General features: G+C 44.1%; 1 protein-coding gene and 1 long non-coding RNA gene across 2 annotated transcripts; one reads left to right on the forward strand and one right to left on the reverse strand.

Annotated features, from left to right (window-relative positions):
* Window positions 1–6,894: 6,894 nt before the first annotated feature.
* LOC143764492 (uncharacterized) lies at window positions 6,895–46,770 on the reverse strand. The gene is made up of 5 exons (XR_013213212.1): window positions 45,797–46,770; window positions 44,948–45,007; window positions 33,464–33,543; window positions 7,577–7,631; window positions 6,895–7,254 (listed from the first exon to the last, which is right to left on the reverse strand). It is a non-coding gene; the product is annotated as an uncharacterized LOC143764492 (long non-coding RNA).
* Window positions 46,771–46,982: 212 nt separating this feature from the next.
* Window positions 46,983–116,414, forward strand: GNB1 (G protein subunit beta 1). Its single transcript, XM_077250100.1, has 11 exons — window positions 46,983–47,608; window positions 90,462–90,562; window positions 98,351–98,389; window positions 98,520–98,626; window positions 99,811–99,874; window positions 108,017–108,179; window positions 108,792–108,858; window positions 109,236–109,437; window positions 109,958–110,174; window positions 111,858–111,974; window positions 113,581–116,414. Exons 2-10 carry the CDS (start codon window positions 90,506–90,508, stop codon window positions 111,962–111,964), a joined length of 1,023 nt encoding a protein of 340 aa, XP_077106215.1. The 5' UTR covers window positions 46,983–47,608; window positions 90,462–90,505; the 3' UTR covers window positions 111,965–111,974; window positions 113,581–116,414.
* The last annotated feature ends 21,175 nt before the right edge of the window (window positions 116,415–137,589 follow it).

Genomic DNA, 137,589 nt, shown 5'->3' on the forward strand with positions numbered 1-137,589 from the left:
CCTTCCTTACCGATGACTGTCACACCGTGACACTGGGATGAGGAGAAGATGGAGAAAAAAATGTCTCTATCTTCTCCATTCTGTGAGGCTGCGGAAATTGAACTGCACTCAGATATCATCCGCGTGCAGTCCGATGTTTCTCACGCACTCATTGACTTGCATGGCCAAGTGTGATCCGAATATCTGATCTAACTTGGGCATGCAGGGATTTTTTTCCCCGGACATGTGCTCGGCCCCATAGACTAATATTGATCTAATATTTGGTGGATCGCGCTCAGACCCAAAATGCGCTCATCTAAACCTGCACCTATTGTAGTACTGAATCGTATACAGTTAGGTCCATATATATTTGGACACAGACAACATTTTTCTAATTTTGGTTATAGACATTACCACAATGAATTTTAAACAAAACAATTCAGATGCAGTTGAAGTTCAGACTTTCAGCTTTCATTTGAGGGTATCCACATTAAAATTGGATGAAGGGTTTAGGAGTTTCAGCTCCTTAACATGTGCCACCCTGTTTTTAAAGGGACCAAAAGTAATTGGACAGATTAAATAATTTTAAATAAAATATTCATTTCTAGTACTTGGTTGAAAACTCTTTGTTGGCAATGACTGCCTGAAGTCTTGCACTCATGGACATCACCAGATGCTGTGTTTCCTCCTTTTTGATGCTCTGCCAGGCCTTCACTGCGGTGGTTTTCAGTTGCTGTTTGTTTGTGGGCCTTTCTGTCTGAAGTTTAGTCTTTACCAAGTGAAATGCATGCTCAATTGGGTTGAGATCAGGTGACTGACTTGGCCATTCAGGAATATTCCACTTCTTTGATTTAATAAACTCCTGAGTTGCTTTGGCTTTATGTTTTGGGTCATTGTCCATCTGTAGTATGAAACGAGGACCAATCAGTTTGGCTATAATTGGCTGGATCTGAGCACACAGTATGGCGGCTCTGAAGACCTCAGAATTCATTCCTGTGTCACATCATCCATAAACACTAGTGACCCAGTGCCACTGGCAGCCATGCATGCCCAAGCCATCACACTGCCTCCGCCGTGGTTTACAGATGATGTGGTATGCTTTGGATCATGAGCTGTACCACGCCTTCGCCATTCTTTTCTCTTTCCATCATTCTGGTAGAGGTTGATCTTGGTTTCATCTGTCCAAAGAATGTTCTTCCAGAACTGTGCTGGCTTTTTGAGATGTTTTTAGCAAAGTCCAGTATAGCCATTTTCTTCTTGATGCTTATGAGTGGCTTGCACTGTGCAGTGAACCCTCTGTATTTACTTTCATGCAGTCTTCTCTTTATGATAGATTTGGATATTGATACGCCGACCTCCTGGAGAGTGTTGGTCACTTGGTTGGCTGTTGTGAAGGGGTTTCTCTTCACCATGGAGATTATTCTGCGATCATCCACCACTGCTGTCTTCCGTGGGCGCCCAGGTCTTTTTGCATTGATGAGTTCACCAGTGCTTTCTTTCTTTCTCAGGATGCACCAAACTGTAGATTTTGCAACTCCTAATATTGTAGCAATTTCTCAGATGGTTTTTTTCTGTTTTCGCAGCTTAAGGATGGCTTGTTTCACCTGTATGGAGAGCTCCTTTGACCGCATGTTTACTTCACAGCAAAACCTTCCAAATGCAAGCACCACACCTCAAATCAACTCCAGGCCTTTTATCTGCTTAATTGAGAATGACATAACGAAGGGATTACCCACACCCGTCCATGAAATAGCCTTGGAGTCAATTGTCCAATTACTTTTGGTCCCTTTAAAAACAGGGTGTCACATGTTAAGGAGCTGAAACTCCTAAACCCTTCATCCAATTGTAATGTGGATACCCTCAAATGAAAGCTGAAAGTCTGAAATTCAACTGCATCTGAATTGTTTTGTTATAAAATTCATTGTGGTAATGTCTATAACCAAAATTAGAAAAATGTTGTCTCTGTCCAAATATATATGGACCTAACTGTATATTCATTGTGATTATAGCATATAACAGATCCCAGAATTGGAAGAATATTTTATCATTTCGCCCAAGACCACACTTTGCCTAAGGAATTTAAAAAAAAACAATCCCTGCTATGGTTATGTCTAAAGATCTCCGAAAATTAACATTTAGAATTTAATTTAGCTGGTAAAGAAACAAAATAGAGGCATAAAAAAAATTCACGTAGGAGCTTTTATTAGCATGAAATTTGCTGTAATATTTGCCAATTATCTCTCTAGCAGATACCAATACAGACCTTGGGTCAAGAGAGAGACGTTGTTCCGATGCATGCTACGTAATATTATGAAAATGCGGGAGAACACAGAGGCCATTGTGCTGCTGTAACTGACACCACGCTGGTACCAGTGGGATTTTGCATTCGTAATTGGGAAGGGTGGCACAATCAAGGTAATTGTTAAGGGAGTTCTTGCAGTCACAGTGACTGATTCATCCTTCTTGTGAATCCAGACTCATTTTTCATATTTCTATGACTTTACCGTGGACTGTTGCTGCTTTTCTTCCTATTTGCTTCCACTTATGAAGTGCAGTTGAATGACTATAATTCACATTGTGCAATGTCTCCTTTCAGCCGCCAAATCACTAGTGGAAATATTAGAATTCCGGGATCCACTTTTTTTTGTGATAGTATAACAGTTCATAGTTTTTAACTTCTCGGAGCACCCAGCGCCCACCCAGAGAGGTGCAGCCATAGGTGCATCATTGCGAATTGAGCTACTTTACTTAAAGGTGTTTTAACAAGATTGAAAGAGGCCCGTCTTTAAGGGGTTGTCCACTACTCGGACAACCCCTTCTCGATCTGAGTGTTTGACACCGTTAAAATAAAAACACCTATACTCATCTCCCGTGCCGGAGCCGTTCCAGTGGTGTCTACGGCACTCGATCTTCGGAGGTTGTCACGGCACGCGGGTGTTATGCTCAATCAGCGCCGGCGTTAGTTGCGCATGCGCCGGCGCACTATGTTCCGAAAGTATTTCTCTGTGTTCCGGGACATAGTGCACCGGCGCATGTGCAGTAATGCTTTTCGGCTTCGCCCGCAGATGGGCAAAGCATACTGCGCATGCGCGAGACAAGATTGCATTGTGGACGCGCGAACTATGGAGGACACCTACTCCAATTCCGGAAAATATTGCGGACAGCGGGGAAGGATGGGGTGGAGGCAAAAAGAAGAAACACCACCCATCGGACCGGACACAGGGCATTTACATAGCCTGCCAAATTCAGGTGACAGAGTCCCTTTAAAGGGGTTGCCCGGTCCAAATTGATAAGTCTGCAGTCACTCTGTGTGACTGCAGACTTATGAATCCCTCCCAGTGCACACACTGTACTCTGGGGGGATTTGACGGTTTTTGACCCAGCACCGGAGGGTATGCATGAGTTATACATACTCCCGGCCAATGGATGCGGCCTCGCTCCATACACTTGTATTGAGCTGAGGATGTGCCCAAACTAGTGACCTGGCCGTCTAGTGAGCAGGGGTGATTAAATGGCGTATATGGAGAGCGAGGCTTGGACTACGCACAACTCATACATACCCTCCAGTCCTGGAAAAGAAACCGGCAAATCCCCCGGCGTACAGTGCGTTAGCTAGGTGGATTCATAAGTCAGCAGTCACGCAGAGTGACTGCAGACTTATCGGTTTAGACCAGACAATCCCTTTAATGTCGATGGATTTGGCCAAACTGTCTATTGTGTATAAACAGACTCGTCCCCAACAGGTTATTGTTGAGGGAGATAAAGATTCAGCATATCTGATTTCAGACTGCCGATCCTTTTGTTCTGTAAGAGATAAGAGACATAAGCTGCCGCCAGAGATATATGGCAGCGGCTTTCTCATAGAGAACACAGAAGGTCTCAGCAGAATGAATGTTCCTGTGTATCAGAGAGTTAGGCGAGACAGATGTCATTAACTACAACATAGCTTTTGTCCCTGTTTTTACCGGACAAATCATAGCTACTACCCTTACGCAAACATGCTGTATGTGTTATAGTGAAAAAAAATAGAAAAGAAGTATTACACTAATTTTAGCAATAAGAAAAAAAAAGTTTATAGTCCATGTCATGACGTTTCAGTGTATAAAGTAGGAAATCATGGCTGCAGCAAAGCGATTCAATGACTAATAAATAGATTCTAATGTTCCTAAGGTTTGGACAAATTTCAGGTTTATTGATTTCTGCTGTTTGTTTTGTAACAATACGACGTATAGCGGCATTCTGTTTGTCTTTTACACTGCGCTTGCTCTGTATAACACTCTTTGTGCTTTGTGGACAGTGAAGTACACCTGATTAGCGCTGCCTGGTAACATAGCCAGGGCAACACTTGTAGCAAATCCGGTTTCAGACTCAGAGAAAGCACTTATTAAACTTTGCCTCTATTTCTGCACTTGCCTGGATTCCTTCTCTTAGCATACAGGTCTCAGTTGTTTTCCAGATTTGAAGGGTCTGGATTTTTTTTTATCAGTACAGAACTATGCCCATGCAAAGGAAAAACAAGTAATCCCGGGGATTCATAGCCAAGTTGTAAAAGTGGCCCCGCTCTACTAAGATCATGTTCAGAACATGAAAAGCTTAAACATTGTGGTCTCCATAATGAACACGGATACAGGGATAATATGCAGTGATGTCACAATACAGAGATAATACACACAGTGATGTCACAGCACAGGGATAATACACACAGTGATGTCACAGTACAGGGATAATAGTGATGTCACAGTACACGGATAATACACACAGTGATGTCACAATACAGGGATAATACACACAGTGATGTCACAGTACAGGGATAATAGTGATGTCACAGTACACGGATAATACACACAGTGATGTCACAATACAGGGATAATACACACAGTGATGTCACAGTACAGGGATAATAGTGATGTCACAGTACACGGATAATACACACAGTGATGTCACTATACAGGGATAATACACACAGTGATGTCACAATACAGGGATAATACACACAGTGATGTCACAATACAGGGATAATACACACAGTGATGCCACAGTACAGGGATAATACACACAGTGATGTCACAGTACAGGGATAATACACACAGTGATGTCACAGTACAGGGATAATACACACAGTGATGTCACAGTACAGGGATAATACACACAGTGATGTCACAGTACAGGGATAATAGTGATGTCACAGTACAGGGATAATACACACAGTGATGTCACAGTACAGGGATAATACACACAGTGATGTCACAGTACAGGGATAATACACAGTGATGTCACAGTACAGGGATAATATACACAGGGATGTCACAGTACAGGGATAATACACACAGTGATGTCACAGTACAGGGATAATACACACAGTGATGTCACAGTACAGGGATAATAGTGATGTCACAGTACAGGGATAATAAACACAGTGATGTCACAGTACAGGGATAATACACACACAGTGACGTCACAGTACAGGGATAATACACACACAGTGACGTCACAGTACAGGGATAATACTCACAGTGATGTCACAGTACAGGGATAATACACACAGTGATGTCACAGTACAGGGATAATACAAACAGTGATGTCACAGTACAGGGATAATAGTGATGTCACAGTACAGGGATAATACACACAGTGATGTCACAGTACAGGGATAATACTCACAGTGATGTCACAGTACAGGGATAATACACACAGTGATGTCACAGTACAGGGATAATACACACAGTGATGTCACAGTACAGGATAATACACACAGTGATGTCACAGTACAGGGATAATACACACAGTGATTTCACAGTACAGGGATAATAGTGATGTCACAGTACAGAGATAATAGACACAGTGATGTCACAGTATAGGGATAATACACACAGTAATGTCACAGTACAGGGATAATACACACAGTGATGTCACAGTACAGGGATAACACACACAGTGATGTCACAGTACAGGGATAACACACACAGTGATGTCACAATACAGAGATAATACACACAGTGATGTCACAGCACAGGGATAATACACACAGTGATGTCACAGTAAAGGGATAATAGTGATGTCACAGTACAGAGACAATAGACACAGTGATGTCACAGTATAGGGATAATACACACAGTGATGTCACAGTACAGGGATAATACACACAGTGATGTCACAGTACAGGGATAATATACACAGTGATGTCACAGTACAGGGATAATGCACACAGTGATGTCACAGTACAGGGATAATACACACAGCGATGTCACAGTACAGGGATAACACACACAGTGATGTCACAGTATAGGGATAATACACACAGTGATGTCACAGTACAGGGATAATACACACAGTGATGTCACAGTACAGGGATAATATACACAGTGATGTCACAGTACAGGGATAATACACACAGTGATGTCAAAGTACAGGGATAATACTCACAGTGATGTCACAGTACAGGGATAATACTCACAGTGATGTCACAGTACAGGGATAATATACACAGTGATGTCACAGTACAGGGATAATACACACAGTGATGTCACAGTACAAGGATAATACACACAGTGATGTCACAGTACAGGGATAATACACACAGTGATGTCACAGTACAGGGATAATACACACAGTGATGTCACAGTACAGGGATAATGCACACAGTGATGTCACAGTACAGGGATAATACGCACAGTGATGTCACAGTACAGGGATAATACACACAGTGATGTCACAGTACAGGGATAATACACACAGTGATGTCACAGTACAGGGATATTAGACAGTGATGTCACAGTACAGGGATAATAAACACAGTGATGTCACAGTACAGGGATAATACACACAGTGATGTCACAGTACAGGGATAATACACACAGTGATGTCACAGTACAGGGATAATACAGTAATGTCACAGTACAGGGATAATAAACACAGTGATGTCACAGTACAGGGATAATGAAACATTTATAGAAGGAGCAAACATAGAAGTCTCTAGATTCATTTTAATTTTAGAAAAAGAGGAGCAAAAAGAGGATGAATTGGGGCATCTGACTTTGGCATTTTGATGTGAAGTGAACATACCCCCTGAATATGCAAAAACCTTGCTTTTTTTCTAGCTGCATTTTTTTGGGAGCAAAATATGCAAAAGCTACCGTATTTTCTCTGATTATTGCATTTTTCTGCATTTTTTTTAGATGTGATTTCTTCTATTTTTATGCTTTTTTTTTTGGTTCGTATTTGCAGCAGTATTTCTAGGGGTCATTTTTTTTAGAGATGAAGCCCTTGGATTCTGCACTTAGGCTACGTTCACATTTGCGGTCTGCGCCGCAACGTCGGGCGCCGCAGCGTCGCCGCATGCGTCATGCGGCCCTATATTTAACATGGGGGCGCATGGGCATGCGTCACACTTGCGTTTTGCGCCGCATGCGTCCCTGCGGCGCCCGCGTCCGGGCGCAGAGGACGCAGCAAGTTGCATTTTTGCTGCGTCCAAAATCAATGAAAAAAAGGACGCATGCGGCGCAAAACGCAGCGTTGTGCATGCGTTTTGCTGCGTTTTTGTTTGCGTTGTGCATTGCGGCGCCGACGCTGCGGCGCACAACGCAAATGTGAACGTAGCCTTACAAATGCAACTGTGATTTTTACAGGCATTTTTCCAAGCTCCTCGAAGAAACCTATTGGGGAAAAAAAGAAGAAAAAAACACAGTTCAACTTCTCCTTTAAATGCACAGTGGCATGAGTTGTAATTATATCACTTTGAATTTGCTTGAACTGTTAAAAGCAATGGATTTTCAGCACACAAAAAAATCTGCAAGCTGTCTCTCCAGAGAGGAAAAGGACTTGAACTCTAGCGCCGCCTATTGGAAGTAGCAATCCTAAAAGTCAATATAGACCCTTTAACCCCTTCCTGCCGTGGCCCTTTTTCGTTTTTGTGTTTTTGTTTTTCGCTCCCCTCCTTCCCAGAGCCATTACTTTTTTATTTTTCCGTCAATATGGCCATGTGAGGGCTTATTTTTTGCAGGACGACTTGTACTTTTGAACGACAGCATTGGTTTTACCATGTCTTGTACTAGAAAATGGGAAAAAAATTCCAAGTGCGGTGAAATTGCAAAAAAAGTGCAATCCCACACTTGTTTTTTGATTGGCTTTTTTGCTAGCTTCACTAAATGCTAAAACTGACCTACCATTATGATTCTCCAGGTTATTACCAGTTCATAAACCCCAAACATGTCTGTTATTTTTTATCTAAGTGGTGAAAAAAATTCAAAACTTTGCTTAAAAAAAAATAAAAATAATAATTTCCGATACTCGTAGCGTCTCCATTTTTCGTGATCTGGGGTCGAGTGAGGGCTTATTTTTTGCGTGCCGAGCTGACGTTTTTAATGATACCACAATTGTGCAGATACGTTCTTTTGATCGCCCGTTATTGCATTTTAATGCAATGTTGTGGCGACCCAAAAAACGTAATTCTGGCAAATTTTTTTCTCGCTACGCCGTTTAGTGATCAGGTTAATGCTTTTTTTTTTATTGATAGATCGGGCGATTCTGAACGCGACGATACCAAATATGTGTAGATTTTATTTTTTTGTTTTATTGTTTTATTTTGGATGGGGCGAAAGGGGGGTGATTTAAACTTTTATATTTTATTTTTTTCATATTTTTAAAAACATTTTTTTTTACTTTTGCCATGCTTCAATAGCCTCCATGGGAGGCTAGAAGCTGGCACCACTCGATCGGCTCAGCTACATAGCAGCGATCATCAGATCGCTCCTATGTAGCTGAATTACAGGCTTGCTATGAGTGCCGACCACAGGGTGGCGCTCACAGCAAACCGGCATTAGTAACCATAGAGGTTTCAAGGACCTCTATGGTTACCATCCTGAAGCATCGCCGACTCCCGATCATGTGACAGGGGTCGGCGATGCGCTCATTTCTGGCCGCGCGGCCGGAAACGCTGGTTAAATGCCGCTGTCAGTGTTTGACAGCGGCATTTAACAGGTTAATAGTGGTGGGTGAATCGCGATTTCACCCACCGCTATTGCGCGCACATGTCAGCTGTACAAAACAACTGACATGTCGCGACTTTGATGTGGGCTCACCGCCGGAGCCCACATCAAAGCAGGGGACCCGACATGCGCAGTACTAGTACGGCGCATGTCGGGAAGGGGTTAACGAGCCTTACCCAAGTCTTAAACCTCTCACTCAGCCAAATCAGATCTCATATTCCTCACTGACGAGGGGCAACACCCCGCAACACCGTGTTTGCAAATCGAGATTCTGGTTTGTCATATTTGAAGGTTTGTTAAAGGGTCGATATTGACTTTTAGGATTGTTACTTCCAATAGGTGGCGCTAGAGTTCTAGCACTCTTCCTCTCTGAAGAGGCAATTTTGCTTATTTGATTTCCCAGAGGAGCACTACATGGCCTATAAGTCTCCTCACTCTGACATACCAGGCCTGGCTTGTCACTCTCCACTAGAAGAAACATTACTCCTTAGATTCCAGCACACATCAAATAAAATATACAACGTGAACACATGGCCTGAGTCTGGGTTTATAGGTTTACATATTTGGAGAGGATTTTGCACACTAATTTCTAAACAGAAAACGGCAGCACATCTGCCTATAAAATCCGTGCATCTTTTCTGCACTTAGTCATGTGTAATTATGACTGTTTCTTGGAAAAAAACACAACAAAACAATGTCCGGGCAGAGGTTTTATCTGCAGATTTAATAACACTATTGAAATTGATGGATAAAATCTGCACCAAAAAGATGCATTAGTGCACAAAGAATTTGACATGTTGTAGATATTATTATTATAGTGTTGTTTATTTACATCAAAAAGCAATAAAAAGCTGGGTTCACACAGTGCACAAATATGCAATATTAATTTTATTATTTTATAATATTTGATTGAGGATTTTTCGTGTGGATTGAACGCCTAAAATTATAGCATTTTATAGTAGTGAATGATACGTGATGTGCCATGAAAATAGTTTTTTTTTACTTATTTTAATTCTGCGCAACATGTCAATTATTTGTGCAGATGAAGCGCTGATTTCCACCTTTGCATGGGCAATCTGTACCGAATCTGCATTCACCATGCCCAGAGAAAACAAACAAACAAACAAACAAATATGCAACGTGTGAATTTAACCAGAGCCAATTTTGGCACAGATTCCGCACAAAGACGCGGCTTAGATGACATCTTTTCATATGTATAATAAACAATAATAAATAATAATAATAATATGTGTGAATGCATTTTCCAGGATGCGACATTCTAAACTTTCCTGCTGCTTTCCGAACATCTAGGAGATGGCAAAAAAACGCTCTTCAGAGTTAATCAGTGGAGGACAGGAAGAGATAAAATGTAAACCAATGAGAGGTGATGATTCATTATGTTTTGTTCATATCGCCAGGCGATACTTCCGTACTCGACGCTGCAAGTTGAACTTTGTCACTTGGAGGAAAAAAAAGAACAAAAAAAAAAACTCTTCAGCACAGTCTTTGTTGCATGAAGCAAATTCATCTATAGCCGTGCTAAAACACACACGGACAATAACAGCACAAGCCGCATTTGCATATTATAGCGGAGTGTTTTTTTTTTTTTGACACAATACATATAATAGCGTGTTGTATAAGCTCCGCCGCGGCCCTTTAATTATACATTGTCACATGAATCCCGCTAACGAACCATCAGATCCATCATTTGCCCGCTGCATGTCCCCTTTATGATTGTACCGTATATCTGTATCGCGCTCTTAATCCTGTGGGCCTTGTGTTCTCTTTATCGCCAAGGTGGCTGTTTGTTTGTTTTTTTTCCTCCCACTGAGTGATGAGGCAATATGTCCTTGGAGAGCGTTCTTGTGATACCACCTCTGTGTTACAAGCTCACGCAATAATAGAGGGTAGACGAGCGGCTCGCTACGTAGCCAAATCCTTATGGGGGGGAGGCGTTTCTAGAATGATGCAATCTTCAAGTAATATTAGATTCCCTGTGAAAAGTTTAGAACGCTAAAATAAAAATGGTGGCGACTAGTGATGAGCAAATGTGCAGGGATAAGGTGTTATCTGAGCATGCTCGTGTGCTAAGCGGGTGCAGGGCCGGACTGGCCATAGGGCACTTCTGGCAAATGCCAGAAGGGCCGGTGCCAGTGGTGGGCCGCTCAATCCGCCGCCCCCGCCGTCGCATTCAACTATACCGGCGTATAGACGCCGGTACAGTTGAATGCAATGATGGAGGAGAGAGCGTCTACAGACGCTCCTCTCCCATCATTCCCCGCTCTGCCTCTGACACTGCGGGTGCGCGCGATGATGTCATATCATCGCGCACCTGCTGTGTCCCGGGCAGACTGCAGCTGCTGAGACAGGAGCAGGAACCAGGAAGCAACGCTGGGCACGAGGAGAGGTGAGGAGAGTTTTTTTTTTTTTTCTGGACTGTGGGGCCATTCTCGGAGGAGGGGAGGGGAGGAAGAGAAGAGATGTGGGCTGTATATAGTTCTCTGTGGGCTGTGCTCTGTGCTGTATACTGCTGTGGGCTGTATATAGTTCTCTGTGGGCTGTGCTCTGTGCTGTATACTGCTGTGGGCTGTATATAGTTCTCTGTGGGCTGTGCTCTGTGCTGTATACTGCTGTGGGCTGTATATAGTTCTCTGTGGGCTGTGCTCTGTGCTGTATACTGCTGTGGGCTGTATATAGTTCTCTGTGGGCTGTGCTCTGTGCTGTATACTGCTGTGGGCTGTATATAGTTCTCTGTGGGCTGTGCTCTGTGCTGTATATAGTTCTCTGTGGGCTGTGCTCTGTGCTGTATACTACTGTGGGCTGTATATAGTTCTCTGTGGGCTGTGCTCTGTGCTGTATACTACTGTGGGCTGTATATAGTTCTCTGTGGGCTGTGCTCTGTGCTGTATGCTACTGTGGGCTGTATATAGTTCTCTGTGGGCTGTGCTCTGTGCTGTATACTACTGTGGGCTGTATATAGTTCTCTGTGGGCTGTGCTCTGTGCTGTATGCTACTGTGGGCTGTATATAGTTCTCTGTGGGCTGTGCTCTGTGCTGTATACTGCTGTGGGCTGTATATAGTTCTCTGTGGGCTGTGCTCTGTGCTGTATACTGCTGTGGGCTGTATATAGTTCTCTGTGGGCTGTGCTCTGTGCTGTATACTGCTGTGGGCTGTATATAGTTCTCTGTGGGCTGTGCTCTGTGCTGTATACTGCTGTGGGCTGTATATAGCTCTCTGTGGGCTGTGCTCTGTGCTGTATACTACTGTGGGCTGTATATAGCTCTCTGTGGGCTGTGCTCTGTGCTGTATACTGTGGGCTGTATATAGCTCTCTGTGGGCTGTGCTCTGTGCTGTATACTACTGTGGGCTGTATATAGCTCTCTGTGGGCTGTGCTCTGTGCTGTATACTACTGTGGGCTGTATATAGCTCTCTGTGGGCTGTGCTCTGTGCTGTATACTACTGTGTGCTCTGTGCTATATATAGTACTCTGTGGGCTGTGCTCTGTGCTGTATACTACTGTGTGCTATATATAGTTCTCTGGGCTGTGCTCTGTGCTGTATACTACTGTGGGCTGTATATAGTACTCTGTGGGCTGTGCTGTATACTACTGTGGGCTGTATATAGTACTCTGTGGGCTGTGCTCTGTGCTGTATACTACTGTGGGCTGTATATAGTTATCTGTGGGCTGTGCTCTGTGCTGTATGCTACTGTGGGCTGTATATAGTTATCTGTGGGCTGTGCTCTGTGCTGTATGCTACTGTGGGCTGTATATAGTTCTCTGTGGGCTGTGCTCTGTGCTGTATATAGTTCTCTGTGGGCTGTGCTCTGTGCTGTATACTACTGTGGGCTGTATATAGTTCTCTGTGGGCTGTGCTCTGTGCTGTATACTACTGTGGGCTGTATATAGTTCTCTGTGGGCTGTGCTCTGTGCTGTATACTACTGTGTGCTGTATATAGTTCTCTGTGGGCTGTGCTGTATATAGTACTCTGTGGGCTGTGCTGTATATAGTACTCTGTGGGCTGTGCTGTATATAGTACTCTCTGGGCTGTGCTGTATATAGTACTCTCTGGGCTGTGCTGTATATAGTACTCTGGGCTGTGCTTTATATAGTTCTCTGTGGGCTGTGCTTTATATAGTTCTCTGTGGGCTGTGCTGTATATAGTTCTCTGTGGGCTGTGCTGTATATAGTTCTCTGTGGGCTGTGCTGTATATATTACTTTGTGGGCTGTGCTGTATATATTACTTTGTGGGCTGTGCTGTATATATTACTCTGTGGGCTGTGCTGTATACTACTGTGTGGACTGTGCTGTATACTTCTACGTGGGCTGTGCTGTATACTACTGTGTGGTCTGTGCTGTATACTACTGTGTGGTCTGTGCTGAATACTGCTGTGTGGGCTGTGTTATCTACTACGCGAGCTGTGCTATAGTATGCAGGCTGTGCTGTATACTATGCGGTTTGTGCTATATAATATGCGGGCTTTGCTATATACTATGGGGAGTATATTATATTCTATGGGGGAGGCCATGTTATGTACTATGTGGCTGTGTTATATACTATTGTGGGGGTATATTATATTCTATGGGGGAGGCTGCGTTATATACTATGGGGGGCTGCATTATATTCTATGGGGGGCTACATTATATATTATGGGGAGGTGGGCTGTATTATATTCTATGGGGGTTACATACTCTGGGGTGGCTGCATTATACTCTGTGGGGTGGCTGCATTATACTCTGGGGTGGCTGCATTATACTCTGGGGTGGCTGCATTATACTCTGGGGTGGCTGCATTATACTATATGTGGGCTGCATTATACTGTATCGAGGACTATGGGGAATACGTTATACTATATGAAGAACTATGGGGTGCATTATACTATGGGAAGTGAATTGTACTACATGGATGACTGTGGCGGTGCATTATACTATATGGAGCACTATGAGGATTGTATTATGCTATATGGAGGACTATGAGGATTGTATTATGCTATATGGAGGACTATGAGGAGTGTATTATACTATGTGGAGGACTGAGCAGTGTATTTTAATATATGGAGGACTATAGGGAGTGTATTATACTATATGGAGGACTATGGAGCACATTATAATATATGGAGGACTATGGGGTGTATTTTACTAAACAAGTAAAATGCTGCATATTCGGATTGTTTTTGCTGGAACAAAAAGCCTTGTTGTCAGCAGCACATTGCCAGTGTAAACTGTAGATGTGCTGCTGAAAACATGATACTGTATGGTGATCTGTTAGTGATCTATTAGTGATCGTTCTGTCTCATCATTATTCCTCAGCTGGTGGAAAGAGGCCGGGAAACAAGCGTTGAACAACTTCAGTATTGTCGATCAAACTCGTTTAGCGGCCTGAACTCAGCGCACGTAAATACAACAGAAAGGCTTTTGTGTGATGTGCAATATGTTAGCATTTGGGGACCCATTTTAAACTTTGCCTAGGGCCCCACTTTGCCTAAAACCGGCCCTGCCTACAAGTGTACAAAGATATTATACAGTCACCATGTGACAAGTGGGCCTGTGTAACTTCAAATGCCAGGGCTGAATTTTAGTCCCAGTCCGGCCCTGACCGGGTGTCTTCGGCGTGCTCGAATACTATGTTTGAGTCCCCGCGGCTGCATGTCTCACGGCTGTTAGACAGCCGCAACACATGTAGGGATTGGATTGTCTGTTTGATAAGCATGTGTTGAGGTTGTCGAACAGCCGCAGGGACTCAATATATTTTTCGAGCACGCTGAAGACACTCGGTTAGCACCCAAGCATGCTCAGATAACACCTTATCCAAGCACATTCGCTCATCGCTAGTGGTGAAGTTACAAAATCTTTGCATCATTCATTTGAAATATGCTTTTTTTTCTCCCCATATGAACCACTTATCTGTCATGATTCTCAATGGCGAGAGAACATAGCCCAGCATATATGAGAACTAGCTCTTGGAAGATGGAAACTATACTGACCATGAACTAAACCTGCCGCACAACTAGAAGTGGCCGGGTAGCATGCCTACGTTTTTTATCCCTAGATGCCCAGCGCCAGCCGGAGAACTACCTAATCCTAGCAGAGGAAAAGACAGTCCTGGCTCACCTCTAGAGAAATTTTCCCAAAAGGCAGACAGAGGCCCCCACATATATTGGCGGTGATTTTAGATGAAATGACAAACGTAGTATGAAAATAGGTTTAGCAAAATCGAGGTCCGCTTTCTAGATAGCAGGAAGACAGAAAGGACACTTTCATGGTCAGCAGAAAACCCTATCAAAACACCATCCAGAAATTCCTTTAAGACTCTAGCATTAACTCATAACACCAGAGTGGCAATTTCCGATCACAAGAGCTTTCCAGACACAGTAACGAAACAGCAGCTGTGAACAGGAACAAAATGCAAAAACACACAAGGACAAAAGTCCAACTTAGCTGGGAGTTGTCTAGTAGCAGGAACAAGCACAGAAGGCTTCTGATTACATTGTTGACCGGCAAGAAACTGACAGAGGAGCAAGGTTATATAGCGACTCCCACATCCTGATAGGAGCAGGTGAACAGAGGGGATGATGCACACAAGTTCAATTCCACAAGTGGCCACCGGGGGAGCCCAGAATCCAATTTCACAACAGTACCCCCCCCTCAAGGAGGGGGCACCGAACCCTCACCAGAACCACCAGGGCGATCAGGATGAGCCCTATGAAAGGCACGGACAAGATCGGAGGCATGAACATCAGAGGCAGTGACCCAAGAATTATCCTCCTGACCGTATCCCTTCCATTTGACCAGATACTGGAGTCTCCGTCTGGAAACACGAGAGTCTAAGATCTTTTCCACAACGTACTCCAACTCACCCTCAACCAACACCGGAGCAGGAGGCTCAACGGAAGGCACAACCGGTACCTCATACCTGCGCAACAATGACCGATGAAAAACATTATGAATCGAAAAGGATGCAGGGAGGTCCAAACGGAAGGACACAGGGTTAAGAATCTCCAATATCTTGTACGGGCCGATGAACCGAGGCTTAAACTTAGGAGAAGAAACCCTCATAGGGACAAAACGAGAAGACAACCACACCAAGTCCCCAACACAAAGCCGAGGACCAACACGACGACGGCGGTTGGCAAAAAGCTGAGTCTTCTCCTGGGACAACTTCAAATTGTCCACCACCTGCCCCCAAATCTGATGCAACCTCTCCACCACAGCATCCACTCCAGGACAATCCGAAGATTCCACTTGACCGGAGGAAAATCGAGGATGAAACCCCAAATTACAGAAAAACGGGGACACCAAGGTGGCAGAGCTGGCCCGATTATTGAGGGCGAACTCCGCCAAAGGCAAAAAAGCAACCCAATCATCCTGATCCGCAGACACAAAACACCTCAAATATGTCTCCAAGGTCTGATTAGTCCGCTCGGTCTGGCCATTAGTCTGAGGATGGAAAGCAGACGAAAAAGACAAATCTATGCCCATCCTAGCACAGAATGCCCGCCAAAATCTAGACACGAATTGGGTCCCTCTGTCAGAAACGATATTCTCAGGAATACCATGCAAACGAACAACATTTTGAAAAAACAGAGGAACCAACTCGGAAGAAGAAGGCAACTTAGGCAAGGGAACCAGATGGACCATCTTAGAGAAACGGTCACACACCACCCAGATGACAGACATCTTCTGAGAAACAGGCAGATCCGAAATAAAATCCATCGAGATGTGCGTCCAAGGCCTCTTCGGGATAGGCAAGGGCAACAACAATCCACTAGCCCGAGAACAACAAGGCTTGGCCCGAGCACAAACGTCACAAGACTGCACAAAGCCTCGCACATCTCGTGACAGGGAAGGCCACCAGAAGGACCTTGCCACCAAATCCCTGGTACCAAAGATTCCAGGATGACCTGCCAACGTAGAAGAATGAACCTCAGAGATGACTCTACTGGTCCAATCATCAGGAACAAACAGTCTACCAGGTGGGCAACGATCAGGTCTATCCGCCTGAAACTCCTGCAAGGCCCGCCGCAGGTCTGGAGAAACGGCAGACAATATCACTCCATCTTTAAGGATACCTGTGGGCTCAGAATTACCAGGGGAGTCAGGCTCAAAACTCCTAGAAAGGGCATCCGCCTTAACATTCTTAGAACCTGGTAGGTACGACACCACAAAATTAAACCGAGAGAAAAACAACGACCAGCGCGCCTGTCTAGGATTCAGGCGCCTGGCAGACTCAAGGTAAATTAAATTTTTGTGGTCAGTCAATACCACCACCTGATGTCTGGCCCCCTCAAGCCAGTGACGCCACTCCTCAAAAGCCCACTTCATGGCCAAAAGCTCCCGATTCCCAATATCATAATTCCGCTCGGCGGGCGAAAATTTACGGGAAAAAAAAGCACAAGGTCTCATCACGGAGCAGTCGGAACTTCTCTGCGACAACACCGCCCCAGCTCCGATTTCAGAAGCGTCGACCTCAACCTGAAAAGGAAGAGCAACATCAGGCTGACGCAACACTGGGGCGGAAGAAAAGCGGCGCTTGAGCTCCCGAAAGGCCTCCACAGCATCAGGGGACCAATCAGCAACATCAGCACCCTTCTTAGTCAAATCAGTCAATGGTTTTACAACATCAGAAAAACCAGCAATAAATCGACGATAAAAGTTAGTAAAGCCCAAAAATTTCTGAAGACTCTTAAGAGAAGAGGGTTGCGTCCAATCACCAATAGCCTGAACCTTGACAGGATCCATCTCGATGGAAGAGGGGGAAAAAATGTATCCCAAGAAAGAAATCTTTTGAACCCCAAAAACACACTTAGAACCCTTCACACACAAGGAATTAGACCGCAAAACCTGAAAAACCCTCCTGACCTGCTGGACATGAGAGTCCCAGTCATCCGAAAAAATCAGAATATCATCCAGATACACAATCATAAATTTATCCAAATAATCGCGGAAAATGTCATGCATAAAGGACTGGAAGACTGAAGGGGCATTTGAAAGACCAAAAGGCATCACCAAATACTCAAAATGGCCCTCGGGCGTATTAAATGCGGTTTTCCACTCATCCCCCTGCTTCATTCGCACCAAATTATACGCCCCACGGAGATCAATCTTAGAGAACCACTTGGCCCCCTTTATACGAGCAAACAAATCAGTAAGCAGTGGTAACGGATATTGATATTTAACCGTGATTTTATTCAAAAGTCGATAATCAATACACGGCCTCAAAGAGCCGTCTTTCTTAGACACAAAGAAAAAACCGGCTCCTAAGGGAGATGACGAAGGACGAATATGTCCCTTTTCCAAGGACTCCTTTATATATTCTCGCATAGCAGCGTGTTCAGGCACAGACAGATTAAATAAACGACCCTTAGGGTATTTACTACCCGGAATCAAGTCTATGGCACAATCGCACTCCCGGTGCGGAGGTAGTGAACCAACCTTGGGTTCTTCAAAAACGTCACGAAAGTCAGACAAGAATTCAGGAATCTCAGAGGGAATAGATGATGAAATGGAAACCAAAGGTACGTCCCCATGAGTTCCTTTACATCCCCAGCTTAACACAGACATAGCTCTCCAGTCGAGGACTGGGTTATGAGATTGCAGCCATGGCAATCCCAGCACCAAAACATCATGTAGATTATACAGCACCAGAAAGCGAATAACCTCCTGGTGATCCGGATTAACACGCATAGTCACTTGTGTCCAGTATTGTGGTTTATTACTAGCCAATGGGGTGGAGTCAATCCCTTTCAGAGGTATCGGAGCCTCCAGTGGCTCCAAATCATACCCACAGCGTTTGGCAAAGGACCAATCCATAAGACTCAAAGCAGCGCCAGAGTCGACATAGGCGTCCGCGGTAATAGATGACAAAGAACAAATCAGGGTCACAGATAGAATAAACTTAGACTGTAAAGTGCTAATTGAAACAGACTTGTCAGGCTTCTTAGTACGCTTAAAGCATGCTGATATAACATGAGTTGAATCACCACAATAGAAGCACAACCCATTTTTTCGTCTAAAATTCTGCCGCTCGCTTCTGGACAGAATCCTATCACATTGCATATTTTCTGGCGTTTTCTCAGTAGACACCGCCAAATGGTGCACAGGTTTGCGCTCCCGCAGACGCCTATCGATCTGAATAGCCATCGTCATGGACTCATTCAGACACGCAGGCACAGGGAACCCCACCATAACATCCTTAATGGCATCAGAGAGACCTTCTCTGAAAATCGCCGCCAGGGCGCACTCATTCCACTGAGTAAGCACAGACCATTTGCGGAATTTTTGGCAGTATATTTCAGCTTCATCTTGCCCCTGAGACAAGGACATCAAGGCCTTTTCCGCCTGAAGCTCTAAATGAGGTTCCTCATAAAGCAACCCCAAGGCCAGAAAAAACGTATCCACATTGAGCAACGCAGGATCCCCTGGTGCCAATGCAAAAGCCCAGTCTTGAGGGTCGCCCCGGAGCAAGGAAATTACAATCCTGACCTGCTGTGCAGGGTCTCCGGCAGAGCGAGACTTCAGGGACAAAAACAATTTGCAATTATTTTTAAAATTTTGAAAGTGAGATCTATTCCCCGAGAAGAATTCAGGCAAAGGAATTCTAGGCTCAGACATAGGTGCATGAACAACAAAATCTTGCAAATTTTGTACCTTTGTGGCGAGATTATTCAAACCTGTAGCTACACTCTGAAGATCCATTTGAAACAGGTGAACACAGAGCCATTCAAGGATTTAGAAGGAGAGAAAGAGAGGAAGGCTGCAGTATAGGCAGACTAGCAAGTGATTCAATTAAGAGCACACTCAGAACTAGAGGAAAAAAAAAAAAAAAAAATTGTAGCAGACTTCTTTTTTCTCTCCTTTCTCAGCCAGTAATTTAACCCTTTTTTGGGCCGGTCAAACTGTCATGATTCTCAATGGCGAGAGAACATAGCCCAGCATATATGAGAACTAGCTCTTGGAAGATGGAAACTATACTGACCATGAACTAAACCTGCCGCACAACTAGAAGTGGCCGGGTAGCATGCCTACGTTTTTTATCCCTAGATGCCCAGCGCCAGCCGGAGAACTACCTAATCCTAGCAGAGGAAAAGACAGTCCTGGCTCACCTCTAGAGAAATTTTCCCAAAAGGCAGACAGAGGCCCCCACATATATTGGCGGTGATTTTAGATGAAATGACAAACGTAGTATGAAAATAGGTTTAGCAAAATCGAGGTCCGCTTTCTAGATAGCAGGAAGACAGAAAGGACACTTTCATGGTCAGCAGAAAACCCTATCAAAACACCATCCAGAAATTCCTTTAAGACTCTAGCATTAACACATAACACCAGAGTGGCAATTTCCGATCACAAGAGCTTTCCAGACACAGTAACGAAACAGCAGCTGTGAACAGGAACAAAATGCAAAAACACACAAGGACAAAAGTCCAACTTAGCTGGGAGTTGTCTAGTAGCAGGAACAAGCACAGAAGGCTTCTGATTACATTGTTGACCGGCAAGAAACTGACAGAGGAGCAAGGTTATATAGCGACTCCCACATCCTGATAGGAGCAGGTGAACAGAGGGGATGATGCACACAAGTTCAATTCCACAAGTGGCCACCGGGGGAGCCCAGAATCCAATTTCACAACACTTATCCTTCTGCCTGTCTTCCAGGTCTCATTATTTATTAACTCTGAAAAATTGCTATAATTCATCTGGCTCAAGACCAGGCAAAATTTTGGATCACTGAGGGATCGGTTTACAACTCGCCACTGAAATCTATAGAGAGGGAGAAAATAATATTTGTATAGTGCCACCATATTCCACAGCACTTTACAATTAAGATGGGACATGTCCAAACAATAATGCAATTAAAAAGTAACAAAGTTCAACAGTTACTGGAGAAGTGACGGCCCTGCTCATCAAGGGTAGTGTATTCCAGAGAACTGGAGCAGCACGAGAGAAGTCTTGGAGACATAAATGGGAAGTTCAGGTTATGGAGGATGTTAGTCTTAGCTCAGTTGCAGAATGGAGAACACAGGTAGGGTGATAGACAGAGATGAGGGAGGAGACGTAAAGCGGTGCAGAATTGTGGAGAGCTTTGTGGGTGAGAGAGATAAGTTTATATTGTGCTCTGTAAAGGATGGGTAACCACTGCAATGACTGGCAGAAGGTGGAAGCATCAGTGGAGTGGCTGGACAGAAAAAAAGACTCTGGCTGCCACATTCAGGATAGATTGGAGAGGAGAAAGTTTGATGAGATAGTAGAGAGTTGCCGTAGACCAGATGAGAATGGTTAAGATTAATAGTAAGAGTTTTTGCAGTTTAAAAGATGCGAAAAGGCTGGATTCTTAAGTTGCAGGAATCATAAGCGAAATGGAGGAAGAGGATGGAGCAGAGGGAGAAAGAGAAGCAGAGAGACTGTGTGCTACATAGAGATTTTTGTGCTATATAGAGACATAATAGCAGCTAGTCTCACCCCACTAGCTCAGAGACAACTGTAAACTAGTGCTATAGCCTGCAGAAGGGGAACTGGTGAAAAATTCAGGATACAAGTCATATAATGACCATAAATAATTTTATTTCCTAATGGACGCACACATGATAGCCTGTTATGAAAAGTCACCAGAAATAACAGGGATCATTTAAAATGTCCTATTTTAATTTACCTTTTTAGGTAAATTTTTGTGAAGGCAAATAACTAAATCTGTTGCGCAGATAGCCGGTGTATAAACTTCTACTGTTCTCTGCCCTCTTCTGAGCAGAAGTTCCTTCACTGTATAGCGGCTGTGAGAGATAATCCGTTTTCATAATACCGTAGCGTTGACTGGTAATCCCCTTAACAATACAGTAGCTTGTCTGGGTAGTGTCTAGTGTGAATGTGCATTACGGTATAAATAGCCATTGCCCACAAATCGCAAGAAACGTCAGTACTGAAGACAGAAAAACAATGGACAGCCTCAAATTTGCTTCTAAACTGCAATGGGATAACGAAAACACTACAAAGCTTCTAGAATGAAAATATGTATTTGCCCCCCAAAAAATTGATTGTTGCGACCATTAAAAGGATTGTCCAGGGCATGAAAATTATTCTTAAAAGGGCTCAGACTACCATAAAAAATTGGACACTTACGTAGGTCCCCTAGCAGTACCATGGCACTGGAAAAAGTCAATTCCTGAAGGAACACATGAGATGTTTGGTTTTTTTTTTGTGGGGGCAAAAGTCTGTATATGGGTGGTGAAGTACGGCTGTTTAGACCCGGGCTTAGACCACGTTTAGTATTTGGTCAGGATTTTCCATCAGTATTTGTAAGCCAAAACCAGGAGTGGAACAATCAGAGGAAAAGTATAATAGAAACATTAGCAACTCAATGCAGTGGATCTGGAGCATAGAGGTAGCAGAGTGGACTCAACAAAGAGGAACCGATGTAGCAAAGCTGTCACATGTTATGTCTCACCTGGGAGGTAGATACTCAAAGCCCTTGGCCTGGATGAATAGTTGTAATGCAGCTCGGACAAGTGGCGTTGGTGCAGCAGGGTGATCGAAAAGGAACTACGTTGTCATAACTAGAACTTCAAATGGAGTAGCTGGTCTGGAATAATGGCAGCATACCGGAAGTAGGTGAGTTTCAGCAATGCAAACAGATGTAGCAGAGTCGTAATTCATGAAGAAACAGAGTAGACTCCTTGATGCAGCAGAGTTGACCCATTGATGTAAAACCAAGCAGTAGAACTGATTTTGTAATGGCAGCTCAATGCATCGGTGCTGGAACAGCGTGGTATGGCAGATTTGACTCGGTGTTAAGGAACCAATGTAGTAGAGCTGATTTTGCAATAGTAACTCAAACGCAGTGGAGCCGGAACAAAGAGGTAGCAGAGTGGATTCAACAAAGAGGAACCGATGTAGCAAAGCTGAGTTTACATCGGAGGCTGTAAGCAGCAGATTTGGTATCTTGGTGTAGTAGAGCTGAGTTTGCAATAGCAACTCAATGCAGTGGATCTGGAGCATAGAGGTAGCAGAGTGGACTCAACAAAGAGGAACCGATGTAGCAAAGCTGAGTTTACATCGAAAGCTGCAACCAGCAAAGCTGATATTATGGTGCAGCAAAGTTGACTCAGCGAAGAGGCACCCGAGTAGCAGATCTGAGTAAGCAACAAAAATTCAATGTAGCATAGCTGTCATGGTGATATAGCAGAGGACTGAAACATCAGTACTAGAACCATGGAACAGCAGAGCTGAAGTTGAGATGAGGTTTCCAGTACAGTGTAGCTGCAAGTTGCCAACTGCCTGAATACTCTGGTAGCATACTGCTGCCCGAGCCGGCTATATGGCCCATGAGGATGACATCTAAAAAAGTGTCACAAGATGAGCAGAGGGACTGGGTAGCAGAAAATGAAGTAAGCAGTACCCAGAGCTGGAGCCAGGAGAGGTGAGAAACATTGGTTGACACATACACTGCTCAAAAAAATAAAGGGAACACTTAAACAACAGAATATAACTCCAAGTAAATCAAACTTCTGTGAAATCAAACTGTCCACTTAGGAAGCAACACTGATTGACAATCAATTTCTCATGCTGTTGTGCAAATGGAATAGACAACAGATGGAAATTATTGGCAATTATCAAGACACACTCAATAAAGGAGTGGTTCTGCAGGTGGGGACCACAGACCACATCTCAGTACCAATGCTTTCTGGCTGATGTTTTGGTCACTTTTGAATGTTGGTTGTGCTTTCACACTTGTGGTAGCATGAGACGGACTCTACAACCCACACAAGTGGCTCAGGTAGTGCAGCTCATCCAGGATGGCACATCAATGAGAGCTGTGGCAAGAAGGTTTGCTGTGTCTGTCAGCGTAGTGTCCAGAGGCTGGATGCACTACCAGGAGACAGGCCAGGAGACGTGGAGGGGGCCATAGGAGGGCAACAACCCAGCAGCAGGACCGCTACATCAGCCTTTGTGCAAGGAGAAACAGGAGGAGCACTGCCAGAGCCCTGCAAAATGACCTCCAGCAGGCCACAAATGTGCATGTGTCTGCACAAACGGTTAGAAACCGAATCCATGAGGATGGTCTGAGAGCCCGACGTCCACAGATGGGGGTTGTGCTCACAGCCCAACACCATGCAGGACCCTTGGCATTTGCCACAGAACATCAGGATTGGCAAATTCGCCACTGGCGCCCTGTGCTCTTCCCAGATGAAAGCAGGCTCACACTGAGCACATGACAGACGTGACAGAGTCTGGAGACGCCATGCAGAGCAATCTACTGCCTGCAACATCCTTCAGCATGACCGGTTTGGCAGTGGGTCAGTAATGGTGTGGGGTGGCATTTCTTTGGAGGGCTGCACAGCCCTCCATGTGTTTACCAGAGGTAGCCTGACTGCCATTCGGTACCGAGATGAGATCCTCAGACCCCTTGTGAGACCATATGCTGGTGCTGTTGGCCCTGGGTTCCTCCTAATGCAGGACAATGCCAGACCTCATGTGGCTGGAGTGTATCAGCAGTTCCTGCAAGATGAAGGCATTGAAACTATGGACTGGCCCGCCCGTTCCCCAGAACTGAATCCGACTGAACACATCTGGGACATCATTTCTGGCACCATCCACCAACGTCACGTTGCACCACAGACTGTCCAGGAGTTGGCGGATGCTTTAGTCCAGATCTGGGAGGAGATCCCTCAGGAGACCATCCGCCGCCTCATCAGGAGCATGCCCAGGCATTGTAGGGAGATCATACAGGCACGTGGATGCCACATACACTACTGAGCATCATTTCCTTGTCTTGAGACATTTCCACTGAAGTTGGATCAGCCTTTAACTTCATTTTCCACTTTGATTTTGTGCATCATCCCAACTCCAGACCTCTGTGGGATATTAGTTGTGATTTACGTTGATCATTTTTAGGTTTTATTGTTCTCAACACATTCCACTATGTAATGAATAAAGATTTACAACTGGAATATTTCATTCAGTGATATTTAGGATGTGGGATCTCGGTGTTCCCTTAATTTTTTTGAGCAGTGTATATTTGGCCATAGTATCAAACAGGACTGGAAGGCGACGTAAACTCTGTTCAACCTCACCTTTTTGAAATTTGGTGATTTTCGCCTTGGTATACCACAAACGTCTAAGCTGAGAATACCCTTTATATCACCTTTAGCCCACAGTGGCTGGAGCCCCATAATTTGTCATCGGCGGTTTCCTAGCTGATGGACCCTAATGTACACATCAGTAAACACCATGCAGTACATTTTGTTTTTACATTTCTGTGCAGGATACAGAAGATTCTCATTTATTCAGCAGGTCTGATGACTGCAGGCTTGATTAACAACCCATCAAACATACATATGCAACACCCTTCCTGTCTGATTTCACGACGGATGAAATGATATTTGATTTGATTGTGAGGAAGAATTATAATGAAGCAATGTAGGAAAAAAATGTTTTTTCTTATTAGCAAAGTCTTACCGACTGTAACCGCAGTAATTAAAAAAAAGAGAATTTAAAAAGCAGAAGAAATTCTATTACCAAAAAGCTCTATCTGCAATAAAGGTATAAAAAGGTATGTGCTCTGTGATGTGAAAGAGTCACGTTCCCTGGATACATCAGCTTCATTTGATTTGATTCAGTAATTTTAACCTATTAAAGGGAATCTGTCAGCAGGTTTTTGCTATGTAATCTGACAGCAGCATGATGTAGGGGCAGAGAGGCGATGTATCACTTAGTTTACTGGGTGCAGCAGTTCTGATAGAATCACAGTTTTCTCTGCTGTAAATCTAGCAGAGCTGGTAATGCTGAGCTGTGTATAACCCTGCCCACATCACTGATTGGCAGCTTTCTGTGCAGACTGTGCATAGGCAGAAAGCTGCCAATCAGTTATGTGGGTGACGTTATACAGAGCTCAGCATCCGAGCTCTGCTAGATCTGCAGCAGACAAAGGTGTAATTCTATCACAACTGCTACACCCAGGAAACTATAAGTGATACATCGCTGGAATCAGGGTCTTTGCCCCTACAAAATGCTGCTGTCAGATTAAACAGCAAAAACCTGCTGACAGATTCCTGTTAAGGGATTTAAATGCTAACAGGATTAGCCACACCCACTCACACAGAAATGTCAATCATTCTTTATGGGTAGGGCAAAGCAAGACACACAGGCTTTTTCTGGCAGCATTTTAACAAGTGCAATAAAATACTAAATTAAGTCAAACCCAAGCTTAGAAAATCTCCCTTTATTATATGCTGCACTCAGATAGGGTGGCACAAGAACTGATAAAGTAACCACCACTTTCTTCATTGTTTACAAAGGTACAGTACCATACATATGTTGGGGACTTCACCAGTACTGCAGGTTGGTACTATTCTCTTGTATGTGACCAAGCTGTAATACCAGACATAGCCTCAACCATATGCGTGGCGCTATACCTTTTCTAAACAATTAAAAGGATGCTGACTTAAGAGCTTTAAAAAATATTTTCCTGAACAGCTAGGACAGCTCCAACTCATCAAACACGGATGCTGTTCATTGGTTTAAAGGGGCATTCTGGACAAGAACATTTTTACCTATCCACTGGAGCATGGGTAGGTTATGAGAGCTGAACCCTCTACCACTAGCTTGAAAGGATCATGCAGGTTCCTCAGCCACATGACCATTGTCATGTGTCTGGGTTCAAACCCTTGAGTCTGTGCACCGCGGTCGGCTTCTATGTCCACCGAGCCACAGCAGATACACCTTTTCTTCTGTTTAGCTTCTGTTATCCTTGCTTCAGTCTTTTGATGGTAACTGGTGTTTTCATTTACTCATTTGTCTGCCCTATGACCTTTCGGGTGCGGCTTTAAGTACTTTCCCCCTGCTGGTATTTCCTGCCGGTGATAGTCTAAATGGGATGTCCAGCCATACTGCTTTAGTTTAAGCCAGTCAGTGAAAGACCAGCTAGGGTTTATCTCTCTGCTGTTTATGTTCTTTACTCTGCACTTATCTTCTGTTCTATTTAGGAAGTAGGCGGCATATTCTCTAACACTACGTACTTAATCCTTTATTTTGTGGTTTTTTTACTCACTCTGGGATTTCTTTCTATTTCGGCACTTTCCCTTCTGTAGGTAGTTTGCACTTTGCTCTGCCCTCCGATTCTTCAGGCAGCGTAGGTCTGAGTTGCTATTGTCTAGTCCAGTGTTTCCCAAACTCCAGTCCTCACGGACCCCACGGGTCATGTTTTCAGGATTTCCATAGTGTTGCACAGGTGAGACAATTCCTGATGCCTTGATGATACTTCCACTACTTGCGCAATACTAAGGAAATCCTGAAAACATGACCCGTGGTGTCCATGAGGACTGGAGTTTGGGAAACACTGGTCTAGTCTATGGTTAGGGCTATCTCTGCTCACTCGGGAACCATTGACTGTGGGGTCACGATCTCTAGTCTGTGCCGGGACCGGCAGGGTCAGTTGTAGTTTTTAGTGTGTTACCTATTTTCCCGAGTGAGTTGCTACACTATCATGACAAGAAGGTACTTGACTGAAACCGTGGTCAAGCATTTATTCACTTTCCATAAGAGAAGCAGAAACAGCCAAGTGAAGACACAATACCCATGGTTACTGAACGCTGTTGATGGATCTTGCTGTCTTTAGAGAAGATCAGATAATAGAGAACTGTCCAATTACTTTTACAATCAGACTAAAATATATTGAATATATGGACTATTTTAATATCTAGGTTCCTTTATAGGTGGCCCACCAGAGCGAAGAACGGGAGCACATGGTAAAATGTTTTCGGGGCTTGAAAAATAGAGTATTAACACCCATTTATTAAATTTTCTAGGCCGCCTTTATGATCATTGGAACTGGTAATTGTGTTGTTTTTAAAGGCAAAGGGATAGGATCCTCCGGGGAACCTTGTTTAGAGTTAATTGGAGGCAGGGGAGAACGGTGAGCGGAGCCGTAGACTCAGAGCTCCAAGTTTGTCTTCGAGATAATCACAATTTCCATTTTAAAATGTTAACCCTTAATTGAGTGAAGTTCATGGTGTATGAGCAATGCATAACACAGAGACAGCTCTTTAGATTGCTATTTTCAGTTACTGCTTTGTATACTTTCTTTGAATGCAGATCAAACAATTTGGGAAGGTCCAACCAGTGGGACCTCCATCGATCATGAAAATGGAGTAGAGTGAGGATGTCCGACCACTGCTCCATTCATTGTCTAAAGAAGTGGTGGTCGCACATGCTCACTACTGCTCCATTCAGGGGACTTTGAGCCTCATATCCTCTGGATTGATGACAATTTTAGCAGTCGGACCACCAGAGATCATACATTCATCTATCCTGTGCAGAAGTGATGTATGATGATGCTTATGGGACCACCCATTTGAGTGTATTTGTTTTGGAGGGATGTGAATGGAGAAATCGTGCATTGTATAGTCCCATACTTAAATGGAAGATCTGGACTAATTGTCTGGGGCCCACCAATTTTTCTTTAGGGACCACCAGAAGGAAATTGAGAGTGGAGAATGTAAACCATAAGTGTTCTGCACAACGAGGGATTTTGCCAGCAAAGGCTCATCCTGTGTCATTTCTACAGCTGGTGACAGTTGTACCGGTTGTGTAAGGGCAGAAAGATCAAGAACACGGAGCCCAATGTTGGCTGCATTGATCACCAGAATTACTGACCATTGCCCCATTGCAAAAAAAGAAAAAAAAAAATACAAAAAAGATGCCAAAAAAAGATGTTTCAAGACAAAAGACCCCAGTGTGTCCTAAAGTACCTATCTCCTGAAAAATTTGTTAGCTTCACACATGTCTAAAAGACGTCATGTGCACATAGCCCATATAGGGATGCTAAATAATTTTGCAACCAGACAACCCCTTTAACCCCTTTCTGACATCGGGCGTAATAGTATGACAATGTCGGATTCCCTCCCTTTGATGTGGGCTCCGGCGCTGAGCCCACATCTTTTCCGGTTTTGAACAGCTGACATGTGCCTCTAACAGCCGCGGGTGGAATCGCAATCCACCCACAGCTGTTAACTAGTTAAATGCCGCTGTCAAACTCTGACAGCAGCATTTAACACGTGCTTCCGGCAAAGGCGCTGGAAATCCTGCCTATCAGCACTCGTGTCACATGACCGCAGGTCGCCGATGGGTTGGCATGACAACCAGAGGTCCCTTGCTGATCTCTATGGTTGTCACAGCTGGATTGCTATGAACGATCTGATCATTGCCTGTATGTAGCAGTGCCGATTGTGCTATGGCAGCTTCTAGCCTCCCATGGAGACTATTGAAGCATGACAAAAGTAAAAAAAAAAAAAAAAAGTTTAAAAAAATATTTAAAAATAAAAAAAATAAAAGTTTAAATCACCCCCCTTTCGCCCCATTCAAAATAAAACCATAAAAAAAATCAAACCTACACATATTTGGTATTGCCGTGTTCAGAATCGCCCGATCTATCACTTTAAAAAAAAAGAATTAACCCGATCACTAAACGGCGTAAGGAGAAATAAAGTCAAAACACCAGAATTACGTTTTTTTGGTCGCTGTAACATTTCATTAAAATGCAATAACGAGTGATCAAAAGATCGTATCTGTGACAAAATGGTATCATTAAAAACGTCAGCTCGGCACACAAAAAAATAAGCCCTCATCCAACCAGAGATCACGAAAAATGGAGACGCTACGGGTATCGAAAAATGGCGCAATTTTTTTAAACAAATTTTGGAATTTTTTTACCACTTAGATAAAAAAAGAACCTAGACATGTTTGGTGTGTATGAACTCGTAATGACCTGGAGAATCAAAATGGCAGCTCAGTTTTAGAACTTAGTGAACATGGTAAAAAAACCCAAAAAAACCAACAACTTTTTTTGCAATTTCACCACACTTGGAATTTTTTTCCCATTTTCCAGAACACAATATGGTAAAACCAATGGTGTCGTTAAAAAGTACAACTCGTCCTGCAAAAAACAAGCCCTCACATGGCCATATAGACTGAAAAATAAAAAGTTTTGGCTCTGGGTAGAAAGGGAGCTAAAAACAAAAAGGAAAATACCTCCAGGGGTTAAGGGTACTTGTAGAAATCCATTATAGAAAAGCTCGCCTTTGCAATATTCCGGCAGATCTAAATGTGAAAAAAATATATATACGGTATATAAAAAAAAACTGGAAGAAAACCCTGTAGATCTTGAGCAGACAGAGCAGAATGAGTAGATTTTGGGTCGGGGCATATATTACAGTAAATCATCTGAATTGTCTTTTTTTTGCTTTCTCAGATAAATTTAACTGAAGGAGTAATAATGTCTGCTTGCCAACAAACACCGATGCAATTGTCTAACTTTGAAATACAGCATATGCTACAGTCATGAAAAGTATACGGAACCTTTTTTCCCTGGTATAAATAAAAATTTTTTTTTTTTTTGTTGACTGAGTCATTTATGTGGGAGCTGCAGGATTCGTAATAAACATCCCTACCCGGAGGACAAAGATAAAATATATTTTTACACTGCCTTACCAGCCGCAATTCAACATATTGGATCTGGCATATACTTCATTTTGTTACTGTCATGGGGACAATGAAGTTCTCAGGCAATTAAGTGGGTAAAAATATAGGATAAAAAGTAACAGGGTATTCCTTTTTCGTACATCTATGACATATCTAATATATAATTGTCTAAGGGTCACTTCCGTCTTTCTGTCTGTCTGTCTTTCTGTCTGTCACAGAAATCCCAAGTCGCTGATTGGTCGTGGCTGTTTTGCCGCGACCAATCAGCGACGGGCACAGTCTGGCGGCAAAATGGCCGCTCCTTCCTCCCCGCAGTCAGTGTTCGGCGCCCGCTCCATACTCCCCTCCAGTCAGCGCTCACACAGGGATAATGGCAGCGTTAACGGACCGCGTTATGCCGTGGTGTAACGCACTCCGTTAACGCTGCTATTAACCCTGTGTGACCAACTTTTCACTATTGATGCTGCCTATGCGGCATCAATAGTAAAAAGATCTAATGTTAAAAATAATTAAAAAAAATAAAAAATCGTTATATACTCACCGTCCGTCGGCCCCCAGATCAGGAACAGGTCTTCCCCGCTCCTCGCGAGGCTCCGGTGACCGCTCCATGCATTGCGATCTCGCGAGATGATGACGTAGCGGTCTCGCAAGACCGCTACATCATCATCTCACGAGACCACAATGCACTCTTGAGACCGGAGCGCGCGAGGAGTGTCGGTAAACGCTTCGCCTGGATCCGGGGGCTCCGGATCGTTATATACTCACCGTCCGTCGGCCCCCGGATCAGGAACAGGTCTTCCCCGCTCCTCGCGAGGCTCCGGTGACCGCTCCATGCATTGCGATCTCGCGAGATGATGACGTAGCGGTCTCGCAAGACCGCTACATCATCATCTCACGAGACCACAATGTACTCTTGAGACCGGAGCGCGCGAGGAGTGTCGGTAAACGCTTCGCCTGGATCCGGGGGCTCCGGAAGGTAAGTATATAAATATTTTTTATTTTAATTTTTTTTTTTAACAGGGATATGATGCCCACATTGCTATATACTGCGTGGGCTGTGCAATATAATACGTGGGCTGTGCAATATACTACGTGAGCTGTGCAATATACTACGTGGGCTGTGCAATGTACTACGTGGGCTGTGCAATGTACTACGTGGGCTGTGCAATATACTATGTGGGCTGTGCAATATACTACATGGGCTGTGCAATATACTACATGGGCTGTGCAATATACTACATGACTGTGCAATATACTACGTGGGCTGTGCAATATACTACGTGGGCTGTGCAATATACTACGTGGGCTGTGCAATATACTACGTGGGCTGTGCAATATACTATGTGGCTGTGGTATATAAAACGTGGCTGTGCTATATACTACGTGGGTTGTGCAATATACTATGTGGGCTGTGTTATATACTACGTGGGCTGTTATATACTATGTGGGCTGTGCAATATACTACATGGCTGTGCTATATACTACGTGGCTGTGCTATATACTACGTGGCTGTGTTATATACTACGTGGGCTGTGTTATACACTACGTGGGCTGTGTTATACACTATGTGGGCTGTGTTATATACTGCGTGCGTGGGCTGTTATAAACTACGTGGCTGTGTTATATGCTATGTGGGCTGTTATACACTGTGGGCTGTGCTATATACTACGTGGCTGTGCTATATACTCCGTGAGCTGTGTTATATACCACGTGGGCTGTGTTATATACTCCGTGGGCTGTGCTATATACTACGTGGCTGTGCTATATACTACGTGGCTGTGCAATATACTTTGTGGCTGAGCTATGTACTACGTGGCTGTGCTATTTACTACGTGGCCTGTTATATACTACGTGGCTGTGCTATATACTACATGGCCGGCCGCGAACAATCAGCGACAATCAGCTACAATACCCAATGCGTTAGAATCGGGCTACCATCAGTATATATATATATATATATATATATATATATATATATATATATATATATATATACACACACGCACACCGTATATATATAGTCCCGGCAGTTGGACCAGTATCTATCTCAAGAATATGACTCTTTGGACTGCCGCTGTCAGTACAGAGGTGGTCGAAATTCCCATACAGAGGGATGGGAATTCCGACCACCTTTCCAGTGACTGTGGCACGTCATGGCCCCATATCCTCTGGATATGCCACAAATTGCCCTAAACTATATTTACCAGTATCTCTCTTCTTACATTCTATAGCACGCTGGTATTTGTACCTGAATGTTCATACAATATTGGTTCTAAACTCAAGGTTCCACCCAGAGGCATATGAAGAGGAGGTGGAAAGGCGACCATGGTTCCATGATGAGACCCAAAGGTCTCTGCCACAACAGAAGATAACAAAAATTAAAAAAAGGGAGAAGGGTAAACGCAAAAATGAAATACACATGTGGGTAGTATACAATTAATAATAAGAGTGTAAAATGAAGATAGAAGAGGATATCCTCTACTAACACCACGTGTGTATTTATGGATCTATTGTGGACTCAACGGAGAACATTCATGTAAAAGAAGAAGGAAGAACCGAAGATACAAGTCCAAATCTGTAATTAAAATCATACAGCTTTATTAGTCAAAATACATTAAAACATATGGGGGGAGGAACTGATAGCAAAACGGACGCAATTCCAAGGCAACACTCACAGATAAATGTGTGGTTAAGGACATATATTTAATGAATGATTACTATAAATAATAAACATAAGCGTAAAAGTAGAAATCCGAATGAAAAAAGAGATTATTATTATTATATATTAAAGTGCAGATGTGCTGTGGCTTACATGCATAATGCTATCAACACACTGTTTAGAGACCATTGGGATATATCACTGCATGCAGGTGGTTATATAGGCAGCATAAATGCTTTGAAAAAAAGTGCATGTGTAGGAAGTCCGATATCACAAAGGAGACATTATGAAAGGAACATGCATAATATATGTAATAAGGATTACCTGCAGGCTATATCCAATGATGTATATAACATAAGACCTTTTTTTGGTCTGTACCTGTATAGCAGAGAGGAGCAAGTGTGGAGATGAAGCATCTTCCCCTACGCGTGTTTTGGTGTCTGCCTTCTTAATGATTACTATAAACAATAAACATAAGCGTAAAAGTATAAATGTCATTATGATTTAAAAGGAGAAAACATAGTAGTTTGACAACAAATGGCTTCACCCAAAACTATCCATGAGTGGAGAAACAGTTTTGGTGTTATTATTCATATTCTCGGAAAAAAAGGCCAAGAAAGCAGAAATTCTGCCGGGGTATGTAAACTTTTGAGCACAACTGTATTTATTTTATTTATTTGATTTTTTTTTTATATCAAACACACACACACACACACATATATATATTTATTAGGCTGGGAGACTTGAACCTGTGATTGTTTGATTACTTGTACTTTACACTGCAATATTTTGGTGTTGCAGTACATAGCCAATATAATGATCTCCCGTGAAGCCCGGACTGGGCTTTATAGGTGAACCAAGGTGAGTGCTACGGGGGCCTTGCGTCGCGAGGGAGGTCGATGATTGTCCCACCATTTATCGCCATCTAAATGGTCATACCACAGTGATTGTAGCTAGCTCTGATTACAGCTGTTATAGGCAAGTGCTGTCTGTATAGCACAGCCGGCACCCACTGTGTGCAGGGTGGGCTCAGCTCCTGGGCTTGCACAATACAAGTGCTCCCAACCTGTGACAAAAAGAAATGTCACAGGTAGGGATGGTGTGAATTGATTTGCAGGACCCAGTCCAACGGCCATGTCAGTGATCTGTGGCCGTTGTGTAAGATTGAGAGATTTCCACAGTTTGAAGCGTAATAGCTTGTCAGCAAGCAGGCACCATCATCTGCTAGTCAAATGTTGTAGAACAAGAGAAAGTAGCAAGAACTGCACCAGCAGGAACTGTAGGGCGAAGTACATGGTTCCCGAGGGGAAGAGATTGGAGGAGACACCAGGTCAGGTGTGGAGCAGTGATTAATTATAAAAGCTCTGCACAGTGCGGCACCCCCTTACATCTCCTCCCTCATTTCTGTCTATCTGTCTAACTGACCACTGCGCTCTGCAAATGACTTTCGACTAACCTCTGCACTAATCCGTACCTCCCATTCCCGACTCCAAGACTTCTCCCGTGCTGCCCCAATCCTCTGGAATGCTCTACCCCAAGATATTAGGACCATCCACAATTTGCACAGTTTTAGGCGCTCGCTCAAAACACATTTGTTCAGAGCGGCCTATCACGTTCACTAATCAAAGTAATTTTATGTTTGTGTGTAGCCCATTCACTACTTCCATCTATCCCCCACCCCCTGAAGATGTCTGGACCATCATTGTAAATACATCATTGTAAATACACACCTGTATCTCCCCCACCTCATTGTAGATTGTAAGCTCTCACGAGCAGGGTCGTCTTATTGTGCTTTAATTATTGTATTGTTAATGTTGTTACTTATGACTGTTGTGTTTGAAACTGTAAAGCGCTGCGGAATATGTTGGCGCTATATAAATGAAGATTATTACTATTAAAAGGCCAGGAGATAGAGAAGGGGAATAGTCGGCGCCTGACCTGTAGCAGGACGGACATGAGGTACAGCGGAGTTGGCTTATAGCCACCATTACGAGTAGCTAAATCTGAATATAGAACTGCGCAACAAAATCTGAGTGATGAATCAAGTGACCAGAATCCAGTAATCAGATCCGAGTGAAGAACCAAGTTACCAGATTCGAGTGAAAAAAACGTGTATCCAGTTCCTAGTGAAGAACCGAGTAACCAGATCTGAGTAACCAGATCTGAGCGAGGAACCGAGTGACCAGAACCGAGTGACCAGAACTGAGTAACCGGATTAGAGTGAAGAACAGAGTAACCAGATCCTAGTGAAGAACCGAGTGACCAAAGCCAGGTAACCAGATCTGTGAAAAATTGTGTAACCTGATGCGAGGGTGAAACTGAGTAACTAGATCCGAACGAGGAACCGAGTAACCAGATCTGAGAAAGAAACCGAGTGACCAGAACCGAGTAACCAGATCCTAGTGAGAAACCGAGCAACCAGAACCGAGTAACCAGATCTGTGAAGAATGGTGTAACCAGATGCGAGGGTGAAACCGAGTAACCAGATCCGAACGAGGAGCCGAGTAACCAGATCTGAGAAAGGAACCAAGTGACCAGAACCGAGTAACCAGATCCTGGTGAGAAACCGAGCAACCAGAACCAAGTAACCAGATCCAAGTGAAGAAAGGTGTAACCAGATGCGAGGGTGAAACCGAGTGAATAATCGAGTAACCAGATACGAGGGTGAAACCGAGTGCATAATCGAGTAACCAGATCTGAGCCGAGTGTGTAAAGCCAGGGCAGAGAGAGAAAACTATGCCGCAGGAGAAGTACGCTCGTGTGAGCTGTAACTTGTGGTGTAGATGTAAAGTACAAAGGGGACTAGGGCTGGGCTTCAGGGGACTACAGTGCCCAGCACAATGGGTATGCAAAGTGAACGATTGATAAGGGACTTGTGGCCAAACGGCATAGTATCATAGACTCATAGACTCCCGTTAGGGCCTGTACGACGATTCGTATTGCCTAAGAGAGGGCGTGACAATGGTGACAGGCCCAATAGTACTGTGATGCCTTTTTGGTCGAGGTATTAGGTCTAGGACACCCCTGACGATAGTAGTCGTTCCCTGTGACAACAGAATAGTGTGTGAATAGAATTGTCTTACTCCCTAGAATAGCCGAATTGCTGCATTCTCATTGTATAATCATTTACTGTATCTCTACAGTTTACTTTACCCTTTGATATTGTGCCGTAGGCACCACATATATCAGTGGTAATCAAATAAATATCTGTTGGTTAAGCTACTACTGAGTCCTCATTATCTACACTGTTGCATCCATGTACCTGGACTGGACTGGACCAAGGGAACCCAGTAGATGTAGTGTATATGGACTTTTCAAAAGCTTTTGATACGGTGCCACACAAAAGGTTGATACATAAAATGAGAATAATGGGGTTAGGGGAAAATATGTGTAAGTGGGTTGAGAGCTGGCTCAGGGATAGGAAACGAAGGGTGGTTATTAATGGAGCGCACCCGGACTGGGTCGCGGTTAGCAGTGGGGTACCACAGGGGTCAGTATTGGGCCCTCTTCTTTTTAACATATTTATTAAATGACCTTGTAGGGGTCATTCAGAGCAGAATTTCAATATAGAGGGCACTAAACTCTGCAGGGTAATCAATACAGAGGAGGACAATTTTATATTACAGGATGATTTATGTAAACTAGAAGCTTGGGCTGATAAATGGTAAATGAGCTTTAATGGGGATAAATGTAAGGTCATGCACTTGGGTAGAAGTAATAAGATGTATAACTATGCGCTTAATTCTAAAGGTACCGTCACATTAAGCGACGCTGCAGCGATATAGACAAATGATGCCGATCGCTGCAGCGTCGCTGTTTCCTCGTTGTGTGGTCGCTGGAGAGCTGTCAAACAGACAGCTCTCCAGCGACCAACGATGCCGAAGTCACCGGGTAACCAGGGTAAACATCGGGTTACTAAGCGCAGGGCCGCGCTTAGTAACCCGATGTTTACCCTGGTTACCAGTGTAAATGTAAAAAAAAACCCAAACACTACATACTTACATTCCGGTGTCTATCGGGTCCCCCGGCGTCCGCTTCCCTGCACTGTGTAAGCGCCGGCCCTAAAGCAGAGCGGTGACGTCACCGCTGTGCTCTGCTTTATGGCCGACACTGACACAGTCAGTGCGGGAAGCTGACGCCGGGGGACGCGACAGACACCGGAATGTAAGTATGTGGTGTTTGGTTTTTTTTACATTTACAATGGTAACCAGGGTAAATATCGGGTTACTAAGCGCGGCCCTGCGCTTAGTAACCCGATGTTTACCCTGGTTACCAGTGAAGACATCGCTGAATCCGCGTCACACACACCGATTCAGCGATGTCAGCGGGTGATCCAGCGACGAAATAAGGTGCTGGCCTTCTAGCTCCGACCAAAGATGTCACAGCAGGATCCTGATCGCTTCTGCGTGTCAAACACAACGATATCGCTATCCAGGACGCTGCAAAGTCACGGATCGCTATCGTTGTTAAGTTGTTCAGTGTGAAGGTACCTTAAAACTCTGGGCAAAACCGTCATAGAAAAAGACCTGGGTGTATGGGTGGATGACAAACTCATATTCAGTGGCCAGTGTCAGGCAGCTGCTACAAAGGCAAATAAAATAATGGGATGCATTAAAAGAGGCATAGATGCTCATGAGGGGAACATAATTTTACCTCTATACAAGTCACTAGTGCGACCACACTTAGAATACTGTGCACAGTTCTGGTCTCCGGTGTATAAGAAAGACATAGCTGAACTGGAGAGGGTGCAGAGAAGAGCGACCAAGGTTATTAGAGGACTGGGGGGTCTGCAATACCAAGATAGGTTATTACACTTGGGGCTATTTAGTTTGGAAAAACGAAGGCTAAGGGGTGATCTTATTTTAATTGTTTAAATATATGAGGGGACAGTACAAAGACCTTTCTGATGATCTTTTTAATCATAGACCTGAGACAGGGACAAGGGGGCATCCTCTACGTCTGGAGGAAAGAAGGTTTAAGCATAATAACAGACGTGGATTCTTTACTGTAAGAGCAGTGAGACTATGGAACTCTCTGCCGTATGATGTTGTAATGAGTGATTCATTACTTAAATTTAAGAGGGGACTGGATGCCTTTCTTGAAAAGTATAATGTTACAGGTTATATACACTAGATTCCTTGATAGGGCGTTGATCCAGGGAACTAGTCTGATTGCCGTATGTGGAGTCGGGAAGGAATTTTTTTCCCCAATGTGGAGCTTACTCTTTGCCACATGGGTTTTTTTTGCCTTCCTCTGGATCAACATGTTAGGGCATGTTAGGTTAGGCTATGGGTTGAACTAGATGGACTTGAGGGTATGTGCACACGTCCGGATTTCTTGCAGAAATTTCCTGAAGAAAACCGGAAATTTTCTGCAAGAAATCCGCATTTTTTTTTTTGCGTTTTTTTCGCGTTTTTTTTAGCATTCTGCAAGCGTAATTAGCTTGCAGAATGCTAAAGTTTTCCAAGCGATCTGTAGCATCGCTTGGAAAACTGACTGACAGGTTGGTCACACTTGTCAAACATAGCGTTTGACAAGTGTGACCAACTTTTTACTATAGATGCAGCTTATGCAGCATCTATAGTAAAAGATGGAATGTTTAAAAATAATAAAAAAAATAAAAAAATGCTTATACTCACCCAGACATCTCCTCAGCGGCGTCCGTTCCTCTTCCTATAGCTAGTGTGTGCGCACAGGACCTTCCGTGACGTCACGGTCACGTGAGCGGTCACATGACCGCTCACGACCAATCACAGGACAGTGACGTCATCGGCAGGTCTTTCACCGCACACTAGCTACAGGAACCGAAGCGACAGCATGCAGTGGAGGCGGGAAGACATCGAGGGTGAGTATAGGACTGTTTTTTATTTTAATTCTTATTTTTTGACCACTTATATGGTGCCCAGTCCGTGGAGGAGAGTCTCCTCTCCTCCACCCTGGGTACCAACCGCACATAATCTGCTTACTTCCCGCATCGTGGGCACAGCCCCGTGCGGGAAGTAAGCAGATAAATGGACTCCTAGGTGTGCGGAATCCCCTGCAATTCCGCATTTTAATGAACATGTTGCTTTTTTTTCCGCGATGCGATTTTTTCGCGGAAAAAAAGGCTACATTTGCACAAAAAATGCGGAATACACTTAAAATAATAGGAGGCATATGTAAGCGTTTTTTTCGCGTTTTTATCACGTTTTTATAGCGAAAAAACGCGAAAAAAACGCGAAAAATACTTAACGTGTGCACATGGCCTAAAGTCTTCCTTCAACCTTAATAACTATGTTACCTGTCTACATCAGGACAGGAGCTCTGAGAACGGTCTTCTACTTGACAGCGTCCCCAGCTCCTCTTTTGATTAGCTGGCCTGGCACAACGTCATCATTGCAGCATGATGCACAAATGACGGTGCACCAGGTTGGCTAGTCAAAAGATGCGTGGATGCCATCAGGTAGGAGGTGGTTCACAGGGCTATCTAATGGCATAACTTGAAACTTGCAGACAATCACAGATCATTAATGAGTTAGTATTAGTGATGAGCGAGCGTGCTCGGATAAGGTGTTATCCAAGCATGCTCGTGTCGTAATCGAGTATTTTCGGTGTGCTCGACAAAAATGTACCTGCCATGCGGCTGTTAGGCAGCTGCAACAGATGCAAGGATTGCCGGTTTGTTAGGCAATACCTGCATGTTTTGCTGCTGTCGAACAGTTGCGGCGACTCAAGCATATATTTTTTTAGCACGCTGCAAATACTCGATTAGGACATGAACGTGCTCGAAAAAAAATGCCGCGGCTGTTAGACAGCTGCAACACATGCAGCGATTGCCTGTTTGTTGGGCGATACCTGCATGTGTTGGGGCTGTCGGAAAGCCGCAGCGACTCAGGCATTTTTTTTCCGAGCACACTGAAAATACTCGATTAGGACACGAGAATGCTCAGGTAACACCTTATCCGAGCACACTCGCTCATCACTAGTTAGTATCAAGTGTAAGACTGATCAAACCCAACACAGAGGAGTGACTATAAGCTCCTGGGTTCCAAGAGCTGGACTATGTGCTAGTTATAATATTGGTGTCATATTTTGGGGCCCCCAGACACTAGGGCCCGGGTGGGACTTCTATCACAATGCTCTGATCCTGAGAATAGTGTGGAGCAATAACAATTATATCTTCCGTTATAATCTCTGGACTCTGGCACAGCCGACGTCTGTGCCGAGTTCACTGACCGCCTTATTTGGCAGGCAATTCATGTCATTCCACTAATGTGAGGCTAATAGAAAAGATTGTGCATGGTGGAATAACAAACATATGGACCATTACAAAATTTATAGCAAGCTGGCTTAGATATAAAGCAATCCGATCTAGATCTAATTGGATTTTCATCAGATTTTCATGTCTGGGCAAAGAGGCCTGATCCTGACCTCTAGTAATCCAGCATTTTGGCACCGAGAGTCACTGTATCATTTGCACCTTTCTCTAATAAACAGTTGTTTAGCTAAGAATAATTACTCTGCACTTATATATATAACAGAGATTTATCCTCATTTGTGGAAATGACCGGATACGTTAACTGGATTATTTTATTTGTATATCCAGTATTATGAATATTATCCCTGACAGTAAAATGGTTTCTTTTTATTGTTATGTAAACCAAGAACGCACTCTGGGCCTCATTTATTAAACTCTGGTCTCCCTTATTGACCCTTATGTTATCAAAACTGCCTGGCAGAGGAATAGGCCTGGTTGCCTATAGCTACCAGTAACTACCAATCACAGTACAGCTTTCATTTTCCCAGAGCAGATTAGAGAATGAAAAGTGCACTCTGATTGGTTGCTATAGACGACAAGACTAGTCTTGATAAATAAACTCCAAATACACATGAAATTTTGCACCTACTTTTGGTTTAAGGCTTATAATGCACCGCCTGACCGCGAAGATGGAGGTATGTATTCCCTGATGAGCGCTGCACTGCTGGAGACAGCAGCTCCCTGAGAGTGGAGACCTGCCGGAAAGCGGTGCAGGCGTCGCAAAGTGACAGGAAGAGTCTGCCGGCAGCGCGGTGTCCGAAAAGACTGAGGAGCAGCGTCAGCACCAAGCCAGGGAGTCGGGGGCCGGTCAGAATGCGGCAACGGAGGGTAAGCAAAAATGTAGTCAGGGACGAGCCAGAGGGTCAGAAGTCACATGGGAATGCGGTGTCCAGGGAAAAAAACAGAGGCATAGTCAGTAACAAGCCAGGAGGTCAGGGAAACAAGTGAGGACGGAACGGTACAAAAACGGAGGACGGAAATGCAGGTCAGGAAACGGGCCGGGTCATACACAACAGAGATCAAGCACACAGAGAAACGATTACCAACAGAGTAACCTAGATCAGCTGCTTTAGCTGAGGGACCGGAACTATCGCCGACACTGGTCCCAGATCGTATCGACACTAAATAGCCGCCTCCACATCAGAAAGAGGCAGAAACAATGAACCCCAACCTGACCAGGACGGAATAGAACAAAACCCCATCCTGGATCATGCAACTTTTTAAAAAGGCAGAAAGGGGTGCGACCAAGTGCAGCAAACAAATTAATCATAAATTACGCTATAAAAGTGGTGAAAAATATAACAGAAATTAATTCTAGTCACTGACTAGAGAATATTTCTTGTTTTGGCGTATGGCAGCTAAAAGATGTGCCAAATTGTGACTATTAGGGCGCAAACGACTGTATAAGTCAGACCGAGATCGCCCCACAATGCACGGAGTGGCCTTCGGGTCTCCCGACCTGAGCTTGACAGCTGCATAGAAATATATGAAGCTGGCACACTTGGATCGGGAGAGCCGCTGGCCAGTCCGTGCATTGGGGGCCGATTTATACGGTCGTCTGACTGTGCCCTTAAAGGACTTGTCTGGTCTTAAGCTACAGTACAAGTCGCAGTTACTCTATGTGACTGCAGACTTGTGAATTCTCACATCAAGCACTGGCCACTGTGAGAGTTTTCCGGAGCCGGCGCCAGGAGTGGGCGGTCACGTAACCACAAGAATGTGATTTACATACATCCAGCCACATTCCGACTAGACTGTATCGGACTCGCTCAATACACTTGCATTGAGCGAGGCTGTGCACGTCTAGTCGGCATGTAACTGCATGTATGCAAATCACATATACCGAACAAAAATATAAACGCAACATTTTTCATGAGCTGAACTCAAGTATCTAAGACTTTTTCTATGCACATAAAAGGCCTTTTCTCTCAAAAATGGTTTAGAAAATCAATATACCCCAAAGGTGTGGCATATCAAAATGCTGATTAGACGGCATGATTATTGCACGGATGGCATGTGTTTTTTTTTTTTTCAAGGAGCTATTGACTTGCATTGGCCAATTTGATCCAAGACTCAGATCAAAGAGTGACATGTCTCCGTTTTGTAAGAACCCTAAAAAAAGGCATTATCATCATCTAGTCACAGCCCATATATTACTAGCCCTAGTTATGCGGCACATTCTCCTGTCGTAGACCCCACTCCCTCGAGAAGCACTATATGCTAATTTCATTGCTTATTTATATTAGCGTTACTTCTCCGTGCATCAGCAAATTGACAGTCGTACCTCCAGTCTGAGTCACTGAGATCGTCATCTATCCCTTTTTGGCCTGCAGGGAATCAGTGCAGAGCACCGTGAATAAGTATCTGCTTATTTCTTTCTTATATTTGATTATCTTTAAAATATTTAATCAGTATTTAATAGAAGGGAACCTTTATAATAACACTTCTTAAATCAGTACAGCATTTATTGAAAGAGATTGTACAGGATTAGGGTAGGGCTTCAGGTTATTGTGGGCGCCGGGCGAAAGAATCTTAGTGGGCCCCTTTAAATATAAAAGAAGAAAATGTCCAGCTTCACCGAATCCGTCAAAAACACAAACTTAAATATGGAGGATACAAACTTCAGCACAAATCATATGGGTACGAATCAACGCGTTTCTGGAGACTAAGCTCCCTTAAAGGGACCCTGTCACCTGAATTTGGCGGGCTCTGTTTACGGTCCGATGGGCGGTGTTTTCTGTTCTTTCATGCACCCCTTCCTTTCCCACTGGCCGCAATATTGTCTTGAATTTGATTCGGTTTCCTCCGTAGTACACGCGTGCACAATGCAATCTTGCCTTGCGCACGCGCAGTATGTTTTGCCCAACTGCGGGCCAAGCTGAAAAGCATTAGTGCGCATGCGCCGGCGCACTATGTCCCGGAACACAGCGAAATACTTCCGGGACACAGTGCGCCGGCCACGCTCGCGTCAGGAGAGCCGCCGGTCAGTCTGTGCACTGCTTTCCGATCTCAGTCCAATTTCTGCAGCTCTCTGACTGTCCATGGATCATGTAAGGTATTGTAGTTTGTCTCCACTCAAGTGAAAGAAAGCCGCCATGACACTTGCGAAAACCCCCCAAAACCTGCCATCCCCTCCTTGAGTCGGATTATCACGTCAATTTTTTGGATTGTGTATACTTTAATTACAAAGTGATTTTCATTGTGTATTGGATCCAATTTCCATCAGTTTCAGTTTTTGGTTAGGAGCTGTTTTTACCATCCGTGTTTCGCCAGTTTCTTTCCTTGTATAGCAAAAAAACCCAAACCTGATGGTTTCCTAGCTTCTCTTGTCCAACTATCAGCACTAGGGTACAACTAGGATGGTAGACTGGCAAGCCCGAGTTTGATCAGTGAGATCAAAATTGGACGTTTCTAATTTTTTGCAACCACTTGGTCCGCAAGAAAAGTACGTGTGAACCGTCCCATAGGCTATAATGGGTAAATGTTAAGTACAGATAGGACAGGTATGAGAAAAACGTGCGTTTGACACTGTCCTAATATCTTGTTACATCATGATTTTCAACTGTAATACCAACCAATTGCTTTACAATTGGGAAGTCCTTTATGGTTGGGCCACACGTATAGCAGAAAAGACCAAATCATACCCAGAGGGTCATTGCAATTAGTGATGAGCGAACGTGCTGGGATAAGGTGTTATCTGAGCATGCTTAGGTGCTAACCGAATGTCTTCTGCATGCTCGAATAATATGTTCGAGTCACCGCGGCTGCATGTCTCGCAGCTATTTGACAGCCGCAACACATGCAGGGATTGCTTAACAAACACGCAATCCCTGCATGTGTTGTGGCTGTCGAACAGCTGCAAGACATGCAGCCGCGGGGACTCGAACATATTTTTTGAGCACGCGGAGGACATTCGGTTAGGACCCGAGCATGCTCAGATAACACCTTTAGGGTATGTGTCCACATTCAGGATTGCATCAGGATTTGGTCAGGATTTTCCATCAGTATTTGTAAGCCAAAACCAGGAGTGGAACAATTAGAGGAAAAGTATAAAAGAAACATATGCACCACTTCTGCATTTATCACCCACTCCTGGTTTTGGCTACAAATACTGATGGAAAATCCTGACCAAATCCTGATGCAATCCTGAACGTGGACACATACCCTAAGGGTATGTGTCCACGTTCAGGTTTGCTTCAGGTTTTAGTCAGGATTTTATGCAGGTAAAATCCTGACCAAAAATGCACCTGAGGTCACTGGCAGGTCACCTGCGGTGTTCCTGCGTGTTTTGCTCATTGTAGCAACATGCTGCGTTCTGAAAAAACGCAACACATGTGCGTTTTTGCGGGAAAAACGCATGCGTATTTTAATGCACAGTGGAGACGGGATTTCATTAAATCCCCTCCACTATGCTGTAACATCTGGACGCTGCGTTTTTGACGCTGCGGCTCAGCGCTGCGTCAAAAATGCAGAGTTTCCTGAACGTGGACACATACCCTTACTGTCTAATAATTCATCAAAATGCACAATTCCACTTGCTTTGGAGGTGGTACCAGCCCTCTTACCTTCTGGGACCATGTGCGGCTGGACAGGTTGCCCCAATGATATGTCCATCCCTGAAAACCCTACACAAAAAAAAAAGGGAAAGAAATATTGCTGGAGAGCGAAGCCTAACGTGCTCTTGCATACAAGACTTATGCAACATGGGCAATAGTTGTTTTTCGGCATTGACACCACAGTATTTCCATGCACCAATACATAGAGCTTTTTAAACAACAAAAAAAAAGGATTCATTTCCATATTTGCATTTGCACTGGTGGTACTGTAACAAGCTGTATCCAAGATTTACATTTTGAAGAGTATGCAAATTTAGACAAATGAGCTTTCTTTAGCTGATAAACACAGCTGTAACGAGTTCTTGGTAATGGTACACGGGCGAGTACAGAGATATAGAATATATCAGATAGAATATCCAGATGTAGCACAGATCTAACCACAAATTGCCACACAGATTTGCCGCGGTGGTGCACTCCTGAAGATTGACAACTTCGACCAGGGGCATGGTCGAGCCACTGGCACAAACTGTGCGATCTTAGAGGCTGAAGCTAGCCAGGTCCAGCCGCCTTCACAGCAGCGCTTACAAGCTCACTCCTTGCATCACAAAGGTGGCCAGTAACGTTCAGGCCTATTTCATGAATTTTATTTATTTATTTTTTTAATTCTGTGGAAGCACGATTGAAAAGCAATGTCGGACTTTTATTTGTTCATTTTCATAGATTTTTAGTTTCTTATTACTTTTGTCAGATTCAAGTTATTTCTGTGACCATTGTGGGTTTTTCTGTCATTAAACGAGGAGTACCAACAATTTTGACCACGTGTGTAGACATGTTTGGTATCTCAAAACTCGTACTGACCTGGAGAATAATGGCAGGTGAGTTTCAGCATTTAGTGAACATGGTAAATAAAAACCAAAAAAGAAAAAAAAATTGCGGAATTGCACTTTTTTTTTTTCAATTTCACCATAGTTGGATTTTTTCCCCCATTTTCAAGTACACTATATGGTAAAATCAATGGAGACATTTAAAAGTAAAACTCGTCCTGCAAAAAACAAGCCCTCACATGGCCAATTGGCTGCTGCCCGGTGACAGTCCCTCTCTAACACACACATCTGCTGCCCAGTGACAGCCCCTCTCCAGCACACATATCTCCTGTCCAGTGACAGCCCCTCTCCAGCACACATATCTCCTGCCCAGTGACAGCCCCTCTCCAGCACACATATCTCCTGCCCAGTGACAGCCCCTCTCCAGCACACATATCTCCTGCCCAGTGACAGCCCCTCTCCAGCACACATATCTCCTGTCCAGTGACAGTCCCTCTCCAGCACACATATCTCCTGCCCAGTGACAGCCCCTCTCCAGCACACATATCTCCTGTCCAGTGACAGTCCCTCTCCAGCACACATATCTCCTGTCCAGTGACAGTCCCTCTCCAGCACACATATCTCCTGCCCAGTGACAGCCCCTCTCCAGCACACATATCTCCTGTCCAGTGACAGCCTTTCTCCAACACTGTATCCAGCACACAGGACAGCCTCTCTAAGCACATGTCTGCTGCCCAGTGACAGCCCTCCTCCATCACATTGGGCAGCTGCCCAGTGACATTCTTTCTCAGGAAACATCTGCTGCCCAGTGACAGTCCCTCTCCAGCACACAGGGCAGCTGCCCAGTGACAGCCCCTCTCCAGCACACAGCACAGCTGCCCAGTGACAGCCCCTCTCCAGCACACAGCACAGCTGATGACAGCCCCTCTCCAGCACACAGCACAGCTGATAACAGCCCCTCTCCAGCACACAGCACAGCTGATGACAGCCCCTCTCCAGCACACAGCACAGCTGATGACAGCCCCTCTCCAGCACACAGCACAGCTGATCACAGCCCCTCTCCAGCACACAGCACAGCTGATCACAGCCCCTCTCCAGCACACAGCACAGCTGATCACAGCCCCTCTCCAGCACACAGCACAGCTGATCACAGCCCCTCTCCAGCACACAGCACAGCTGATCACAGCCCCTCTCCAGCACACAGCACAGCTGATCACAGCCCCTCTCCAGCACACACACAGCTGATGACAGCCCCTCTCCAGCACACACACAGCTGATGACACTACTTCTCTGCTGCTCCCTGTGGCTCTCCATGCAAGCAGCGTGCTCCGGCCAGAGTGCGGCGTCATGACGTCGCCTCCACAGCCCCGCCCCCTCCTTCCTGATTAGCTCCGCCCGCTCGTGCGTGGGGTTTCCCGGCGCTGTCCGCAGGGTTACCGCGCCCAGCTCTGCTCGATGGCTGTGGGGATCTGAGGGGACGGCGCAGTGTGTGGGGCTTTTTTTTCCGCTTTTAGTTGTCGGCGGCAGTGCGGGCTCCGGACACCACATCCAACCGAGGAAGCGGGATTATTACCGGCCGAGCTGCAGAGAGAGGAAACCGTGAGGAAGAAGCCGCCGCCAACCCGCCCGTCCTCCCTCCCGTCACCGCCCAGCACGTCTCCTGCTCCCCTCATCCTCCCCGTCCCCCTCCGGCCGCCCTTCACCTCCTGTAGTGTCGGAGCACGCTGTGGGCCTCCGGGGGAAGGCAGGAAAGCAGGCGAGCGCGGACTGCAGCCCTCGGGGCACGACCAGGCCGAGGAGGGGCGCGGAGACAGCCGTGGATGGTCACACATTGGCTGCAGAGCAGGTAACACGGGCCCCCTCCCTTTCTCCCTTTAAGACATCCGATCCGTCGGCCGATACGATCGTGGCAGTAAATCGGCGACTCCGGATACAGCAGACCGATATCTGGTCCGGGGGTCTCCTCACCCCCCTTATATTAACCCACTCACCCCCTGGCTGTTGGGGGGTCGTTTCCTTTCTCTGCTATGTGTGACACATTGTGTTTCTCCATACGGTGACATTGTCTGTACAGGTGGATACATTGTATCTGCTGAGCCGTGGGGGGGTGGATGGCCGGCCGATGGGGGCATAATTTAGCAATCCTCCTAGGTGGGGGTGTATTAGAGGGCACAAGCCTGGGAGGGAGGAAGAGGAGGACAAGGCGGAGGAGGAGGAGGGTTCTGTGGAGACATTTTGTTACAATCTGCTGTGTTCCTTATTTACATGGCTGTGAGGTTTCCTCCGGCTTCGCGTCTTGTTTCTCTTTTTTTCCCTTCTTCTGGGTTTAATTAGATTAGTAATCTACCAAATCCGGCCAATTAGGCCGCGTGTATAATCCGTGATTGAGCCGGTTGGTGCAAAATAATGGTGGATTTTATTTATTTTTTACCCTCCAATGCAGCATGGGGGCAAAAAAAGGCGAATATCCAAAACTGTGTATGTAATCCGTGGCGGGTGTATGGCCCCCCCATTAGTGGAGGTCAGGGTAGGCCTCCCCCGCCGGTTATTATTTCTCCAGGCTTATATGGCCTCCCCCAGCCTTACAGATTGCTGGATGACAAGATGCAGGAAAGCTGGCTGTTAACCCTTTTCTTTCTGCAGAACCTAGGCCTCCAGTCCCCCACACTTGGATAGGGACTTTGGTACCAGATGACAGATGCAGCAAAGCAGGCCATTAACCTCTTTCTGCCTGTACTCCCCTCCTCCTCCTGGCTTTCACTGCCATTTTTTTTTTCTTAGCAGCTTGTGTTTTTTTTTTTCTTCTTATCTTCCCTTTTGGTCTCGGTGTGTTTCTTTCCACAGGAAATGGTAAAATGGGGAAGCTGCCTTGTAACGGTTAAATCCTGCCCCCCTATATAATTGGGCAGTCATTCTCCAGCCCCAGGTGATAACCCCTGCAACAAACAGCTGGATAATCCTTATCGAGATGCTACACTTGAGATCGACAGGCAGCATTTTTTTATTTTTTCATTTTTCTGTGCCGAAGAGGAGCAGAATGTGTCTGCTCCTGAGTGGGGAATGAATGGGAAGTGTCAGATCCTGGGCCCAGTTACTGCAACAAGATGGCGTCTCACTCAGCCTTTCGTTTTACATGTTAAACTCCTTTTCCTTGTGTGACAAGGCAGCCTCGTTTCCCGTCTTGGCCTTGCAGCTCCCTTAGTTGCCACTTGCAGGTTTCAGCATAGTGCAGGCTGGCTTTTTTTTTTTTTTCATGTGCACGGCTGTTGTAATATATATATTTTTTCCTTCTGACTTCTATTTCTGGTCTCCCTCTCCTCCACCACACAATGCCAGTGGGAGGAGGAGTATGTATCCATGATTGGGAAATGTAAGCCCTTGTACGCAGATATTGTGTGTTCTCCCTTGCAGTTCTCGCCCCCGATTCCTCATTTCTCTTTTGCATGTACTGTAAGTGTGAACTTCCATCTGATAAATAAGTAAATCTGCAATAATAGCCGCAGTTCCGAGCTGATTTGTATCAGTATGGAGTAGATCGGCACACTGGGTGGTTGTGATCCTCAGCACTACGTAAGCTTAGATTGTGATGCATTGATATTTCACGAGTGTCTATGGGGCCTTCTATTCAGGGTGGGATGTTATAATGTTCTTTTTTTGTGTATAGTTTAACTATTACAATGCAGGGCTCTTGGTAAGGTTATGGGGGAACATCTGCATTTCTGTCTCCATTTCCATAGAGGTATTTAGATTTTAGTTGTCCTAGCGCTAAATCTTTCATCAGTTTGCTGCGCCTTTTTTTAATTTACATGGAACTTGGCGTAAACGTGATTGTACACCATGTTCCAAATTATTCATGCAAATTACATGTTTATCAGATTTTCCTAAATGGTCGGTGCAAACGAGTCAGTCTAATAAAAGTCATCACCCGTTAGATTATACATCAAATTTTATTGAAGAAACCTCCCAATGATAACAGTATAATCTCCAAAATGAATAAAAACTCAAAATGCACTGTTCCAAATTATTATGCACAGTAGAATTTCTAAGCATTTGATATGTTTTAAAGAACTGAAAATGCTCATTTGTGGAATTTGCAGCATTAGGAGGTCACATTCACTGAACAAAAAAGCTATTTAACGCCAAAACATCCCAACAGGCCAAGTTACATGTTAACATAGGACCCTTCTTTGATGTCACCTTCACAACTCTTGCATCCATTGAACTTGTGAGTTTTTGGAGAGTTTCTGCTTGTATTTCTTTGCATGAAGTTGGAATAGCCTCCCAGACCTGCTGTTTGGATGTGAACTGCCTCCCACCCTCATAGATCTTTTGCTTGATGATCCTCTAAAGGTTCTCTATAGGGTTGAGGTCAGGGGAAGATGGTGGCCACACCATGAGTTTATCTCCTTTTATGCCCATAGCAGCCAATGACTCAGAGGTATTCTTTGCAGCATGAGATGGGGCATTGTCAGCATGAAGATGATTTTGCTCCTGAAGGCACGTTTCTGCTTTTCAGACCATAGAAGAAAGTTGTCAGTCAGAAACTCTATATACTTTGCAGAGGTCATTTTCACACCTTCAGGAACCTTAAAGGGCATTACCAGCTGTTTCCCATGATTCTGGCCCACAACATGACTCTTCCACCTCCTTGCTGACGTTGCAGCCTTGTTGGGACATGGTGGCCATCCACCAACCATCCACTACTCCATCCATCTGGACCATCCAGGGTTGCTCAACACTTAACAGTAAACAAGACTGTTTGGAAATTAGTCTTCATGTATGTGTGGGCCCAATACAACCATTTCTGCTTGTGAACACTGTTTAAGCGTGGCCGAATAGTAGGTTTATGCACCACAGCAAGCCTTTGAAGAAGCCTACACCTTGAGGTTCGAGGGACTCCAGAGGCACCAGCAGCTTCAAATATCTGTTTGCTGCTTTGTAATGGCTTTTTAGCAGCTGCTCTCTTAATCCGATGAACTTGCCTGGCAGAAATCTTCCTCATTATGCCTATATCAGCACAAACACATTTGTGCTCAGATACAGCCACAAGTCTCTTAACAGTACGATGATCACGCTTATGTTTTTGGAAAATTTCTAATGTTTTCATCCCTTCACCAAGGCATTGCACTATTTGATGCTTTTCAGCAGCAGAGATCCTTTTTCTTTCCCATGTTACTTGAAAACTGTGACCTGCTTAATAATGTGGAACATCATTTTTAAGTAGTTTTCCTTTATATAGAATCACCTGGAAAACCAATTATCACATGTGTTTAAGATTGATTTCAGTGATCCATTGAGCCCTGAGACACAATACAATCCACGAGTTTATTTGAAAAACATAACAATTAAATGTTTGACACTTAAATCCAATTTGCATAAGAATTTGGAACACAGTGTAGTATCTCACTTGTTTTTTTTTTTTGAGGGAAAACTGGATATTTTTTCCCAGTTGATGGATCTATGAAATTCAACTACGTGATCGAAGGAAAAATGTGAGCTCTAAAAAAAAAAAAAGTGCATTAAAGGGGTATCCTAAGAAAATAAGTGGAAGCTTATGTCTCCATTGTGATTTTTCCTGTAAAAAAAAAATCTACTAAAGCTGAATGCAGGATGGCTGACTTCGGACTGAATTCTCTCCTATTCTGTCCTAAAATATGCTGATCTGTCACTTTTCTGTAGCGTTCAGGATAATCTTCATGGCTATCAGGCAAGAACACTTTGCTCATTTCTGTCCATGAAAGCTTTTTTTTTTTGCTAGGCCAGAAAAACACCTTCTCTCATGAACGTCATGTTGCTTTTGTCCATTCCTGTAAAAAAATAATGTGGATGGCTTCCTGATACAATTGCTTGTTTTCACACTTATGTCAGTTCTAGATCTGCAGTTTAGTCCTAGGTGTAGTAGAGCTGTAAACCACAACTTACACCCAAACCCACTACCGTCAGCATCACAAAGCCCAACTTTTAGTTGTTGTGACAAACAGAAGCCAAATAAAGATGTGGGGTTTCTATTCTTTAAAGGAATATCTTGTTTCCTCCTATAGGCTGAGGCTGCATGGTGACTTGGGCTGCAATACTGGTCCCTTGGACAAAGTGTTCAGTATGCTGCTGCTAGATTGTAGCATGGTGCAAGTTAATGGGGTTGCATTTCAACTTGCAAGGATGCTTGACAAGCACAGTTGAATTATTTGGGACTTACTTGTCATGATACCCTGCAAATCTCAACGTGACCCCATTCAGTTTCTTTATACTGTGGTTGCAGCTGTGTTCAGCATTCTATTGCCTCCCGACATGACTAAAATCACCATATAAGCCCAGCTTTAGAATCACACTTGACTTGAAAGCAGCCGTTAAATGCTTGGGTTTGTATGCAAAATAATAAAGGAAAATTCAATCGCATGAGTAAAAGTGTGCATTTTCATTAAAAGGTTTGTAAAGGTCCAGAAAACCATGACAAATTCCATCCAGAAAGGGCACCAGTATTTTCTGGGTTTGATGTTGTAACTGGCACAGACTTTGGATTGGTGTAAAGGTGTTTCTTGAAGAAATCTGCCATGTTTTTCCTAATCCTGTACAACCCCTTGAATTCGTCTTGTTGGGTGGAATGATCATGTGGTCACCTCTGGTTCTCATTCACTTTTGGAAGAAGAATTAAGAGATTATAGATGTGCTCTTCCAACTTCCACATCCGGAAAGGTGCATGATAATTGCTGAGCGCGCACGAGTCCCAGCATGTATCTGTAGGAGTGCATTGGAAGTGAGTGGAGCAGGACTAAGCTTTTAACAAATTTTGGGCCTTGAAGGTGATGGTAATGTTGGTTTGAGCTTCTGCCTGCCGTCGTATATTGGCTCTGCAGTGTTGTTCTATAGCAAAATGCATGAGGAGATTGTGTCCATCCATTTTGAGTGCTGTGCCTTCCATTGACCATGGATGTAATGCAACATGCTAGGAAGGGCCATGTCTGACTGTAGTAGGATGAAATCCATATTGAACCATTATGGCGAATTATATAATTGTACCATATCTGGTTAAAGTCCTTCAGTGTCGTGGGATTCTTATGGGTTGCATTAGACTTGTTTGGCTCTCCATGTGCCACCATATAAAACACACATGAGAATTTCCATAAAACAGCTTGTGATCTGAAAAACGGTTTGGGCTAATAAGTCTATGGGTGCCGTGGTATTAATACACTGGCGATGTTTGTGAGGCCTAAGGGTAAGTTCACACAGGGCGTTTTTTGCCGCGTTTTTTTTTTTTTTTTTATGCTTATCTTCTGATGCTTTTAGGCAGGAAACTTAAATGTGATATTTTGATTGTCATTATGGTCAATCTTCGTAGTTTTTTTTTTTAAATGCAACTGTCTTCCACTGACTTACGCTATTACAGTTCTTGTTTGTTGTATTTTCTATGGGATGAGACTATTCTAATCCTGACTTCCTGTGCTGCAGGACAGGAAATCTTATTGTAAGATTAGGAAGTCTGACTTTGGAAGAAAACTATTTTCATACTTTATTATAATATGTATTTTATATATTTGGGATGTTAATCCATTAGCGCAATGCACGCAGCGTTGAAACTGCAATTTCACAGCGGTACAATCGTTTCTTCTGTACACGAAATGCATCGATATCTTTTAACAATAGACAATTGTTTGGTATGTCTGTAGCACTTTGCAGCTGATGGAGTAGATATTATTTTTTCTGAAGAAATCAAATTGATGCAAAATGTCAGCTGGTCCTGCCAAAATCTGACATCCCTTTTTATCTGTGGACCCGGAGAGCTGGGTGAGTGAGTGCTGGATACTGTCAGCCTCTGACCCATATACATAATGTAATAAAGCAGTAAAGAGGCCTTCATAGTAGTGACCATAATTGTGGCCAAAAACTCATTTGACCGTTAGTTCATCGACTTCTGATAAACCTGTACGCTCAGCCAAGTAGATCCTATGTTGTTTGATCCTTCAGCCTTGACAACCCATGTCAAATTGTCCTTTATTCACTGTAATCTTTGATCAAAATAATTAGGCTCTGACAAGTTTTGTCTAATGCACACCTTAAAGGGGTTGTCTCAGTTCTAGAAACAAGCCAAATTGCACAGTTCTTGTAAAAGTAAACTTGTTACTTCCTGTTTAAAAATCCTCTGTGTTCAAGCAAGGAGGGGATTTTTAATGTTGTAGTTGATAGCTCGTTGCCTAGATTACCAGACACTGCAGTCTTGAGTGTCCGGTTAGCTAGATGAGGAGCGCACGCCACTCTGAAGCTGGCTGGACCTGAGCAGCTTCAGTGCACATGCGCGTCTCCCATGCTGCAGAGGCGACGTTACCTCTGCTAGCAGCCTGGCAGAGCGCTCTATTCCCAGGGTGGTAGCATTTTGCAGACATTAGTTCCTTATTTTGATCTCAACCTGTTGGGCCTGGTTGTGTAGTACAGTTTTGGTTTCTCTGTATTGTAACATTGTCATTGTTGTACACATTTTGCAGTTGTGATGTTTCTTAATCGTGACGCTCTGTGTGCTGGTTGGATGCACTTTTTTTTTCTTGCAGCTTACATTGTAGGTGTGATTTTTATTAATATCCAGGAAGATGCTTGACCTGAAAGGGTGACTCATGGCAAACTGCTGGAGCTAATATTAGCCCACCAGATACAGATATCTTTTTGTGATGCTTTAAATCCAGTGTTTTTTGTTTGTTTTTTTTGCTACCTCTTAACCAAGGGTTAACATAGCATTCCACTATGGAGTTAAGGTACCGTCACATTAAGCGACGCTGCAGCGATAGCGACAGCGATGCCCATCGCTGCAGCGTCGCTGTTTGATCGCTGGAGAGCTGTCACACAGACCGCTCTCCAGCGACCAACTATGCCGAGGTCCCCGGGTAACCAGGGTAAGCATCGGGTTGCTAAGCGCAGGGCCGCGCTTAGTAACCCGATGTTTACCCTGGTTACCAGCGTAAAAGTTAAAAAAACAAACAGCACATACTCACCAGCGCGTCCCCCAGCGTCTGCTTCCTGACACTGACTGAGCTCCGGCCCTAACAGCACAGCGGTGACGTCACCGCTGTGCTTTCACTTTCAGTTTAGGGCCGGCGCTCAGTCAGTGTCAGGAAGCAGAGGCTGGGGGACGCGCTGGTGAGTATGTGCTGTTTGTTTTTTTAACTGTTACGCTGGTAACCAGGGTAAACATCGGGTTACTAAGCGCGGCCCTGCGCTTAGTAACCCGATGTTTACCCTGGTTACCAGTGTAAAATATCGCTGGTATCCTTGCTTTTGCTGTCAAACACGGCGATACACGGCGACCTAGCGACCAAATAAAGTGCAGACCTTCTAGCAGCGACCAGCGATTTCACAGCGGGATCCAGATCGCTGCTGCGTGTCAAATACAGCGATATCGCTATCCAGGTCGCTGCAACGTCACGGATCGCTGGCGATATCGCCTAGTGTGACGGTACCTTTAGTTTGATGTTGTGTCCGGCATCTTTTTTGTAGGAGAGCTCAAATGGAGGCCAAGCCTTAATTTGTCAGACATCATTTACCTATGTAAGTGATCAATATGCCAAAAGATGTGCTATTTATTTTTTTTGTATTAAAATACCTTCACCCCCTGGAAAAGATCTCAGCAGAAAGCAGAACATACTTTGAACCCCCAGGTAGCTGGATAGATCCCTCCACAGGTAATCACTGGCTTCATTTATTCGTTACATGTTATTGTAATTGGCATAGATTTGATGATTTTTCAGTATACTGTAGAGATGAACTAAGGGATATATAAGTGGGTGAATACTCGAGCAAAATTTATGTCTGTGGTCTGGTGGAAGCTGCTCTTGCAATGTTTAATTGTTGAGTTGTAAAATAGAATTATTGTTCAAGGCTTCTGAAGATAAAGAACATGAATGTTGTACAAGCATATTGGACGGTTTTTAATTCTGCTCTTCAGTCCAGTCCCTGCCGGCACATGGCAACATTACGCAGCTTGCTTACAGAGGACCTGTCTCTTCTCCAGACTTGTCTGTTTTAGTTAATACTTGTTTTCCCCATGTAATAACAAAGACTGGGGCATCATTTCTCAGAACTGTTGTGTTCTGTTCCTCTGTTATTCCTCTTAGAAATGTAATGAATAAATTATGGATGTTACCAGTGTATTCAATGTCCGTGCTGTCCAAGTAGCTCGGCCATTGTCTAGGCCAGGGGTGGGGAACCTCAGGCCCCAGGGCCATTTACAGCCCTCGATGACCTTTTATCAGGCCCCGAGAGGATTCTCAGGGACTGCATTCTTAGGGTACCGTCACACAGTGCCATTTTCATCGCTTCGACGGCACGATTCGTGACGTTGCAGCGTCGTATAAGTATCGCGCCAGCGTCGTATACTGCGGTCACACGTTGCAATACATGGCGCTGGAGCGATAATTTCATGACGTATTTGCGATGTAAAAGCCGTTGGTTACTGTGCGCACATCGTATACAACCTGTGTCACACGATGCAATCATGCCGCCACAGCGGGACACTAGACGACGAAAAAGTTTCAAACGATCTGCTACGACGTACGATTCTCAGCGGGGATCCGGATCGCAGTAGCGTGTCAGACACAGCGATATCGTAAATGCATCGCTGGAACGTCACGAATCGTGCCGTCGTAGCGATCAAAATTGCACTGTGTGACGGTACCCTTAGGCAGAGAGGTGTATTTTGATTGCCACCAGCTCATTATTTTCTTCTTGCTCTGTTAGCACAAACATGCAGTGTTCACTACTGAACACTTAAGGGCATGCAATGAAAGCTTACATCCGGACACCAGTGCCAGAGCCAGGATGTACTGCAATGAAAGCTTACATCCGGACACCAGTGCCAGAGCCAGGATGTACTTTGTGGGCTGGGTTTGTACGGCCCCCTACCCCCGAAGGATGGTATAAATATCCAAATGGCCCTTGGCAGAAAAAAGATTCCCCACCCCTGGTCTAGGCACACAAGGAATGGTTATGGTGCAATACCTAGTACCAGGGCTGTGGAGTCGGTATAAAATGGACTGACTCCTAAAATATGATAAATGGGGTACAGTAGTTCAGTGCAGGATGTGCTGTAAATGTTTTCATAATAGTTTGGGAAGTTATGACATGTCCTATGAACCTATTAATGTCTTCTGTTCCTGATCTAATGATCTCTGAGATTAATCTGTGCTGCACTTTTATGTACATGCTCAGGAGGACTGAGGCAGTGGTGTGGAGTCGGCCGTTGGGGGAAATTGAGTCGGAGTCATTGATTTGGCTTACAGACTCCACAGCCCTGCCTAGTACGAGCCAAAGATGCTCCAGGATTGCATTTACCCAATATAGACAACGTCAGGTGACAGAGCCTCCTTTAAAATTACAATTTACGGTAACTGTTCTGAAAAGTGCAGAGGAAGCTTCCATTGAAATGAGGGCATCTGTGCTAGTTAACGGTTGTATAGGGAGGAGAGTTTTAAGTTGTTCAAATTGGCTTAATAAAATAAAAACGTATAATAAAAAGCGCTCACCAAATCTCCAATGGTCCAGTTCTGCAGAGTGATGCACTACCGCCAGCAATTGGCTGCAGCGGTCACGTGTCCTTGCCAATGGAGTAGAGATCTTTGGAGTGGAGTCGGGTGGGGCTGGATACTGTCAGAATGGTGGCAGTGGATTGATGAGCATTGCTGAATTTTTGGATTTTTTTATATTTTTTTTTATTTAGTCTGAATTTTTGTCAATTGTTCATCACTAGGCGACTTACTTGCCATGTAAAGCTACACCCATCATTGAACTGGTCGCATTAGCCATTGCCTCGTCTCCCACGTTTAATCCTACTTTTGGTATTTTATTTCTTGCTCTCCTTTTTGTTTTCTGGATAAATAGAGTGAAATGTGTAATGGAAAGATTCCTGCTAAAAATAGAGGCTTCACCTAAGGCTTTTCTATCTTTCAGTGGCTGCTTATCCGCTTGTATAACTGTTCACGCAGCTCCAGGGTCTTTTTTTGTGCAAACCATTAGGAAAGCAAGTCGCAGAGAGGATTGTGTACCATTATGTAACAGCAGCCATTGCCTGAAAGACTTGTAGATGCCCATTGAAAATTTTTTTTTGTACCTTTTTGCTTCTGAATCCGGATTTTTACATCAGTCATGTCCCTCTTATGCTTAAGTGATTGACAGCGATCACAGATTACATAGGTAGTTTTAAATGACTAGCTCTAAACAATCTCCACAAGCCTCCAATCCCTCCATTCTGTCGGTGTTTATTCCTAATGTAATTGCTAAGCTTTTTTTTGCACATAGGAAAGGTCACACTAGAATATGTGTCATGGCTGCTGATTTAGCCTCTGATTGGATTATATTCTTACTATCCGTGGATTTTGGCTTGTTGCATTGCGATCTTGATAATTAGCGTTCTCTCTTGTTACATCCACTTAAAACCATATGGCAAGCTTTATTATGGAGATACCATTGCATAAGGCCCTGTGGGCTGGATAGGTCTCGTCAGACTATTCTGGGCAAATAAATGGATGTGCATCAGTTTTATGCTGGGCAGAGGTGGGGTTCCTTCTGACGAGAATACTGAACCCCTTTAAAAAAAGAAAAAAAAAACGCTAAAAAACCACATCCTAGATATCACTGAAATATTCCAATTGCTAATTTTTATTCGTAGTGGAATTAGTTGAAAACAATAAAACCTATAAATGATCAATGTAAATCAAATTTAATTTCCCATGGAGGTCTGGATTTGGATTTATACTCTATATCAAAGAGGAGAATGAAATTACTGGCTGATCCAACTTCAGTGGAAATGCCTCAAGCTAAGGAAATGATGCTCAGTAATGTGTGTGGCTTTCACGTGCCTGTATGACCTCCCTACAACGCCTGGGCATGCTCCTGATGAGGCAGCAGATGTTCTCCTCCCAGACATGGATTAAAGTATCGGTCAACTCCTGGACAGTCTGTGTTGCAATGTGGTGTTGGTGGATGGAATGAGACTTGTCCCAGATGTGCTCTATTGGATTTGGGTCTTGGGATTGGGCAGGCCAGTCCATAGCATCAATGTCTTCATCTTGTAGGAAATGCTGACGCTTTAGCCACAGAAGGTCTCGCATTGTCATGCATCAGGAGTCCAGTGCACCTGCATATGGTCTCTCAATGGGTCTGAGGATCTCATCCCGGTACCTCTGGCTAGCACATGGAGGACTGTGTGGCCCTCTAGAGGAATGCCTCCCCACACCATGACTGACCTACTGCCAAAGTGGTCATGCTGGAGGATGTTGCAGGCAGCAGAATGTTCTCCATAGCGTCTCCAGACCCAGTCATGTCTGTCAAATGTGCTCAGTGTGAACCAGCTCTCATCCGTGAAGGACACAGGGTGCCAGTGTCTAATCTGCCAATCTTGGTGTTCTCTGGCAAATGCTAACCACCCTGCATATGGTATTGGGCTGTGTGCACAACACCCACTAGTGGATGTCGGGCCCTCATACCACCCTCATGGAGTCTGTTTCTGACAATTTGGCAATTTGAGCAGACACATGGATGTTGGTGAAACTGCAAGAAAAAAAAGAGCAAAAATAATCCCATAAAAAATAATAAGGTTTATTATAAAGATAATACACTAAAAGTTGAATATTTTGTAACGTGCTAGTGCTCATACAGACATTGTTCCCAAGTTGCAGAAAGTTAGTCCATAAACCATTTGCATAGCATGCATATCAGAAAGATATATTCCCTAGCTAAATATTAAGTGTATAACTATTTAAGGGAAACAAAAGCTGCCAAGATTTAGCTAAATTCTGCTGTTATCCATTGTATCCACCTGGGACCGTATGCTTTCATCCCCAACACGCGTTTTGCATGGGCTTCCCCGGGGGAGTTGTGTGCGGACCAAAAGGATTGCTCAAGCCGTCTCTCTCCTGAAGAGTCAGGAGGTCCCCATACACATTAGATGGTCAGCAAATTCGTCAATTCTATTGTGTATGGTGACCACATAGTAGTGACAAGAGTAAGGAGCCCCGGAACCCCTGGTCGGTGTTCTGCAACCTAGTGCATCCCATGATGTCGTATTCACATAGTGGGCATAGGCCTACAAAACGTTAGGCGTGGCCACCAAGCACCATGTAAATGTTGTACCTGTATTGCATCTATACAGAGGGTGTTGGCTGTTTTGAGGGTGCCTCACACTTTAAAAAAAAAACAAAACACTTTTTTTTGCTCAGAAATTTACATTTTAAAATCCATGTCCGTTTAATGCATTATTCATTAATTTTATCATTTGCTGTTCAAAAGAATGCTGCAAGTCTGCATGTGACACCTGCAGATTTTGATGTATAAAAATCTGCAACAAATCTGCTGAGGCTGGTTTCACACTTGCGTTTTGATCTGCAGCGTTTTAAAAAAAACCGCATGTGGAGAAAAAACGCATAAACGCATGCACGACGGTGTGTTTTTTAGACGCATGCGTTTTTGCGGCAAAAAAAACCGCGGCGTTTTCCCCGCGTTTGCGTTTTTGAAACGCATGCTGAGAAGTGTGTGACAGCTGCCAATCATCAAAATCAACTAGAAAACACACTATTAATAGAATTAGCTAGGGTTAGGGTTAGGATCCCTAGGGTTAGGGGTAGCTTTTTATTAGAATGTCCTGGTCACCAGGTCACTGATAAGCCACCCCCCACCATCAAGGTGATAAAAGGATCCAAACCCTAACCCTACCCCTAACCATAGGGATCCAAACCCTAACCCTAACCATAACCCTTGGGATCCTAACCCTACCCCTAACCATAACCCTTGGGATCCTAACCCTACCCCTAACCCTAGGGATCCAAACCATAACCATAACCCTAGGGATCCTAACCCTAAGGGTTAGGGTTAGGATCCCTAGGGTTAGGGTTAGTATTCCTAGGGTTACTAGGGATCCTAACCCTAACCGTTACCCTAGGGATCCTAACCCTAAGGGTTAAGGTTAGGATCCCTAGGGTTAGGGTTAGGATCCCTAGGGTTACTAGGGATCCTAACCTTAGGGTTAGGGTTTGGATCCCTATGGTTAGGGTTAGGGTTTTCTTGGTTTTTTTTGTGTTTTCTTGTGTTTTTTCTATAAAAACGCATGCGTTTTTAACGCAAACTCATGTGCTTAAAAACGCATGCGTTTACATAGACAGCAATGCATTTTTTTGCCGCGAAAAAACGCATGCGTTTTTAATGTTAAGTATAGGAAAAAAACGCATGCGTTTTTTTGCGTTTTTTAGCGCTAAAACGCAGCTTACAAAAACGCAAGTGTGAAAGCAGCCTTAGGGTACTGTCACACATTGAAATTTCCATCGCTACGACGTTACGATTCGTGACGTTCTAGCGATATCGTTACGATATCGCTGTGTCTGACACGCAGCAGCGATCAGACACCCTGCTGAGAATCGTACGTCGTAGCAGATCGTTTGGAACTTTCTTTCGTCGCTTGATCACCCGCTGACATCGCTGGATCGTTGTGTGTGACAGCGATCCAGCGATGTCTTCGCTTGTAACCAGGGTAAACATCGGGTAACTAAGCGCAGGGCCGCGCTTAGTAACCCGATGTTTACCCTGGTTACAAGCGTAAACGTAAAAAAACAAACCGTACATGCTCACCCGTCGGTGTCCTTCAGGTCCCTTGCCGTCTGCTTCCTGCTCTGAGTGCCGGCCGGAAAGTGAGAGCAGAGCGCAGCGGTGCTGCGATCTGCTCTCACTGTACGGCTGCACTCAGAGCAGGAAGCAGACGGCAAGGGACCTGAAGGACACCGACGGGTGAGTATGTACTGTTTGTTTTTTTACATTTACGCTGGTAACCAGGGTAAACATCGGGTTACTAAGCGCGGCCCTGCGCTTAGTTACCCGATGTTTACCCTGGTTACCCGGGGACTTCGGCATCGCTCCAGCGCCGTGATTGCAACGTGTGACCGCAGTCTACGACGCTGGAGCGATGATTATACGACGCTGCGACGTCACGAATCGTGCCGTCGCAGCGATGAAAATTTCAATGTGTGACGGTACCCTTAGGCATGCGTTCACCCTGAATGCAGATTTCCAGTAATAATGTTTGTGTATACGGCTTTCTCCATTGTGCTGTAAATTATCAGTGTTCTTCTTATCGGCTGTCAGCAGTTGCTAGCTTAGTCTACAAATGGTGCAAAATGGAGATCTCCTTCGTCCTTCTTGCTGACACTGCTGTCTTTCTGCTCTTCTGTATATTAAGCTTTCCAGTGTATGAGGGTTTGGCGGTCAGACAGCGTCAATCACAATCCCATCTACTTTGAACATTTTGCTATGTGCATATGCTTTGTATGTTGCTGTCAGATTAATTCATGTTTTAGCTATCTGGTTACATTGTTAGTACATATTGGACATTTTCCAATAATTATAGTGAATTTGCAAGATGAAGCCTTTCTCAGTAATTTATTATTGCCTTTTGCACTTTGTAGATTGTTTTTTTTTTTCCAGTTTACTGGATTTTTTTTGTTGCATTAGATATGCTAGTCTATAATGTCTTACACAGTCTGTGCTCATTTGGCTTTCATACACTTTAGATGCAATGCACATTAGCTAACTTATCCTAACCTGCTGATTTTTGGCTGGATCCGCTTACCATCTAATGTGTATCAGGGCCTCCTGCCTGTTGCATTGACTGATGTCAGGGGAAACGCAGATCCGATGGTTTTAAAGGGAATCTGTCGGCAGGATTTCACACCCCAAACTGTGTCCATGTAGCTCTTGGAAAGAGAGAGCCCAGCAATATCTTTTACATGGCCAATCTGTTCCTCCATTACTGACAAATCGGCATTTGAATTGATATGCAAATGTGGCTGAGGAGCTGTGGTAGATTTGAAGCCTCCATCACTCCAGCTCTTTTCCCCACTCTGTGCCACCTCCTTCTTGACCGATGGCTACTTGTCTTGAAGTGAAACAGAATGGAGGCGGTGAGTCAAGCAGGGGGTGGGGAATAGAGCTGGAGTGACACATGCTTTTATATCTACAGTACCTTTTTCAGCCTAATCTGGATATCCATTCAAATGCAAATTTCTCACTAACGGACAGGCCATGTAAAGTTACTGATGGACTTGGTTTTGAAGAAGATACATGGGTATATCAATAGTTTTGAAGGGTGAAATCCTGCTGACATATGCCTGTTGATCCTTTTCGTTCTGCGGACATCTAATGGCGTTCTGCCTTTCCCTATAGAACACTTGACCGAGCCAATATATGTATATGAGATTCTGAAAAGGTAGCAATTGGCAAACACTTTAAGGAGTTGTCTTTGAGACAACCCCCTCTAAAATGAATTTCTTTGGGTCCAGGTTCAGTAAATTCTTAAGTAGCCAGCACGCCCAGAAATTTTCCGCAGAAGTGAGATCAGAGCCTTTTATGTCATGTCTTTGAAAGTTCTTATTTCCAAACTAAATTGGCTCCCGGAGCGGTCTGACAAGCTCCAGGAGAGGTGTTCGTCCCTGCCGTGGACACGTGATCTGTAATTTGTGTTTGGGTGTGGTTGTGGATCTAGTGCTTAGCATCAGCAAAAGCCAAGAGATATAGGGAACTTTCAGCGCCGGGTAACTGGGTCCTCTATAAGATGATGTCAGGTTTATGGGTTAGAACCAGGATTTTTTTCGGCATCCCCATAGGAACTTAATGGTGCAGCTGTCGGACATCTGACCTGTCACGCCATCTTGCAACAGGGATAAAAAGTTTCCCAATCTGCCTATCTGTGCGTGTCTCAGCAGAGTGATAACCCTGCGTAGCCGGGCAGACTCCTTGAGAGAGTTAAGTGTTGGCAGTGTAGGGATTTTCATCTTTTAGATACTCACTCTTCCCATGATGTTTTCCTTGTCCATCCTCCTAAACAATCTATGTAATGTGTATGGGCTCTATATAGAAAATCTGTGACGATCATGATACAGTACATGCGAAACCCATCCATACATAATCTTTTATTTTATTTTATTTTTTTTAATATAGCGCTAACATATTCCGCAGCGCTTTACAGTTTTTGCACACATTATCATCGCTGTCCCCAATGGGGCTCACAATCTAAATTCCCTATCAGTATGTCTTTGGAATGTGGGAGGAAACCGGAGTACCCAGAGGAAACCCACGCAAACACGGAGAGAACATACAAACTCTTTGCAGATGTTGTCCTTGGTGGGATTTGAACCCAGGACTCCAGCGCTACAAGGCTGCAGTGCTAACCACTGCGCCACCGTGCTGCCCTACATAGCAGAACGAACTTGCTTGGGACTCTGAACCGGATGTGTGTTTTAAAAAAACAAACAAACAATGCAGTTACATAGAGTGAAATATGTAACTCAAGGAAATGGAACCGTTAGTCTGCAGACAGTGTGCATGAGGCCCTATAATTCATTTAGACCGGTTAATTGTCAGCTTTCCTACAAACATTCATTTGACAATCAGCTAATTTCAGCAGGATGCCAATCATATGGCAGACAAGTAAAACGCTCATTCATTAGGTGCAATGATTTTTTTCTGGTTCCCTAAAAATAAAATTCTCACTAATTTAATGGCACATTGTGCAGACAGGACATGTGCTGCCAATAGAACATGACGCTATGTGCACAGAAGGACCGTAGTGAGGATTGTTCTGTGCACATAGAAAATTTGTACCCCTCTGTAAAAAGACCAGTGAATGACCGCCGCTAAGTGTTCATTCATCAGCATGGATCATACCGTGTAACCCCGCATTAAGCCGCCTTCACATGGACTTATCTTTGTACACTGGTTTGCATTGTGTTTGTTAACCAAAACACAGAAGAGGTACAGACGTTTCCAGTATACGGTTTCTTCCACTTCTGGTTTTGGTTTTCCAAAGCTGATGCAAAGTCCTCAGTGCTCTTCATGTGCTCTGCTTACATATTCATCTGTGTGGGCTTATGACAGGTAACTGATCCTTCAATGACCTGCGTCCTATTTTAAATACTGCATCTAATAGTGTTGACTTAAAAAATAAAAAAAAGCCTCCATAAAAATGGCACAGTGGCATCTATTGCTTACCAATAGATGCTACTGTGCATGTGACACCGCCATCTTGCTAATACTACGTTAATACTACGCTCATTGCTTTTTTTTTGCTTTTTATTTTTCATTCCCCATTTTGTTTTGGAAGTAAATCTCCATACCGTTTATCATGGCTCCCTGACATTGTGCCAGGTCCATTGTTTATACTGACCCTGATAGCCCTCATTGACTTCTAACCAAGGCACTCTGGTTTCTGTCCGAGCTTCTAGTATTTGCAGGAATCTTGTTTCTGAGCACATTCTCCCTTGTTCTGGTGAGGAAACTGAGCAAACACCTTGGATGGCAGCTTCTCTCTGGCAAAACTCAAATGCTAGTAATGTTGGAAATAGTGTTGAGCGAACGTGTTCGTCTGTGAAGAGTATCTTCGTCATGCTCAAACTATTTTCGACTCTCCCCTGTTTGGTAGGCAATCCCTTCATGTGTTGTGGCTGTCAAACAGTTGTGGCGAATCGAATATAGTATTCGAGCACCCCGAAGATACTCGGTTACCACCCGAGCATGCTCTGATAGAACCTTGTCCGAACACGTTCGCTCAACACTACTTGAAAACCAACGTGCTTATTTTCTTCTTTTGCACCCAACATCTGCCATTGGGGTAGATTTGGGAAATCTTCCTAACATCAGATAGTAAAGTCATCCTGACAAATTCATCTGCTGGAGCGTTTAGTTGGCAATCACCATATGTAGTCCACAGTGGTAGTTTTGGTCTTTTCCTCGCCAGTCATAGACATGTAAATTGGAATTTTCCCTGGGTTTCTACACTTATGAACTAGGATTGTTTTCCTGTCTTGGGTCCTTTTGAGGCTTTCAGGTGTAATGTCCACTGTATACGTGTATTTTTATGCCTTTTTTTTGTCTGAAATGCAATTCACATTCTGGGTGTCATTATTTCTGTCTCGTCGCAGCGTCTTTCAGAAGTAATTTTATGGCGTTATTGCTTGATCAAAGGATAAAGGACAGTGTGGATTTTACTTGTTTAAGGCTGTGTGCACATGTAGCAGATTTTTCGCGGTTTTTCGCTATACAAACGCTATAAAACCGCAAAAAAACCCGCTCACATTAAGCATCCTATTTAATAGAATGCAATCCGCATTTTTTGTGCACATGCTGCGTTGTTGTCCTGAGCGGAATCACATTCCAGAAAAAACTGCAGCATGTTCATTAAATTTGCGGAATCGCGGGGATTCCGCACACCTAGGAATGCCCAACCATGCGGGAAGTAAGCAGATCATGTGCGGTTGGTACCCAGGGTGGAGGAGAGGAGACTTTCCTCCACGGACTGGGCACCATATAATTGGTAAAAAAAAAAAGAATTAACATAAAAAATTGTGATATACTCACCTTCTGATGGCCCCAGAGTCTTCCCGCCTCTCAGCAGCGGTGCACGCTACCGCTTCCGTTCCCAGGGATGCTGTGTGTGAAGGATCTGCAATGACGTCACGGTCACGTGACCGCAATGACGTCACGGTCACGTGACTACGATGACGTCGTGATCATGTGACCGTGACGTCATCGCAGGTCCTTCACACAGCATCTATAGGAACGGAAGCCGCTGAGGAGATCCGGGGCCATCAGAAGGTGAGTATAACCATTTTGTTTATTTTTTAAATTATTTTTAACATTCTATCTTTTACTATTGATGCTGCATAGGTAGCAGCAATAGTAAAAAGTTGGTCACACTTGGCAAACACTATGTTTGACAAGTGTGACCAACCTGTCAATCAGTTTTCCAAGCAATGCTACAGATCGCTTGGAAAACGCTAGCATTCTGCAAGCTGATTACGCTTGCAAAACGCTAGTTTTTAGCGGGAATACGCATGCCAATTCCGCATGCGATATACCCGTGGCAGGAGTTGCAGAAATTTCTGCGGCAATTCTGCAACGTATGCACTTAGCCTTAGGCTACTTTCACACTAGCGTCGTGCACTGCACGTCGCTATGCGTCGTTTTGTAGAAAAAACGCATCCTGCAAAAGTGCTTGCAGGATGCGTTTTTTCTCCATTGTCTTTCATTAGCGACGCAGTGCCACACGTCGCAACCGTCGTGCGACGGTTGCGTCATGTTGCGTCGGACCGTCGCCACCAAAAAATGTTGCTTGTAACTATTTTGGGTGCGTCGTTCCCGTCTTTTCCGACCGCGCATGCGCAGCCGGAACTCCGCCCCCGCCTCCCCGCACCTCACAATGGGGCAGCGGATGCGTTGAAAAACAGCATTCACTGCTAGCGTCGGTACGTCGCAACGACGCAATTCGTCGTGCGTCGTCCGACGCTAGTGTGAAAGTAGCCTTAATATCCTTTAGTTTTGGTGACTGTTGGGGATGAGCAAATGTGCTCTGTTATCACCAGAGTATCACGGTGCCCGGATGTGCTCAGCGAGTATCGGGCGGTGCTCGATGTAGAACTCAAAACTCCTTCCTGCATCTTTGGCGCCTGTTAGCAGCCAATAAGCATTCGGGGATTGCCTGTGAGTTCCTTTAATGCCATAGTCCTCTTGGTTGAGGCATTACTGTGATTGGCAGGCTGTCTGACATCAGGGGTTATAAAAGGACAGGCGTCGCCCGTCACACTGACATCATTCTATCTCTGTGACACTTTGTATTGGAGGGAGAGAGTGCTTGTCTAAACCTGTGTGTGCACAGTGTAGCAAATCAGAGGCCTGTAGTGTAGGTACTGATGCTGAAGCGGAGCCATCATAAGAACAGCCCTTCTAGGGGCTAATCGTTTGCAGCGCATACAATCTGCATTTATCCTAGGGAAGAAGAGTCGTAGGAGCAGGAAGAGTGACAGAACCCTGTTTGCAGACAAGGATTAGGCCTGTGTAGTCCGTTGGCTAATATATAGCTGCAGTTTTTGTTTTTTTTGTGAGAGTGCTGGAAAAATGTAATATATTTTGATCCATCAAGTATCACGTGCTTTGAGGTCCTTTTTTGTGCTAATTTAACACACACAAATCGTTGAAACTTTGGGCTACATTTCTCAGCCATACACTATAAAGACGTGTGAAGTAAATTTCCGTGATCTGTAAAACTGCTAAAAAGCTTTAAAAATTTTTTGCAAGCTTCATTTCTCAGACATAGTGTTACGTGGTCTGAACATTTTTGAGATCTCTAAAACTGAGAAAAAGCATTCAAACCTCTTTCTGGATTGATCATGATTGTCATCTATACACGTTTGCGTTCTGTTACATTATGGTGGAGTAGGCTCACAAAAAACGCTTTGATTGCTGCAGGTGACCATTATTTTTTTTTAATTTTTAATTAAAAATAAACTTTCTTTCAAGAGACCTAGCAATTAGAAAATGCGTAAGTCGTTCTTTAAGAGACTGGGAAGTAGAAGTGCTGAGGACGTGGGGCTGGAGCACAAGAAACACGCTCACCCATGACACATGGGTTCCTGTCTCGCTTTGCAGGGAGGCACACTGCACTACTTCTGAAGCCAGAACACTGCAAACAGGTGGTCGGTTGGATAGCAGATAATGCTTTCAACAGGCTTTGCAGCACCACCCAGTCTTCTACATGGTCCAGTCTCACCAGCCTAAAGTCTGAATCACTTAATCCTCATCCTTATCCTCCTCCCTCCCACCATGGTCACTCCCAGAAGACTAGGGAACCCACACTAGGACACTCTGAGAAGCTCTTTAACACATTTCTTGATTGTGGCCTCTCAAACTGCATTCTCCAAGAGGGGCAGGACGACATGCTGTTTAGTGATGCACAAAACTTAGGCAGCCATGGCCACAAGAACATGACTCTGGGGGAACAGCAAATTTGGGATGATGAGGAGGAAAATGATACTGAGACACAGTTGCTGCTAAGTGTTGTAAAGTCAGGAGGCCCAGGGTGCGGTGGTGGATGATGAGGTCACTAACCCAACCTGGGAAGCTGGCATGTAGAGCAAGGCCAGCAGCGCTAAGGGGGAGACATCGGCTGCACCAAAACAGATAGAGGCAGTGGGGTGACCAAAGGGAGAAGGCAGGCAACTGTTCTGCAGAGCACTGACAGTCCTGAATTTCTCCGTAAGAGTTAGATGTTCCCCAGTCTAGGACTTTTTTTTTTTTTTTTAGAAAGAGTTCTCTGAGACAAATAAAATGGCCATTTGCAGTCTGTGCCATGCCATCATCAGCAGGGGCCTGACCAGTAAGAACCTAACCACCACCATCAGCATGATCAGGCACATGTTATCTAAGCACCCAACTCAGTGGGTTGAATGACTGGATTCACTAATTGCTATGGTGGCAGCGCTGATGAGATACTGTTTCCGGAAAAGGATGGTGGTGTGAAATCTACTGTGCGCTTCTCACATTGATAGATTGTGACGTGCTCTGGAGTATGTGCACAGTTGGTGAAGCTGGGAACTAAAAGCCGCTTCAGATAGCACCCGCGGGGAGCTGCTCACCGTGTTGCATGCGCAGATCGCCGATGAACAAGCACGGGGAAGCGACATACTGCGCAAGAGTGGCTCCAGCAATACACAAGCATGGTAAACAAACACTGTGCAAGCACGGGATATACAGTGATGTTGGCACAATACCCGTAACAATTCAAATTGCGTGGGCGGGGGCATGCCTGACAGAACGCGATGAAGCACACCCCTATGACTAAATGAGCAGGTAAGCTATACATCTATATGAAATGGTTTTTTAGAAGGATTACAGCTGCAATTTTAATGGGAAAAACATGTTGGTGATGTACATTGCATCACTAACAACGCACTGGGGACACTTCACATGCCACAAAGTACATGACTGGTTCCATTTTTAACATTTTCCTGTAAAATACAATTTCTCAAGGGTTTGTAATTAGTTGAGCGAATTTCTTTGGTTCCCCGCTTATTCGGCAAGCTATAGCGGTTGCTGAATAAGCTGCAGAGGGAACTTGGATACATGGAGCGTGCCGGCTGATGCCCGCCGCAGCTGCTTGTGTCGCGGCTGTGTCACTGTCACAGCACATGCATGGAGATCTGGTTTGTTGCTCGGCAATGAAAGACACCATGACTTTCAGACTAATTCTTAAAAATGGATAGCCATTAACGAAACCTAATCTGAAGAGTCAGGAGACACGTTAGTCGGACAAATCTTGTGACTTTGGCTCTTACGTGCCCGTATGATTTTTGGGTGCACTGGCTGCTCGGCAGTTGCCCTGCATATGCTTTGGTTAATATCCCTTGTAGGTATCATGTGGTTGCCACTGAAGTTTTTTGTTGACCATAAGAGAATTTAAAATAAAGTGTCTCCTGAAGATTAGATCGGGTCTGCACCATTAATTAGACTGTATATAAAACCATGTAGCTTTATATTTAGACTGTCAAAACTGTGCCTTTTATCTTTTTAATATGACGCGTTATCGCCTTTATGATGTCCTGGATGGACCTAGTGATAAGATATTTTCGTGGTCAGACATGTCTTAAGCTCATGGGCTTTCTCATTAGGCTTTATATCACTCACTTATTTATTCACTTGACTGCGTGAATGTCCTATTCACTGGTAACGACAGACTCCAGGTAAACAGATGACTGGGACACTTAAAACGGCTAATCTTGATGGGTGCGGAGAGTCAGACCGCCACCGCTCTGATACTGACGGCCGTGTCCATTTTTATACAAGGATCATGCTGGAAAAAAATGACACTACGAATGACACTTGTTGTTCTCTTTCTACATCAGTTGGGCTTAGCGGTTGTCTGGGACTTGTATATTGATGACCTGTCCATAGCCATAAGATACCTGTATGGCACCCTCTCCAATCAGATTTTGCAGCTTCTGCAGCAGTCAAATGTACATAGCCAGTACAGCAGTGTGGCATAGTAGTTTTCTGGCACTGTATTTCGGCTACCATCTACTTCAATGAGAGTTGAGCTGCAGTACACAAAAATGGCCACTATGCCATGTACTGAGCTGCAAACACCCGGCACAGATGCTGGATAATCCCTTGAATGGCTTCTTGCTTTGTAAGGTGCTCTGAGCCCAACCTCCGCTAAACATGGACATGATCATCAAGATTTTTTTTCTTTAGAGTGTGTAAGCCTTTACCACTTTTTTATGCTCTTTTTAATTGCAAACAAATCGGTGTGCATCTGGTTCAAGTGCACAGCTCCTGCTGGAGTGCAGGTTCAATAGAAAGCATAAATCAAGAAGCCACTTCTTTCTATTCAATCCATAGTTTGTGTGTGTTCATGATCCTGCACTTTTTGATTCCGCCACCATAGGATTGCATTGAAACGGACACTTTACGCATGGGACATGCCCACCATGCGTAAAGTGAGCGCTTCATGTGCGGGTGGTCGGGTGGTACCCAGGGTTTGGAGGAGAGGAGACTCTCCTCCAGACCCTTGATACAATATTCCTGTTAAAAAAATAAATAAAAATAAAATAAAAAATAGGGATATACTTACCTTCTGATGGTCCCCGGAGTCCTCCACCTCTTAGCGGAGCACCCGGCGCTTCCGTTCCCAGGGATGCATTGCATGAATCACCTGAGATGACGTCGCGGTCACACGACCGTAATGTCTCAAAGGTCCTTCGCGCAAAGCATCCCTGGGAACGGAACGTACCGGGAGTGCCGCTGAGGAGATCAGGGGCCGTCGGAAGGTGAGAATAACCATATTTTTTATTTTTTATTATTTTTAACATTCTATCTTTTGCTATTGATGCTGCATAGGCAGCATCAATAGCAAAAAGTTGGTTACACTTGTCAAGCACTGTGCTTGACAAGTGTGACCAACCTGTCAATCACGTTTCCAAGCGATGCTTCAAATCGTTTGTAAAAGCGCAAGCAATCTGCAAGCTTAAAAACGCTTGCAAAATGCTTGTGTTTTGCGGGAAAATGCATGCGAATTCCGCATGCGTTTTACCCGCGACACGGAGTTACGGAAATGCTGTGGACATTTCCACAGCATTTCTGCAACGTGGGAACATAGCCTTAGGGTATGTGCACACGTATCTGTGGGAGCTGCAGATTTTTCCGCAGTGGATTTGATAAATCCGCAGGGCAAAAGCACTGCTTTTTACCTGCGGATTTACCGCGGCTTTTGTGCGGATTCCACCTCGGTTTTACACCTGCGGTTTTCTATTATGGGGCAGGTGTAAAACCGCTGCGGATTCCGCTCAAAGAATTGACATGCTGCGGTATGTAAACCGCTTTTTTTTCCGCAGTATGCGTACTGTGAATTGCGTTTCCCATAGGTTTACATTGTACAGTAAACGCATGGGAAACAGCTGCGGATCCGCAGCAAAATACGCAGCGTGTGCACGTAGCCTAAAGGTGATAAAGGGTTTGTCCGTATTAAAAACGATAAGAGATTGTCAACTGTTTTCAGAAAATCTTGGTGACTGGAGAAAGGATGATGGCTCCACTCCCCCTCCCACTCTTGTATTTCTAGGATTAATGTCCCTTTAAGCTATAGGCCAGGTGGGTGCATTGCGACCTACTGCATCTAGTATAATTGTCAGTTACTAGAAAACACTGAGCAGCAGAAATGAGGCTGTGGACTGTCACAAGATTTACAGCTCTAAAAAAGACTTGAGTGGTTAGACTTTGTAAAAAAAAAAAGGTGCTAACTCCTGGATGCAGGTTTCATTCAGCAAATTCTGACTGTGTCCTAGATTGTTGCAATGACCCCAAGGGAGGATGGTGAACTACTTTTCAGATTAAGGTTATTTCATGAAGGCTTGCTCTGTTCACATCTGACATTCGGATGCAGCAAAAGATCACGAGCGTCTGCTTGGTTACCGGGTCAGTGACATGACATGGATGAGGCTGAAATGTTAGATGATGCGCACTACTAGTCAAAAGCTACAGCCACAATACAGTGAATTATTAGATGTCTGCTGTGTAGTGTTAGCTTAGGCATTTGTCAATGTGTGGGTCTCAAACTTTGATGCTAGGCCATGGATAAAAACTAAGGGAGGGAGAGCAAATGCACGCCTTGTGTCTGACGTTCAGGTTCTCTGGCCCCAGGGTAGGCCACTTCATATGATGAAGTGGTTCTCCTCAAGAAAATAATTGTGTTCACTTTTACCCAATGACATAAATGTCATGCTGACACATGTAGCATAAACAACGCCCAACAAAGTAATGCCAATTGTTGTTCCTCAAAGCTGATCATCCCAGATTGTTTTCTAGGAAAGAAGAATGGTAATGAAGGACCCATCTGCATCGCCCTTTTTCTACTGATCCTGGGTGTTTGTTTTAAGGGGTTTTCAAGTGTTTTGATTGATGGCCTGTTCTTCAGAGAGGCAATTATCTGCGCATCTGGTCATACTACCCGTTAATTGTAGGGTCCTAGCGCCATGGCCCCTACATTGTCTACCTGGCACGTCTTTGAAGTGGCTGTAACTAGTGGTTATCCAGCTTTAAAGTTCATTTTACAAGGCACAATTCATTGTGAAAAAACGTTCTTACAAACTTTCAGTTCAAGATCATTTTGCAGGCTACAGATGAATGAGCAAAACACTTGTTTTTTGCGCTGGGGGGCTTCACACAACATCCTTATTCTTGTTAGCACATGTGTAAACAGGACATGTACTGCTGAGAACGAGGGCTACCTATGCACTCAGACCAACTTGCTACTGATTGTTCACTGACCATCTGAAACCAGGTTGTTTAGCGCCCCTGTTCGGCACATGTAAACAGACCCTTAAGGTACCGTCACACTCAGCGACGCTGCGGCAATCTAGACAACGAGCCGACCTAAACTAGGTCGCTGTAGAGACGTCAAACACCGCAACTCCAGAACGATGCAGGAGCGATCCAGTGACGTAACGGCGACTCACTTATGATTCTCGCTGGTTGATAGCTCCATGTCTGGCATTGCTGGCGTCGTTGCTTTTGATGTCAAACATGACGATACACGCCGACCTAGCGACGAAATAACGTTCTGGACTTCTAGCTCCGACCAGCGATGGCACAGCGGGATCCAGAACGCTGCTGCATGTTAAACACAAAGAGATCGCTATCCAGGACGCTGCAACGTCACGGATTGTTGTCGTTCTCGTTGCAAAGTTGCTGAGTGTGACGGTATCTTAAGTATAAGGACCCCCACTGATAAGACTACCTTAAGGCGCCTGTACACATTACACTGTTGGCTGAACCCTCTGATATCTATAGGTTTGGCCAACTTCTGATGTTGGAGTTACCATGTGACTGATGGTCGGGAGAGATGTTGATCGGACGATGTCCGTTTTCTCATAGGGTACACAGGAGCGCGCATCTCCTCTGTGTGGGAGAATCGGCTTAGTGGTGCTTGACAAACGATTCGGAAGAAGCAATCAATCCTGTAACACCCTCACCCTTCCTAAATATGCCATTTGAACAGTGCATGGAGCTAGAAAATTTCCTCTGTATGATGTAAAACTGCTATGTTCTTGCATGGAACAAGTGGTTTAATTCTCAAATGTCCCACCTATATATAGTATGCATACTTTTTTTTGTGTGTGTTCAAAGCCTGAATTTGGCTATGCTTGCCAGTGGTAACAAAAGCCATCTCTAGAGGAGACATGGGTGGGACAGGTTATGTCTATACCCTGTTGTGCATTGAGAAGCTCATTACTTGTTAGTTACCAGGTGTTTTTTTTTTTTTTTTCCTGATTAATTGGCTCCGTTGCCCGCAGTTTACCCAGCGGAGGGACCTGTTTGTTTTAACGAATCTCCTGGGGTGATGTACTTGGCAGAAGAAATAAGCACCTGAAAAACATGAAAAGGATGAGATGATGTGAGATGTATAAAATAGGACTAATACCATGTTGTACATGAGTACATTGCGTTCATTTGTATTTTGCCTATAGAGAATAAGGAACAGGCGCAACACGTTTTGGGTGGTTTGTCACTGTGGTCACATTAGGGAATATGACCTTTAAATGTCAGGGTTCAGATTGATGGAACCATTAATTCCTCAGAGTAAAGGAGTTGTATTCTGCTTCCCTCCTTACTGCTGAAATCCTCATTCTTGGTTTCCTTTGATGTATTGCATCCACTGATCCTTCATATGGAATGTAATGGCGAGGAGGAGGTAGTTGCGCAAAATGCATCAAAGGGTGTCCAGATGTATGCAGCCCTCACTGGTGCCAGACCTCGGTCATGGGTTGTAGACCAGGTTTAATTTATAAAGTTGGTGTATGCAATGTCTTTCTGTTAAGGGGAACTAATACCTAATAAAACCCATACACTAGAGGTTGAACGCCAGTGTTGTATGTAAGCACAGCGCATCATGTGCCTTGTTTTTCCACAAAGTTTTGACTATTTCTTAGTCCACATTGTTAGTTACTGACCTTGTTCCCCATGTCCAATAAAAAAATGTTGTTAAGTCTTACATTGGGCCTAGGGAGAGCCTGCTGTACATGGGTGCTACACTTATCAAGGCAGCCTTGTGGCACTGAGCTAGTCTTGTCCAATTACCTTTCATTACAGCCATAAATTCGACAGGCCGGATCCTTTCTTTGCCGAAAAGTTTGGAGCCCTTAAATACACATTGAATGGTTGGCCAAAGCCTTTGAAATTGGTTGGTTTGGATGACTCCTCTGTGAATGGGGGGGCTTTACGCAAACAGATTATCCAATTGAGTGCTCCTAAGGAAACCGTCCCGATCACTGGTCTATATAAACATGATGCCGACAAACCGTCAAAGGCTTTTCCATTGGCTCGTTGCATCTATTATGCCCGCCTTAAGACATTGTTTTTATGGGGTCTGAGACATTGTAGAACTATTGTCCCCATCTGTGAATCCAAGCATTTTGTCTGTGTAGAAGTGTCCGGTAGACCCCTTAGTGGGTGTCCAGTAGACCCCTTAGTCTTTTTGCCTGTGTAGATTGGTCACAATCCGGCGAATTTTGAAAAAAAACTGATCCGGCGAATGTTGCCGCTGGATACGTTTTTACTCATAGAATTGTATTAGCGACGGATTGCGACAGCCTCACGTTTCATCTGTCGTTTGCCGAATCCGTTGAAAATTCTTTATCTGGCGGTCGGAGAAAACGGACATAGTAACGTTTTTTTGGGTCCGTCGAAAAAATGGACAGCGACAGATCCGTCGCCGTCCGTCGTTGGTTAGAATGGAAGCCTATGGCGCCGGATCCATCAAATGACGGAATCCGGTGACTGATTCCATTTTTTTTTCCATGCTCCGATTTTTTTTTTTTTTTTTTTTTTTTTTTTTTTTTTTTAGGATCCATATAGCTGGATCATCTAGTCGGATCCGGCGAAAAAACAGATCCATCGCATTCGTTTTTCACAATCTGCGACTGATCTGTTTCTTCAACATTCGACGGATTGTGACTGATGGCAAAAAACTGAAGTATGAAAGCAGCCTAAGGGTTATCTCTCTACCTCTCAATTTCCATAAACTGAACCCCCCCCCCCCAAAAAAAAAAAAAAACAAACAAAAACAAGCAAACAAAAAATCCCAAATTCATTAGTTAGCCATTAGGCTAAGTGCACACGTTGCAGAATTGCCGCGGAGATTTCCGCGACAATTCTGCAACTCCTGCCGCGGGTATATCACATGCGGAATTGGCATGCTTATTCCCGCTAAGCACTAGCGTTTTGCAAGCGTAATTAGCTTGCAGAATGCTAGCGTTTTCCAAGCGATCTGTAGCATCGCTTGGAAAACTGATTGAAAGGTTGGTCACACTCGTCAAAGATAGTGTTTGACAAGTGTGACCAACTTTTTACTATTGATGCTGCCTATACAGCATCAATAGTAAAAACATCTAATGTTAAAAATAATAATAATAAAAAAAAGTTATTCTCACCTTCTGACGGCCCCCGATCTCCTCAGCGGTGCACGCGGCGGCTTCCGTTCCCAGGGATGCTGTGTGCGAAAAACCTGGCATGACGTCACTTGACCACAACGTCCTCCCAAGTCCTTCGCACACAGCATCCCTGGGAACGGAAGGCGCCGCGTGCCCCGCTGAGAGGCGGGAGGACTCCGGGGGCCATCAGAAGGTGAGTATATCACTTTTTTTTTTTTTTTTTTTTTAAACAGTGATATGGTGCCCAGTCCGTGGAGGAGAATCTCCTCTCCTCCACCCTGGGTACCATCCGCACATGATCCGCTTACTTCCCGCATGGTGGGCATAGCCCCATGCGGGAAGTAAGCGGATCAATGCATTCCTATGTATGCGGAATCCCCGCGATTCCGCAAATTAATGAACATGCTGCGTTTTTTTCCGGAATGCGTTTCCGCTGAGGAAAAAAACGCAGCATGTGCATACAAAATTCTTTTAATAGGATGGTTAATGTGAGCTTTTTTTTTTTTCACGGTTTTATTGCATTTTTATAGCGAAAAATCCGGAACGTGTGCACACAGCCTTAGACGAACGTCTGCCATGAAATGACTGGCAGCAGCGCTCAGCAGAGCAAGTGTTGCAGTTTATGGGCCAAACCAGCGTTCAACTGACGGCCGTCTGAGATGTATTGGGGGGGGGGGCTTTACTATTTGCTGGGTGTTGACTGCTGGGACACACCATACTGAAAAAAGAGGCTGTGGACCCTCGATAGTATGGCATCACAGGCCAATGTTAAATGAAGCAGAGGTGCACATGCTCAACTTCTGCTCCATTCACGGTCATTGGGTTTGATAATGGACGAGTAAAGCGCTCCACTATTTATGGCAGTCCCACTGACAGTGGAGCAGAGCGCGAGCATGTACACCTCCCAGGAATGAAAACCGGGATTTTGAAATTACTGGTGTTCCAGCGGTCGGACCCCCTGTGATCAGCAAACTGGATGTTGATGATGATGTTTTATTTTTTCAGTTTGGAATAACCTTTTACCTCTCACCACTTTATCACCCAAGAGCCTTGTTTGTTCTGCCACATGTCGTCAATTCTAAAGGTACCGTCACACTCAGCGACGCTGCAGCGATATAGACAACGAGCCGATCGCTGCAGCGTCGCTGTTTAGGTCGCTGGGGAGCTGTCACACAGACAGCTCTCTCCAGCGACCAACGATCAGGGGAACGACTTCGGCATCGTTGAAACTGTCTTCCAACGATGCCGAAGTCCCCCTGCAGCACCCAGGTAACCAGGGTAAACATCGGGTTACTAAGTTCAGGGCCGCGCTTAGTAACCCGATATTTACCCTGGTTACCATTGTAAAAGTAAAAAAAAAAACCACTACATACTCACCTTCTGATGTCTGTCACGTCCCCCGGCGTCCACAAGGTTACGCGCTGCTGCTCAGAGCTTCCTGCACTGAATGTGTCAGCGCCGGCAGTAAAGCAGAGCACAGCGGTGACGTCACCGTTACCCTGGTTACAAGTGAACAAATCGCTGGATCGGCGTCACACACGCCGATCCAGCGATGACAGCGGGTAATCAGCGACAAAATAAAGTTCTGGACTTCTAGCTCCGACCAGCGATATCACAGCGGGATCCAGATCGCTGCTGCGTGTCAAACACAACGAGATCGCTATCCAGGACGCTGCAACGTCACGGATCGTCGTCGTTCTCGCTGCAAAGTCGCTTAGTATGAAGGTACCTTAAGGCTATGTGCACACGTTGCGGATTGTATGCGTTTTTGCCGTGGTTTTTCGCTGTGAAAACGCATACACAACACAGCCCATTGAATTCAATGGGATTCCGCAGTGCTGTGCTAATGCTGCGTATTTTTCCGTGGTGGAATTTCATCGCAGAAAAATACGCAGCAGGCTCATTCATTGTGCAGAATAGCGGCGATTCCGCACACACAGGAATGCATTGATCCGCTTACTTCCCACATGGGGCTATGCCCACCATGCGCAAAGTAAGCGGATCTTGGGCAGATGGTACCCAAGGTGGAGGAGAGGAGACTCTCCTCCAGGCCCTGGGTACCATATCCCTGCTAAAATAAGAAATATAAAAAAAAATGGTTATATACTCACCTTCTGGCGGCCCCCAGATCCAGCCCAGGCCTTAGCGATGCTCCTGGCAGCTCCCGTTTCCAGTGATGTGACAATGACCTGTGATGACATAGCAGTCTCTCATGATGCTACGTCATTTGGGATCATTGCCGCGAGGATCGGGAAGGCTGTGGGGGACACCGGAAGGTGAGAATATCACGATTTTATATATTTTTTTTTAAATAATTTTAACACTATCTTATACTATTGATGCTGCATAGGCAGCATCAATAGTAAGAAGTTAGTGTTTGACAAGTGTGACCAACCTGTCAATCAGTTTTCCAAGCGATGCTACAGATCGCTTGGAAAACGCTAGCATTCTGCAAGCTAATTACGCTTGCAAAACGCTAGTGTTTAGCGGGAAAAGGCATGCCATTTCCACATGCGATATACCCGCGGCAGGGAGTTGTAATTGCCGCAGCAATTCAGCAACGTGTGCACATACCTAATAATTACTATAAAGCGATTACAACCTAAATTGTTGCATTATTTCATTGGAAAGGATGAGTAAATGCTCGTTGTATTCTGATGGCTGAATCCGTATGTAATGCTCTTTTAGATGTCTGAACAGCAGAGGCCGTGATGTTCTCTTCCTTCTAGAGAATGAGCCTCGAGTTTCAGCAGCTCATCCCATTGAGAACTAAAGCATTGTGAAATGAATCTTGGCTCTGCGTGATGGATGTGGCCTGCAGCACATCTACTCTGAAATGGCTTTCTCTGTAGGAACGTTTAGTAGAAGGATGTCTGCCTATAATGGAGCCAGAAGCCACTATGAGGTGTAATGGAGACTCAGTACTGCATATTTTGAGGTTATTTTGCTGGGTGGTCTATTTTTTTTAATTTTTTTTTAAAGAGAATTTCCTTATTATGACTTGTATTTGCATGAATGTGTTTTGTTGCATTTTAGCCATGTCCTCCAAGTGCAGCAGGCTTGTGCTATAGAGCTTTACTGTGTGTGCTTGGTCACTGACCTGTTTCACCACTGAATCCTTTGTGTCTGGGTGTGTTCACACATTGCGGTTCTTGCTATGATTTTTGCACATCTGCTGCAAAAATGTAATATAATGCCCATATAATTTAGCTATCTTGTGTATCAAGGGTTGTTGTCACATGAATAGTTGATTTTTCCATATTTATTCAGATTACAGGTGACAGAATATATTAGAGTTGGGCTATTTGCACAGCTTGTCTGTATTTTTTCTAATATATGCTTTCTAAATTAAACATTAAAAAGGCTGTCTGCTACTTTAGCATTGATGTCCTATCCCCAGCCAGTCAGCTGCTCTTGGGGTCGGTGGCGCCTGGGAAGTACTTGTGTGAGGAGCTGGCAGTCTTCTGAAAGTGGCTGGGGCTTAAGTAAGGGTACCGTCTCACAGTGGCACTTTGATCGCTACGACGGCACGATCCGTGACGTTCCAGCGATATCCATACGATATCGCTGTGTCTGACACGCAGCAGCGATCAGGGACCCCGCTGAGAATCGTACGTCGTAGCAGATCGTTTGGAACTTTCTTTCGTCGCTGGATCTCCCGCTGTCATCGTTGGATCGGTGTGTGTGACACCGATCCAACGATGCGTTCGCTTGTAACGAGGGTAAACATCGGGTTACTAAGCGCAGGGCCGCGCTTAGTAACCCGATGTTTACCCTGGTTACCATCGTAAATGTAAAAAAAACCAAACCGTACATACTCACATTCCGGTGTCCGTCAGGTCCCTTGCCGTCTGCTTCCCGCACTGACTGACTGCCGGCCGTAAAGTGAAAGCACAGCACAGCGGTGACTGCTGTGCTCTGCTTTCACTTTACGGCCGGCAGTCAGTCAGTGCGGGAAGCAGACGGCAAGGGACCTGACGGACACCGGAATGTGAGTATGTACTGTTTGGTTTTTTTTACATTTACGATGGTAACCAGGGTAAACATCGGGTTACTAAGCGCGGCCCTGCGCTTAGTAACCCGATGTTTACCCTGGTTACCCGGGGACCTCGGCATCGTTGGTCGCTGGAGAGCTGTCTGTGTGACAGCTCCCCAGCGACCACACAACGACTTACCAACGATCACGGCCAGGTCGTATCGCTGGTCGTGATCGTTGGTAAATCGTTTTGTGAGACGGTACCCTAACTGGTAACATATATAGATGTATATAGATATGTTGGTATGGTAATTCATTCTGCCCACATGCTAATTGTCTCTCCTCCCTTTAGGCTTCATTACTACTGAAAAGAAATGCAAAGTGTGAACTGGACGCAATGCTGTTAATCAGTAGTCTCTTTACAAGGCCACTTCTATAGTGTCAGAACTACTACTCAGGGAAATGTGGTAATAGTCAAAGAACTGGTTTAGAGCAGTCTTGTACTACGCAGCTGTAGGGTGGGTTTTGCTAGGTTAACCTGCTAAATAGAACAAATTCCCTTTCTTGTCTTTACTCACTTGAGCTGATGTCTAAATGATAATCCGCCACATTATAGTGGGCCTGAATCAGGACTTATCAGGACACACATCTAGTCCATTCAGGGCCATCTTCTCCTGGGCACAGAATTACAAGGACAAGTTCACATTAGGTGTTTTTGCTGCATTTATTAATGCTTTTTTCATGTTAATTTTCAGCTGTCTTGCAGTACCAGCAAAGACTGAGATTTCAGAAATCTCATGCACAGTTTTTTTTTTTTTGTTTTTTTTTGTCATCACTATTTTGTACATTGAATGTTTTTTTTTTTTTTGGGCCATAGAGCATGTCACAACTGTAAGCTTTTTTTCCTCAGCCTTTTTCACCCATTGAGTTGAGTGGGTAGTGAAAAAATGCAGCGGCATTTTTTTGTTTTTTTTTTAAACACTAATCTTTCAGCATGAATAAGAGATAAATCTAGCATGCCAAAACCTCCTCAACAAAAGAAAACTTTTTTTCCTGCCAAGCTGCAGAAAAAAAATGCTGAAAAAACACCTAGTGTGAACTTACCCTTAAGGTACCTTCACACTAAGCGACTTTGCAACGATAACGATAGCGATCCGTGACGTTGCAGCGTCCTGGATAGCGATATCGTTGTGTTTGACACACAGCAGCGATCTGGATCCTGCTGTGATATCGCTGGTCGTTGCTGAAAGTTCAGAACTTTATTTGGTCGTCAGATCGGCGTGTATCGTCGTGTTTGACACCAAAAGCAACGATGCCAGCGATGTTTTACAAAGGTAACCAGGGTAAATATCGGGTTACTAAGCGCAGGGCTGCGCTTAGTAACCCGATATTTACCCTGGTTACCATTGTAAACAAACAGTACATACTCACCTTCTGCTGTCTGTCACACGTCCCCTGCCGTCCGCTTCAAGCACTGACTGTGAGTGCCGGCCGTAAAGTAAAAGCAGAGCACAGCGGTGACGTCACCGCTGTGCTGTGCCTTACGGCCGGCACTCAGTCAGTGCAGGAAGCAGACGCCGGGGGACGTTACGGACACCGGAATGTGAGTATGTACTGTTTCGGGTTTTTTTACATTTACGCTGGTAACCAGGGTAAACATCAGGTTACTAAGCGCGGCCCTGCAGTTGGTCGCTGGAGAGCTGTCTGTGTGACAGCTCTCCAGCGACCACACAGCGACGCTGCAGCGATCGGCATCGTTGTCGATATCGCTGCAGCGTCGCTTAGTGTGAAGGTACCTTTAGGCTTGTGAATCCTACCTCCCTTCTAGCATGGACTAACTGTATATAGTCAATCTGCAGCCATCCCCAGTAAGCCTTGTCTGCCAGGAGGCAGTAGAGGAGCCACACTTGCAGCAACTTGGCTCTGGTGTCAGAGCAAAGTCCCTCGGTTGGCCAGGTACCATGCTTGGCATTATACGGGGCCATATAATGGTGTCGTTTTGGCTGCGCATGGCAGTTGTCGTTTGGATAGTGTTTTGCTGTTTGTCATGGTGAAACGAATAATTGTGATTACTTGAGGAACCCACACCCAAGGCTGATTTACCACACCTTTTCCTCTTTGAGCCGCAGCAGAAACCTAATCAGCGAGTGTATGGATTATGAAGCCTGTGTACAGGGTGGGGGGTGTAGAAAACATCCTGCGTTTGCCGGTCATGGCTATGGTGAAGTTGAGCTAAATGAATAGTTTGTTCCATCCCTGGAGATCTAATAAGAAACTCTGCTGGGGTAGGTCATCCTCTGTTACGTTTTCACATGACCATCAGTTGTTTTTATTATGTATATATAAAATTTCGGTCCCAAAATCTGTACTGCAGTATTTCAGGTTGCCACCAGCGCGAAGTCTATGTTCACACGTTGCGTGTGTGCTGCAGGTTTTTTTTTTTCTGCAGGTAAAACCTGCTTTCTTGGCAGTAAGGCTATGTGCACACGTTGTGGATTTACTGCGGATCCGCAGCGTTTTTTTCCGTGCAGAAACGCTGCAGATCCGCAAGTGATTTACAGTACAATGTAAATCCATGGAAAAAAAATTGCTGTGTCAGTGGTGGCGAAAATTCTACACGGGAAACGCTGCGGATCAAAAGAAGGGGCATGTCCTTTATTTGTGCGGTTCTGCAGCGTTTCTGCACCCATTTCATTATAGAAATCCGCAGTGGTAAAAACACATGAAATCCGCACAAAATCCACATAAAAAGCGCATCAAATCCGCACCTGCGTTTACTGCCAAGAGATGCAGAATCCGCCCAAAAAATTCCAGAGGCAAATCCGCAACGTGTGCACATACCCTTAGGGTATGTGTCCACGTTCAGGAAACGCTGCGTTTTTGACGCAGCGTTGAGCCGCAGCGTCAAAAACGCAGCATCCAGATGTTACAGCATAGTGGAGGGGATTTAATGAAATTCCGTCTCCACTGTGCATTAAAAAACGCATGCGTTTTCCCCGCAAAAAACGCACATGCAGTGCGTTTTTTCAGAACCCAGCATGTTGCTACAATGAGCAAAACACGCAGGAACACCGCAGGTGACCTGCCAGCGACCTCAGGTGCATTTTTGGTCAGGATTTTACCTGCATAAAATCCTGACCAAAGCCTGAAGCAAACCTGAACGTGGACACATACCCTTAGGCTATGTGCACACGTTGCAGATTTGATTGTGGAATTTTCTGTGCAGATTCTGCATTTCTTGGCAGAAAACGCAGGTCAGAATCTGCGCTTTTTTTTTGGTATGTGCACACATTGCAGATTTTTGTGCAGATTTCTTCCTTTTTTTTTCCCCCTGCAGATTTCTATTATGTAATGGGTGCAGAGACGCAGCAGATCTGCAAAAAGAATTGACCTGGTCCTTTTTTTTTTTTTTTTTTTTATTTAATCTGCTGCGTTTTCCGTGCAGATTTTTCTGCACCATTAGCACAGCATTTTTTTTTTTTTTGCCATTGATTTACATTGTACTGTAAATAACTTGCAGATCTGCAGCGTTTCTGCGCGGAAAAGAACGCTGCGGATACGCAGGAAATCTGCAACGTGTGCACATACCCTTAAGGAGCGGTGTGTGTTGCTGCGGGTTTTTTCCTCTTGTGCATGCTGATAGTTTAATGCCTCCCAAAAACATGGTGCAACTTCCTTAGGCTATTGTTCACATGTTGCGTCTTTGTGTGCTCTTATGCATATTTTTGTCTGCGTTTTACAGCACCTGCAAAAGCTAGGAGATTTCAGAAATCTCGTGAAGTTTTTTTTTTTTTTTTTGTCCTTACGGATTTGGAAACTGCTGATTTTGCAAGCTGCAGCATGTCACTTCAGGTTTTTTTTTTTTTTGCAGCGCTTTTTTCACCCATAGGAAATGGTAAGTGCAAAAAGTAGATATCTGTTTTATGCAGCAAAAACTCGGCAAAACCTGCTTTTTGTAATCCGCTTAAAATTTGCATAAACAAACCGATCATGATTAAGGGTGTGTTCACCTGACACGCGTTGATGCGAGCGACATACAAACACGAATTCACCTGTCTTCGTGACTTATCATGTCCTGTGTATTGATTTCATTTAAAGAATCTACTCGTGAAGCTGGCAAATTCCTTGGTTTGTCGCTTATTTGGGCTGCTGCAGAGCCGTTGTCCGAGCTTCAAGTGGATGAGGTTAACGCTGATGTGAGCTGGAATCTACATTAACAGTTTTTTTTTTTTTGTTTTTTTTTTCAGCCATAGAAAGCAATGAGTTAAGTGCAAAAATTGCAGGTATCAGGATCGTCTGGTTTTTTTTTTTTAATTTTTTTGCGTCTAAATAGGCCTTCAAAAATTTAGTCTAGATTAATTGGTGCATGGGCCAAAAGTTGCTGCAGACTTTGACTGACTTGATGAGAAAAATCGGTTTCTTTTCACCTGCAAAGACTAATCCTTAAAATGTACTAAAATGCTGCTTTACACGTGTGTAGTTTAATTTTTTTAATCTAATTTTTATTAAAAATAGCATAATTTTGTAAATGACATCAGCAATAAAAGTGAGGGTAACATATCGTTGGACTCGTGCTACCCGAACCACCTGACTAGTCCTATGCGGTACCCACTCCAGGTGACTGATGGGTCTCTCGTATGTGCACACATAGGAGAGACTTGTCAACTGTGGTGTGGGGAGAAGGCGGCTGTGGATCGCGTCAGACTAGTCCCTCTGTCCCTATAGTCTGCTGCCAGCTTTTCACATGCCGTGGCTTTTCAGATTAAGGTATACTGATGCAGTCGTGCACTCAGTCCGCTTCTTGCCGATTTGCAGATTTACTTAACCCTATGCTAGAGTTGCAGTGCAAATTTCATCACATTGGCACATTCTGGATGATAAAGGTGGCATATAGTGTACATTTTTCTTCATTATGCTTGACAAAAAGATGACTTCTCCCTTGGATAGGTAGAAGTCTAGGCGGACACTTGTTACTCCTGCCCACAGTTTTCCACCTCCATCGGTGGCCGAATGTACATGGTGTATGAAGAACACTGCAGCTCTGCATAACCCACAGCCGTTACTCAACCGGGTACGGATCGGTGCTTTTCTTCTTTGTACCGTAGCCCCTATTGTGATCGCAGCTGGTTGGTGGTGGTGCCAGGTTTTGGTCCCACACTCATCTGATTTTGACTTCCTATTCATATGATAGGTCAGAAGTATAAAAGTAGTGAACAACCTGGATATTGGTTCATGTGATCAGTCTGTTGCACCCACTCTCCATAAAGTCACGTCCTTCTTTTGGATGAACTGCTAAGTGTTTTAGGCAGTTTCTGCTAGTCCAGGTGGCACTTGCTGTGTTTTTGCGGCCCCAATAGATTTCTATGGGGCCACAAAAATTCATCGGTTTGGCCGTGAGGGCCGTATTTACGGCCGTGAAAAATTATTTAGCCTGCTCAATTTTTTTCACATCTTACGGACACGCCTCCCATTGATACTCAATGGGGCCGCAAAAACAATGGAAGTTTGATTTAGCAGTGCACCATGAAGACCGTATTTGTGGAACGCAGTTCTTCCCCCCCCACTACTTAAAACCAGAAAAGACGGCGATCCGCAAGATTTTTTTGGCAGACAATAAAAATTACGGCAATACGGCCCACAAAAATGGGCCGCAATAACACGGCAAGTGTAAAAGAAGCCTTAGAGCACCTTTCTAGTTTCTTTTCCGGTGGCAAAAAAAATGGAAAATAGATTTTTCTTGAATTTTATAATCTTTAATCATCTGTACAGTGTTCGACCTCAGACTCTTACTTTGCATGTTGAGAAATTTTGCTAATGGAGAAACTAGGTAGGATTTATTTTTTTTTTAGTATTTTCCAAAATGTTGTTGTGTAGGATGGTTGGCGATTGTCTCGGGTTTTTGTGGTGTACCAGGTGCTGTCGCAGCACTGGGTAATTTTTTTATATTTGTGAACAAATATTTACCGTATATTTCTGGGTGTTAATCCTGTCTGATTTGTGGAACTTTTGAGTCGTCTTTGTGGTCCTTGTAAAAGCCTTGATAGACGGCTCCAGTGGTTTTATGTATGATCGTTCCTCTCCGCAGTTCACGGAAAGTATAATCTACGATTGTCCGAACTCAGCGTTTTCTCAAGATCCGCATTAGAGCATCATGATCCTCGGCCTTTCTAATGTTGGGGCTTCTTGTGGATCTGAGTTCCCAATTCTTCCTACGCTTCTTCCCAGAGGGGTTTTCCTAATAAATATATATATATATATATATATATATATATATATATATATATATATATATATTTTTTTTTTTTTAATTTAATGTCCCTGTCACTAAAAATCCTGTCTAAAAGTTTCAGTTCTGAATGAATGTGTTGTGACAATATATTATGTAGGTCAATCATCTTCTCCACTGGAGCAAGGGAAACAGTGTTCATAAATTTGGTGTCTTGCATGTGTTTTTGGAATAATTTTTATGGCACATTGAAGCTTGGATTCCCTCAGAAAATTGTTCTGGATCACACAAAATCCCAAAATATCATTCAGACAAGGACATCCCAGCTTTTTGAAAAAGCTTGGATGCCCCTATCGTCACTATTAACCCCCACTACTGGTCTGTCTCCCTCTTACCAGCCCATGTCATGAACTCTGGAAGAAACTTGTCACAGACTATCCTTTGTGCCTAAAGGCCCCGTCTCACTAAGCGATTTACCAACGATCACGACCAGCGATACGACCTGGCCGTGATCGTTAGTAAGTCGCTGTGTGGTCGCTGGGGAGCTGTCACACAGACAGCTCTCTCCAGCGACCAACGATCAGGGGAACGACTTCGGCATCGTTGAAACTGTCTTCAACGATGCCGAAGTCCCCCTGCAGCACCCGGGTAACCAGGGTAAACATCGGGTTACTAAGTGCAGGGCCGCGCTTAGTAACCCGATGTTTACCCTGGTTACCAAAAAAACAAACACTACATACTCGCCTTTCGGTGTCCAGGTCCCTTGCCGTCTGCTTCCTGCTCTCACTGAGATCCGGCCGTACAGCGAGAGCGCAGCGGTGACGTCACTGCTGTGCTCTCACTTCTCACTGTACGGCCGGCAGTCAGTGAGAGCAGGAAGCAGACGGCAAGGGACCTGGACACCGGAATGTGAGTATGTACTGTTTGTTTTTTTTTACATTTACGCTGGTAACCAGGGTAAACATCGGGTTACTAAGCGCGGCCCAGCGCTTAGCAACCCGATGTTTACCCTGGTTACCAGTGAAGACATCGCTGGATCGGTGTCACACACACCGATTCAGCGATGTCAGCGGGGCCTCAACGACCAAAAAAAGGTCCAGGCCATTCCGACACGACCAGCGATCTCGCAGCAGGGGCCTGATCGCTGGTACGTGTCACGCATAGCGAGATCGCTATGGAGGTCGCTGTTGCGTCACAAAACTTGTGACTCAGCAGCGATCTCGCTAGCGATCTCGCTATGTGAGACGGGGCCTTTAGGTCCTGTTGGTAAATGTCACTTTAAGGAAGCTGCCACCCTGCCAAAAGGCGCATTAATCATGCCGAATATTTTCGTCAACAAGATTAAGGGGATTTACACTCAGGTGCTTTTTACTAATTGTGTCCGTGTTTCCTCTGAGCATTGAAAGGAGCTTTTTTTTGTGTTGTTTGAGGTGCAGTAATGCCCCCAGACATATTGGATTTCAGTAACAAAACCTTGATGTGTTGCATAATACTTTATTTTATGTTTTTATTCCTCCCAAACATCAGATCCAAGTGCCTTGCGGCAAGTGTAGCCACGTTCGTGTGCATATTGGTCACAGGCAGCTTTAATAGTATAGCCATCCATGATGAGGGGATTGTCATTAGCGTCTACTTTGCAGACCTTCTTATCAGGCTGTTTTTAATGATGTAAGTATGTTAGTTTAGAGTCACTTAGCCATCTGGCATTTTCGCACGGTCTCCCGTTACATCTTGGGACAATACCTTCTTTGAAATACACGTATGTGTTAGTGTTCGGAGCTCCCTACTCCTGGGTCTCAAGTAGGGTACCCCTTACAAGTATTGTAGTTGTTTTGGATGAATGTGATACTGCTCATGTTCTAATCAGTAGGATCTAGATTGTTTCACCACATTCTAAGGGTATGTGCACACGTTGCGGATTTCTTGCAGAAATTTCCTGAAGAAAACCGGAAATTTTCTGCAAGAAATCCGCATTTTTTTTTTTGCGTTTTTTTCCCGTTTTTTTTGCGTTTTTTTAGCATTCTGCAAGCGTAATTAGCTTGCAGAATGCTAAAGTTTTCCAAGCGATCTGTAGCATCGCTTGGAAAACTGACTGACAAGTTGGTCACACTTGTCAAACATAGCGTTTGACAAGTGTGACCAACTTGTTACTATAGATGCTGCTTTTGCAGCATCTATAGTAAAAGATAGAACGTTTAAAAGTAATAAAAAAAATGCTTATACTCACCCGCAGACAGCAGATCTCCTCACCGGCGTCCATTCCTATAGCTGATGTGTGCGCGCAGGGCCTTCCATGACGTCACGGTCACGTGAGCGGTCTCGACCAATCACAGGACAGTGACGTCATTCGACAAGGTCCTTCACCGCACACCAGCTGCTGCTACAGGAACCGAAGACAGCGTGCAGCACAGAGGCGGGAACACTTCGGGGGCCATCAGAGGGTGAGTATAGGACTATTTTTTATTTTAATTCTTATTTTTTTACCAATTATATGGTGCCCAGTGCGTGGAGGAGTCTCCTCTCCTCCACCCTGGGTACCAACCGCACATGATCTGCTTACTTCCCGCATCGTGGGCACAGCCCCGTGCGGGAAGTAAGCAGATCAATGGACCCCTAGGTGTGCGGAATCCCCTGCAATTCCGCATTTTAATGAACATGTTGCTTTTTTTCCCGCGATGCGATTTTTTCGCGGAAAAAAAGGCTACATTTGCACAAAAAATGCGGAATACACTGAAAATAATGGGAGGCATATGTAAGCGTTTTTTTCACGTTTTTAATCACGTTTTTATAGCGAAAAACGCGAAAAAAACGCGAAAAATACTGAACGTGTGCACATGGCCTTAATCTAAATCCCAACCTTATTGATTGTGACTGTACTGATACCCAGTTGTTCAGCTCTTCTGGCTACAGAACTGTTTCTTTTTAGCTGTTTTTGCCCTTGACGTACTATAAAGAGAAGCAAAACGTTGGATTAGGGTCAGGAGGATAGTGGACAATTTAAGACTCAGCCGGTTTTGTGTTAACCGGATTTGAGTGAGTAACTCGGATCTATTCGGGCTTAAAGATGACATTGTATGGAGGACAGGGGAAAGGGCTGTACAACACAGAACTACATCTGGTAGCTGGACTAGAGCTGCCTAGACCTGAATCTCGGGGGAACTGTAAGTATAATTCTGGGCATATTCTCACGTCCAGTTATGGTATAAAGCTTGCTTTATAGTTCTGAAGACTTTTACATTCTGCCCGCTTACCATTTTTATATATTGGATTGTAATACTTCCGAACAACAGTGGCTAACAGGTTCTCTACCAGCACCCAGGTCTGCAACTGATCAAATTTTATTGCTGGGACATATGGTATTTAATTAGGTTCTAAGGTGGTCTAAATGGCTCTACTTAATGATGCACATCCCTGTGGTACAGTGGGACTTTTATTAAATATCTGCGTTGGGCTTGTGTTCCTTTTACGTCATTAATTTGTTAGCTCGTATAATGGAGCAAATGGCAGGGACTAAGCTCAAATTGCTTAGGCTAAAACGTCGATTACACTTTTAGTTCTTTGGGAAGTGTGGGCTTCAAAAATGGTCTCCAACCTGGACATCTTTGGTGGGTTAAGCCTATCTAAAAAAAAAAAATAAAAAAAAATAATAAAGTTCATGCTGTAAATCTTCTGAACTCAGGAGGTGTTGAATGAAGTAGCTGACTATGAACCTTTCTCCTTGCAGAACTGAGTGTTGGTGGTAGAGAAGCTTCATCTTAGAGAAGAATCATGAGTGAACTTGACCAGCTACGTCAGGAGGCCGAGCAACTCAAGAACCAAATTAGAGTGAGTAAAATAAAACCCTGCATGAATTTCCAGATTTTTATTTTTTTTATTAGATCCCCGATTTCATTTCCACATTTTGTTTTGCCCTAACTGAACTGCTTTTATGTAATCTTAGTAGACTCTAGATGCCAACTTCAGGCTTTCATTTCTTTTTTCCTTTTATCTTACTATTTTTTCTTCTGCTTTTGATGATCTAGGACTGATCTATTTAGATAGCTCCTCACTGTTTGAACGTGAGGTTACAGCCGAACTTTTACAGCGTAAATAAGATCCATCCTTCATCGGAGGCGCCTGCTCTGTCTGTGGCCGGTTATACGCAGACTGCGTGGCAGCACAAAGATAAACTTCATATTCTTGTTTTAGTCAGTTGCATGCCTTAAATAAGTGAGATTTCTTGTCCTGGTCGTGGTGGTGGCTTCACTTCTGGTCCTCCAAATAAAAGCCTGTGTAGTGCAAGGTAGCACTTAATATTTCTTGCCTCAACCTATATTCTGGCTTCTTTGAGCAAGTTGAGATCAGTTTGCTAATCCTAAAGGTCTTACTGCTGTCTTATGGGGAGCCCCTTACTAGAAGCCCCTGGATATTATTTTTATAAGTTTTTTTTTATTTATTTTTTAAGGTATGCCGTTTTTAGGTTATAATGGTGTTCACACAATCCTAAAGATTTGGGTAGCTAAGGATTTCGGTGACCTGTAACATATTCTTTGAATAGTTGATTTGCAATTGTGGTGAAGCCCCTTTATGTAACAAGTTGCCTGACAAAACCTGTATAGTTTTAAAGTTTAAAGAGTGGCTGTTGCCAATATGGAGATTTCCTTTTTTATTTAACAGGAGTGGGACAGCCTGACTTTTTTCTAAATATAAGTTGTCAAGAGTGCACAGAAGAAGCCCCAATTCCCCCCAAATGGCCTGACTTTCCAGCAAGAGTCTGGTTCGAACTTCCAGGTTGTAGGATCCCGGAACTCGCAACCCTCAGCTGCCCGTCTTGTTGAGAAAGCGCAAGATCTCTCATGTTATCTCAAGATCTTGCTATCTGCACTTACCAAACCTTGCCCCATCCTCAAGTTATTTAATAATAACCTCTTTATTGATGTTACCGTTCCTTAACCACTTTGCACTAACCCCGCAATGCTGCATCCTTTACAAAGAATCAGATCTTGTGCTTTCGCTGCGAGAGCGGCCGTAGAGGGTTGAGGAATCCTATTCTGCATGCTGGGAAGCCACAGCCCAGACATAGAGAACAGACTTTTGTTAAAGACTGCACCTTTTAAAGGGGCATTAAGGTTCCTAATTGTTTTAAGAGAAATCCAGTTTGGGTGCGCCCCGCTTTATTGAATTATAAACGGCAGCCCCATATTGGTGATGGGCAATTTTCAAAGATGGAAAAGCTGCATAGCTTGGAGGAGTAGATCCTGAATCGAGACAAATACAAGACTGGCTAATCTACATAAAAGTCATTAACCCCATGCAGAATCTAGTCTAAATCTCCAGGACAGTATGTCCTCCAACTAAGAGCTGTGGGCTATTAAACAGTTCAATTTATTACTAAACGTATCCTGTAAAATAAGTCAGCGTTCGCTTGGGTTCACGCTCTTCTTCACTGCCAATATAGAAAAAAAATCTCTTCGAAAAATTGTTTGTTCTCCAGTTTCTTCCTCTTTCCCCCACTTAGAACTTTGTTTTATGACACAAGTTACTCGGCCAGTCCATCTCCACAGATCTCCGAGCCCCTAGAACAATACCAAATTTCAGACTCAGAAATGCACACCAAGTTCCCTACATAGGAGGCCGCATAAAGGTTCTTTTATATCACTGGCACGGCAATCGGTGAACCAGTCTTATAGAAATAGTCAATGACGACTCTAGATGGTCACATATCTGGCCAGGAATTAATCTCGTTCTGTTTGCTTTATCGCCATGCACATCAGCGTTTCAGAAAGTGAATATTTCTCGGCCTTCATTAATTCTCGACTCTTCTAAACAGTTATTAAAAGCTTGGCTCCAGCCAGGACCAGACTTCCTGGATGTCTTTAGTTTAGTATATCCGTTACAAGGTCTGTTTTTCAGAAACTGACAGGTATTAGTTATGTACATTTTTCACTTTTGCCTGTAGATTTTGTTGTAGAGTATTTGATTGTACATAAAAAAAAAAAAAAGTGGCAGACAACTGACGTATTGCAATACAGCATGAATGACAAATCCCAATATCAATTAGAAAGCATAAAATCAATGGAATTAAAAATTGTGGACTAATAGTAACTCTTTTTTCCTAGAAAGGGTGCTAATCTCATAAAACCTAAAAATCTGTGAACCAAATGTTTCTCATCCATGGTCCATATTTTGCTGAACCCGTTTATCCAAGAAAATTAAATTAATTAAATTATTAGCGAAGATCCAAAATCTTCGGATGTTAGGGCACATTTACGGGACGAGATTCATAGATACCGTCGCCTCTCCCCTTTTCCTTTCCACGTCCTGAAAAACCGAATTTAAACACAAGGAGTACATTTAGGTGTGTTGGTTTGTACCATGTACAGGTTTCACGGTCTGAGAACAGACCATGATGCACGGATTGGCCCAAACACGGCAGCGTCATATGCCTATAAGGCTGTTTATTTCGAGTCGGGAAACCTATGGCTGGTCCTTACTCGAATTGCGAAACGCAGGTTTGCGATTTTGGCCTAAAATTGATTGCCGAAACGTTGACAGGTTTCCTGTGGAACTTATTGACTTCTGCCATTTTACGAATCGTAAGGACTCACAAATTTTTTTTGCCCCCCCTTCCTTCTTTCTGATGGTTTTAGTTGTTAACCTTTGCACGCAGTAAACCTCAGCGCCCCATTTCACATTCTTGCTTCCATACCATGCATGCCGCATTTGTCAATGTAAACTTTTCTTGGTATTTGCACACTACTGCTGGCTTGTCAAAAACAAAAAGTATTGATGTTTTTCATATTACTCACTGTGTTTAGGAAATTATTAGATTTACACAGTATTAAAGGCTTTTCCTTAAAAAAATAAAAAAAATAAATAAAAATAATTTCCAGTTTCCGTAGGCAAGGGAATAATTTGCTTATCATTGGGGGTCCAGTACGACCACGGAGACTCCCAGCATTATTGAGATCCAGGCTTTGTCCTGAATGGAGCAGACGTGCGTCTGATCAGCCTCAGTCAGTGTCTGTGGAGCTGCCAGAAATAACGGTGTTGGGCTACTTTCACATTTGCGTTAGAATCCGCAGCGCTACATCCGCAACCGCATGCAAAAACGCATGCAAACGTCTTATAACGCAGCGTTTTTTATCCACACCAGCTTACGGATGATGGTAAAAAAAAACGCAGCGTTTGCATGCATTTTTACATGTGTTTGCGCTTTTTATGCGCATGCGTTTGATATTTTCAGGAGGGTGTGTCTTTAACCCCTTCCCGACCTTTGTATGCGTCATGAAAACCAGTGCCAATCCGACCTGTGACGCAGCATATGCGTCATGGCCGGATCGCGTCCCTGCAGGCCGGGTGAAAGGGTTAACTCCAATTTCACCCGACATGCAGGGACAGGGGGAGTGGTACTACAGCCCAGGGGGGTGGCTTCGCCCCCCCGTGGCTACGATCGCTCTGATTGGCTGTTTCACTTTCAACAGCCAATCAGAGCAATCTGTAATATTTCACCTATGAAAATTGGTGAAATATTACAATCCAGCCAATAGCACCGGCCATGGCTGGAGACCCTGATCTGGCCCCCCTCCGTCCTGTCCTAAGCACCTTCCCCACCCCCCCACCCCCGCTGTCCGATGGCACCCCCCCATACTTACCTAGTCCCGGTGTCCTCCGTCTTCTCGCATGGGCGCCTCCATCTTGGAAAATGGCGGGCGCATGCGCAGTGCGCCCGCCGAATCTGCCGGCAGATTCGTTCCCTGTACATTTTGATCGCTGTGATAAGTTCTATCACAGCGATCAAAATAAAAAAAAAAGTAAATAACCCCCCCCCCCCCTTATCACCCCCACAGGTAGGGCCAATAATGAAATACAGAAAATATATTTATTTTTGTTTTTCCATTAGGGGTAGGGTTAGGGGTTGGGTTAGGGGTAGGGGTAGGGGTAGGGTTGCACTTGGGGATAGGGTTGCACTTGGGGATAGGGTTGGAATTAGGGTTAGAATTAGGCTATGTGCACATGGTGCGGATTTGGCTGCGGATCCGCAGCGGATTGGTCGCTGCGGATTCGTAGCAGTTTTCCATCACGTTTACAGTACCACGTAAACCTATGGAAAACCAAATCCGCTGTGCCCATGGTGCGGAAAATACAGCGCGGAAACGCTGCGTTGTATTTTCCGCAGCATGTCAATTCTTTGTGCAGATTCCGCAGCGTCTTACACCTGCTCCATAATAGGAATCCGCAGGTGAAATCCACACAAAAAACACTGGAAATCCGCGGTAAATCCGTAGGTAAAGCGCAGTGCATTTTACCTGCAGATTTTTCAAAAACGCTGTCGAAAAATCCGCACACAAATCCGCAACGTGGGCACATAGCCTTAGGGTTAGGGTTGGAATTAGGGTTAAGACTAGGGTTAGGGGTGTGTTGCGGTTAGGGTTGTGGTTACGGTTAGGGGTGTGTTGGGGTTAGGGTTGGAGTTAGAATTGAGGGGTTTCCACTGTTTAGGCACATCAGGGGGTCTCCAAACGCGACATGGCGCCACCATTGATTCCAGCTAATCTTGCATTGAAAAAGTCAAATGGTGCCCAAAGTCAGACGTGTGCCCAAACAGTGGTTTACCCCCACATATGGGGTACCAGCGTACTCAGGAGAAACTGGACAACAACTTTTGGGGTCCAATTTCTCCTGTAACTCTTGGGGAAAAAAAAAATTGTGGGCTAAAAAATTATTTGAGGAAAGAAAAATGATTTTTTATTTTCACGGCTCTGCGTTATAAACTTCTGTGAAGCACTTGGGGGTTCAAAGTGCTCACCACACATCTAGATAAGTTCCTATGGGGGTCTAGTTTCCAAAATGGGGTCACTTATGGGGGCTTTCTACTGATGAGGCACATCAGGGGCTCTGCAAACGCAATGTGACGCCCACAGAGCATTCCATCAAAGTCTGCATTTCAAAACGTCACTACTTCACTTCCGAACCCCAGCATGTGCCTAAACAGTGGTTTACCCCCACATATGGGGTATCAGCGTACTCAGGAGAAACTGGACAACAACTTTTAGGGTCCAATTTCTCCTGTAACTCTTGGGGAAAAAAAAAATTGTGGGCTAAAAAAATCATTTTTGAGAAAAGAAAAATTATTTTTTATTTTCATGGCTCTGCGTTATAAACTTCTGTGAAGCACTTGGGGGTTCAAAGTGCTCACCACACATCTAGATTAGTTCCTTGGGAGGTCTAGTTTCCAAAATGGGGTCACTTGTGGGGGAGCTCCAATGTTTAGGCACACAGGGGCTCTCCAAACGCGACATGGTGTCCGCTAATGATTGGAGCTAATTTTCCATTCAAAAAGCCAAATGGCGTGCCTTCCCTTCCGAGCCCTGCCGTGCACCCAGACAGTGGTTTACCCCCACATATGGGGTATCTGCGTACTCAGGACAAACTGGACACCAAGATTTGGGGTCCAATTTCTCCTGTTACCCTTGGGAAAATAAAAAATTCCGGGCTAAAAAATCATTTTTGAGGAAAGAAAAATTATTTTTTATTTTCACGGCTTTGCGTTATAAACTTCTGTGAAGCACCTGGGGGGTGGGCGTCTAGTTTCCAAAATGGGGTCCCTTGTGGGGGAGCTCCAATGTTTAGGCACACAGGGGCTCTCCAAACGTGACATGGTGTCCGCTAACGATTGGAGCTAATTTTCCATTCAAAAAGTCAAATGGCGCGCCTTCCCTTCCGAGCCTTGCCGTGCGCCAAAACAGTGGTTTACCCCCACATATGATGTATCGGCGTACTCAGGAGAAATTGCCCAACAAATTTTAGGATCCATTTTATCCTGTTGCCTATGTGAAAATAAAAAAATTGAGGCTAAAAGAATTTTTTTGTGAAAAAAAAAAAAAAAAAAGTACTTTTTCATTTTTACGGAAGTGCTCACTATGCATCTAGATAAGTTCCTTGGGGCGTCTAGTTTCCAAAATGGGGTCACTTGTGGGGGAGCTCCAATGTTTAGGCACACGGGGGCTCTCCAAACGCGACATGGTGTCCGCTAAAGATTGGAGCCAATTTTTCATTCAAAAAGTTAAATGGCGCTCCTTCCCTTCCGAGCCCTGCCGTGCGCCCAATCAGTGGTTTACCCCCACATATGTGGTATCAGCGTACTCGGGACAAATTGGACAACAACTTTCGTGGTCCAGTTTCTCCTTTTACCCTTGGGAAAATAACAAAATTGTTGCTAAAAGATCATTTTTGTGACTAAAAAGTTAAATGTTCATTTTTTCCTTCCGTGTTGCTTCTGCTGCTGTGAAGCACCTGAAGGGTTAATAAACTTCTTGAATGTGGTTTTGAGCACCTTGAGGGGTGCAGTTTTTAGAATGGTGTCACTTTTGGGTATTTTCAGCCATATAGAACCCTGAAAATGACTTCAAATGTGAGGTGGTCCCTAAAAACAATGGTTTTGTAAATTTTGTTGTAAAAATGAGAAATCACTGGTCAAATTTTAACCCTTATAACATCCTAGCAAAAAAAAATGTTTCCAAAATTGTGCTGATGTAAAGTAGACATGTGGGAAATGTTATTTATTAACTATTTTGTGTCACATAACTCTCTGGTTTAACAGAATAAAAATTCAAAATGTGAAAATTGCGAAATTTTCAAAATTTTCGCCAAATTTCCATTTTTTTCACAAATAAACTCAGAAATTATCGACCTAAATTTACCACTAACATGAAGCCCAATATGTCACGAAAAAACAATCTCAGAATCGCTAGGATCCGTTGAAGCGTTCCTGAGTTATTACCTCATAAAGGGACACTGGTCAGAATTGCAAAAAATGGCCAGGTCATTAAGGTCAAAATAGGCTGGGTCATGAAGGGGTTAATGGGCATGCACAGTCCGAAGTACGCAAGCGCATCAAATGCATGCGTACGCAAAGACGTGTACGCATGCTTTCCCATAGATAGTGATGCGTTCTTTTGTCGCATTCCTTGCGCTAACAACCGCATACGTTTCTAGGCGGCAAATTGACACCTCTAAAATTACTACATGTTGCGTTTACCGCACCAAACCGCAGACGATGAATCGACGCATGCGTTGTCAAATGCGGCAAAACGCAACCAATCGCAGACGCATGCCTCCCCTAATGTTAAATATAGGAAAACACAACGCATGCGGATAATTGCGGAAGAAATGCTGCTGACACAACCGCAAATGTGAAACCGGCCTTATTCTGTGTTTTTTTTTTTTTTTTTTTTTCCTCTCAGTCCCATAGACAATGTATTGTAGGAGGTCGAACACATGCACCTCCGTTCAAGACTGGCTGCAGACCCCCAGCGATCAGCAAGTCAACACCTGTCAAATGTTGTTTTTTTTTTTGCAGATTAATTAACTCCCCATACCCAATAGCTGTCACCAGCCCATTGAAGTCTATGGGATTGGCCAATATTCATCTGTTCTGTTAGGGCAGCAAATGTAAAGCCCAATGACAGTAACATATTTGTACTCTGTATAGGCCTTGGATCTAGTGATGGTTATGTTTTCCGTAACAAGGATGATCTGAAATGAAGTGGTGGCGCAGCTCGTGCCCGTCTGACGTGGTCCTGCCGCATCTTAAAATTTTTTGTATTTTTTTTTTTCCTTTTGTCTTCTCAGGATGCCAGGAAAGCATGTGCAGATGCCACTCTGGCTCAGGTAAGAGTTCAGTTTCTGTAACTTGATATTCATTTAGGTCTCTAACTCTCGCTTTATTGATCCGTTGGGTCCTTTTAATGTGTAGCTAATAATAAAATATAATTTTGGTTTCTCTTTCACCCCAATACAGATCACAGCCAATATTGATCCAGTAGGTCGAATTCAGATGCGCACTAGGCGTACACTGAGGGGCCACCTTGCGAAAATCTATGCTATGCACTGGGGCACAGACTCCAGGTAGGTTTTATGTTATCGATGGCTGTGATGATGGCCATGAATATCCATTTAAAACTCACAAAATCCAGATTTAAAGGTGTTTCAGACATGAAAATGATCAATAGTAGCTAAAATGACTTTTCCTAATCTCCTTGGTTTGCCCCCCACCTCCACCCTTTCTGAAGTATTACAGGTGGCCATTGGTTAACCTGCTTCCACCTCCATGCAGAGAGGTTATGTACTGACTGTATTAAAACCTATAGGATTTAGAAGGTTTAAGGGGATGTGCTCTACTGGAAAACCTAAGGTTAATTAAGTCAAGACTGAAAATGAAGTATACTCCCCTATTGCTGCGGCGCTGTTCCAGTGATGTCTGCGACCTGTTCCTGGCGGTGATGCAGTATTGTCACGAGCAGTCGCTCATTGGCTGCAGCCAGCACGTCAGTAGTCCGTTAGATCTGGCGTCCACTTTGATGAAGTAGTAAAGGCTGCAGCTGACGAGCGGCCACTTATTGACTTCAGGTGGCATAGCAAAGTCGATGCAGGAGGGGAGTACAGACTTTATTTTTATTATTTAGGTCCTGAATTAATTATGCAGGGGTTATCCATAATGTACAGCACCTTTAGCTCAAATTATACTGTTTGCATTGGAAATCTTCAAAATGCGAATAGCTTTCTGCTATACACCAAAAACAAAAAAAATCATCACTTTATAGCGAGCTTGCAACATGTTTAATTAAAGGGTTGGCTGCTTTTTTTTTTTTTTCTTCTCAAACTTGTAATAACATTTTTCGTTTGTACTAGGTAAGCTTTAATTATGACTGTAAATATTTTTTTGCACTATTCCTACATAAGACTGTAAACTTTGGATTTGCTCTTGCCCCGGCCATAGGCATGAACGTGCTAGCGATTATTTGACAGTTTCCCTGGCTTCCACAGGTCTTATAATGGACTGCTCCTTTAACCATGGAGTGTTTTTATCTGAATCTGAATGTTTTTTCCTTTGTGAAGCCGCTGTAGGAAAAATGTAGTATTAAATGGCGACCAATTGGAGGCGATCTGCATTAAATTGTCTAGGTGGTACCCCCTCTTGTGGAAATTTTTCTTTGATTGATGCACTGTCTACATAGACTAAACTACATCCACGGTGCTACTTGCACTTCTTGGCTCATGTTCTTGCGTCTTTGTCATTTTTTCCCCTCCAGGCTGCTAGTTAGTGCCTCCCAGGATGGCAAGCTTATCATCTGGGACAGCTACACCACAAACAAGGTAAGCTGCACTAATCCTTACCCCAGACTGGTGCACCTGTACAGTGTTTTGCTAGTAGATTGCAGGTTTTATTGGGCGCTCCAGTGTAATAAAAATGACAGCCACTTTATATGGTCACCTTTATTCTTCCCAAAAGAACACTTTATCCTTGAGTAAACATGTTACACTGAACAAACAATGAGAAAAAATCAGATCCTATTGTTTCATGAGGATTTTTTTCCCATTTAAACCCTGCCAAATCTACATTAGCTTCATAGTTTAATGCAAACTTTATTTGTCCCCTTTTATCAGTCATTTCCATGTAGATCAGAGCTGCATGTCATCATGAGAGAAGCCATGAGCAAGTGCTGCTCAGAGCAACCAGACAATTCTGTGTGCCCTGAACGGTTTCTAGTACGATTGATATGTGCGGAAAATATTATCTACAAGACATTGTGCTGTAAATGCCATTTTTTTTTTCTCCTTTGGAACATGCAAACTGCTTGTTGGGTGTGATGCGTTTTGAGAGTTGGCCAGCCTATGGGAACGAGCAGGGCCGGCGTCAGCACCCGGGCAAGTGCCCGGGGCCCTGGCGAGCCGGGGGGGGGGGGGGGGGGGGCGGCGGCACTCACGCAGTCATAGATTCCAATTTGCGCTGGCAGCACAAGCATCTTCTCAGTCAGTGCAGGGCCAGGCACATCGGGGTTAAGGACACAGCCAGCGTGTGACATTGTGGGCGGAGAGAGCACGTTCTCCTGCTCTGCTCTCCCGCCGCTGGCTGCGTGCAGTGCTGAACTTATCAGGCACAGGCAGATTCCGGAGGAGCTCCTACCGGCGCCTGAGTGAGTGCCATGCTATATCGCTGTATATTCTGACAGTCTGGGTGACCTGGGTCGGCCATGGGCTGGGCGGCTGCAGCTGATATAAATAAATAAATATATATATATATATATATATATATATATATATATATATATATATATATATATATATATATATATATATATATATATATATATTACAGCAGCCGCCCAGCACAGCCTATATAGATACAGTGTATATAATATATATATATACAGGACGGGTGCGGAGGCTTGGGCTGGGCGGCTGTTAAAGTATATACGCTGCACAGTACCACTCCCCTGTGTATATACGCTGCGCAGTACCTCTCCCCTGTATATATACACTGCACAGTACCCCTCCTCCTGTGTATATATACACTGTACAGTACCACTCCTGTATATATATACACTGTACAGTACCACTCCTCCTGTCCTGTATATATACACTGCAGAATTTACAATAGCTACCACTCATGTAAGAAGTGAAATCTGGCATTGTACTATACCTATACTTCTCTGCTGTATCTGGGCATCATGAATCGTGGTATGTGTTAAAGGACGGGGGGGCCCACTGAGACTCTTTCGCCCGGGGCCCTCAAAAACCTGGAGCCGGCCCTGGGAACGAGCGTTGCAACAAATGCTCATTCCTGATGATTACTTCTTGTAAGTGTGTCTTTACTTCTAACTAGTTACATTTTTTAGTTGCATAGGTTGAAAAAAGACCTAGCTCTATCAAGTTCAACCTTGTAAAGCTGGCCATATACAGGAGAACTGTTGGCGAAAAGTTCGACCGACCGCTATGTCACAAGGCCTCCCTACAGAGGAGCACTTCATTCATCTTGGCTGAGGGCTGTTTTCAACCCTGTTAACATTTCCAGTTTTGCAATGCGTTGGTCACCAAAAGCAATTTTGGCGGTAATGGAGTGGTGGTCAGTGTGCTGACGAATCCCTTATTCTATAAGGGATAACCAAAAAGCAGAGTTCTGATTCTATTAATCGGCACCAAATTATCCATACATTTAGGCCAGGCTTTGTTTTTTTTTTTGTTTTGTTTTTTAAAGCATCGTCCCAATAAAGGCTGTCTGGATATATTGCCCCATGTTGTCAGTCCAGGTAAAATTAGGCCATTCCTATTGTAGGCACACAAACTTATGTCTAACTGAAGGGCTTGATCCAGGTAAACCACTATCTGAGGGCCTCGAACAAATATTTGATCCTACCCCTTTAAGTATACATTCGGAGTAGTGTTGAGATGGCTTCTGATGTCATGCATCTTTTCTGGCAGGATTTTTGCGGGCCTGGCTTGGATCAGCTCTTCCTGTAGCATGTCTCCCATGATTTATGGTGGAGGGATACAGGAAAGAAATGGTGTCATAAAGTAAACCTGCGCTAGTGTAAACTCTGCTGTACAAGGCTCTGTCTTCTCGGAGCTTCAAGTATACCTTATCCACTCTGCTTGTGTGTAAAAAGTGCATGTACGTGATACACCGCGCTCTGTGGATCCATCCGTAATCTGCATTCATTTGCACAATCGTGATTTATAAAGAAGCCGTCAGAGAAAATGCTCCAGGTGTAACCCGAAGCCTCCTCGACTTCACGTCTAATGTAGTATTTCTAGATGAGCAACTTTTCTTCCCTTCCTGGCACCGGTGGTTGGGTTATTCGATGGTAGGGTTCCTGACCTCTTTCATTTGCGGTTTGCAGCTTCTTCCTGTCTGTCGACACTTTTTTGCTCTCAGGAGATGCCTGTATAGGGTTATATTTCATGCATCTTGCAGGCATAGAACCATCTTTTATAGATTGGTGGAGGTCCGGGCATGAAGACCCCAAATGTTTGCTCAAAAAGAGAGGTGCGCAGCTCATGAGAAACAAGCGCACACAACGGCATGCCGACTCCGTCACAAAGCATAGGCAACTTTTAAAGACCTAAAGGGTGGATATCCAATATATACAGAAAACCTGATGACCAAATCTATTTTGACTTAAAGGGAACCTCTATCAGTAGCTAAATATTAACGGCACAGAATTTGGAATTTAGTTTAGATTAAAACCATGATGTCATTTATATGTGGACGTCGTGGATATGCAGAGAAGCAAATTATAAGCTCCAGCAAATGAGGTTGTGGCGTGTCCAAAAAAATGTCTGGAGGAACACGTGGGCTGAGCCCCCGTGAGTACGCCCTCACCCATGTAGATCAGCTTCTCAGTGGGTGCAGCATGTTCAGTCCTGTTCCCAGAAAAACTGTTGGGTAAACATCTGTGGAGCTGATGAAATCCGTCCGCTCGCTGCTGCGCTGATTACCGGTTCCACGGAGATGCACACAACCCGATCATTACTGCAGAGTCATTAGGAGGGTTCACATTTTATATGGAAGATCAATATGTTGTAGATTGTGAGCCCTCGCGGGCAGGGTCCTCACTCCTCCTGTACCAGTTATGACTTGTATTGTTCAAGATTATTGTACTTGTTTTTATTATGTATACCCCTCCTCACTTGTAAAGCGCCATGGAATAAATGGCGCTATAACAATAAATAATAATAATAATAATAATGTAGCCATAATATTAGTGACACGGCCATTAGTTTGTGTTTTGGCTTTCATTTTCTTCTCCTCCCCTTCTGGGTGTTTGTAAAGGATAATAGAGGATAAAGTTTAGGATCACCGTCATTTTGTTGGTGACTTCCAGTGATACTGACAAGTAGACTGTCACTGAGGATGGCCGGCAGCGCTGATTCTGTGCTGCTCACTGTACCATAAACTGGGGTTAGTTACATAGAGTGTATCACATGATGGGATTAGATATAGGGCTCGGCGGGGTGCATCACACAGGATGGGATTAGATACGCAGTATGTAATGTGTGACACCGCTCCGTCCACTTCTGTGGTAGATGTGGTAGATGGTAGCAGTAATGTAGTGGATGGAGCTTGGTCACACATTACACTACCCCTCCCATAGAAGTGGACAGAGCAGTGTCACACATTTCTAAGGGAGCAGTAGTTTAATCTGTGTGACCCAGCTTTGCCCACTTTTATCGGAGCAGTAGTGCAATGTGTGACCCCGCTCCGTCCACCACATTACTACTCCCACACATTAATTGCCCCCCCACCCCAAAAAATTAAAATATAACCCCCTAGATTCCTCATACAGTATAATGGCTCTGCATAATGCCCCATGCAGTATAATGACTCGCCCCGCAGAGTGCTCCATGTAGTATAATGGGTCCCCCTGCAGAGTGCTCCATGTAGTGTAATGGGCCCGCCCCGCAGAGTGCTTCATGTAGTGTAATGGGCCCACCCCCAGAGTGCTCCATGTAGTGTAATGGGCCCGCCCCCCAGAGTGCTCCATGTAGTGTAATGGGCCCGCCCCCCAGAGTGCTCCATGTAGTGTAATGGGCCCGCCCCCCAGAGTGCTCCATGTAGTATAATGGGCCGGCCTGCAGAGTTGTCCTTGCAGTATAAGGGCCCACCCCGTAGAGTGCTCCATGTACTGTAATGGGCCCGCCCCGCAGAGTGCTCCATGTACTGTAATGGGCCCGCCCCGCAGAGTGCTTCATGTAGTGTAATGGGCCCGCCCCGCAGAGTGCTTCATGTAGTATAATGGGCCCGCCCCCCAGAGTGCTCCATGTAGTGTAATGGGCCCGCCCCCCAGAGTGCTCCATGTAGTGTATTGGGCCTGCCCCGCAGAGCGCTCCATGTAGTTTAATGGGCCCGCCCCGCAGAGTGCTCCATGTAGTATGAGGGCCCGCCCCTTAGAGTGCTCCATGTAGTGTAATGGGCCCGCCCCTTAGAGTGCTCCATGTAGTGTAATGGGCCCGCCCCGCAGAGTGCTCCATGTAGTGTAATGGGCCCGCCCCGCAGAGTGCTCCATGTAGTGTAATGGGCCCGCCCCGCAGAGTGCTCCATGTAGTGTAATGGGCCCGCCCCGCAGAGTGCTCCATGTAGTGTAATGGGCCCGCCCCGCAGAGTGCTCCTTGCAGTGTAATGGGCCCGCCCCGCAGAGTGCTCCTTGCAGTGTAATGGGCCCGCCTCGCAGAGTGCTCCTTGCAGTGTAATGGGCCCGCCTCGTAGAGTGCTCCATGTAGTTTAATGGGCCCGCCCCGCAGAGTGCTCCATGTAGTATGAGGGCCCGCCCCCCAGAGTGCTCAATGTAGTATAATGGGCCGGCCTGCAGAGTTGTCCTTGCAGTATAAGGGCCCACCCCTTAGAGTGCTCCATGTAGTGTAATGGGCCCGCCCCGCAGAGTGCTCCATGTAGTGTAATGGGCCCGCCCCGCAGAGTGCTCCATGTAGTGTAATGGGCCCGCCCCGCAGAGTGCTCCATGTAGTGTAATGGGCCCGCCCCGCAGAGTGCTCCATGTAGTGTAATGGGCCCGCCCCGCAGAGTGCTCCATGTAGTGTAATGGGCCCGCCCCGCAGAGTGCTCCATGTAGTGTAATGGGCCCGCCCCGCAGAGTGCTCCTTGCAGTGTAATGGGCCCGCCCCGCAGAGTGCTCCTTGCAGTGTAATGGGCCCGCCTCGCAGAGTGCTCCTTGCAGTGTAATGGGCCCGCCCCGCAGAGTGCTCCTTGCAGTGTAATGGGCCCCGAATAGTTCATCATGATGTGCATTACATACACAGCTCTGCTATGTCAGTTTACAGTGATATCGCAGAGCTGTCAGTGTGTTCAGAGCACAGCAATGTGATTTCTCTCCTGTGCTTTGAGCATGGCGCTGAGCGGTGATCCGCAGCCTGTATTTACTACTGATGTCAGGCTGCGATCACCGCTCCTTGCCACCAATACTTTCCTCACCCAGCACCTCCTGTCACCACATGCACTGAGCAGTGTGGGCGGTGACAGGGAGAAACTGGAGCTAGTGCTGAACTCCTCCAACAGCTGTGATGTGCACAGCCCTGGGGGTGCCTAGGTCTCATCAGAAGGCAGCCACAGTGTAGATGCTGTTGGACAGCGACCACAAACTCCTATGTACGGGGGCTGCCGTATTTAAGGTGTGGAAGTGTCGTTACACACCAGCAAATGGCAATCCTCAGTGGTTGAAAACCGTTTTTTTAAACAGTAAATGTAATTTTGCATTAAGAATCATATAGTCAATAATTACTAGTAGAATAATCGTGGCACCTTCCTTTTAATTGGTTAATCTGTTGCAGACTCCTGGTTAGACTGCGCGTCGTGCATGCCCTTTGACAATTTATTTTTGATCTTGGAGAATGCCCATAATTGCTAAGGATCCCTTTTGGCCATCAATTTTTTTTTTACGTTTGCTTACCATTTGCTGACTATTATGGATTTGCTATATACAGGTCCTTCTCAAAAAATTAGCATATAGTGTTAAATTTCATTATTTACCATAATGTAATGATTACAATTAAACTTTCATATATTATAGATTCATTATCCACCAACTGAAATTTGTCAGGTCTTTTATTGTTTTAATACTGATGATTTTGGCATACAACTCCTGATAACCCAAAAAACCTGTCTCAATAAATTAGCATATTTCACCCGTCCAATCAAATAAAAGTGTTTTTTAATACCAAACAAAAAAAACATCAAATAATAATGTTCAGTTATGCACTCAATACTTGGTCGGGAATCCTTTGGCAGAAATGACTGCTTCAATGCGGCGTGGCATGGAGGCAATCAGCCTGTGACACTGCTGAGATGTTATGGAGGCCCAGGATGCTTCAATAGCGGCCTTAAGCTCATCCAGAGTGTTGGGTCTTGCGTCTCTCAACTTTCTCTTCACAATATCCCACAGATTCTCTATGGGGTTCAGGTCAGGAGAGTTGGCAGGCCAATTGAGCACAGTAATACCATGGTCAGTAAACCATTTACCAGTGGTTTTGGCACTGTGAGCAGGTGCCAGGTCGTGCTGAAAAATGAAATCTTCATCTCCATAAAGCATTTCAGCCGATGGAAGCATGAAGTGCTCCAAAATCTCCTGATAGCTAGCTGCATTGACCCTGCCCTTGATGAAACACAGTTGACCAACACCAGCAGCTGACATGGCACCCCACACCATCACTGACTGTGGGTACTTGACACTGGACTTCAGGCATTTTGGCATTTCCTTCTCCCCAGTCTTCCTCCAGACTCTGGCACCTTGATTTCCGAATGACATGCAAAATTTGCTTTCATCAGAAAAAAGTACTTGGGACCACTTAGCAACAGTCCAGTGCTGCTTCTCTGTAGCCCAGGTCAGGCGCTTCTGCCGCTGTTTATGGTTCAAAAGTGGCTTTACCTGGGGAATGCGGCACCTGTAGCCCATTTCCTGCACACGCCTGTGCACGGTGGCTCTGGATGTTTCCACACCAGACTCAGTCCACTGCTTCCTCAGGTTCCCCAAGGTCTGGAATCGGTCCTTCTCCACAATCTTCCTCAGGGTCCGGTCACCTCTTCTCGTTGTACAGTGTTTTCTGCCACATTGTTTCCTTCCAACAGACTTACCATTGAGGTGCCTTGATACAGCACTCTGGGAACAGCCTATTTGTTGAGAAATTTCTCCTCTTGCTTGAGGGTGTCAATGATGGCCTTCTTGACATCTGTCAGGTCGCTAGTCTTACCCATGATGGGGGTTTTGAGTAATGAACCAGGCAGGGAGTTTTTAAAAGCCTCAGGTATCTTTTGCATGTGTTTAGAGTTAATTAGTTGATTCAGAAGATTAGGGTAATAGGTCGTTTAGAGGACCTTTTCTTGATATGCTAATTTATTGAGACAGGTTTTTTGGGTTAGCAGGAGTTGTATGCCAAAATCATCAGTATTAAAACAATAAAAGACCTGACAAATTTCAGTTGGTGGATAATGAATCTATAATATATGAAAGTTTAATTGTAATCATTACATTATGGTAAATAATGAAATTTAACACTATATGCTAATTTTTTGAGAAGGACCTGTATATTAGATGCAATGTAATCAAACTGTGTGCATGGGGGTGGTGTCCTGATTCATTATGTTGGAGTATATTATTGCTTGCTCCTGGGCAGACAGGCGCTTTGTGCTGCAGGGACAAGGTCATGACTGCCTAACTTTGTCCAAGGCAACCACGTTCCTGAGTGTCTGTGCCAAGAGTGTGCAACATATGAAGACAGTAAAACCACGGTAGTTTCTGGGTATCTGGATGTCTACGTAACTGCAGGAGGGCTGGTGTCGCCCTCGTTGCGGCTGGTGTCGCCCTCGTTGCGGCTGGTCTCATACTGTTAAGCGATATTCCATCACTTTGTGTGTTTAGAAGAACAATAAATGATATCACCGCCCTGACTAAAAAAAAAGATTTATCATTTTAACAGGAGCTGATTTACAATGTTTTTCTTTTGTCCTAGGTTCATGCAATTCCCTTACGTTCTTCTTGGGTGATGACATGTGCTTATGCCCCTTCTGGAAACTACGTGGCTTGCGGTGGTCTTGATAACATTTGTTCAATTTACAACCTGAAAACCCGTGAAGGAAATGTGAGAGTGAGCCGTGAATTGGCCGGTCACACAGGTTAGTACTTCCGCTGCAGAGTACTGTGAGGGGTATTAGGTTGGCACCTTAAAGTCGGGCACACGTGGCCAATCCTTTATCAAATGTAACAAGAAAAAATGGCCCTGTTATTCACAATGTAATTTTTAATTTACCAAACCTGTTTAAAAAATGAAAACTAATCATTGGTTGGGTTTTTTCCAACCTATCTATCCATCAGAAAGGTCTGTCAGATTCTCCATCCCAGAAAGCTGCCCCCCTTCTACTCTGCAGCTCACCCGGCAGAAAGCAAATGGATCCATCCTGGTATAAGTCCCGCAGCTTCCATGATGTGTGCGGTTGAATACATTATGTAGTGACAACTTGGCTCTCTACCCTGCTGCAGATATGATTTGAGCACTTCCTTACAACATGTCAGATCTGCATCGGTTTTTGCAACCCTTTAACTAGAAATGAATCTTCCTTTTTCCAAGTAGAATACAGCTTGTTTACTCCTGTTAAAATTGTTCGTTCATTCATTCATTCATTCATTCATTCATTCATTCATTCATTCATTGGGGAGGTGAAGAGGTCTTCGGCATCCAAAGCAAAATGCAGGATGTTCTGCTTTAACCATTTTTCTTGTCTTTTTAGGCTATCTGTCCTGCTGTCGTTTTCTGGATGATAACCAAATAATTACCAGTTCTGGAGATACCACTTGGTTAGTAGAACGTATATTTTGTATGCAGTACGCTTGTTGCTTTCTGTTGATGTACGGAGGAATGATAGTTTTGGGATGTGGGACTATATAGAGGACACTATTCCCTTGTGTAGTTGCTAATTGAGTTGTCCGTCGTCGCTCACTTCCGCTTAGGGAGTTTAGTTGCTCTGATTATCACATCTGCTCATACCAGGACGGGTGGGGCGATACTAGTCAATCATGCATGTGTTCTGACAAGTATGATGCAGATGTGGTGGTGTAATCGCTGCTCTCCTTGATAGACGCCGGATAACGCTTTTTTAGGGGGTTTGTGGATCTTTTATTAAGAAGCTCAACACAGTCAAGTCAGTAATGTCGTCGTCTTCTCTCGTGTGCAGTGCTCTTTGGGACATTGAAACTGGCCAGCAGACGACCACCTTTACTGGACACACTGGGGATGTAATGAGCCTGTCCCTGGCTCCAGATTCCAGGTGCTTTGTGTCTGGGGCCTGCGATGCCTCAGCCAAACTTTGGGATGTCCGAGAAGGGATGTGCCGACAGACCTTCACCGGCCATGAGTCTGACATAAATGCTATCTGTGTAAGTATTTTCCATGCATCGCTGTTGCTGTAAGTTTGGTGTACAAAACAAAAATATTGGGGCACATTCTGCACACGCAAAACACGGATCCATGTGCCATTAGATTGGTCGATTCTGATTTGTCGCACTGGGACATGCACAATGGAGTTAACCAGATCAGACGCAGATCCATTAAAAGAAACTGAAGGGATAATAATAGGATTAGTCTTTTGGACAAGAATTATGGTCCGGAGAATATTTTCTTTATGGATTTGGTTGATTAAATGTCAATCAAGACTAATATGTCCCAGTCTACCTCCTACCTGGAGAAATCTAAATCTTAGTGACTTTTGCATGCAGCTGACCTGTTTACTTGGTCAATTTGTGATTACTATATCAGATGGCATCGGCCAAGCCTTATCCTATACAAGATGGTGTAGGTCACTGGGTACCGTCTTCTATAGTGGGAAGTGGATAAAAGGATTATTTTATTTTTTTTCCTCTTTGGTTTATTTTAATTCTAATCTTAAATCTCTTTCAGTTCTTCCCCAACGGCAACGCTTTCGCCACCGGCTCAGATGACGCCACTTGCAGGCTTTTTGACCTTCGTGCAGACCAGGAGCTGATGGTTTACTCTCATGACAATATCATCTGTGGCATCACCTCAGTAGCATTCTCAAAGAGCGGACGCCTCCTCTTAGCCGGTTATGACGATTTCAATTGCAACGTCTGGGACACGCTCAAGGCTGACAGAGCAGGTAGAAGGCTATAGTTGATCAATATCAATGTCACGATATTCCACCTAAAATGAATATTTGTGGTTCTTTCTATATAGTGCCAGTGAGTCCCCACAAACACTAAATGTATGACACCGTCTTGAGCAATACTTTCCCTAAAAGTTAATGGGAAAACGCCTATTTGGATCATATGGCTGTCATAGAGGATACTTACCTGGAGCAGAAGCTCCTGCTTCATTGGACTGAGCGCGGCTTAGATTGGGGCCATGCTTTGCTAAGAGTATAATGAGCGGCTGCAACTTTGAGTTTGGATCTTTTTCACTCTGGAAAGCTTCTGTGGGCAGTCTGATTGTGCTCTGCAGCATTCAGTGCCTTTAAGTTTTTAACTAGCTGTTCTTCTAGACCTCTGAATTGAGGTAGAGTTGAAGGGTTTTGTGTGCGATTACGATCCGGCGAACATATGCTACGTCACAATCAAGAAGGCGCAGAAGAGTCTGGGATTTATACAACTTGTTTGTTCACCATCGTTGCAGATGTGCCGAACATGGATGAAACAAAGAGGTCCTTTTTAAGGGCACAGTCCCAAAGTGTTACTTGCGTATGCGACCTAAAAGCCTCTCCTACCTTCTATGAGTATCCACAGAAGGTATAACTTGTGCGCAGGGCTGTGGAGTTGGTAAGCCAAACCTCCGATGACTCAATTTCCATGACTCCAACTCCACCAAAATGGGATCCGACTCCACAGCCCTGCTTGTGTGGCCATTTCCCCTTACCATTGCGTGTGATGTTCAGCTGCACGTTGCAAATGCTCCATACTGACCATCTGTGTTACGGTTGAGGGTCCTGATTCTTCTTCACAACAGCGGGTATTGTGGGAGAGAATGGGCTCGTGAGATAAAATCCCACGGGAGATATGCCCGGGCCAGAGGTCTGGACACTGGTTATTCTACTTTTCCCGATTGGACGCTTACACGGATGCTTTTCGGAGCCCAATATATCTGTTCAGGGGAGATAGATTTACCAAACGCTGTCACAGGTGTCGGCCATATGTGATGCAGCTACAGGGTCGTTGCTTTTTAATTTTTGGGTTGTTCATAATGTACTCTGTCCTATCCAGCACCGAATTGTTGATCCGGTCACAGCACTGTGCTCACAGATGTGTCCACCTAATAATGTTACATCTAATCCATAATGCCCTGGCCATGGTAATATTGCTGTATCCCTCCATGTAGCAATGGTGCGCTGATTGATATTTGCTGGTGTGCCTGTACAGGAAAGCGTTTGGTGAAGGGGCTGCTCTGGTGCTTGCGTGCAGTGAGCATACTTCTTCTTTTTTGTTTTTTTTTCCTTTTACCACTGGGCTTTTCCTGGCAGTCTGATATCAAGCACTGGTTATCTACTAGGTCGCTCCCAGGAGACCATCCAGTATACAGGTTTTCTCTATAGGTTCAGATAGTGTCCATAATGACTGCTGGTTTCTCTAGGGATGTTTTTTTTGCCTATGTATAAATGTGGTGTGGAATAGCTTCCAGCAGTTTGACCAGCTGTTAGTGCAGCCAGCTTTCTGATGGCATTGTGAATTATTTAGGCCATCGGGCTACTCATGCATTTCTAATGTCATCTGCTGCCGAGATCAGCAGATAGTGTGTTAATGTCTTAACCTTGCTGGAGCACTCACACGCTTTCCAATGTTTTGTTTTCAAGGTGTCCTTGCTGGTCATGATAACCGTGTAAGTTGCTTGGGAGTGACAGATGATGGCATGGCAGTGGCAACAGGGTCATGGGACAGCTTCCTCAAGATTTGGAACTAAAGAAAAGTCTGTGAGTATCAACAACTGCGTCCTTGGCGGTATCCATCGTCCTGACATGTTTACTCCTCTCCAACAAGTCCATTTCTAATGTTTGCTAAACAGGACAGATTCTCTAAACTTTTCTCCCGATTCCTGGCAAATGTCATTTATCGAGAAAACTCTTCTTTGTCAGCGTTTATAAATAGAGATAAAAGGGGGGAAAGTGCCAGCGCTTAGAAGATGTTAGTCCGAGGCGAGGTTGTATAAAGTCACAGCAAATGCAGAGGCTTAATTCACACTACATGCAGCAGATCAGTCTTCCCGTACAGGGGAAAAGGGGATAAAAGAAGCTTTCTCCAACTTACGGAAAGGTTTTGTCCTCTGTTGCCCTTGGATGAGAAAATAACAAATATGAAAGCTGTTCTCATAGGCTGAAGTATATTTGGTGATGTGACTAAAGCTTTTTAATGCCCTGATCCGAGAATGCTAAACACAAAAAGGCAAACTGTTTGAGCAATGCCTCCTTTTATTTTTTTCTTTAGACTCCTTGCATACTGGTTTTTATAACCCCATTAAGGTGAAGACCCTTGTGTGTTTTAAAGGGAATCTGTCAAGACACAATGACTGTTCAAACTGAGCACAGTCGCTCGGTGCACCCAAGGCATGGCGGGGCCGTTCAGCGCATCTTCCCATTTACTGGTTTCCAATCTCTTTGCCTTTCTCTGGCTCCAGTATAGCCAAAGCTGTCAATCAAGGAAGAGGGCAGAGATGGATGAAAGGCAAGTATGTGGGATTGTGCACTGAACTGCTCGGCCACACCAAGGGTGCCCCGAACGCCTATGCTTGGTTTGTACAGTCACTTTGTGCGAAGACTCCCTTTATTGCTGGGTAACTTTATAAACATTGTCCCCTCTCCCCACTACCCATAGACTGTCCTGCATTGCTCAGGAGTAGAGTTGAGCGAATATGTTCGTAATCTGTCGCCAAATCTGAATTTGCCATATTCATGCCATATTGTTACCCTATTCGTGCCGAATTTGTTTGACAATTGATTCCAAACATATTCGGTCATTTCTTCTCCCATTGAATCCAATGACGTTCGGCAAATATTGCAAATATTTAATCGAAAACAAATTTTTAAAATTTCGCTCAATCTCTACTCAAAAGCACACCACCACTCAGCCTGATATTTTTCATCATGTAGTTTATCCTTCACACGACACTGGGAGGAACCAGGAGACATAATTGCTTTCTCCTGCTAGATAAGAAGCACACTTAGTCGTCAGACCAGACATTAATAACCCCTTCACTAATGCTGGCGCGGAGAAGCCATCACTCATCTTTGTAGGATCTGGCTCATGTTTCGCCACTACGTATGGAGGGAAGCAATAAAAAGCCGGTTTCCGGTGGCTGCAGGGTGAAGCATGCTCATCTGCGTGCCATAGTGACATTTCGGCAGATGTCACTATGGCAGGCGTCAAAACCCCACTGATATGATATTGATTATCGAAGTGGATTTTAAGTAAAAAAAATAGTCATTTGAAACATGATTTTTCCTTTTTTTTTTTTTTTTTTTTTTTTTTTTTTACTGTGACTTGTCATTTTTATTTATTTTTTTTTTTGTCTTCCTTCCTTAGACACCCAGCGGACTTCTCCATGACTGGAAGAGCATTCCAACCTTCGAAATTTTAAATCATAGCATATCCGATCCAAACATACTAACGTGGACACCCACTCTCCCTACTCCCATACATCAAAGGGCAGAACCTTCTCATTATTATTATTTTTATTTTTGCTGAAAACAAGAGCACAATTATTTGCTATAGGAAGAATTGTTTTGTGGTTCTGAAACCGAGAATTGTGCATTCCTTTTTGGGACCATATATATATATTTTTTTTTTCATCCCTTTGTTCACCTTATTTGTCTTGATTAATGATACAAAACACTATGCGCCATAAGAGAACCGACAAATACCAATATCGAGCATATAAAGCCCCATTTCACCATGTGAAGGTTGTAGAGCAGCGAGTCTGGTTTTTCTTTGTTCACTATCTTAATGCGAGAACTGCAGTACAGGATTGTAACATAACAGTTAACAGGTTTTCTTTTCCCTTTTTTTTTTTTTTTTTTATTATAAAGGTCCAAGATAAGGTGGGATGCAATAGACATATGTGTTAGGGCCTCTTTAAAAAAAAAAAAAAAAAAGCTGTAATCTGTCCCTGTATTGTCTATTGTGTAAATCTGTTGCACAGGTACAGGACCCTATGAACATTAAAGAGCATATTAGACATCCACACGCCCTCCATGTAATGGTCATGTGTGATATCTGTCAACCCTCCGCACCCCCCGGGTAGGTTGCTCCAGTAATTGAGTTACTTTTGAGCACCAACTGCTTGGGAAATGTAGTAACCCAATGCCTGGAGTGCCTTCACAATGTTGTGTCATCCGAGAATACTGACCATCCATGTTGGGAACTCTGCGACCGGAGTGCTGGAAGGACTCTGTTTTAACCATGTACAGTTCTTTATACCACCGATGCCAACGAACTGTGTTCTGTTCTGTGAATGCATCCACACCACTCCTCCTCCACCTTCCTCTTCTTGCACCCAACACACTATTAGAAAAACTCATTCAGGGTTGGAGAGCATGCAAGATTGCAGAGCAATGTGCAGCTCGCCCTTTGCTATTGAGGTCAACCCATAGTTCTTGAGATAGAGATATATATATATTTTTTTTTTGGGGGGGGGGGGGGGGGGGGGGACGGGAACAAAATTCCTTTTTTCTTTCTTTTTGGATGGAGACAATATTATATTTTTTTTCTTTTTTCTTTTTTTACAACAGAGTTAAGCTGGCAGCATCTGTAGTATATTATTGTAAGCACCTACATCCAAGCACCAGTCATGTGGTTTGTTTAGCGTGCTCCTTCTTGAGCAAAGACATTAACTCCTAGATGGGCATCTAGTAGTCTTGTTGGTGCTGTTTGCTGTTGTTGCCAGACTTGAGAGAGATATATATATATATATATATATATATATATATATATATATATATATATATATATATATATATATATTTATTATTTTGTCCTTCACCGTTCTTAACACATGTCAAATCCTTTGTTCGCGTAAAATCAGAGCCATGTTCCCTTTCTGAACACTCGTTCTGTTAACACTGGGGGTGGAAGAGATAATGAGACGTGCAAGGGGGAGGAGATAATGAGATGCACAAAGGGTAGAATTCATGAACACTACCCTGGGTCCCGTATTGATAGAATAGGAGCAGCAGCCGTGGACAGAAGTACTTGTCTGTTCGTTCTTTTTTTTATTTTTTGGATCTAAAGTCAGATATGTATGAAATGATGTACAAATTTAATGTTTTTTTTTGTTTTGTTTTTTTTAAATCTTGAACTTTCTAAGTTAAAACTTAAGAAAGCTTTTATTCTGTTGGCGGGGGGTGTGTTTGCCATAGGGATGGGGTTTCCTCTTAAGATTGCATGCTGTAGAGTTGCTTAATAATGTGCAAATAGAGTCCTTAGATGATTTTTTTTCTTTTTTTTTTTTTCCCCCCCTTTTAAAAGAAATAACCTGTTTAAAGAAAAAATGAAATAACTTGCGGTTGTGCTAATTTTTTTTTTTTTTAGATATATATATATTTATAATCACGGCTACTCTGAATACATTTTCTCAAAGTACAGTGCAAAATGAGCACCTTTTGACGAGTAGCTTTAATTCACTTTTTTTTTTTAAACAAAAAAAAACATCCTGTTCAAGCGATTGCATAAAATCAATCAAAATTAAAAAAAAAAAAAAGAAAGATTTTTCAGGAAAGTGTTGGAAAATGTTAAACTTCACCTATTGGTTTAAGTTGATGATTCTCAGCCTGTTCTTGTAGAAAGAGGATCATGCATCTGATTTTTGGCTTTTGTTCTTCCAAGAACAGCTCCCCCTCCCCCCCTTCTATTTCCTGCCCCAGTTTTGTTCCGAGTCCATTTTTTTTTTCTGTAGAGATCTAGACACCATACACGGGAGCTGCACCTCTGTTCCACGGTCTGTGCAGTAAGAAAGTAGCACATTTTTTTAATTTTTCATTATATATATATATATATATATATATATATATATATATATATATATATATATATATATATATTCGTTAGCTTCTTCCTAATTGTATATGATCGATACTCAACCTTTAGCAGTAGATGCTTTTTTTTTTTTTTTTTTAAAAAATTTTCCTTTCTGTACAAAAAAAAGTGCTGTAATTGTGCTTTAGGCCGGGAACTGGCAAAGAAAGATGCCCCGCCCACTTCTTGCATAAATTACTATGTAGAGCTCTCTTGCACCCCCTACTCCCTTTCACCTTTTTTGTATTTAATTTTAAAGTCAGTGTACTACAAGAACGCTGGATGCAAGATAGATACTATATTAAAATGTACTGTTATTTAAGATGTAATAAAGCAGTTTGACATGAGTTTATTCCTTGCAATGAGACTTTTTTATTTTATTTGGACCCCGGATCAAGAAAATTTGGAGCATGGTGGTACGGACACAAATTAATTCAACCATTTCCTATGTAAGGGCCTATGCACATGGGGCAGATTTGTCACAAAACTGACTCTTTCCTAGCGCTAGCAAAGTGAAGTCTCTTGCAAAACAGAGCAGAGTAGAACTTGTCCATTTTAAAAATGTATTTGTTTTTGCAATAAACAACCTGCACTATTGGCCTCTAATGCCCCCTTTTCTGAGCCTCCGCTGTTGACATTAATGCTTAGCTGTATACCCCTTTTGCGGGCTGGCCTTTATACTCGTGTGCACTTCTCTGCAGCACACGCACTCTCGGCTCTTCATGTGAAATGCTTATTTCCTGTGCTTCCAGCAGTTTTGCTTCTTAATATAGTTTACTGTTCCTGCTAATAATAACTGGTTTAGTGAGAGGCTAGCAGACCGCTGTGCCAGAGACAAGTTGCAGCTGCCCCCTTCTGATGAGGTTCTAAGGCTTGCAAAGGGCAGGCAGCAGCAGGGGCCCAGCCCAGATGAACTGAAAGTCAAGGAAGACAGACAAAGGTTCTGCTTTACATTATTAATGTATGCGACTTGCCCTCCAGCTAGCCATTAGACTTTTTTTTTTTTTTCTATAGCACAATTATTCCTTAGATGATTGTAATGCAAATTTGCTTTTTGATACTCATTTGTAGTGTGCACGCAATGTCAGGTTAAAATAATAAAGATGTTGTTTTGTTTTTTTTAAGTTGGAATCTTCTAATATATTTATTCATTGTTGAAATTTGTGCACAATCCTGCCCCCGGTGGCTTATAGAGTACTCACTTTTTCCAAGAATTCTTTACACATTGCTTATAAGCTATTGGATTTTGGCATAAAATGGAAGGTCTCGGACTGGAGACTTGACCAGCGAGCTTTCTCACCTTGCAGAACTCTTGAGCTCTTTCTAAAAGACGAGCTTGAACTATTTTCAGCTAAAACCCTATCTGTACTGCCATGGAGTGCTCTAGACTCAGGAGAAGCGAAAAAAAAAAGTGATCCTGCCTCTGCAGTGTTTGACCGGCATTCAAAATGTCAAGGACCGTTATATAGGTGAAATAAAGACCACACAAAAATGTTGTGGTTAATATTTAATTATCAATAGACTAGGGGATAGCCTACTGATTACTGGGGTGCTGACTACTGGGACCCCCAGCAATCTTGAATGGAGTGGCACTGCGCATGCTTGACCTCTTCTCCTTTCATTGTCTATATGATTGTTGGATAAAATGGAGTGGAGTGCTCTGGTAGTTCCATAGACGAGGAAGGGGAGGTGGAGCCTGTGCACATCAGCTCCCTTTTAAGATGGGCCGCGGAAACCCGTTTTGGGATTGGTGAGGGGTCCAAGTGATCAGTAGTTATCCAATTCTCTTTGCATAGGGAATAACTATTTATGGAAACATTTTCAATTGGTGATGTCGAGCCAACAATTGTCTAAAGGCTCCATTACATCAGAAAATACCACCTAGGAGAGCTAGATAATGTCTGACACTTTAAAGAGAACCTGTTGTCATGAATCTGCATGGTTTCAGCTTTCTTTCTGAAACGTGGGAAGTATATTTGAAAGACCCAGCTGTTCAACAGAGACCTGTCAGTCATCTGGAGCGGCGCTTGGAAAAGTTGGCCTGAGGCCGTTTCGAAGATCCAGCTATTTTCCCTGGAAGGATCTTCAAATTACCATTTTTTTTTTTTTTCTGAAACTAAAGCAGTTGTGCAGCCAGGCTCTGATTCATGCTGCCTGTGGTTATGGGCAGCATGTGAGTGGTTCGTTCTAATGAGTATATGACATGACCAATGGTCAATGCCAAGCCAGAAACCTTTTTTGGGGTATTTGCCCCTCATCAGTGGAAGACTCTATACTCGACTGGTCTGTAAAAGGAGATCCTGTAGTTGGAGTGTAAGAGGCCTAGCGGATAAAACTCGGCGGGCGTCAAGTCTGCAGTATGTTCGAGAACAGAGGGTCTCAATGATATGCCTGCTGGAGACACATTCAGTGCGGGAAAAGGTGGATGTATTGAACAGGCACTGGATGCAGAGGGCATAACATTCTACCTTCTCTACGTACTCTAGGGGTGTGTCGGTGTTGGTACCTGTGGGAGTGCAGTATGAAGAGGTGAAGGTACAGGAGGATGTGGATGGTCAGTATGTGGTGGTGCAATGCAAAATAAATGGATTGTTGATATGTATAGCGGCGATGTATATTACGCCTCCATACTCATGTAAGAAAATTAGAGAGGTGCTGGAGAGGGTGGAAAGCTGGGGCCCGATACCATTTCTAATTATTGGGGATCTTAATAATATATGTGATGACTTTTGGGATAAAAATAACTCCCAGAATAGGACAGTGGGACACATTACTACGTTTGGGACTTATATTCGTGAAATGGGTATGACTGATCTATGGAGAGTTAGGCATGTTGGGGAAAGGGGGTATTCATGTTATTCACCGGCTCATGGTACTCTATCCAGAATTGATTTGGCACGGGCAACCGTCTGTTGGACACGATGGTAGGGGATGTGAGATATTTGCCTAGGACCCTCTCGGACCACAGTCCAATTGAGGAGTTTCGGCTGATGGGGACAGGGTCCGTGAACAGGAGAGAGTGGAAGATTCACCCTAACTGGCTGCACAGTATAGGTCTAGATAAGATAAAATGGGAGTTGGTGGAATTTTTTGAGCTGAATGATGGGAGTGTAGATGCTCTTACTGTTTGGTGATCAAGAAGAAAAAAGCAGAGCTGCACAGCCGTGTCATGACCCAGAGCTGACTGCGGTCCATTCAAGGTGTGTACAGAGAGCCTGACATCAAGGCAGAGGTGCTCGCTTGAAACAAGTGCACAGCTGATGAGAACATATAGAATAAAGCGGCAACACTCACCATCCTTGTGTAGTCTGAGTCCTTTATTGAAAAATGCAAAACACCACCAGCATCTTCACGGCTCGGGGTAGTGCAGGAGGAAAGGAGGTGAGCAGGATGTGACGACGGCCGTTTCGTGACGACGGCCGTTTCACGCCAACTGCAGCGCCGGGTCGGTCTACTAGTAGACCTGTGGAAGCGCTGCCGTTGGCGCGAAACGGCCGTCGTCACAACGTCGGCCGTTTCGCGCTAACGGCAGCGCTTCCACGGGTCTACTAGTAGACCCGTGGAAGCGCTGGGGTCATTCCATGTCAAGTGAACCAATTATTTTTACCACTATATTTGTAATTCTTTTGAGATTTTATTTGGTAATAGTGTGTCAGAATGCAAAATGTGAAGAAGAAAAAATTCTAGATATTTTTTTTTTATTTTTTATTGATTTTCAAAGTTCGGAAAAAGTGCGAATTTTGGTGTTTCCTGCCTTTACATTTCTCCCCATAACTCAGGCTAGAAAAGAGATAGAGAAAGAAAATAAACACCCTTCTACTCAGAACAGTACAGGCTTTCATCAGATATGTCACAAGGGTATATTTGATAATATTTTACCTATGCGAACGCAAGCGCAAAACTTTAAAACGCATTTCCGAAAAAAACGTTTAATTTAAAAATTTCAAAAACTTGTGCCTGCTATGCTTCTAGCCACATCTGTACCAAAACACAAGCTGGGATCGTGATGGGATCATATTTTAAAAAATTAAAATATTCGTATCAGTTCAAAAATCTTGATTTCAGATCTGTTCAGCCTGTGGTCTAACAGTGTGGGGTCTATAATTACCAAATAATCCATGATTGCTAGATATTACTGTATTATTTTATTATGTTACCACTTAGAAGCAGGAGAGGACAGAGGAGAAGCTTTGTTAGGGCTGAGGATGACCAGGGGTAGACTGTGACTGCAGAGCAGAAGACAGGCCGGCAGCTCCAGCCTCCAGAGGCCAGATTCACACCAAATCTTATCACCCAGGCAACTCATCAAATGGAGGGAGAAAAATACTCTTAACATCCAGTTCATGTATTGTACAAACCAGGACTACGAAGAGGAGGAGGAGAGTTTGGGAAAACATCAGTTACAGGAAGCAGAACCCATCACAGGGACTCAGCAATACCGGACTGTCATCCCATGTAGTGGAAATAAAGACAGTGACGTCCATGAAGTGCTAGAAGGCGGCACATGATCGGCAATGGATGACACAACTGGCTATGTGACCTGTGAATATGATCGGCGCTGGCAGCTACTGAACTCTCCAAAGATTGTGAAAATGAAGACGTAGAAGTGACTTCTGCACCTTCTGGTCCAGCGCCGTCCTTTGTGTATCCAAGAAAACAAGACATTGTAAAAGTGAACAAAAATCAGATATAACTCAGGTGGAGCCGAGCACCATGACAGCCGCACATACTCTGACACAGAAGGAGACAGCCATTGCTAGTGAGCGCTTATGGACAAGATGACATTTCACCCACTAGAAGGGACACATTGATGATCACAGGCCAGTGTAAAAACCTACTATTAATTGTTTGATTAGTTCATATTTTATAGAACGAGGATTTAACTACTGGACTATTCTTCTTAAACACTTCAGAAATGACATGTTTAGTGATATAGTAGAAAAAAAATTGTTCCATGTATAAATAGGTGGTAGAAATATTGGTTCTTTTAATCTTGTTTTTAACATATAATTAGGATCAGACTGTATTTAGAAAACCACACTTGAGGATATGATCACCTTTTTTCTTTTGGCTTGTTCAATGAATTCAGGTTGAAAGTGCTGAGCAAGTTGTTATGATGATTAAGATGTATTTATTCTGGCACTTCGGTATTTGTTTTTTGTGTTTCTTTATTGTTACATATAAATGTTGAATGCAATAAGTTGTAATTTGAAAAGAAAAAAGGAAGAAACTCTCACAAACACTGATCAGATGATTCAAGGCTTAAAAAAAAAAATACAAATTTGATAGATCCCAAGTTGAATCCCTGTACAAATATAAATAAGGACACAAGTAACACACATGCCTGTTTTCACAATTTTAAAACGTACGTTTTTTTTCAGAATTGCGCATCAAAATTTTTAATTTGATTTCTCCAAAACAAAATATAAAGAAACAGTCTTGTGACATATCAAATGAAAGCCGCTACCGTTCTGAGAAAAATGATGCCTCTCCCACCTCTTTATCTTAATTCTAGCCCGAGATATGATAAAAAATGTAAAGCCATAACTGGCCAAAATCCGCACTTTTTCAAAACTTTAAAAATCTGTAAAAAATTAACTGATGAAGAAAAAAATTCTAAACTTTTAATTTGTAATTAACTAAAGTTGTACTTCATAAAAACAAAAAATAAAAAAAATCTAAAGACGCAAGGTAAAAAAAAAATTCATATTTGGATCACTTGATATGGAATGACCTGCTGCCGTTGGCGCAAAAAAGCCGTCGTCACATCCTGCTCACCTTTCCTCCTGCACTACCCCGAGCCATGAAGATGCTGGTGTTGTTTTGCATTTTTCAATAAAGGACTCAGACTACACAAGGATGGTGAGTGTTGCCGCTTTATTCTATATGTTCTCATCAGCTCTTAATGTTTGGGAAGCCATGAATGCGTACTTAAGAGGGCTGCTGTTCAGAGACATTGGTAGATGTAAGCGGAAGTCGAGAGAGGCAGAGAAGGCAGCGATTGATGGGTTGAGGGCAGCGGAGGATGAGATGGTGACACTGGGTACTCCGGAAGCTGGGAAGAGATTAAAGGCAGCTCAAAGTCATCTGGAAGAAATTTTGCTGGGTAAAGCTGAAAGGAAGCGGGAATTCATGAAGCTGGCTTATTATCAGGAGGGTGAAACTGTAGGTCACATGCTGTCGCTGGTGGCTTCTGCACAGAGAAGTACTTCGTTTGTCCATTCTCTGGTTTCCGGAAGTGGTACGAGTGTCTCTGAGACTCCAGAGATTTTGGAGGTTTTTGCTGATTTTTACGAGGACCTATATTCCTCTCGGGTGGATGGGACGGTGGGAGACACTGTGGCGTTCCTTGAGGGTCTGGAGCTCCCGAGGTTGAGTGATGCAGATAGAGAGGGCTTGGAGGCTCCTATCACGGAGGAGGAACTGGGTCGGGCATTACAGTCTATGGCTAATGGGAAGGTGCCTGGAGTAGATGGGTTTCCTGCTGAGATCTATAAACATATGGGGGAGGTGTTAATTCCCAGATTAATGCTGGGCGCATGAAGGGTCGGCTGGGGCGGTACAGCAATTAATGGAAAAGGTGACAAAAAGAAGGCCAGCAGTACAATGTCTGGAGGATGGCTCCCTGGGGGCTTTTGGAAAATTGTATCCTACTATGTTATTGATATGTAAGCTGTGGGGTAGACTAAAACATATACGTGGGATTATGGGTCTGACCAGATTCTCCCCGCTATGGCATAATAATAATTTAAAGGAGTTTGTGGCAATGGGGGTACTACCAGAATGGCAGGCCAAGGGGATTCAATATGTCTATCAGATAATTGAGCAGGGAGAGTTGAAATCCTTTTCCCAATTGCAGATGGATTTTGATCTCGGGCCTGCGGGGGAATATCAATATTTGCGGTGAGACACGCGTTTGGAGCTCAGAATAGGGACGGAGGCATCAGAATTCAAAGGGATATAGTGTTAGAGTATGTGTGTGGTGAAGGGACTACTGGGGGGTTATTTTCACTCTTTATAAAGACTTGCTGCACACTTTCCTGTTAAGGTTTCCAATACTGGCGAGAGCTAAGTGGGAGAGGGATCTGGGTCCAATGGAGAATGAAACTTGGGAGTCGGTGCTGGAGTGGGTTCCACGGCTGTCTCTGAGCGAACCGTATAGGCTGTCACAGCTTTATGTAATACACAGAGTTTACAAATCTCCGAGGTGTTATATAAGGCAGGCTTGCGTGATGATTCTGAGTGCCCGAGGTGTAAATCTACAGATGCAGATATATTTCATATGATGTGGACGTGTCCGAGACTGGCTGCTTTTTGGTTGGTAGTTTTGAGTCGTGTGGAAGGAGCATACAGATGCACGGTGCCAAGGGACCCGATGGTGTGCTTGTTGGGGTGCGTGGATGAGATTGGAGTGGATAACAACCTTAAGACAGCTATTGCCAGATTGCTGTATATGGCCCGGAAGGTAATAGCGCGAAATTGGATTAAGGACGAGCCGCCTTAAAGAAGAGAATTCCTCCAATATGTGAAGCAGGGCCTGAAACTGGAAAAGGGGTTTTATCAGAAAAGAGGGAAAATTGAAATGTTCGATAAGCTGTGGTCGCAGTGGCTTGCCATGGGATAGGGTTGTTATAGAGACCGGGTGAATCAAGACCCTGAATTGGTGAAAACATAACACGTGGCCTATGGTCCTAACTGAGGGGATAGTCATCCTATAGATTTGAGTGAGGAGCTATTAAACAAGGTGGGCAGTCTTATTGGGGGGGCAGGATAAGTTGGGATTGCGGGGTTCGTTTGGGGGGAAAACTTTGTGCTGAAAACAAGAATGTAACATGTCAATTGTAATGTTTTTCTTAATAAAAATTTATTAGAGTTTAAAAAAAAAAAAAGATCCTGTACTTCCCCCTCCCCTGCCGCATGTTGCTTTTAAGGGCATAAGACTTAGGTCGGGATCACACTTGTGAGTGCAATGCGAGAAACTTGCGTCAGTCTCCCGCATCCATACCCGGCACTCGGAACCAGAGTGTGCCGCTGCATGTATTTCTATGCTGCTGAATGCTCCGTTCCCGAGAGCCGGCGGCAGTGCCAGCTATTGATGTGAGAGACTTCTGCGAGTTTCTTGCATTGCACTCGCAAGTGTGACCCTGGCCTTAGCCAAATTCTGCTCTACAGACAGCCTGTTTCAGGAAATTTACCCCTCATCAGTGTAGAGAGCAGTGTCTGGTTGAAATCTGATGACCTTTTGGAAATATGGAGGGAAGTCCAGGTTCCCCTTAAAAACACCATCTGAGTATGGCCTCCTACAGGCAATGCTCCATGGGAGAAAAGGATGCAAATTAGCTTTTCAAATATCTAGAGAAACTCGCACCGATCGCCTAAAAGAGGTAGCTACTCTGTAAATCAATAGCTGACACTTTAACAAGCCTTGTAAACAAGGTGTATCAGTATTTGCCACATGTTACCTCCAAGGCATCACACTAGACTTTGCCTCTATGCTGATGAGCAGCAAATACCGCGAGACAGGCTCAGCATTTTTTCCTGGTCATATTGCAAGGTTCGGTAATTTGCGTCTTTTTTTTTTTTTTTTTTTTTTTTTAAAGTCTAATTTTTAGACCATGCTAACTTGGACAAGGTGGTCTCCCAATGCACCAAGTGTCTAATTTTAAAACCTAGTTTATATTTGAGCCATCCCCACTCCATATCGGGCAAGGCTCAAAAAGTATCATCAATACATAATAAAATGGTGCAAATCATAAATGACCTTAATGCTGGTACACTGACTTATAAGGGTCGGTACTTTTTTTTTTTAAATTGCTATCCCCAGGATGTCCTATTTATTTTTTTAATGTTTCTACAGTTTTAATTTGGATGTTTCAATAAGTCTTTTGTTCTCCAGTGTGAATAATCCCAATCCTGGATTTACACTAACATTTGCAGAAAGGTATTTTGCATACTTTTCTCCCATGAAGCATTGCCCGTGTTGCTCCATACTCAGAACCAGTACCCTCCACCCCACGTTCAGTCATGGACTGGCCGGACCTTGTGCTCTTGCTGCAATTTTTCCCCATTCACACCTTATTTTGTGTACGTGTGCAGTTTATGGCTGCTGTTTTTGGATGTTATAGCCAAGTATACTCACCTTAATGGAGTAACTCCGACCTCAGAGTAGATATTGTACGTGTCATGAACCCTTTTATTGTTCCACCTTAGTCGTACGCTGTATTCCAGGAATAAGGCTAAAATTAGAACAAAGAGTAGTTTGTCTATTGTTTGCTGAGATTTAACCAGGTTACCTCTGTGTAATGACATCAGGTTTTTGAGCAGCCGTGCCCCCCTCCATCTGTGTGCTCCTTGGGGGTCTTAATGCCAGCCTCTCCATTAATGCAAAGGAGCGGAAGTGACACTTGCAGCTGATGACAGATGGTGGAGCATCAGACCACAACGTTATGGGGTGTGAGGCATACACCAGCTGAGGTCTCCTACTCTAGAAGTCGTACTCAAATGGATATATTTTTCTCCGTGGAGGTCATAGTTTATTCACTAGGTGATAGGGAGGGGATGGGTGTATTGTACGGAATGCTGGGACCCTGTGTTTAGTTAATAAATTCATATTCCTGATGCAGGAAAGATATATAGATCTTTGTACCATGTTACCGAGTAGATAGAAATAATATTTAGAATTGAGTCCTCATTGGTTGAGATCTTTTAATGGCTAACTGAAAAGATGGTAACAAATTGCAAGCTTTCGAGACTACATACGTCTCTTCATCAGGCACAGATTAATGCAAAACCTGAAGAATCACTTATTTATACACAACAGAGCACAAGAATGCCATAGATAGGACAGGTGACGTGAAGCAGAACTACCAATATTGGGGTCTGGTTCTGTGTTTTGATGCCCCCACAAGGTCTGAGGAGCAAATTCCTTAATTGATGTAAAAAGACATAAATCCATACGACACATTCATTCCTGCACTGAGTGTCAAAGGTCGTCATAAGTTTCTACTCCCAGACTCTTCTGTGTCTCTGAGATTTGAAGTTACCTTTCAATACAAGTACCGTAATCTCATATCCATGGTGCTGTGATCTGGAATACAAAAATGTTTGGCCACAGGTAGATCTATTCTTTTTTTTCTCTTATTGTGTGGCGGTGAGAATTTATCCTTGTTCTCAGTTTCTGCCCTGTCTCCCCCACATACAGACCCCCAGTTGGGCATTTAGTACAAATAATTAAGTACACCACATTAGAAGTGTCGCAGCTGAAAGTACCTGGGATTTTGTAGTCCTGATGTGAATTGGGGATCTTTATCTTGTCTGTTGGTCATTATAAATGGACAGGATTTACATTTTTTCTGTTTGCAGGGAATGGTACCTGCAGCTGTTGGAGAGGACAGGGAGCTTCTGACAATGATGGTTCTAATGCCCCCGTCACACTAAGTGAGGTCTCTAGCGAGATCGCTGCTGAGTCACAAGTTTTGTGACGCAACAGCGACCTCAGTAGCGATCTCGCTATGTTTTGACACGTAGAAGCGACCAGGCCCCTGCTGTGAGATCGCTGGTCGTGTCGGAATGGCCTGGACCTTTTTTTGATCGTTGAGGTCCCGCTGGGTAGCACACATCGCTGTGTTTGACACCTTACCAACGACCTCGTTGACGACTCAGACACCGACACATAGGCGTGCATTTGCGTTGCCTTTTCCGCACCCCTCCGCTCCGATTGGTGGTCGCTACTGCGTTCTGATTGGCGGTCATGCCTTCAACAGAAGGCGACATAGTAGCGCTTCCATCCTTTGTTCCTGACCGAGTGGTGGTTTGCAGATCGTTGTAGAGTTCTCCGGCCTGCGACTCCTCTTCGATTTATCTATTCTTCAACGGTTCTTCTGACACCTATATTTTGTGCACGGTAGGTATCGTTTGGGGTCTCAAATGCGTTTTCATTTTTCCTTAATTTATAGGGCACCTACTAATTATCTGCTATCATTGCTCTGGAGGGAGGGAGGGAGGGCTTGGCTGCTATCTGTGTACATATACTTTTGCACGGGCTGCCATTTTAGGGGGTCTTGTGCGTGCACACCCATACAGCATGTTTTCTGTCATGCACGGTAACGGAATGGAGTGCATTTATTGATTTGTTTTGTTTTTAATAACTTTCTCATCTTTTTATTTTATTTGTTTGTTTGCAGCATCATGAACAATGCGCAGTGTGCTGTTTGCTGCATTGCTGGTTGAGGAAGCTCGGCGTCAAGATGAGGCACGGATGCTAGAGAGGCGTTCCAAACGAAAGCGTCGCATGTGGACCAGAGAGTGGCTGCAGAAGAGGTCTGATTTGTCCCACATGCAACTTGTAAGAGAGCTTCAGGAGAAGAATCCTCATGATTTCCGCAACTATCTGCGGATGTCAGAGGAATCCTTCAAACATTTACTGGAAAGAATTACTCCACTGATTCAACGGAAGGATACAGCGATGCGTGCTGCCATCCCGGCAGATGAAAGATTGGCAGTCACGCTGCGATTCCTGGCCACCGGGCGCTCGCTGCAAGACTTGCATTTTTCTTCAGCCATTTCAAGGCCCCTGCTCAGCGTTGTAATTCCAGAGACATGTAATGCGATTTTCCACAGTCTACGTAGCTACATGCAGTTTCCCAACACGGAGGAGGAATGGAAAAAGATTGCCTCCGATTTTGAGCAGCTTTGGCAGTTCCCTAACTGTGGTGGGGCTTTGGACGGGAAACATGTCCGGATCACTCAACCAACGAACAGCGGATCCTATTTCTTTAATTATAAGGGCTATTTCCGCATCATCCTGATGGCCCTTGTTAACGCGAATTATGAATTTATAAATCTAGATGTTGGCATGAACGGAAGGGTTTCCGATGGTGGTGTTTTAGAGCACACACTCTTTGGAGAGCATTTGAACAACTGTGACCTTCACTTGCCTCCCAACTCTGAGACTAGAGGCAACCTTAATTTTGTTTTTGTCGGTGATGAGGCCTTCCCGCTTCATCCCAATCTTCTCAAACCGTTCCCCCAAAAAAGTCTAACAGAGGAAAGAAGAATTTTCAATTACCGCTTGTCAAGGGCACTTCGGGTTGTAGAAAATGCCTTCGGTATCATGGCCAATCGCTTCAGAGTTTTCCACACGCCTATTAACATGAAGCTTGAATCGATAGACTCCGTTGTTTTGGCTTGTTGCGTGCTTCACAACTTCCTTCGCCGTCGCGATGCATTGGCGTACAGTCCACCTGGCTTCATGGACTCTGTGGGCCTAGTAAATGGGGAAGTGCAGCTCGGTGAATTGCGCGCAAACGATCCCGCAATTGCAGGCTTTCAAACATTGGGACCTGGCAGAAACACCCACGATGCGAAGACCTGCCGAGACAACTACTGCCAATATTTTAAAGGTCCTGGTGCTGTTACTTGGCAGCATCAGAACTTATAGTGGGCTACTACTGACATTTATACACTATTTTAATTATTGTAATGATTTGTCTAATAAACTGTGTTTTACTTTGCAAAAGCTTTGTTTCTCATTCTTTCAGTAGTAAGGGCCCGTATATACATACGTGTACTCATATGTATACAGATACATCCATATACACATACATAGAAATCTACACAGATATACAGATACCTACATATACACATACATACTCAGACATACAAATATAAATACCTATCTAAAAATAAATATATATCCATCCATACATAAAACCACCAACACTCCAGTCTTCCTGTGCAACCGGAGACGCTGTATTGATAATGTGTCACTTTTCGAACGCAGCAGCGTCTCCGGTCTGACCTGGAGATATTTAGAATTCAGCCCGCTTCCTTCGCGCACGCAGTAGCGTCCTGTAATAAACCTGCTGGAGACGTTGATGCGTCGTAGGCGTGGTTTACGGCGTTGATGCGTCGTAGGCGTGGTTTACGGCGTTGATGCGTCGTGGGCGGGTTTTACGACGTTGATGCGGCCTAGCTTGTTACAAGAGGCGGCAAAATGGCGGCCAGGAGACGAGCAACACCATGGGGCGACGCAGAAGTGCGCTACTTAGTTGCAGAGGTGGATGCAAGGGATTATGGGTGTCATGAGCACTCTGGACATCCAGTCCTCCACAAGCAGGCTGTGCTGCGGAGGATCAGTCGGGGCCTAGCCCAGAGATTTGGGGTGCAGCGCTCCAGTACCCAGATCCGGAAGAAGCTGGCGGATCTGTGGTACAGGTCCAGTGAGCGTATCGCCAGCATCCGGTCACAGAGCCTGCCCCATCGTGGTGAGTGGCGTTAAGATAGGTTAGCATAGTATATGGCGGCACATTAGTTACAACAGTAATTACAGTGCAGCACCTCAGGTATGTAATAAGTTATTTTTTCTCCAGCACCTGCAGACCCGGAGCCCCAGCCGGAGTCACCTACAGGCTCGTCACCATCACTCCGTGATACGGGTGCAGCCTTGTCTCCCGGTAATTCTTGCACATAAAAAAAGGTCCATACAACTTGTAAAGGATAGGGCTGTCGTGTACTATGAAGTGTTGTATCTTTCCCTAGCCGGTGATGCCAGAGGATCCGGGTGGTCCCTTAGCTTGTCATCACCCGAGCTAACCGGAAACCGTAAGTGTTAAATAACAAACACGTACCTGATAGATGCATGTACAGAATAAGTTTTACCATTCCCTCCATAGAAATCCCTACATTAGAGGACCTCCTGGCTTCACACAGGAGGATGATGGCGGCACAGCGGACACTGACTGATGCAGTCAAACAGCACGGAGTGATGCTGGCAAGTTTTGTGGCTGCCCAACAGCAGAGCGGCAGCCACTAATTTTTTTTTTTGTTGTTGTTTTTATATTTTAGTTTTTTGTTGGTGTTATATTTATTATCGTTATAAAACAAAATTAAAGTTTATATCCGCTGTTGTGCACGCTTTGTTAAAAACAAATAACATATTTCATCACTCACACTCATTATATGTATGCATCTGTATACATGCACCCAGCCCATTACCCCGCCTACTAGACCTACAAATAACTATATGCTGAATTCAGTAAAGCAGGCTGCAAGTTTGAATCAAAATTTTTTTTTATTTATAACAAATATTAAAATTAATAAACATTTTAAATTAACTATTTCATTAACAATAACTTAACTATTTAAGAATTAAACTTAAACCCTAAAAGTAAAATGGCACTAAAGTTCTTCATACTGGTTTTCTGCATTCAAAAATCCTTGCCTGGGCGGAGAAGATAATTGGGCAAGGAAAGAATGTGAAAACCTGGGATATTGTGGTGGAGGGGCAAGCGGCAGGTTTTGATGTGATATAATTCGACGCACTGGTGTGCTACGCATTGCCTCTGGCGTTTGGGTCATTGACTGCCGTGAACAAGGATCACGTTCCATCCAACTGTGTACAGTTGACGTTTCATCCAGTTGACCGGCTGCCGCTTTACTTAGTCTCAAAAATGACCCTTTCGGCGTGGATCCTCTGTGTGTCTTCCAGCTTCCCAAGACGATCAGCGGCGAAGTTGGCAAAGCTGTCCACGTTAGTGTTGGTCTGCTGGCTTAAAATTTGCTTTGCCAAACAAACTAGCTCTGTCGATGGCGACAAGGTGGCCTTTCTTCTGCGTAAATTGTTTATTCGCCGTGGTACAGTAGCTGAGTTGAGGGTGCAGGGTCTTCACTCGACCCCTCAGTAGCCTCCGCCAGGCTCGGTTCATCACCCAGCATGTCGTCACTGGTTGCGGTTGACAGATCATGCCGATGTTGCTGCAGGAACAGAAAATTAGAATTAAGGGGAGGAACTAGTAGTACAGGATAGGAATTGTCATTCAACGGTATGAGCACTGAGTGGGGCAAAAATAGTAAAGGATTGTACTTATCTGAAGTGGAAGGGATAACTTTTATAAACTGCAGAATAAAGCAGGTAAAAACTTAGTAAATTTTTTCTATTCAACTATGGCATGAGAGACCAAGTTTTAATGCTTTTTACAGGGAAGCAAGCAAAGTAGGTACTTGCATCTCCAACAGGGGTGTCAGTCGGGATCACAGGGTCTTGATCCAGGGTCTGCCGCATCGAAGATACCATTGTGCGCAGCAGCTCCTGGTCACGGGTGAAGCCAAGCAAGTCATAGTACCATAACGAGGGCACATAAACCTCATCTGTTGCGGCACCAGACTTCATTGACTTCACCACCTTGTTCAGCTCTTTTTTATACACTGCGTAGACCCTGGATCTTTTTCCGAACAACGCTCTCATCCACCTTCTCGCAGGGGTTATGCTGCTTAAAAAGAGCAACAAGTTTTCCATATGCCTCCCTTTTTTTATTTCTATTACTGTACTCAGCAGATTTAATCTGCCAAAGGCAGGGCAGGGACCGATACATCTCGATTAATTCACGGACAAATTCCTCGCTATTGTAAGACATCTGAAAGAAAGAATAGCATACAGTGAGCATATATGGAACACTTTAAAAAGAGTTAAAAATAAAGTTTGAACCACACTACCGTGTGCCCATGAGACCGCCTAAAATGGCTGCCTGTGCAAAAGTATACGTACACAGATAGCAGCCAAGCCCTCCCTCCAGAGCAATGATAGCAGATAATTAGTAGGTGCCCTATAAATTAAGGAAAAATGAAAACGCATTTGAGACCCCAAACGATACCTACCGTGCACACAGTATAGGTGTCAAAAGAACCGTTGAAGAATAGATAAATCGAAGAGGAGTCACAGGCCGGAGAACTCTACAACGATCTGCAAACCACCACGCGGTCAGGAACAAAGGACGGAAGGGCTATTGTGTTGCCTCATAAGGCAAGGCCGCCACCAATCAGAACGCAGTAGCGACCACCAATCGGAACTGAATGGGCGCGGAAAAGGCAACGCAAATGCACGCCTGTGTGACTACAACGTCACACAGGACGTCCCTCATCGAGGTCTGAATCGTCAAAATAGCTGCCATGTGACAGGGTCACAACGACCAACGACATCGTTGTACAGGTCGCCGCATCGCTGCTGCGTCGGGAAGATCTCACTGTTTGACATCTCACCAGCGACCACATAGCGACGCAGCAACGATCCCTGACAGGTCGTATCGTTGTCGGGATCGCTTTAGCGTCGCTAAGTGTGACGGGGCCTTTAGATTTGGGGGCTGCCTAAAACACAGTATTGGGGGGTCTGGAAAAATGGATTGTAAGCGAGCATCTTTTTGTAGTAAAGGTTGTAATTTCCGTGCAGCTCCCCTTAGCACCTCCAGATTTGGATTGTAGGTGACTACTAGAGGCACCCGGTTATTTTCTTCTTTAGCTTTGTAATATTGCAGGTGATTCCTTTATATTCTGGTGGCTCTTGTGATCTGGTTTTCAATTGTTCTTTGATGGTAGCCCTGATTCAAAAAGGTCTTTCTGATGCGACCAAGGTGTTCATCCTTGTCCATGGGGTTGGAACATATACGATTGTATCTGATGGCTTGGCTGTAGACAGTTGAAAAATGTGTTTTGGATGGAAATTGTCCCATTTAAGGTATGCTGGACGGTCGATTGGCTTCTGATACAGGGATGTCTCTATTTCATTGTTCTGCAGCTTAATGATGGTGTCCAAAAAGTTAATTTTAGTATAGGAGTAGTTGAGTGTTAAATTGATGGTGGGATGAAATTGATTAAACTGTTCATGGAACGTCTTTAGCTGTGGCTCAGACTCCATCCAGATGATTAAAATGTCATCAATGTAGCGGTAGTAGGCCAGAGACCTGATGGGACATGAGGGCAAAAAGTCGCTTTCAAGCTTGGCCATGAAAAGATTTTCGTACTGTGGAGCCATTTTACTTCCCATTGCGGTGCCATTCTCCTGTAGATAGATCTTCTTGTCAAATTCAAAGTAATTGTGGGTGAAGATGAATTTTGTAAGTTTCAGCATAGTATCCGCATCAGTCCCTGTGTTTTCCAGGAAGAATTTGCAGGCATTTAATCCATCCTGGTGTGAGATATTGGAGTACAAAGATTCCACATCTATGGTGGCCAGGGTGGTTCCTTCTGGTAGAGGACCTATTGCTGATAGTTTGTTCAATAGGTCAGTTGTGTCCTGAATGAAGCTGGGTGTATCCTTTACCAGGGGTTTAACAATACCCTTTACCCATCCAGATACCTGCTCAGTAAGGGTGCCCACACATGAAATAATTGTTCTTCCTGGATTTCCAGATTTGTGGATTTTGGGAAGCATGTAGAATGTCCCTATTCTTGGACTCTCCGGTATCAGGTCATTGGCTCTTGTGGATTTGTCAGGCAGACAAGATACCAACTTGTTTAGTTCCTTGTAATAGTCCTGTGTAGGATCCGACTCCAATTTTTTTGTAGTAGCGTGTGTCCATAAGTTGTCTGTTTGCTTCCTTCATATACATGTAGAAAAGCCGTGGAGACACCATCACGTGTTTTTCAACGCAAGCAATGAATAGCCAGGTCTTTCACCAGGAAGGAACAACCACGGGAAGGGCAGCATCCAATAAAGGAAAACCACCTATGCCAAAACATTGTATCCATCCACAGACAGCTGTTTCAGGGTATTTGCCCCTCATTAGTGTGGAGTAGGAAACTGGCTATTAGGAGCAGTGCCTAGTGAAAAAACTATAAACATAAGGGTGAATGACCTCGGGGAGATCAAAACATCCAACACCGCGGAGACACCCTCACGTGTTTCTCAACGCAGTGATCCAGAACACTGCCCCCATCCCTAAAGGGAAATATGCAGATGCATGTAGAAAAGCCACGGAGACACTATCACGTGTTTCTCAATGCAAGCAATGAATAGCCAGGTCTTTCACTGGGAAGGAACAACCATGGGAAGGGCAGCATCCAATAAAGGAAAGCCACCTATGCCAAAACATGGTATCCATCCACGGACAGCTGTTTCGGGGTATTTGCCCCTCTTTTTAGGGATGGGGCAGTGTTCTGGATCACTGTGTTGAGAAACACGTGATGGTGTCTCCGCGGTTTTGGATGTTTTGATCTCCCCGAGGTCATTCATCCTTATGTTTATAGTCTTTTCACCAGGCACTGCTCCTAATAGCCAGTTTCCTACTCCACACTGACGAGGGGCAAATACCCCGAAACAGCTGTCTATGGATGGATACCATGTTTTGGCATAGGTGGTTTTCCTTTTATTGGATGCTGCCCTTCCCGTGGTTGTTCCTTCCCGGTGCAAGACCTGGCTATTCATTGCTTGTGTTGAGAAACACGTGATGGTATCTCCACGGCCTTTCTACATGCATTTGCATATTTCCCTTTAGGGATGGGGGCAGTGTTCTGGGTCACTGCGTTGAGAAACACGTGATGGTGTCTCCACGGGGTTGGATGTCTTGGTCTCCCCGAGGTCATTCATCCTTATGTTTATTGCTGCCTTCATATAGTCTGATGTGTTTTATCATGACTATTGCACCTCCCTTGTCAGCAGGTTTAACGATGATTTCTTTGTTGGTTTTCAGAGACTGTATGGCCTTTTTCTCCTGACTGATATTGGATGCTTGTCTCCTGTTAGTATCTATTATGGTGTATTTTATCAAATGTCTGAAGGAGTCTATATATTTATCCAAATGAGGGTTGCGTCCAGATGGAGGTGTCCAGTCTGACCTCTGCTTGGTTGTCAGGATCCTTTTTCCTTCAGTCTGAGGGTTTTCTGAATCTTCTGTGTCATTAAAATATTTTACATCAATTAAGGAATTTTCTCCTCAGATCTTGTGGGGGCATCACAACACAGAACCAGACCCCAATTGGAGGACAATAAAACATTCACACTCCTTATCTATGAACTGTTCCAATATTTATGGACACAACTGTATCACTCTCCCATATTGGTAGTTCTGCTTCACATCACCTGTCTTATCTACGGCATTATTCTTGTTCCCTATTGTGTATAAATATGTGATTCTTCAGATTTTGCATTATTCTACACCTGATGAAGAGACCTGAGTAGTCTCAAAAGCTTGCAATTTACCATCTTTACAGTTAGCCATTAAAAGGTATCAACCACTAAGGACTCTCAATTCTAAATATTTTTTCTATTCATTCCTGGATTTTTTAAAAAAGCGGGTCATGTTGTTAAAGTAATGAAGCATTACCATAGATCATAATGCAATGGCTGCTAGACAGAGAGGGTTAGTGGCTGAAATATTGTATAATAATAATCTTTATTTTTATATAGCTCTAACATGTTAAGCAGCGCTTTAGTTTTTGCACACATTATCATCACTGTCCCCGATGGGGCTCACAATCTAAATTCCCTATCAGTATGTTTTTGGAATGTGGGAGGAAACCCACACAAATATGGAGAGAACATACATACTCTTTGCAGATGTTGTCCTTAGTGGGGCTTGAACCCAGGACTCCAGCGCTGCAAGGCTGTTGTGCTATCCACTGCGCCACCGTGCTGCCCCGTATAAGAGTGACCATCGAATGCGAACATACCGCCATCAGTTGGCGCTGTAATTATAGGATTCGGTGTATGAGGTTTAATGTCGTCTGGGCAATCTATACACCCATATTTGCGTTGCATACAGCTTTACCTGAGCAGGATGAATGTCTTCCAAGATACTTGAGCTAAGCGCCCCGTATAAATCTGAACGCAGTGCACGTGCTGGCCGTAACCGCTACATATATTGCTGTGCAGCTGTCCTGCTTAGTCGGGAGAGCCGCCGGCCAGTCCATGCACAGCGTCCTGATTTTATACCATCGTCTGAATGCGCCCTTAGATCAAGTATCTTGGAAGGCGTTCGTCACGATCTGGTAAACGCTCTAAAGTTAGGAATATGGAGACTTAAAGGGGACCTGTCTCTAACTTAATAGTGGCCATTTTTTCTCTGCCTTTCTTACCACCACTCCCAAGTTGTTCTTTTTGTTTGTTTTTTTTAAATCCGACATACGGTTCCAGAGATATGAAGTCTTTTTATATGTCTCAAATTTTATGGTAATTATGTAGAACTTCCTAAAGACACGCCCCTGAGGATCCTGTGAGCCACACCCCTTCTTAAGACCGGGGAAAAATTGCAGTAAATAAATGCTGCCACATACCAGGAACAGTATGGCGGATTTTAAAAAGGATCAAAATGGCATTCTCAATGGAGTAGAGGGCATAAATTAGAATAAAAACTGGTCACTTTTGACTTGGCATTAGGTCCTCTTTAAATAGAAAGACTTGCATCCACAACAACTATGGCTATATTCAACCACAGGTTTTTTTATGTGGATTTGCTGGCTTAAAAATGCACAACAGAAAAAAAAACTTTTTTTTAGTGTAATTTTTTTTGTGTGTGTGTGCTGTAGACGTGTTTTCTACTTAAAATAAAAAAACTTAGCAGTGGGGTTTTTCTTCTTATGAAGAAGCGATGGAGCAGGATAAGGTGAGTATTGCTGTGTTTATTTTTTTACAGCTACAATCCTACTGCCAAATAAAACATAATCCCTGACATCCCCTTTAATTAATACAGACCTTGACCCTTTTTCTTCCCCTCTACTCCTGCCTCCTTTTATCCTATGGTAAGCAGCAGTTCCTGGAGTCAAACATAGGCCAGTTTCAGAATGTCGGGTGCAACGGCATCCGAAAATGAACTAGGAGCATTAATTAAAGGGTTCGTATTGAAGGGTTATTCCCACTATATACACTTAGGGCATGTCCACCGCACTGGATATACACAACTGGGATCTGTACCTCTTGTGAATGGCGCACCTTCAGGTGCCGCTGTCAGTGCAGAGGTAGCTGAGCATATCCAGCTTACGCTATTCATTTCTATGGGAGTTCTGTATGCAAATAGTCTCTTTGGAGAGGAAGAGGACTAGAACTGTTATCCCATGTATCGTTGACACTAGAGTTTTAGTTCTCTTTCTCTCTGAAGAAGTAATTTGCATATTTAATTTCCTAGAGGAGCATTCATGGCCCATAAGTCTCCTCACTCTGATATGTCATGCTTGGCTTGTCACTCCAAAGAGAAACCTTACCCCTTTTATATAAATACTGAGAATACAAAATTGTTAAGAATACAGCCTCCCAAAATACTTGAATATAATGGCATTGAAAGCAAAAATCTGAATCTGCACAATAAATCCACATGGAAATCATCGATCATCAGACAACTGTCTATTAGCCAAGCAGAGCGGTCCATGACTGTAAGTAATTTTCTCCTGCCATGTGAACTCAAATAAGAGTTCTTAGTCTAGATAGGTCCACTAGGGTCTTATCTATCTATTCACTCTGACTGCAGACACAGAGGTATCCCCACAGTGCGCTGTCATGATTCTTGGGTGCAGGAAGCAGGCGAGCATGTGACCACAAGTATGTGATTTTGCATATATACGATCACATACCGACTAGACGTGTCTGGCCTTATCTAATACAAGCAAATTGAGCGAGGCCAGACATGTCTAGTTGGAATGTGGCCAATCACATACTTGTGATGAAATAACCGCCTGCTCCAGGCTCATTCTAACCACGTACGGTCAGCATTCACAAGTTTGCAGTCACATCGAGCGACTAAGGCTGAACGATCCCTTTTA

The sequence above is a fragment of the Ranitomeya variabilis genome, chromosome 4 (assembly GCF_051348905.1).
Source record: "Ranitomeya variabilis isolate aRanVar5 chromosome 4, aRanVar5.hap1, whole genome shotgun sequence".
In the NCBI taxonomy this organism is placed as follows: Eukaryota; Metazoa; Chordata; class Amphibia; order Anura; family Dendrobatidae; genus Ranitomeya; species Ranitomeya variabilis.

Bases quoted from the DNA above. Each gene is read 5' to 3' on its own strand.
- GNB1 (XM_077250100.1), top strand. From the start codon at position 90,506: ATGAGTGAACTTGACCAGCTACGTCAGGAGGCCGAGCAACTCAAGAAC. The intron at 98,390-98,519 runs GTAAGAGTTCAG...ACCCCAATACAG, and splicing joins CAGATGCCACTCTGGCTCAG to ATCACAGCCAATATTGATCC. The intron at 110,175-111,857 runs GTAGAAGGCTAT...TTTGTTTTCAAG, and splicing joins GCTCAAGGCTGACAGAGCAG to GTGTCCTTGCTGGTCATGAT.